This window comes from Salmo salar, chromosome 19, assembly GCF_965601325.2.
Source record: "Salmo salar chromosome 19, fSalSal1, whole genome shotgun sequence".
Lineage (NCBI taxonomy): Eukaryota > Metazoa > Chordata > Actinopteri > Salmoniformes > Salmonidae > Salmo > Salmo salar.
In genome coordinates, this window is record NC_138309.1 from 66,689,578 (window position 1) to 66,833,756 (window position 144,179).

Below are 144,179 nucleotides of genomic sequence, written 5' to 3' on the forward strand. Positions count from 1 at the left end.
GGGGCAAATGTACATGTGTGTTTATAGCTACTTGTTTTATAACCCATGGCTACAATAGTTACTAGTCCAGCTTTGAAAGTCAACATGAAAGCAGGCCTGCCTGAGATTTCAGTCAGAAAAAAGCTTATTGGCATGATATCAGTATAAATGTGTGCATCATACTGATATGAAGGCCTAGTAAAGTTATTTTGGGAGCAGAGTTGCAGAGACATCTCACCTATACATGCTAACATGAGCTAATTGGCCAAGTGCCAGGGCAGAGACGATTTATTGTCCATTTCCAATAAACAGTACAAGACTCATTTTACTACTGCTTTTATCACATAATAGAAAAGTCATTATTACGAGGTGCATGGTAAGTAAATAACAGAAAATTAGAATAAAATAAATCAAAAATAAAATCATTGCTGTGATAGTCCAAGTGTGGGTGGCAGGCCAACCAAATACTACTATTTGAAATTAGATTTTGATATTGTGGAACCCTTGTAGAAGTCTTCATTGATTTGTTGCATTCCATTTATTTCCAGCAAAGATGAATGGACATTTGATGATACAGCCACAGAAAAGAGAATTTGATAATAAACATTCATGAAAACAGTGACGATTGAAAGCTGCTGATATTGTTCACTGGAGCGTCATTTGCCCCCTGCAACTTGTGATGCAATGAGACTTTAGGTTTAAAAACATGACAGAGACGTTGCTCTGCTTTAGAGAGGAAAGTGGGGTTTGATGAGCACACTAGTGGAAAAAAAGACTGATGTGTTATCACTGGTGATGAAAAATGTTAGTTGGCTCTCAGTACCATGCTTACTCCAAAGGACACTATCTGGCCCAGAAAGACGGTGTGAGGAGAGGGTGTGTGTGTGTCTGTCACAACACCAGGGGTCTACACACTCAACTCCAAGAGGACCATGTGGAGACCATGCTTGTTTCCATTATACAATTACAATAGCAAAAAATGCAGGATACAGTATATGTTCCAAAATTGACGTTTGAATGTTATATGCTACAGTACTGTACATTACAGTACATTACACTGTTATCTTATTAGGCAATACCTTTGCACTACCCATTAAAATGTACTGAACATAACATTTCCATCATTTCTATCCCATGTGTGATCATTGAAGACATCTTTCACAATCATTAATGCAAAAAATAAATGTATTGTTTAAATATAATTACTACATAGGTCTACTGTAATCAAAAAGACCCTATCAAAAAGTCCCCAGCGACGTGTATGCAATTTATAATTTCTAGAACTACAGAACAACAATCTTTATATAATCTATATACAAATGTCAAATATTGACTGACTGAGTTTGATATGCTACTTCTGATTTGCTGATTCCTTTCATGACTATAGGAGGTAAACTTTTCCCACGGCACAGAAGACGTGGATGTCGTTTAAGGCCGCCCCCCGCACCTCTCTGATTCAGAGGGGTTGGGTTAAATGCGGAAGATACATTTCAGTTGAAGGAATTGAGTTGTACAACTGACTAGGTATCCCCCTTTCCCTTTAAACATACATGATTACTAGTGGGTGGTGGATTTCATCCATAAAAAAAGAGGGGACAAAACAGCAGAGGGCAGTACCGTATTGCAAATACCAATACATTATATTGTCACTAGCAACTGGATGGATACAAACAAACAACAGTTAAGAGTGGTGTGTTCATGACATGTTGGAAACTTGGAAATACGAGCTTCCAAGTGGGAAAAATCCATCTGAACGGCCCACCAACTCATAATTACTTCTTTACATGCTGAACTCTGACTTCATCTAGTAAGGAAATTACTTTGACGACAGCATTTTCAGCAGTTAAATACAACAACAAAAGGTTATTTATAAAAAAGCAATCTATTTATATGATTATTGAACACTATAATTTGTTCACGAGCATATTAGCTGTACCTTCGTTTATGGTTGACTCCGCTAGTTTGCGTAGGTACGTCAACCACTCCGACGTAGCTAGAATTCAAGCAACAAACACCCAGAATTCGTAGCAACAAACACCCAGTTTGTTGCTACGAGTTTAGAAGATGGATTTCCAAACATTCCAACTGATTTATAATTATATAGAGCAATATTTCCATCGTGTACCTTTCAGCAATCAAAACACAGCAGAGTTACTTGAAGGAAGGAAGGCAAGAAGGATTCATGTTCAAATAATTTGATCTGGGCCCCAATTTAGCTGTTTGGGGTCGTTTTTTGGATTGTTGAAAAAAAACAGACACAGTTAACTTGACAATGATGACAAAAGACATTCAAGCCAGTGAAAATGGATGGAAAGCTGTTATAAATAAATGCTCAGTGTTGCAGCTTTTGTCCTAAATATTATTAGGCTTTGCAGATATGATATGAAGTGAAGTGTCACTACTTTATAATATTTTTGGAATAATAACACATTATTCGTGAGTCTGTACGATTTCAGCATGTACTCATCGGACACAGGGGAATGTGGTGTTCAGCATCTCTCTCTCTCTCTCTCTCTCTCTCTCTCTCCAACCAGCCCATTTCCTGGAACACAGAAAGATTGCGGTTCGGTCACTAGGTCATAGTGAACTCTGATATCCTCCTGGATCACAATGCGCTGATGCAACCCTGATTAACTTTGAACCTTGAACCCCAACCTCAGTAAGAGGATGGAATCAATGACGCATTGTGGGCCATACCAAAGGCCACTGGCTGATGGGTCAACATGGTGATGGCATGAGCATCACATCATCACTTGACATTTGTCTCATCGTTTTGTCCCTCTATCTATCACTTTATCCATCTCCCCACTCCAACTCTCTTTCTACACTCTTCTTTACGCACACAGTGTCTCTTGAAATTGTCCCTAGCCATGTCATACATACAACAACATATGCATCCCACTGGGCACAGACGTCAATTCAACATCTATTCCACGTTGGTTCAATGTAATTTAGTTGAAATGATGTTGCAACAACGCTGATTCAACCAGTGTGTGCCCAGTGGGATGAGTACACAAATTCAATCACTGGAATAGGACTTTGGAAAAGGAAAAAAACAAATGAATCTTGCCTAATGAAAGAAGGATGGATGAAAAGAGAAGAAGGGATGAAAAATGAGAGAACAATAATGGGTGTTGGGGGAGCTCAAGGTACAAGATGAACAGGGGAACAGAACAGGAAGAGGAAGCTGTAATCAATGCTAATACATTTTTTATAGCTGCAGCCAAGCTTCAATCTATTGTTCCATGTATTGATTCTGAGGGTTGAAACACTGCCTTGAAGCGGAAAGGTGCTTCTTGTAAGTATTGTGTCAAAATGGTGAGGAATAAAAGGGAGGGGAGGGGAAGTTAGTCTTTGGTGCATGTGTTTACTCTATAACAATCACCTCAGTGAAATATAACTGAGTATAATATATACTTTACTATCTTTATATGTAATCTACAACAGTGTGTATACATACAGGTAACTGCCAAAATAAAGGAAACACCGACATAGTGTCTTAATAATAGGGCGCTGACCGCCAGAACAGCTTCAATGCTGTTGGAGGGATGCGACACCATTCTTTCACAAGAAATTCCATCATTTGGTGTTTTGTTGATGGTGGTGGAAAACGCTGTCTCTGGCACCGCTCCAGAATCTCACATATGTGTTCAATTGGGTTGAGATTTAGTGACTGAGATGGCCATGGCATATTGTGAAACATAAGCAAGTTGAGCAGTCTTTGTCACTGAAGTTCCTTTCAAACGCGCCCCAACAATCACCCCTCTTTCAAAGTCACTCAGATCTCTTCTTCTAGCCACGATAGCCAAAATAATGGGCAACTGGGCCTGCCTAGCATTTTTTACATGACCCTAAGCATGATGGGAAGTTAATTCTACACCTGTGTTGAAGCTCCTGCTTTCAATATACTTTGTATCCCTCATTTACTCATGTTTCCTTTATTTTTGCAACTACCTGTATACATGCATTCGGAAAGTATTCAGACCCCTTGACTTTTTACACATTTCGTTACATTACAGCCTCATTCTAAAATGGATTTTTTTTTAAAAATCCTCAGCAATCTACACACAATACCCCATAATGACAAAGCGAAAACAGGTTTTTCAAAATTTTTGCACATTTATAAAAAATAAAATAAATAACAGAAATACATTATTTACATAAGTATTCAGACCCTTTGTTATGAGACATGAAATTGAGGTCAGGTGCATCCTGTTTCCATTGATCATCCTTGAGATGTTTCTACAACTTGATTGGAGTCCACCTGTGGTAAATTCAACCAAACTGAGCAATCGGGGGAGAAGGGCCTTGGTCAGGGAGGTTACCAAGTGTCACATGTGCTCCCTCTCCGGCCTCATGGTCACCAGGCTGCTCGTTATGGCGCACACCTGTCACCATTGTTACGCTGTTTTGTTCATTAAATTATACACTCCCTGAACTTGCTTCCCGCCTCCCAGCGCACACGTTACACCAAGAACACGATGGTCACTCTGACAGAGCTCTAGAGTTCCTCTGAGGAGATGGGAGAACCTTTCAGAAGGACAACCATCTCTGCAGCAGTCCACCAATCAGGCATTTATGGTAGAATGGCCAGATGGACAGCCTGCTTGGAGTTTGCCAAAAGTCAACTAAAGACTCTCAGATCATGAGAAACAAGATGAAACTCTTTGGCCTGAACGCCAAGCGTCACGTCTGGAGGAAACATGGCACCCTCCCTACGGTGAAGAATGTTGGTGGCAGCATCATGCTGTGGGGATGTTTTTCAGCGGCAGGGACTGGGGACTAGTCAGGATCGAGGGAAAGATGAATGGAGCAAAGAGAGATCCTTGATGAAACTCTGCTCCAGAGCGCCAAGGACGTCAGACTGGGGTGAAGGTTCACCTTCCATCCTTGGCGCCCACCAGCCAGTGTCTCCACTCCTCTAATGCCAACTTCACCGCCAGGAGCTCTCAATCACCAACGTCGCAATTCCTCTCTGCAGGGTCAGTTTCTTAGAGTAATATGCACACATACACAATTTCTGTGGATTACCTTGTCATTGAGACAGATCTGAACCCATGTCCACACCTGAAGCGTCCACCTCTACCACAAAGGATATCGTGGGATGTAGGTGTTTGAGCAATGGGGCGGAGGTGAAACGTCCCTTGAGTAGACGGAATGCCTCGTCGGATGCTGGGCTCCACACCAACCTATGGGGACCACCCTTGAGGAGAGAGGTGAGAGGAGCGGTGATGGAGCTGAAGTTCCTGATGAAACGGCGGTAGAAGTTGGCAAACCCCAAAAACCATTGTAACCCCGTTACGGTGGTTGGGACTGGCCATGACCTGACCACATCTACCTTCTAGACGTCCATCCTCACTCCCTGCGGGCTGATTTGGTAGCCTAGGAAGGAGACCAGCTTGACACACCTGTATTTGGGTAGTTTCTCCCAGTCTTCTCTGCAGAACCTCTCTTGCTCTGTCAGGTTGGATGGGGAGAGTTGCTGCACAGCTATTTTCAGGTCTCCCTGGAGATGTTTGATAGGGTTCAAGTCTGGGCTCTGGCTGGGCCACTGAAGGACATTCAGAGACTTGTCCCAAAGCCACCCCTGTGTTGTCTTGGCTGTGTGCATAGGGTTGTTGTCCTGTTGGAAGGCAAACCTTCACCCCAGGCTGAGGTCCTGAGCGCACAGGAGCAGGTTTTCATCAAGGATCTCTCTGTACTTTGCTCTGTTAATCTTTCCCTCGATTCTGACTAATCTCCCAGTCTCTGCCTCTGAAATACATGATGCTGCCACCAGCATGCTTCACCATAGGGATGGTGCCAGGTTTCCTCCAGATGTGACGCTTGGCATTCAGGCGAAAGAGTTCAATCTTGGTTTCATCAGACCAGAGAATCTTGTTTATCATGGTCTGAGAGTCCTTTAGGTGCATTTTGGCAAACACCAAGTGTGCTGTCATGTGCCTTTTTACTGAGGAGTGGCTTCCGGCTGTCCTCTCTACCATAAAGGCCTGATTGGTGCAGTACTGCAGAGATGGTTGTCCTTCTGGAAGGTTCTCCCATCTCCACAGAGGAACTCTAGAGCTCTGTCAGAGTGACCATTGGTATCTAGGTCACCTCCCTGATCAAGGTCCTTCTCCCCTGATTGTTCAGTTTGCCCGGGCGGCCAGCTCTAGGAAGAGTCTTGGTGGTTCCAAACTTCTTCCATTTTAGAATGATGGAGGCCACTGTGTTCTTGGGGACCTTCAATGCTGCATACATTTTTTTGTACTCTTCCCCAGACCGGTGCCTCGACACAATCCTGTCTCGGAGCTCTCCGGACAATTCCTTCGACCTCATTGCTTGTCGACCTCATTGCTTGGTTTTTGCTCTGACATGCACAGCCAACTGTGGGACTTTGTATAGACAGTTGTGTGCCTTTCCAAATCATGTCCAATAAATTGAATTTACCACAGGTGGATTCCAATCAATTTGTAGAAACAAATAATCAATGGAAACAGGATGCACCTGAGCTCAATTTCGAGTCTCATAGCAAAGGGTCTGAATACTTATGTATTTATGTTTTTAATTAATACATTTACAAAAATTTACAAAAAATATGTTTTCGCTTTGTAATTATTAGGTATTGTGTGTATATTGATGAGGAAAGAAAATGTATTCAATCCAAATGCACTGTATATGCCATATAGCAGACGTTTTTATCCAAAGCAACTTTGTCATGCGTGGATACATTTTATATATGGGTGGTTTAAGGAATCGAATCCACTACCCTGGCGTTACAAGCTGAAATGGAAATGTACAGTACACATCACAGGTATTGAAAATGCATATCGTATTAATAATGTACTAATACAATACATATTGTCTTCATGTGGCAGCTGGCCGCTGCTGTGCGTTTTGTTGCCGATCTTACTTTGCTACCTGACGGTTTTTTACTTTTTCATTACCGTATATTTTTACTTTTTCCCTCACTCAACTTTTTTCATTCAACTTTTTCACCCCGGAGGTTTTATCTGGACATGGTTCGTCAGGACTTCAAACAGCCGAAGCTAAGTAACATTAACATGATGCCTTCTAATTGCAGTCGTTGTACTTATAATACACAGGAGAACGATCGCCTTACGGCAAGGATAGCTGTGCTGCAAGCCCAGCTTCAGACGCGATCGTTAGGCAAGGGTAATTTCAGTGTAGGAAAGGATGAAACACCGTCTGTGCCACCAGTAAGTACAGATAGTAACGTTAGTATAAACCCCCTCGCACGGTCCCCGCAGCCGGACATCTTTCTCATGGCTTCTGGAGGGAAACGCTGTAGGAATGCTCAACCGGTGTCGCTTATTCAGCCGACAGAAACTTTCAACCGGTTCTCCCCATTAAGCGAGTCGGAGTCGGAGGCCGAGACTTCTCTGGTCTCTACTCCTCCCGTTGTGGGATCTGAGACGCCGACGGCTCCCACCATTAGCTCTGACAAATTGAAAACCCTAGTCATTGGCGACTCCATTACCCGCAGTATTAGACTTAAAACTAATCATCCAGCGATCATACACTGTTTACCAGGGGGCAGGGCTGCTCAGACCCCAACCAAGGAGCATTAAAAGTCGTGCTATAAATTCTCAGACAACCCAAAGATTCCTTGATGCCCTTCCAGACTGCCTCTGCCTACCCAAGGACGTCAGAGGACAAAAATCAGTTAACCACCTAACCGAGGAACTCAATTTAACCTTGCGCAATACCCTAGATGCAGTTGCACCCCTAAAAACTAAAAACATCTGTCATAAGAAACTAGCTCCCTGGTATACAGAAAATACACGAGCTCTGAAGCAAGCTTCCAGAAAATTGGAACGGAAATGGCGCCACACCAAACTGGAAGTCTTCCGACTAGCTTGGAAAGACAGTACCGTGCAGTATCGAAGAGCCCTCACTGCTGCTCGATCATCCTATTTTTCCAACTTAATTGAGGAAAATAAGAACAATCCGAAATTTCTTTTTGATACTGTCGCAAAGCTAACTAAAAAGCAGCCTTCGCAAATGGAGGATGGCTTTCACTTCAGCAGTAATAAATGTATGAACTTCTTTGAGGAAAAGATCATGATCATTAGAAAGCAAATTACAGACTCCTCTTTAAATCTGGGTATTCCTCCAAAGCTCCATTGTCCTGAGTCTACACAACTCTGCCAGGACCTAGGATCAAGGATGATACTAAAGTGTTTTAGTACTATATCTCTTGACGCAATGATGAAAATAATCATGGCCTCCAAACCCTCAAGCTGCATACTGGACCCTATTCCAACTAAACTACTGAAAGAGCTGCTTCCTGTGCTTGGCCCTCCTATGTTGAACATAATAAACGGCTCTCTATCCACCGGATGTGTACCAAGCTCACTAAAAGTGGCAGTAATAAAGCCTCTCTTGAAAAAGCCGAATCTTGATCCAGAAATTATAAAAAACTATCGGCCTATATCGAATCTTCCATTCCTCTCAAAATTTTTAGAAAAAGCTGTTGCACAGCAACTCACTGCCTTCCTGAAGACAAACAATGTATACGAAACGCTTCAGTCTGGTTTTAGACCCCATCATAGCACTGAGACTGCACTTGTGAAGGTGGTAAATGACCTTTTAATGACGTCAGACCGAGGCTCTGCATCTGTCCTCGTGCTCCTAGATCTTAGTGCCGCTTTTGATACCATCGATCACCACATTCTTTTGGAGAGATTGGAAACCCAAATTGGTCTACATGGACAAGTTCTGGCCTGGTTTAGATCTTATCTGTCGGAAAGATATCAGTTTGTCTCTGTGAATGGTTTGTCCTCTGACAAATCAATTGTAAATTTCGGTGTTCCTCAAGGTTCCGTTTTAGGACCACTATTGTTTTCACTATATATTTTACCTCTTGGGGATGTCATTCGAAAACATAATGTTAAATTTCACTGCTATGCGGACGACACACAGCTGTACATTTCAATGAAACATGGTGAAGCCCCAAAATTGCCCTCGCTAGAAGCCTGTGTTTCAGACATAAAGAAGTGGATGGCTGCAAACTTTCTACTTTTAAACTCGGACAAAACCAGAGATGCTTGTTCTAGGTCCCAAGAAACAAAGAGATCTTCTGTTGAATCTGACAATTAATCTGGATGGTTGTACAGTCGTCTCAAATAAAACTGTGAAGGACCTCGGCGTTACTCTGGACCCTGATCTCTCGTTTGAAGAACATATCAAGACTGTTTCAAGGACAGCTTTTTTCCATCTACGTAACATTGCAAAAATCAGAAATTTTCTGTCCAAAAATGACGCAGAAAAATTAATCCATGCTTTTGTTACTTCTAGGCTGGACTACTGCAATGCTCTACTTTCCGGCTACCCGGATAAAGCACTAAATAAACTTCAGTTAGTGCTAAATACGGCTGCTAGAATCCTGACTAGAACCAAAAAATTTGATCATATTACTCCAGTGCTAGCCTCCCTACACTGGCTTCCTGTTAAGGCAAGGGCTGATTTCAAGGTTTTACTGCTAACCTACAAAGCATTACATGGGCTTGCTCCTACCTATCTTTCCGATTTGGTCCTGCCGTACATACCTACACGTACGCTACGGTCACAAGACGCAGGCCTCCTAATTGTCCCTAGAATTTCTAAGCAAACGGCTGGAGGTAGGGCTTTCTCCTATAGAGCTCCATTTTTATGGAATGGTCTGCCTACCAATGTGAGAGACGCAGACTCAGTCTCAACCTTTAAGTCTTTACTGAAGACTTATCTCTTCAGTAGGTCCTATGATTAAGTATAGTCTGGCCCAGGAGTGTGAAGGTGAACGGTTCCCCTCTTTCCACTGGGATTCTCTGCCTCTAACCCTTTTACAGGGGCTGAGTCACTGGCCTACTGGTGTTTTTCCATGCCGTCCATGGGAGGGGTTCGTCACTTGAGTGGGTTGAGTCACTGACGTGGTCTTCCTGTCTGGGTTGGCGCCCCCCCCTTGGGTTGTGCCATGGCGGAGATCGTTGTGGGCTATACTCGGCCTTGTCTTAGGACGGTAAGTTGGTGGTTGGAGACATCCCTCTAGTGGTGTGGGGGCTGTGCTTTGGCAAAGTGGGTGGGGTTATATCCTGCCTGTTTGGCCCTGTCCGGGGGTATCATCGGATGGAGCCACAGTGTCTTCTGATCCCTCCTGTCTCAGCCTCCAGTATTTATGCTGTAGTAGTTTATGTGTCGGGGGGCTAGGGTCAGTCTGTTACATCTGGAGTATTTCTCTTGTCTTATCCGGTGTCCTGTGTGTATTTAAATATGCTCTCTCTAATTCTCTCTTTCTCTCTTTCTGTCTTTCTCTCGGAGGACCTGAGCACTAGGACCATGCCGCAGGACTACCTGGTATGATGACTCCTTGCTGTCCCCAGTCCACCTGGCCGTGCTGCTGCTCCAGTTTCAACTGTTCTGCCTGCGGCTATGGAACCCTGACCTGTTCACCGGACGTGCTTGTTGCACCCTCGACAACTACTATGATTATTATTATTTGACCATGCTGGTCATTTATGAACATTTTAACATTTTAACATCTTGACCATGTTCTGTTATAATATCCACCCTGCACAGCCAGAAGAGGACTGGCCACCCCTCACCCCTCACCCCTAGGTTTCTTCCTAGGTTTTTGGCCTTTCTAGGGAGTTTTTCCTAGGGAGTTTTTCCTAGCCACCGTGCTTCTTTCACATGCTTTGCTTGCTGTTTGGGGTTTTAGGCTGGGTTTCTGTACAGCACTTTGAGAATATCAGCTGATGTACGAAGGGCTATATAAAAATAAATTTGATTTGAATTTGATTTGATGTAATTTAAACACATTTTTTGTACTTCTGCAAACACAAAGCTGTTTTGAAATGTATTTTCTAAGAGTGTAAATTTAAATGATGTTGTGAACACATTGGAATGGCAAATGGAACATATTAATCTTGTAAAGTTCAGTGGGGTACAGCAGGGTAGTGAGTGCAGTAAAGCATTTTCAGCCAGTATCTTCCCACAAAAGTCCCCAAATGTTCAAGAGGTGAATGAATTTGCCCTTTCAATTTGACCACTCATGAAACACCCTCTTAGGCGCTGATCTCGTCTGAACCTCATAACTGTCTCAGTGTCCCACTTCACTTTATTTCCATAGTGACTATGTCATAGTCGTAGGGGGCGAGATGACAGGGCAGGAAGATAGACCAAGTATACTTACTAGACAAGAGGAGACCTCTTTCTGTCTCCCCAGTTGAAAACAATAGGGAATGTGTTGTTTTGGGCCTGTGGTGTCTCTGCAGTCTCTGGTTATGTCCCAAATGACACCCTACTCCCTACATAGTGCATTCATTTCAAGGTAGTGCACGATATAGGGGATAGGGTGCCATTTGGGATGAGAAATCTGCATAATCAGAGGCTAGTGGGGCTCCTGACTTGTAGCTTTGTCAATGAGTAGCATTTTGGGGGAACAGCCACAGGCATTGATCAGATATCATCATCAGACACAGTGCAGTTTAACACGTTGCCCAACAATGACCCCTCAGGCACTGAAGAAGGCTGGCTCGGACTGGGAGAGTCAATGCAGCCCTTTATACACATGCAGAGTCACACACACTGGCACACAAGTATATGAGTGCACAAGAGTACACACACACAAACACACATATGCTCATGACCGCATTCGTAACCATGTACAACACACACGTGCATGCACACTCAAACATGTATGACACACACAGACACAAGCACACAGCCACACATGCACGCACATTCACGCACATTCACTCACTCACTCACTCACTCACACACAAACACACACACAAACACACACAATTCATATAGGCACACACCCAACACATGCTAATGACCTTCAGTGCACTGACAGTGTAGAACATGGGTCAAGAATGTTGCATTTGTTTTCATCCCCCATGTCTTTGTAAGTGCTTACTAGCACAGCAGTAGTGGCCTGGACATAACATTCCATTCCTTGTAGTCCGTGTCATGGCAAACATGTTTTGCATGACAAGGAGTGAAAAGGAGTGGAATGATAGCTAAACAGACTGGTACCCAGGCTACTGTTCAGTTGGCTGTTGAATTGAACAGGAAGTATTTTATGTTACATCATTGCACAGGAGTAGGAGCCACTGGCGTATGGTGCTCTTTGTTTTATGAGAGCATCCTGACCGTTTGCATCACCACCTGGTATGGCAACTGCTTGGCATCTGACCGTAAGGCGCTAGAGGGTAGTGCGTATGGCCCAGTACCTCACTGGGGCCAAGCTTCCTGCCATCCAGGACCTCTATAATAGACGGTGTCAGAGGAAAGCCCATAAAATTGTCAGAGTCTCCAGTCACCCAAGTCATAGACTGTTTTCTCTGCTACCGCACGGCAAGCAGTACCGGAGAGCCAAGTCTTGGACCAAAAGGCTCCTTAACAGATTCTACCCCCAAGCCATAAGACTGCTGAACAATTAATCAAATGGAAAATGGCAAATGCAGGTAGCCTAGTGTTGGGCAAGTAACCGAAAGATTGCTGGATCAAATCCCTGAGCTGACAAGTCAAACTCTGCCGTTCTGCCCAAGAACAAGGCAGTTAACCCACGGTTCCCCTGTAAGCTGTCATTGTAAATAAGAATTTGTTCTTAACTGACTTGCCTAGTTAAATGAAGGTTAAATAAAAAAATTAAAACGGCCACCAGACTATTACATTGACCCACCTCCATTTGTTTTGTACACTACTGCTACTCGCTGTTAATTATCTATGCATAGTCACTTCACCCCTACCTACATGTACAAATTACCTCAACTAACCTGTACTCCCGCACACTGACTTGGTACCGGTACCCCCTGTATATAGCCTCGTTATTGTTATGTTATTGTGTTATTTTTAATATTTTTTTAAATTAAATTTATTTTTATTTTTTATTTGGTAAATATTTTCTTTACTCTTCTTGAACTGCACTGTTGGTTAAGGGCTTGTAAGTAAGCATTTCACGTTAAGGTCTACACTTGTTGTATTTGGCGCATGTGACAAATAAAGTTTAATTTGATTTGATTATTTGCTTAAAATGTATATCTCACAGTATATACAGCCAACATTTCAGCTAAAGTCTCTTTAGATTCCTATCTTATTTTGCAATACGGGAGAAAACGTAACAAGTATATACACTCTAAATAAGATTATACTGTATGTATTTCAGACAGGTCTGGTTGATAAAATGTACTATGGACACTGTGGGTTTGGTGGCTATGGCTTTCTGTGGCTAGCAGTTGTTCTTGTAATACTTTTGAATGATTTGAGGTACCGAACAATTTTCACCAACGTGTAGCTCCCACCTGGGTGAAACAGGGCAGCCATTTTGTGACAAAAGAATCACCGCACATCTGTTTATTGGGGAGGGAACAGGCATTCAGGAGGTCAGTGGCCAGATAACTCTGGTCCGGAAGCTACATTTCTGCAATTCTAGACATTTTTACATGGGGTTTTGTACCACAATTTTTTCTACTGCTGTACATTGCATTTACAGTTAGACAGTTACACTGTCTATACACACCACATATTTATATACTGGATTTTTGGAGATAGCTCACTCTAATATATCTACCTATATACATTTACATTTACATTTAAGTCATTTAGCAGACGCTCTTATCCAGAGCGACTTACAAAATGGTGCATTCACCTTATGATATCCAGTGGAACAACCACTTTACAATAGTGCATCTAAATCTTTTAAGGGGGGGGGGGGGGTTAGAAGGATTACTTTATCCTATCCTAGGTATTCCTTAAAGAGGTGGGGTTTCAGGTGTCTCCGGAAGGTGGTGATTGACTCCGCTGTCCTGGCGTCGTGAGGGAGCTTGTTCCACCATTGGGGTGCCAGAGAAGCGAACAGTTTTGACTGGGCTGAGCGGGAACTGTGCTTCCTCAGAGGTAGGGGGGCCAGCAGGCCAGTGGTGGATGAACGCAGTGCCCTTGTTTGGGTGTAGGGCCTGATCAGAGCCTGAAGGTATGGAGGTGCCGTTCCCTTCACAGCTCCGTAGGCAATCACCATGGTCTTGTAGCGGATGCGAGCTTCAACTGGAAGCCAGTGGAGAGAGCGGAGGAGCGGGGTGACGTGAGAGAACTTGGGAAGGTTGAACACCAGACGGGCTGCGGCGTTCTGGATGAGTTGTAGGGGTTTAATGGCACAGGCAGGGAGCCCAGCCAACAGCGAGTTGCAGTAATCCAGACGGGAGATGACAAGTGCCTGGATTAGGACCTGCGCCGCTTCCTGTGTGAGGCAGGGTCGTACTCTGCGAATGTTGTAGAGCATGAACCTACAGGATCGGGTCACCGCCTTGATGTTAGTGGAGAACGACAGGGTGTTGTCCAGGATCACGCCAAGGTTCTTAGCACTCTGGGAGGAGGACACAAGGGAGTTGTCAACCGTGATGGCGAGATCATGGAACGGGCAGTCCTTCCCCGGGAGGAAGATACATATTATTGTAAGTATATTTTGTGTAAATTCATCTGGTGTATATATGTATAGATTGCATTTGGATTACTGTTACAGTGCTATTTGGGTTGTTAGTTGGATTAGATCTAACATTTCAAGATTTATTTTTTTATTATTTGTGTTTCACATTTTACTGCATTGTTAGGAGCTAGTAACATAGGCATTTTGCTGCACCTGCTATAACATCTGCTAAACTGTGTACGCCTGTCATGTCCGTCGTAGTAAATGGACCAAGGCGCAGCGGGTCGAGTGCTCATCTTAACTTTATTTGCGAACACTTAATAAACAAACCACGAACTAACAGTCTTGCATGCTAAATACAGCAGTGCAAAGAACAACCTCCCACAATACCCATAACAAACATACTCCTAAATATAGGACCTTCAATTAGATGCAACGATAACCAGCTGCCTCCAATTGAAGGCCCCAATCCCAATTACCTAAACATAGATCTAAATACCCTAGAACAGACATAGAACTATACAACATAGAACTAAACCAAAAACCCCGGAATACATAAATCAAACGCCCCTCTACATAAACACACACTCAAAACCATATAAAACAAATACCCCCTGCCACGTCCTGACCAAACTATAACAACAAATAACCCCTTTACTGGTCAGGACGTGACAACGCCACCAATAAACTTTGATCTGATTTGAGATGGCACGAATCCCTTCCCATCCCAGGGACCCCCACACCTGTGCAGTATTGAACATGTCTGTTCATCATGCTATCCATCCAACTGCCGTTTCTTCCTGAGTATTCTCTCCATACGCTGGAAGCAGAGTCTAAAATATAAGGAAGATAGGTCATGGATGACTATATATGAATGGACAAAGCCATCGATCAAGTGACACCATTCATTGAATATGTCAAATCAAATCCAATTTTATTGGTCACGGTCACATACACATGTTTAGCAGATATTATTGTGGGTGTAGTGAAACGCTAGTGGTGCAGCGAAGTGCTTGTGAAGACTCAATAGTGCATTTGAAGCCGAGGAAGCCGGTTTCAAACATATCCGGAAGCCGGAAGAACATATCAAGACTGTTTAAAGGACAGCTTTTTTCCATCTACGTAACATTGCAAAAATCAGAAACTTTCTGTCCAAAAATGATGCAGAAAAATTAATCCATGCTTTTGTTACTTCTAGGTTGGACTACTGCAATTCTCTACTTTCCGGCTACCCGGATAAAGCACTAAATAAACTTCAGTTAGTGCTAAATACGGCTGATAGAATCCTGACTAGAACCAAAAAATGTGATCATTGTCACGTCCTGACCAGTAATAAGGGTTATTTGTTATTATAGTTTGGTCAGGACGTGGCAGGGGGTGTTTGTTTTATGTGGTTTGGGCTATGTATTTAGGTAGAGGGGTGTTTGGTTTATGTGGTCCGGGGTTTGTTAGTCTATGTTCTATGTTAGTATATTTTCTATGTTCTATCTAGTCTTTTGTATTTCTATGTGTAGTTAATTGTGGTTGGACCTTCAATTGGAGGCAGCTGGTTATTGTTGCCTCTGATTGAGGGTCCTATAATTAGGAGTTTGTTTTCATGGGTTTCTTTTGTGGGAGATTGTTCTTGTTTAGCTGTTTGCCTGACAAGACTGTCAAGTACATTTTGTTTTGTTTTTCCTTCTTCACCTAAATAAAAAGAAGATGAGTATATATTTTCCCGCTGCGTCTTGTTCTCTACCCTACGTCACCCGTGACAATCATATTACTCCAGTGCTAGCCTCCCTACACTGGCTTCCTGTTAAGGCAAGGGCTGATTTTTAAGGTTGTACTGCTAACCTACAAAGCATTACATGGGCTTGCTCCTACCTATCTTTCCGATTTGGTCCTGCCGTACATTTATTATTATTTTTTAAATCTTTATTTTAACAGGGAAAACAGACTGAGACCTGGATCTCTTTTACGGCTGTGCCCTGTGTAAACATGTTGGCATGTACAGTTTTAGGCATACAGACAAGAACATTTCAAACATACAAAACAAAGACACAATTCGACAGAAACAATCACAGACAACATCATATTGATCCTCCATAACATTTTTGAAATGGGCAAGGGACACCAGAGTGTCTAACTGAAGTTGGATCTGCAGTTTGTTCCATAAATAAGGTGGAAATGTCACGTCCTGGCCAGTATAAGGATGAATTGTTATTGTAGTTTGGTCAGGACGTGGCAGAGGGTATTTGGTTTATGTGGTTCGGGGTGGTGGTTTTTCTAAAAAGTGCATTTGATTTATGTATTCCGGGGTTTTTGGGCACTGTTCCTTGTTTATGTAATTCTATGTTTAGTCTAGGTAATCTATTTCTATGTTGAGTTAATTGGGGTGGACTTCCAATTGAAGGCAGCTGTGTGGTGTTGCCTTTGATTGGAAGTCCTATATTAGTTGGGTGTGTTTGTCTGTGTATTTTTACATTTTTGTCATTTAGCAGACGCTCTTATCCAGAGCGACTTACAGTAGTGAATGCATACATTTCATAGAATTATTTTCCTGTGCTGGCCACCCGTGGGAATTGAACCCACAACCCCTGGCATTGCAAACACCATGCTCTACCAACTGAGCTACAGGGAAGGCTGTGCATTTGTGGGAGATTGTTTCTTGTCTAGCATGTATGAGCCTGAGAAGACTGTCGGTATATCTTGAGTTCGTTTTGTTGTTTTTGTGTTCATTTTGATTTAATAAATGTTCAAAATGAACAAACACAGTCCTGCTGCATTTTGGTCCTCCTTCACCGACGACAACCGTGACAGAATCTCCCACCAAAAATGGACCAAGGAGCAGAGGAAGGAGCAAGGGGAATTCGGTGAGGACCGGGAACGCTACCGAGGAACGCGACTGGCGTTTAAACCGGAGAGGCAGCCCCAATAATTTTTTTGGGGGGGGCACACGGACAGATCGGCGGAGCCGAGGATGGAACCAGAGCTAGTGAGGGGAAAAGTGGAGGAAAGAGAAAGAGACTATAAGGGAGTTGATGGGAAAATTGGAGGAGAAAAGGATGAGAGAGCTACTGTGTTGGTGTTTTAGGCACGACATTCGCCCTACAGAGCGTGTCCTAATGTTATCACCTGGAGTAGCGTTTATTAATAGTCCTGAGGTGCGTGCTAGCTGTCTGGTGAAGATAATACCAGCACCACGCACCAGGCATCCAGTTCGTCAGCCCAGTCCGACTCGTCCTATTCCCGCTCCCCGCACTAGCCTGGAGGTGCGTGTTCCCAAGCCGATACCTCCAGTACCAGCGCCACGCATCGGGCTTTTAGTGCGTCAGCCCAGTCTGACTCGTCCTGTTCCCGCTCCCCGCACTAGCTCTGAGGTGCGTGTTCCCAGGCTGATATGTCCAGTACCAGCACCACGCACCAGGCTTCAAGTGCGTCATCCCAGTCCGACGTCGCCAGAACTGCCCGTCAGTCAAGAGTCGCCAGAACTGCCCGTCAGTCAAGAGTCGCCAGAACTGCCCGTCAGTCAAGAGTTGCCAGAACTGCCCGTCAGTCAAGAGTCACCAGAACTGCCCGTCAGTCAAGAGTCGCCAGAGCCGCCCGTCAGTCAAGAGTCGCCAGAGCCGCCCGTCAGTCAAGAGTCGCCAGAGCCGCCCGTCAGTGAGGAGTCGCCAGAGCCGCCCGTCAGTGAGGAGTCGCCAGAGCCGCCCGTCAGTGGGGAGTCGCCAGAGCCGCCCGTCAGTGGGGAGTCGCCAGAGCCGCCCGTCAGTGGGGAGTCGCCAGAGCCACCCACTAGTCAGGAGTCGCCAGAGCCACCCACTAGTCAGGAGCTGCCAGAGTGGCCAGACTGCCCGGAGCTGCCAGAGTGGCCAGACTGCCCGGAGCTGCCAGAGTGGCCAGACTGCCCGGAGCTGCCAGAGTGGCCAGACTGCCCGGAGCTGCCAGACTGCCCCAGCGGCCAGGATCAGCCAGAGTGGCCAGACTGCCCAGAGCTGCCAGACTGCCCAGCGGCCAGGATCAGCTAGAGCTGCCAGACTGCCCTGAGCTGCCAGAGCTGCCAAACTGCCCAGAGTGGCCAGACTGCCCGGAGATGCCAGAGCGGCCAGACTGCCCGGGGATGCCAGAGTGGCCAGACTGCCCAGGGATGCCAGAGTGGCCAGACTGCCCGGGGATGCCAGAGTGGCCAGACTGCCCGGGGATGCCAGTGGCCAGACTTCCCGGCGATGCCAGACTTCCCGGCGATGCCAGACTGCCCGGCGATGACAGACTGCCCGGCGAAGCCAGACTGCCCGGCGAAGCCAGACTGCCCGGCGATACCAGACTGCCCAGACTGCCCGGCGATACCAGACTGCCCAGACTGCCCGGCAAAGCCAGACTGCCCGGCGATGCCAGACTGCCTGGCGATGCCAGAGTGGCCCGACTGTCTTCCGGGTCTGCCAGAGTGGCCCGACTGTCTTCCGGGTCTGCCAGAGTGGCCCGACTGTCTTCCGGGTCTGCCAGAGTGGCCCGACTGTCTTCCGGGTCTGCCAGAGTGGCCCGACTGTCTTCCGGGTCTGCCAGAGTGGCCCGACTGTCTTCCGGGTCTGCCAGAGTGGCCCGACTGTCTTCCGGGTCAGCCCGAGTGGCCCGTCTACCCGGAACTGCCGGGGTGGGTCGTCTGCCCGGAACTGCCTGAACCAGAGCCACCTCCAGATATAGGTGGGTTGGGGAGGGGGGGTGTAGCACAGTGCCACCCTCCCTTCCCTCCCTTTAGTTAGGGGGATTTTTTTGTTGTTGTTTGGGGTTTTTGTTAATTTGAGGTGCTTCCGGGGTTAGCACCTTTAGGGGGGGGGGGGTACTGTCACGTCCTGGCCAGTATAAGGATTAATTGTTATTGTAGTTTAGTCAGGACGTGTCAGAGGGTATTTGGTTTATGTGGTTCGGGGTGGTGGTTTTTCTAAAAAGGGCATTTGATTGATGTATTCCGGGGTTTTGGGCACTGTTCCTTGTTTATGTAATTCTATGTTTAGTCTAGGTAATCTATTTCTATGTTGAGTTAATTGGGGTGGACTTCCAATTGAAGGCAGCTGTGTGGTGTTGCCTTTGATTGGAAGTCCTATATTAGTTGGGTGTGTTTGTCTGTGTATTTGTGGGAGATTGTTTCTTGTCTAGCATGTATGAGCCTGAGAAGACTGTCGGTATATCTTGAGTTCGTTTTGTTGTTTTTGTGTTCATTTTGATTTAATAAATGTTCAAAATGAACAAACACAGTCCTGCTGCATTTTGGTCCTCCTTCACCGATGACAACCGTGACAGCAAAGGAACTAAAGGCAGTCCTACCCAACTCTGTGGAGACCGCAGGAGTCTCTAATGTAATCCACATCTGTGATCTGGTTTTAAAATTAGTGTATCTAGTGGAAATTAATGATGATATATATGGAGGTAGTTTTAAAAGAAGTGCTTTATAAATAGACAAGAGAGCATGTTGCTCTCGCCTCACAGATAGAGAGGCCCAACCCACATGTTGATATAGGATACAGTGATGAGTTTTGTAACTATCACCCGTGATAAACCTGAGTGCACAATGGTAAATAGCATCCAGTGGTTTTAATGTGTTTGCCGATGCATGCATATAGATAATATCACCATAATCTAAAACGGACATAAAAGTAGCTTGCACAATTTGTTTTCTATTTATGGAGGACAGACAAGCCCTGTTTCTGTAAAGGAACCCTATCTTGAATTTGAGCTTTTTTCCCAATTCAGTAACATGTTTTTTAAAAGAAAGCCTATCATCTAACCATACCCCTAAGTATTTATATGCAGAGACCTGTTTGATTTGAGTACCATCCAAGCTAGTGATTACAAAGGTGTTACAAAAGTGTTTCTAACTGAGAGTTTAGACCTACACGTACGCTACGGTCACAAGACGCAGGCCTCCTAATTGTCCCTAGAATTTCTAAGCAAACAGCTGGAGGCAGGGCTTTCTCCTATAGAGCTCCATTTTTATGGAATGGTCTGCCTACCCATGTGAGAGACGCAGACTCAGTCTCAACCTTTAAGTCTTTACTGAAGACTCATCTCTTCAGTAGGTCCTTGATTAAGTGTAGTCTGGCCCAGGAGTGTGAATGTGAACGGAAAGGCTCTGGAGCAACGAACCGCCCTTGCTGTCTCTGGCTGGATGGTTCCCCTCTCTCCACTGGGATTCTCTGCCTCTAACCCTATTACAGGGGCTGAGTCACTGGCTTACTGGTGTTCTTCCATGCCGTCCCTAGGAGGGGTGCGTCACTTGAGTGGGTTGAGTCACTGACGTGGTCTTCCTGTCTGGGTTGGCGCCCCCCCTTGGGTTGTGCCATGGTGGAGATCTTTGTGGGCTATACTGGGCATTGTCTCAGGATGGTAAGTTGGTGGTTGGAGATATCCCTCTAGTGGTGTGGGGGCTGTGCTTTGGCAAAGTGGGTGGGGTTATATCCTGCCTGTTTGGCCCTGTCCGGGGGTATCATCAGATGGGGCCACAGTGTCTCCTGACCCCTCCTGTCTCAGCCTCCAGTATTTATGCTGCAGTAGTTTATGTGTCGGGGGGCTAGGGTCAGTCTGTTACATCTGGAGTATTTCTCTTGTCTTATCCGGTGTCCTGTGTGAATTTAAATATGCTCTCTCTAATTCTCTCTTTCTCTCTTTCTTTCTTTGTCTCTCTCGGAGGACCTGAGCCCTAGGACCATGCCTCAGGACTACCTGGCATGATGACTCCTTGCTGTCCCCAGTCCACCTGGCCGTGCTGCTGCTCCAGTTTCAACTGTTCTGCCTGCGGCTATGGAACCCTGACCTGTTCACCGGACGTGCTACCTGTCCCAGACCTGCTGTTTTCAACTCTCTAGAGACAGCAGGAGCGGTAGAGATACTCTCAAAGATCGGCTATGAAAAAGCCAACTGACATTTACTCTTGAGTTGCTGACTTGTTGCACCCTCGACAACTACTATGATTATTATTATTTGACCATGCTGGTCATTTATGAACATTTGAACATCTTGGCCATGTTCTGTTATAATCTCCACCTGGCACAGCCAGAAGAGGACTGGCCACCCCTCATAGCCTGGTTCCTCTCTAGGTTTCTTCCTAGGTTTTGGCCTTTCTAGGGAGTTTTTCCTAGCCACCGTGCTTCTATACCTGCATTGCTTGCTGTTTGGGGTTTTAGGCTGGGTTTCTGTACAGCACTTTGAGATATCAGCTGATGTAAGAAGGGCTATATAAATACATTTGATTTGATTTGATTTGATGATGTCTCATGTAGGAAATTAATGTAGTAGTAACATGAACAGTTTGCGCTACTCCAGGAGGTGATGTTGCAGGCTAGCTCAGTGCTGCCCCCTCTCATTGAGTATTTCAAGTTGAAGGCCGGCAGGGGTACTGCAGGCTACGATTAGCTGGGTGATTCTGCAAATTCGGGCACTTTGGCCGTGCAAACTTTCAGAAATTAAAACTGATTCAAACACCATTTTACCAGTTTGTACTTGTCTTTGATTTGTCTAGAAACTATATCTGATAATGGCTGCGATCATACTATTCAGGAATGTATATATTTTTGTTATTTTTCCCAGCCAGCCATTGACAAATGTCATTTCCATCACGTCATTAAAAATCAATTTTAGTTGAAAATGAAATATCATACAATTGATTTATAACGAATTTCTTATACATTTGTACATGAACTTGTATTGAATATTATTTTAAGTGATTTTGAAGGTTTTCCTAATACTAATAATTCAACACGACGCCTGAATGTATAAACTTGCCTTGGTGACAGCTGAAAACATTTATTTATCATGAACAATAAGATATTTCCACCAAATCTTTTTGTGAGATTATGATAACAACCGTAATATTTCCATATTTAAAACAAATAAATGTATGTAAAGTATACATAATATACTCATTTAACTAAAAAAATATGGGTTGTGATGAAAATGAAAATGTGTAGTGGAAATGACATCTATGTAAAACAAAATGTATGGAAAACAATATTTTATTGCAAACATTTTGAACAACAACCATTAAACATTTCATTAATATAAGACAAAGTAAGATTCCACAACACTGGAACTAACATATTGTCAACATGAGAACAATGCGTTGTCCTTGACTACACTTCGATGCTACAAATAGAAATTCTAGCACATATATAGAGGGGAAGAGTTAATTGAGAGCTACGCATGTTTTATTTAATGTATGATTTTATTCCCTGCTTTGTATAGTGAGTTTCCAAGTGTTTCTAAGGCTTAGAAAGAGAGCTAAGTTCCTCCCAGACCAAGGCATTAAGCTCCATGTGCCTTTTGGTCACTGGATGGGGCTCAGGGACAAGTCCAAGCACATGCTGTGGTCGGTACCATATGATGTCATCTCTCATTGGCCATTTACACAGGTAGTTCTCTGCAAAGTCAATATGCACAATGATCTCCTCTTTCCCCAGATTCTCTTTTAATTCTCTCCGTTTGGAGTATTGGTGTCGAATGTTGTACAAGTGTTTCCCCAACTTCTCTTTCAATCCTTTTGGAGAAGTCCTCCAATAGAAACTGCAGTGTGCCACATACCTTTTATTTTACTGTCAAATGTACAGTGAACTTCTCCATGTTTCCCTCTTTGTTTTTCTTCTCTCTCTCTTCAGCTTTGTTTTTCCACTCAAACCACCATGTCTGCACACCAGCATCAAAGTCAGATGTTTTAAGCTACTTTGCTTGACAAGGGGAGAACTCTGTGTACATGCACTCTTTCTTCAGGTTCTCACAGCACAAAGACTCAATGAGTTTCTCAATGTTGCTGCAGCTGATCACTTTGTGATACTGTAGTTTGTCCGCCATGAACTGGAGGTTGGCGTGGGTTTTGCCGAGACATGTGTCCCTATCCTGGACTGCTGGCTTGACAACCCAAAAAGGACGTATTTTGCAGAATTCACAGTAGGAAATTTGAATTTCTGAATATTCCCTCTTAAACTTCTGATAAAGGTTCTGAATTGTGCCATTCAAGAAGCGCTTCTGCTTTTTCTTGTTCCTCGTTAGTGTGTCCTTTTCCCCTTTTGTTGCTCTACTGTTGTCATCACGTTCATAGAATCTAGTGATTTTCTCTTCTGTGGCTGTGCTAATTCTGTTACACTGGTTTTTCCTTGAGTATTGAATACTTGATGGCCTGTTTTCATTTGCCCTCATTGCTTTTGCTGAAAATCCAAATTCTTTGTTTATGGCTTTGACCAGGCCATACTTTCTCAGGATGTTGCCTCTGAGCATTTTTGAAGCCACTTGTTGGTCCTTGGCACTACTTTTGTTTTAACTCTGCAATGATGGCATTTTGAAACAATAAAATCCTTGTCAAGTTCTTTGGAGTTCCCTTCATTTGCTGTTTTGTCTTTGTCTTTGGGGAATCCTGTCTCTCCATTTTGTTCATTAATCGATCATGCCTTTTTTGTATTTCTCAGCTTTCCGTAAAGTATTATCAAGTTTGACATTTGTCATACTAAGATCTCTGTATGCTTTTGAGCGACCTCTTCCAACCTTTTTCCTTCCAGCAAGTATTCGACTTCTCATTCCTGTTGCAGACGATGAGGAAAGGTATCAATCAGTGTGTGCATCAGGGACAGGTAAGTTAGGGACAGGTATGTTAGCCTCATGTTCTGGCTGCAAGTTATCTGGTGACTGAGGTGGTGTGTTGCCTGATAGGTAGGTCTCCATTGCAACTGTTCTCTTTAAAGTCTGTCTTCTATTCCGTTGGTTCCATTTCCATTGCCTTCTCTTGTTTCTTTGTTCTCGCTTTGTAAGCTCAGAGATAGATTTCACTTCTCCTTTCTCTTTTTTCTTCCAGTATCTCTCCCTGTCTTTTTGCAGATGCTCCTGGTATCGTATAGGATCATTTTGTATTTGGTTTCTATATGTCTGTGACCTCTGTGCTGTTTTATGTGGCATATTCTAAGAATAAAGACAAATACTACTTTTCAACTTGTGCACATCTTGGAGCATTTTCTAGATTAAATTCATTTAAAACATGATTAAATAAGCCTAAAATAAAAAATAAAAAGTTAAGTAAAGACGAGTAAGATAATGAATTTGTGTCATTTCCACCACTTTCTGTCATTTCCACCACACTTAAGTTTGTGATGGAAATGACTGTGATGGAAATGACACTTCTACAGTTTCTGGGGAAAATTAACAGACTGCTTAGCATGCTTTGGTTAGTATTACAGCTAGCATGTTGTTTACACTAAATACATAAAATATAAAAACATTTCAAAAGTTCTACCACAAATTAAAGAAATTATAGCCTGTGTGGAAATAACTGACAATTAAAATATTCTCTACACAAGCAATATTTACCTAGATTTTTCTTCAACTTCTCGACATCACATTGTCACGACTTCCGCCGAAGTCGGCTCCTCTCCTTGTTCGGGCGGCGTTTGGCGTTCGACATCACCGGCCTTCTAGCCATCGCCGCTCCATTTTTCATTGTTCCATTTGTTTTGTCTTGTTCCCTGCACACCTGGTTTACATTCCCTAATTACACTGCTATATATTCTTCTGTTCCCCCTCCATGTCTTTGTGTGGAATTGTTTTATGTGACGCGCCAGGCTGGTTTTCCATGATCCGTGTTTATTTCATGAAGTATGTTTATTTGGTAAACTATAGCTTTTGTAACTGTTTTCGCACTTTTCGCCATTTTGCTGGAGGTTTTGACATAGTTGCGTCCGTCTGCTGTTTGCTCCTGCCTAAATAAAGTGTGCGCCTGTTCACAACTCTCTGCTCTCCTGCACCTGACTTCGCTACCAGTATGCACACCCGTGACACACATCTGGAACAACTGTCCACTGCAGCCATGTGCTTCAGTGTCACAATAGTTTTCCATGGTAACTAAATTAACATTCTCTTGAAAAAACTTTATTAATGAGGAATTTGTCCTCAGTGGTGGAAATGACACCACTCCCAAAGGACAGGTATATTGTGTGTAAAAAACAATATACAGGGCATACTCACAATACATTTTGATATAGATTTTATTTAATTGACTCTTTCTGTAGTACATAACATTATATAATGTGTAATTATTCATGTTTTCTCATAGAAAAACAGTAGAAGCTTAAAAGTCTGGGTCAGGGACAAGGACAAGGGCAAAATAGTGAAATTGAGGTATAAAATGCATCTGAAACGTAGCTAAAATACTTGCTACTAAATTATCCTTATAACTTCTGTGTGCGATTTTAAAATCGGTTCAAGTACATACATCTTGTGTAATAAAAGCAATTATTGGTACCATGATTGTCTTTGCATTTCTATTTTATTTACACAAAGATTGACCACGAAGATTTACATTTTCCCCTTCACTATAATGGGGTATCTTGTTTTCTGCAAACAATGCCTGCAATGCCACGGTCGGCCTTGAACTTGTTGGCTTCAATCAGAGGGGGCAGTCATTCTCCCCTGAGTTATACGCATCATCAACACATGAGCATTAGTGATGTACTGTACTGACAATCGTCAATAAGTGTATAATTATTTTCATCAATAAAGCATCAGTAATTTGGCACTAATAGGCACCCATCACTAGCCTATAGACTTCATAGCTGCACCGACTCCCTTGCCAAGCTTTGTGGTCCACCATCTAAAATAATTTTGGATGTATTCAAATTTCAATTGAAAGATTTGGTGAAGGCTGCATGTAGCCTATTATTCCTAGGGTCTTTGCACCCTGCTAAAAAGATAAATGAATGGGAAACACTATCTTTCCAGCTAAACTCCAAATCAATCATTGGATGTGTCTGAAATGGCACCCTATTCCGAATGCTGTGCACTACTTTTGACCAAAGCCACATGCGAACTGGTCAAAAGTTGTGCACTACATAGAGAATAGGGTGTTGTTTCGGATGCACACATTCTCCTTTACCTTATTAATCAGTGGGTTATGGAGGATATCCAACATACTGCTGGACATAGGATGTTGATGATACGCTGCCTGAAAGGCTTCAGGATCGATACTGAGACTGTTTGGGCATCCATTGGCCCATGGAAGAAACCTGAACCTCTTTCTTCAGCATCAAAATACTTTCTTGTCCTTCAAGGGTTTTCTGTGAAGCTGCATAGTTTCATCTATATTCTTCACTCAGCTCCAACCTCAATGAGCCTCTTTAATCAACAACATCGCATGCAGATAATTTTTGTAGGCTATAAAAGTATTATAACTTATGATTCTTGACTTCTCAGACAAAATGTCCTTATTTTTAAAGATTGAGTAGGCCTAGCCTATTTTTGTATAATGACCATCGGCTAATTTGTGGTTAATTCGCAGTAGCACGTAGGTATTACACAAACCACACTGACAAATGTTCTGAGCTGGAATGATGTTGAATGAAACAATTGTTGGTAAATATACAGATGTGTAATAGAATGTCTGTCATACAATAAGTTGTACTCATCCTTAAAAATGTCGTACTGGAGAGAAGAGGACCAAAACGCAGCAGGTATGTGCAGGCTCATCTTGACTTTTATTCACTATCAAAATGAATGCCAAAATAACAAACTATGAGAATGAACGAACAACCAACAAACAGTCTGGCAAAGCATAGGCTCAACACAGAACAATTCCCCACAACCCCAAAGACAAACACACACACCTATATAGGACTTCCAATCAAAGGCAACTATACACACCTGCCTTCAATTGGAAGTCCCAATCATCAACCCAACATTTAACAAACACAAACCTGCCACGTCCTGACCAAAACTAAAACACTAGCTCCATCTGCTGGTCAGGACGTGACAATGTCTTACGTTGTACCTGACACATCTGGTTTCTGTGCGCAAAGGCATGGCTATGGTAAGGTCACGTGATAAAAGAATGCACAAAATACATTATTGATGCTCTGACCAGCACATGAGCTGAAAGACTTCTTACCTGTGCTGTATGCACCTGTCTTCTTGTAGGTAGGCATATGATGATATTGGTAATGCCTTACTCATGAAGAACTTATGTATTTAATACCCGAAAATAGTTTCAAAATAATTTCAATAATTGACCTGTGCAACAAGGCACGTGAGTATATAACCTATGTTGCCCTCTAGTGGAAGGCTTTATCAGACATTAAATTACAGTAGGCTATATGGAGACGATATCTGTCAACAACAACAACAAAAAAGACTAGACCACCTTTATTAGGTCTCCTTTCATTAGACAAGACACAAGTTGAAATTACATAAATGCCTGTTATAACAACAATAACAAATTTACACCCTGTCAAAGGGGTGAATAAAGGCGATAAATAATGTCACAATTGGTATGCCTACACTACAGTAATCTATAACCGTACTACGTCAATTCCCCTATGATAAAGTTCTCTCTGCACTGAATGACCTAAACTTTCATTTGTTACGCAATTGGCAATAGTGATTTGGCATAGACTATTTGGGAAAATTGAGTCACAAGCCTGTAATTATTTACTTATGGGCGGTAATCTAATCAGACAATAAAAGTGTAAATGGTCTGCATGTGCAGAGAGATGCCACCGGGTCCTGGAAGGGAAAAGACGGTGAAAAGTCCCAGGTTTGTTGTTTTGTGAAAGAAAAAAAAACAGAACATGAATGTTGGAGTGGTGGGCGTGCCCTTAGCCCATAAGAGAAGCACAGCTGTCATATGAGAAGCTGCACTTGAGCAAGAATATACTTCCTATCAGTTGTACATCTCTCTGTTCCGCGCTGTGGGCTGTTCTCTCGCAAGTGCGCCCCGGACTGTCCCGCAACATAGGCTACTGCATGAGTACATCTCTGCAGGTTTCTTGCTGAGGATAATTATTATACAGTGACTCCAATACATGGACTGACTCATTTATTTTGAAGACTTCGGAAACACAAGAGAATTGGAGCCGGACGAGACGTATGAGGATAAAATACAGACGTATATTTTTATGCATGGGCATTATGTATATTTTATCCACCAAATAAATTATGTTCTTATTTTTTTGTGCTTTTCTCGTCAGTCCGTTGACCTATTGGAAAAATACATAAATATCGAAGTGACGGGGATTCAGAATGTGTACTCTGTTCTTAACAGTTCTACTCGGAGCGGTGAGTGTCAATATACTTCTAAAACATTCATCTTATGTTTTTTGCATGGTCCATTTTTTATTAAGTTGTTTGAACTACCTCGTGCATATTCACGCCGCTATATGTGCGACAACACTGACACTTGCGCATCCAGGTAGGACGGTGTAGCCTAGGCTAGAGTGCCAGGCTACGAGTCGTGATTTCCACAGGCTTCTTTGGTGAAGTAATTTCATCATGTAGTACATGTTAAAGTTTCTGTTCATTCATAGACTCATGTAGTGCATGTTAAAGTGCATCTTCATTCATTGACTCTTTCCTTCAATACTCTTGAAATAACCTCATTCACTCTGTCAAACCCACCCCATCGTCCCATTGTTAGCCGATTGGAGACAACCCTCTTCGCTGTTCCACCACGCACGTAAAGTAACCATTTAACATGATATCAACGTAATTATGAAGTGTATTCGGATCAGGGTCTATCAATTGACCATATGGAGCAGGGACTATCAATTGACCATACGTAAAATGTATGCACGCATGACTTTCGCATTGGATAAAAGCGTCTGCTAAATGGCATATATTATAGCCTATACAGAGTTTCATCCTGCATATTTATTTTCCCGTTCCATTTATGCACAAAGTATAGCTGCGAACCGTGGAAACGACATCCTTCTCGATTACATTGTAGACAGCATGACAATAACAATGTCGCAGTAGATCATATGGAAGAGGTCAGCATAAGGCTACCAAGAACATCAGACCTATAGCCCTATAATACACTCCAGCCTGGTCTTATAGACTAGACATAACATAGTAAATGTACATCCAGGACACTCAAATAAGTACGTTAGGTTACATTTGGTATGGTTACATACGACAGATGGTTACCTAATGGCGGGGTGGACAGATGGGCATATAACGCAAAACGTCTAGCAACCCGAAGGTTGCGAGTTTGAATCTCTTCACGGACAACTTTAGCATTTTAGCTAATTAGCAACTTTTCAACTACTTACTACTTTTTAGCGACATTGCAACAAAACTCAGCAATAAAAGAAATGTCCTCTCACTGTCAACTGCGTTTATTTTCAGCAAAATTAACATGTGTAAATATATGTATGAACATAACAAGATTCAACAACTGAGACATGAACTGAACAAGTTCCACAGACATGTGACTAACTAATTGAATAATGTGTCCCTGAACAAAGGGGGGGGGGGGGTCAAAATCAAAAGTAACAGTCAGTATCTGGTGTGGCCACCAGCTGCATTAAGTACTGCAGTGCATCTCCTCATGGACTGCACCAGATTTGCCAATTCTTGCTGTGAGATGTTACCCCACTCTTCCACCAAGGCACCTGCAAGTTCCCAGACATTTCTGGGGGGAATGGCCCTAGCCCTCACCCTCCGATCCAACAGGTCCCAGACGTGCTCAATGGGATTGAGATCCGGGCTCTTCGCTGGTCATGGCAAAACACTGACATTCCTGTCTTGCAGGAAATCACGTACAGAACGAGCAGTATGGCTGGTGGCATTGTCATGCTGGAGTGTCATGTCAGGATGAGCCTGCAGAAAAGGTACCACATGAGGGAGGAGTATGTCTTCCCTGTAATGCACAGCATTGATATTGCCTGCAATGACAACAAGCTCAGTCCGATGAAGCTGTGACACACCGCCCCAGGCCATGACGGACCCTCCACCTCGAAATCGATCCCGCTCCAGAGTACAGGCCTCAGTGTAACGCTCATTCCTTTCGACGATAAACGCGAATCCGACCATCACCCCTGGTGAGACAAAACCGCGACTCGTCAGTGAAGAGCACTTTTTGCCAGTCCTGTCTGGGCCAGCGACGGTGGGTTTGTGCCCGTGGACGACGTTGTTGCCGGTGATGTCTGGTGAGGACCTGCCTTACAACAGGCCTACAAGCCCACGGTCCAGCCTCTCTCAGCCTATTGCGGACGGTCTGAGCACTGATGAAGGGATTGTGCGTTCCTGGTGTAACTTGGGCAGTTGTTGTTGCCATCCTGTGCCTATCCCGCAGGTGTGATTTTCGGATGTACCGATCCTGTGCAGGTGTTGTTATACGTGGTCTCCCACTGCGAGGACGATCAGCTGTCCGTCCTGTCTCCCTGTAGTGCTGTCTTAGGCGTCTCACAGTACGGACATTGCAATTTTTTGCCCTGGCCACATCTGCAGTCCTCATGCCTCCTTGCAGCGTGCCTAAGGCACGTGCAAGCAGATGAGCAGGGACCCTGGGCATCTGTCTTTTGGTGTTTTTCAGAGTCAGTAGAAAGGCCTCTTTAGTGTCTTAAGTTTTCATAACAGTGACCATAATTGCCAACCGTCTGTAGGCTGTTAGTGTCTTAACAACCGTTCCACAGGTGCATGTTCATTAATTGTTTATGGTTCATTGAACAAGCATGGGAAACAATGTTTAAACCCTTTACAGTAAAGATCTGTAAAGTTATTTGTATTTTTACGAATTATCTTTGAAAGACAGGGTCCTGAAAAAGGTATGTTTCTTTTTTTGCTGAGTTTACTTAGCATGTTAGCTAACCCTTCCCCTATTCTTAACCCTAACCTTAACTTTTTTAGCTAACCCTTCCCCTAACCTTAACCCTTTAAGCCTAACCTTAACCCTTTAACTAACTCCTAAACTTAAACCTAACCCCAAGCCTAGCTAATGTTAGCCAGCTAGCTAATGTTAGCCACCTAGCCAATTTTTTGGCACCTAGCCAATCTAGCTAGAATTTGTAACATATCATACGTTTAGCAAATTCATAACATATTTTACAGTTGAAAAGTCATAACATATTGTAAGTTTTTCAAATTCGTAACAAATTACAATTAGTATTAAATGTAACATATCATACGAAATGGGTGATGGACATCCAGAAATTGATACATACCATACGAAATGTAACGTATCATACTGAATGGAGTGTCTAGGATAATACTAAATGCTCTGACACCAGGTTTTACTCTCTACTCTTGCGGCTACAGTTATTTGGTGAATGAATGTTATTTGACCAAACCAAACCTGGAACAGGCACTCCATCACTAATTTCTGTCCAGTGTCAACTGGTACACACAGTTTGTGCATTGTGTGTGCGTGCAGGCCAGTGCATGTGTATCCTCCACCAACCTGGACTCAGGGGTAAACATAACATAGTAATATGTAAAGCTGTCTCCCTTCATTTAGTATGATACGTTATGTTTCGTATTGTTTGTATTCATTTTTGGATGTCCATCATCCAATTCGTATGATATGTAATGACTTACACTGAACAAAAATATAAAAGCAACATGTTAAGTGTTGGTCTCATGTTTCATGAGCTGAAATAAAAAATCTCAGACATTTTCCATACACACAAAAAGCATATTTCTATCAAATTTTGTGTACACATTTGTTTACATTCCTGTTAGTGAGCTTTTCTCCTTTGCCAAGATATTCCATCCACCTGACAGGTATGGCATATCAAGAAGCTGATTAAAGCATGATCATTACACAGGTGCAATCTAGAAAAAAGAAACGCACACCTTTAAAGGCGAGGTGCTGGCTAGCGGAGTAGAACACTAGAAAATAAAGGAAAGCCGCACACTCTAAGAGCTCAGATGCAAAAATTTAATAACCAACGTTTCGACAGCGAAGCTGTCTTCATCAGGGTATCATCAAACACTGCGAGATGAGTCATTTATATAGTGTCAAGAGACACACAGGTGTTTGTAATCATGGCCAAGTATGGCCTAATATCATTGGTTAACTCAAATATTTAAAAAAATGGCATACAAAGAACATACAAAAAGACAAACAAATGGATAGCATACGATCATAGCATTTGTAGTCTAAAATGTATCTAACAAACAATTACAATGGCAAAATCACAATTATCACAAGAATGGCTTCAGATCAAAGTCTATGTTGAGACCGAAGGGAGCAAGGGTCTTTAAATTAAAGATCCAGGCAGCCTCTCGTTTTAACAATAAATTATCAAGGTCACCCCCTCTCCTCGGGAGGGTGACATGTTCGATACCAATATAACGCAGAGACGAAATCGGATGGTTTGCTTCCAAAAAGTGGGCCGCAACTGGGTAAGTTAAGTTTTTGCACCTAATGGTGCTACGATGCTCTGAGATACGTACTTTTAATTCACGCTTTGTTTTACCCACATCATTTTTACCACAAGGACAAGTTATAAGATAAATAACTGCCTTAGTGGAACACGTAATAACACTTTTAATTGGGATAGATTTCCCTGTTTGGGGGTGTTTGAAGGATCTACATTTATAAGTGCCATTGCATTGAGCACAGCCATTACACTTGTAATTTCCATCCAGTATGGGCGCAAATAGACGTTGTTCAGGAATATCTTGGGGTGGTAAATCAGAGTGTACCAATTGGTCTCTGAGATTTCTTCCCCGCGAGTATATTGCCATTGAGAAAATTCAAAACAAAACGAGACATGACCTTTTTCAAGGTCAGTCTCGCAAAAAGACGCATTCTTGCGTTCTCACTACCCGCTATTAAAAGTGCTCTGAACAAATTAAAGGAATCGTTCACAAACATTGGCACATTCTGAAATATGATGATAGTCTCGTTAATGTGTTTTCTGATCTTCCCCTGGTCGTATTCTCGCGGGGAAGAAATCTCAGAGACCAATTGGTACACTCTGATTTACCACCCCAAGATATTCCTGAACAACGTCTATTTGCGCCCCTACTGGATGGAAATTACAAGTGTAATGGCTGTGCTTAATGCAATGGCACTTATAAATGTAGATCCTTCAAACACCCCCAAACAGGGAAATCTATCCCAATTAAAGGTGCTATTACGTGTTCCACTAAGGCAGTTATTTATCTTACAACTTGTCCTTGTGGTAAAAATGATGTGGGTAAAACAAAGCGTGAATTAAAAGTACGTATCTCAGAGCATCGTAGCACCATTAGGTGCAAAAACTTAACTTACCCAGTTGCGGCCCACTTTTTGGAAGCAAACCATCCGATTTCGTCTCTGCGTTATATTGGTATCGAACATGTCACCCTCCCGAGGAGAGGGGGTGACCTTGATAATTTATTGTTAAAACGAGAGGCTGCCTGGATCTTTAATTTAAAGACCCTTGCTCCCTTCGGTCTCAACATAGACTTTGATCTGAAGCCATTCTTGTGATAATTGTGATTTTGCCATTGTAATTGTTTGTTAGATACATTTTAGACTACAAATGCTATGATCGTATGCTATCCATTTGTTTGTCTTTTTGTATGTTCTTTGTATGCCATTTTTTAAAATATTTGAGTTAACCAATGATATTAGGCCATACTTGGCCATGATTACAAACACCTGTGTGTCTCTTGACACTATATAAATGACTCATCTCGCAGTGTTTGATGATACCCTGATGAAGACAGCTTCGCTGTCGAAACGTTGGTTATTACATTTTTGCATCTGAGCTCTTAGAGTGTGCAGCTTTCCTTTATTTTCTAGCATTACACAGGTGCACCTTGTGCTGGGGACAATAAAAGGCCACTTTAAAATGTGCAGTTTTCTGTCTGTAATATAGCCCTTTTGTGGGGAAAAGCAAATTCTGATTGGCTGGGCCTGGCTCCCAATAAGGTGAGCCTGGCTGCCAAGTGGGTGGGCCTATGCCCTCCCAGGCCCACCCATAGCTGCACCCCTGCCCAGTCATGTGAAAGCCATAGATTAGGGCCTAATTTATTTATTTCAATTGACTGATTTCCTTATATGAACTGTAACTCAGTAAAATGTTTGAAATTGTTGCATGTTGTGTTTAGAATTTTGTTCAGTATACAATTCATATGATATGTTCCGAATTGCAATTCGTACAATATGTTATGAATTTGCAATATGTATTATATGTTACAAATAATTAAAATTTGTTGTGGCTAACGTTAGCTAGCTGGCTAACGTGAGCTAGGTTAGGGGTTAAGGTTGGGGTTAGGAGTTAGGGGTTAAGGTTAGGGTTAGGGGAAGGGTTAGCTAACATGCTAAGTAGTTGCAAAGTAGCTTAAATGTAGTAAGTAGTTGCAAAGTTGCTAATTAGCTAAAATGCTAAAGTTGTCCGTGATGAGATTCAAACACACAACCTTTGGATTGTTTGCGTTATACGACCGCCCGACCAACCACCCTCCTTTAGTTTTTGCCTTAATAACCATACCTAATTAACGTCATACTCATTTGAGTGTCCTGGATGTTACGTTTAGTCTATGAGACCAGGCTGCCTCCACTGCTGCCTCAGCATGCAATATTGATATGAGTTTATGTCCCCTTCACTCTTCTTTCCATCTCTCTTTTGTTCCCTTTCTCATTTAGAGAGGATGATTCAGCATCGGTTATCCCAAATGACGCCCTATTCCTTACATAGTGCATTACTTTTGATCAGAACCCCATAAGTCTCTGGCCAAATGTAGTGCACCATATAGGGAATAGGGTGCCATTTGGGACACAGCCCATACATTTGTCATATTACCGACACTGACATGCCCAAACCGCTCCCAAAACAGAGAAATTATTTACCTGACAGTTAAAAGCACTTGTCTTTGTTGTCGTTATTTGATAAAGGCTCAGAGAGTAGCTACCTTTAAATTAAAGCCAGCTTTACCGGAATGGCTACTGTTGTCATAGTAGTAGATGTAGTCAATGTCTAATGGCTTAACAGGTGTTGACAGGCTGAGGTTGGAAGGTTAAGTGCATCCAAGTGGAAATGTACTCACATAGTAGCTTGGTGGAAGGTTCAAGTTTTGTTCCCTAAAAAATAATTTGGTGTGTGTGTGTTTGTGTGTGGTTGGCAGGCTTGTGTGGGCATCAGTGTACGAGTGTGTACATACTGTATGTGTGTGTTCGTTTGTGCGCGTGTTTGTGTGAGAGAGAGAGGGATAGAGAACAGCCTCGAGTTCCACACTTTCCCGTTCCACGCCTTGTGATCAACCTGTGCTTTTGACTCTCCAGGGATAACTGACTTGATAAAAAAACACAGCAATAAACGATAAACTAAGGGGACTATATGCCAAGTCAAGCAATGACTCACTTGTGTCAAGAACCAGGTATCCTTTGGCATTTGCTAATTGCTAATAGCTAATTATCCACCAATCCAACTGAGCGCACAATTACTTTGTGTGACTTTCTGTACTTTTTGGCCATTGAAACATGTTGTGCTACACCCATTCCTGAGACTATAAGAAATCTTGAATCAGAAGAAGCAAGGGCTGCTTCCCAAATTACACCCTATACCCTATAGTGGTTAAAAGTAGCACGTGCCATTTGAGACACAGCCAAGTAGATTGAGCAGGTTAACATTTTTCATCTTGAATCTTGTTCTGGAGGCAGTTTTGCAGAGTGGTCACTAGCTGGCACAGCCACAAAATCTGATTTTAAACCTAACCCAAACCCAAACCCTAACCCTAACCTTAACCACACTGCTAACAATAATGCCTTACCCTAACCTTAAATTAAGACCATAAAGCACATTTTTGTTTTCATAAATGTTTACAATATAGCCAATTTTGACTTTGCAGCTGGCCTATCTAAGGGGAAATTGCTCAGTGACAATAAACGTGAACTGTGAACATTTTTGGCAAGTTCAATTGTGGTTTTTATACATACCGGTAATATGGCTACCTTCAACTACAGTTTTAACAAGTAAACTAAAACATTTGCATTACAAAACTGGCTCAAATAGCATATCACGCAAAAATAAAACCAGTTATCAATGTAAGTAATATATTTTTCAATACCTCACTATAGAACGTTGAGCAAAACTCAAGAAACTGTCAGTTGTTCCAAAGTAATCTGTCCATCAACTCAAGTGTTACCACATCACAGTGGACTTGAGCTTCTAGGGTTAAAATGGGACTAGCAGAGACTTAGAGGTGGATGGGGCACGTAACGGAATGTTCAAGGGAGTGAAGGAGAGGGGTAGGAGGAGAGGAGGAGGAGAAAGGCAGAGGGGAAGAGGGTGAAACGGACAACCTTTTTCCTGAAGGGAGAATGCATTGGGTATGTAAATTGGTGTGGACACACACACACACACACACACGCGCGCGCACACACACACACACACACACACACACACACACACACACACACACACACACACACACACACACACACACACACACACACACACACACACACACACACACACACACACGCACACACACACAATGTCACTGACAAGAGAGCTGCTCTAAAAAGACAGCAAATATCCCCTCGGTGGTGTGTGTGTGTGTGTGTGTCCACACCAATTTACAGACAGCACACAAACTGGTTCAAATAGCATATCATGAAAAAAATGAAACCAGTTATCAATGTAAGTAACTCAAAAAGCCTGAGGGGACATTTGCTGTCTTTTTAGAGCAGCTCTCTTGTCAGTGACATTCCACACCTGAGTACGTTGGATTTCCGTCGACATCATCACTCTGCGTACCATGCATACCCCTGTATAGTTTAGGGTGAAGTTGCCCCTATACACTGATCCTGCGTCAGTTTTACATTGTCCCACTAATGTTGAAAGTTCATGTTGAGGGAGGAGAAAGGGAAACTTCACTCTGGAGGACCCAGAATCCTCTCTACTCCTGTTTTAACATTGCATAAAGTTGCTCAAACATGAGTTTGTTCATTCTATTTTAGCAATAATAATATTACAATATTATGATTACATTTTAAATAGCCTATAATATTTTCCATACTGGATCCCCCTTCTGACACCAGTATACAGCATTCATAGAATCAGATCAAACAAATGGAGACAGTTCTCTCCCTCCAATTGTGGTCTGTGGTTTGTAACCGATTTCTTTGGGGGAAAAGCTAATTCCTCTCTCAAATGGAGCCTTGGCTTGGAAAGGTATGCACCATCCAACATAGGAACCATGCAAAGAAGAAAAATGCTATTGCTACATGCTACCTTGCTTTGAAACTAAGTGCACGGACAGTAAAGCAAGCTAAAAAGATGACTTCAAAAAGTTAGCATTTTGGCTAATTCCTTGTATCGAAAGAGGAAGTAAGGAACCATAACATGCTACCTTCATAAGGGCTGAAGACAGAGCTCTCTTCACAGCGCTCATCAGCATCACTGTCAAAAACGCATTTGCTTCTCTTTTTGAAGATTTACTTTGGAGATTAAGGGTCATATGGAGTGTGTAGCATTTAAGGGACCAATTTTAGGAACATTGGGTTTAGTTTAAGAAGTGTAAGAAGTGCCCAGAGTATTCAACCTAACTAACTAACTAACACACACACAAACAACCCCCCCACACAGACACACACACACACACACACACACACACACACACACACACACACACACACACACACACACACACACACACACACACACACACACACACACACACACACACACATATATAAACCACCAGTGCATTCCCTTGCCTTTGTGTGTGTTCTATAAGTGTTATAAGTGCACATTCATGGCTCTAGAGTCTACAGTGAGCTCTCATGTGTTCTCCCTATCATTTGTGTGTGTGTGTGTGTGTGTGCGTGTGTTTGGCCTTTCCATGTGTCTGTTGTTGTTGTTGTTCGTGCCCAGTTGTTCGATCAAACATCCTCATCTGTGTCTCTCTGTTGATTGACAGGTCGGAGCTCTAGCCAATAAGGAGGCCTGTAGCTCAGGTAAGTTCACCACCACTGGGGAGTGCTGCAAGCAGTGCCAGCCAGGGGAGGGAGTCATCAAGCCATGTGGAGCAACACAGACTGTCTGTGCCCCATGTCTCGACAGTGAGTACACACACACACACACACACACACACGCCTTGATAGTGATTTACAGATTACACCCCCTTTAGCCATAAATGTCTGGACATTCATTACATTGTGATGTGGTCACCTAAGGGTTATGACCTGCTCATAGCAATTCCCCACTGTACTTATTGTCCATAGTACAGTACAGTTCAGTTCAGTACACACAGTACTGCTGTATCGGACGTGAAGTAAGTCTTGGCCGGTATTCACAAAGCGAAGAGAAGAAGTTAAGTAGTGCTGATCTAGGATCGGTTTTGCCTTTTAGATCATAATGAATACAATTATATGGACAGGGAGGGCCTGATCCTATATCAGCACTCTTCTGAGACGTTTTATGAATATGGGCCCAGATGAACAGTGACTTCTGTTATCATGATTTCACAACTTCCCAACAGTAATTATGCTGTACACTAGACCGAGTAAACACTTCTCTAGTCAAGACATACGTTTGAGTGAATACATACTGTACTTATGAGTGCCAAAGCAAGTGCCCTGTCCACACGCCTTTGTTTGCCCATGCTACAGACGGCTATGTTGGTCCGCTAATACAGGAGTAGTAAACTCCCGGTGCACTCCTCTTATGCACTACTTTTTTATTCATAAATATTTATTATTATTATTATTATTTAAAACATTTTCAGGGGGTGCTGCAACACCCTCTGCACCCCTACTTCCCACAGCTATGACAGAAGAGTATGTACTATATTTTTTTTACTTGGATGCTGGATGCTAATTTCCTCAAAACAAAAACTATAACAAATGTGTCCCCCCTAACAAATAAGACCCCCTTTTCGGTCTTATGTTCCAACATTTTTAATTGTGTTTTTGACGTTGGATAAAAGTACAGACTCAGAGCTTCAAAATGGTATATCGTAAACTGCAATAAAAAAGCAATGCTGCTTTGAAAGTTGATCAACTTGTAACCCGACTTTTGAGAAATGGCTCTTGAAAAGTTGTGGTTCGGTTTCTACACCTCTTTGTTCATACTCATTCAGCATCGTTCACACCCTCTTAAGCATAGCCCCACCCATCTCTTTAAGGCTTGAGGCCATGTGCTAAACAAAGTGAGTAAGGAAGTGTAGTAAACAACCAAAGATTTCAAGGCTGAAAGTAGTGAAAGTAGTAGCCTTCCATAAGAAAAACTCAAGGTAAAAATACACTTTATCTAGTTATTGGCCTATATCCTAATCTGACTTTGGTGCAGGTCATGTTGTTCTTCACAGTACTGTCTCTGGTAAACACACACTATATCAAATCAAAGTATATTTGTCACATGCACAGGATACAGAAGGTGTAAACAGTACAGTGAAATAGTTACTTGCATAGTAGCAAAATCAAAAATGGAAAGTGTCAATATAAAAGTGTTAGGTTCTGAACAAACAGAGTAAAAACTTAAACGGACATCTAGGAAAAGCTCAAACCTAGTTTATTCAACTCACTGGGTGCTTGAGCTGCAAACACAACATACAAGTCGCTCAAGCACATATTTATAGCTTACAACTAAGCGGAGTCATTTCCTTGCATGTCTAAGATAACTAATCCTTCTCTGGTGTTAGGCAGAGACACAGTAGGTTCCTCTTACTGGTATTATCATGGCCCTGCCTAAGTCCAGGACCCTCATGGGCATGGAAATGTGTGTGTGAGATAGGACTATAATCAGATGGTCTTCGGGGTGAGCCCCTATGGCCCACCTTCCTGCAGTGTCTTCTATCTTCAACTGCTGATCTTATCTAGACTTCAGTTCCACATCTCTCTTGGTCCTAGTTCCTTAGAAACTGGCCTTCCTAATCAGGAACTGTACCTAGACTGTTGCCCTTTGCCCCCCTCCTTAGGATCATTAATATATATATAAAAAACATGTTTCTACAGAATATGAACCTTCTGCACTTCCTCTCAGTAACTTTCAATACCCAGAGTTCCTACACACCATTTATTGACCCCAAACATATACAGTTGAAGTCGGAGGTTTACATACACCTTAGTCAAATACATTTAACCTCAGTTTTTCACAATTCCTGTCATTTAATCCTTGTAAAAATTCCCTGTCTTAGGTCAGTTAGGATCACCACTTTATTTTAAGAATGTGAAATGTCAGAATAATAGTAGAGAGAATGATTTATTTCAGCTTTTATTTATTTCATCACATTCCTAGTGGGCCAGACGCTTACATACACTCAATTAGTTTTTGGTAGCATTGCCTATAAATTGTTTAATTTGGGTTAAACGTTTCGGGTAGCCTTCCACAAGCTTCCCACAATAAGTTGGGTGAATTTTGGCCCATTGCTCCTGACTGAGCTGGTGTAACTGAGTCAGGTTTGTGATGGCCACTCCAATACCTTGACTTTGCTGTCCTTAAGCCATTTTGCCACACCTTTGGGGTCATTGTCCATTTGGAAGACCCATTTGCGACCAAGCTTTAACTTCCTGACTGATGTATTGAGATGTTGCTTCATTATATCCACATAATTTCCTACCTAATGATGCCATCTATTTTGTGAAGTGCAACAGTCCCTCCTACTGCAAAACACCCCCACAACATGATGCTGCCACCCCCATGCCTCACGGTTTGGATGGTGTTCTTCAGCTTGCAAGCCTCCCCCTTTTTCCTCCAAACATAACAATGGTCATTATGGCCAAACAGTTCTATTTTTGCATCATCAGACCAGAGGACATTTCTCCAAAAAGCACGATCTTTGTCCCCATGTGCAGTTGCAAACCGTAGTCTGGCTTTTTTATGGCGGTTATGGAGCAGTGGCTTCTTCCTTGCTGAGCGGCCTGTCAGATTATGTCGATATAGGACATCTTTTTACTGTGGATATAGATACTTTTGTACCTGTTTCCTCCAAAGGTCCTTTGCTGTTGTTCTGGGATTGATTTGCACTTTTCATCTCTAGGAGACAGAACGCGTCTCCTTCCTGAGCTGTATGACGGCTGCGTGGTCCCATGGTGTTTATACTTGCATACTATTATTTGTACAGATGAACGTGGTACCTTCAGTCATTTGGAAATTGCTGGATGAACCAGACTTGTGGAGGTCTACATTTTTTTTTCTGAGGTCTTGGCATGATGTCAAGCAAAGAGGCACTGAGTTTGTAGGTAGTCCTTGAAATACATCCACAGGTACACCTCCAATTAACTCAAATGATGTCAATTAGCCTATCAGAAGCTTCTAAAGCCATGACATCATTTTCTGGAATTTTCCAAGCTGTTTAAAGGCACAGTCAAGTTAGTGTATGTAAACTTCTGACCCCCTGGAATTGTGATACAGTGAATTATAAGTGAAATAATCTGTCTGTAAACAATTGTTGGAATAATTTTTTGTGTCATGCACAAAGTAGATGTCCTAACCGACTTGCCAAAACTATAGTTTGTTAACAAGAAATTTGTGGAGTGTTTGAAAAATGAGTTTTAATGACTCCAACCTAAGTGTATGTAATCTAACGACTTCAACTGTACATTCCTTATACATGTAAAGTTATCAATAAGTTTTAGTATGTTAACATGAATAGGTATATTTCAAGCTATAATCCAACAGTGTCAATAAAAAAAACAAGAACAAAAAGTGTCAATGCCAGTAGAGAGAGAACAAAATCATATACAGTATGTAAAATAACAATGTCAATAACAATAGCGGTGGTGTGTGTGAGAGTCATGTGAACGCACATAGAGGCAGTGCAGATAGTCCGAATAACTGGAAACTCACCCCCAGTGATGAACTGAGCCGTCTACACCTCGCATGAACCAGGGAATCTATATATTCGGAAAGTCTGTTTCTGTCCTGCCGCAGGGCATATGATGTCCATGGCCTCTTCATCGCAAAACTCTCAGATCTTCTAAAAAATATACGTTTGGTGGTGCTTGTACAGGCAGACCATCTCTGTTAGGAAGGACGTCAGCCTTGTCCAGCAGCTGAAATCTGGTCCCGACTGAGTCCGAACGCTCATTGGCAACAACAACACCAAGCTCCAGGGCTTTGAGGCTGTAAAACATGAAAATAGACCAAAAATAGACAAGACATTATAACCTTGCATAACATAATACCTCTTCCGTTTAGATGATAAGATGTGTTGTTTATGCTTAACAAGTTGATGGGCCATGTAATCATCTGGCACAGTGGAACCCGGGTCTGCCATTCGGGAGGCCAACACTCCGCTTCTTACCCATCACTGTCATCAGAAGACTCTACAATGTCTGGTTATATTCAAATATTTTTACCTAAGGCAGGACATTCCTCATCATTTAATTCATTTTCAGAGTCAGAGAGAGTCAGCATGGCATGATCGTCCTCCAGAAAGTAGTCCATCACAACTTTTTCCCACTGATCTTTGTTGATAGCGCCTGCTAAATTCAGGGCAGCAATGCTGTTGATAGCAGTAGCAACACTTTTGCAGTTCTGCATGGCTATATCTTTCAAAAAAGCCACGGTAGCAAGGATTGTCTACACATACTGAGCAGCTCATGTTATAGACAGAAGCCTGCAACATGGCAGACCAATCAGAACTCATCTCTCGACATGTCCAGTCCATCCATTATCTCAACCTATCATGGCTAGTGAAGGTCTCTATCTTTTTCCGTGGCTAAACCAAGTAGGCCCGTAATTTAACAATTGTTTTTGTATTTACAGATGACATGCAAGTTTGTTATTAAGACACATGAATGTTCATGGGCGTATACCACAACAGTCCAGCAATCCAAAGGTTGCGTGTTCGAGTCGCATCAGGAACAACTGTAGGATTTTAGCCAACCCTTCCTCTAACCCTTCTCCTAACCTTAACCTAATTCTCCTAACCTTTTACATGAATTATCCTAACCTTTGTCATTTTAGTTCTAACCTTTAACATAAATTATCCTAACCTTTGTCGTTAGTTCTCCTAACCACAAATGTAAATTCTCCCCATATTTGTCCTTTGTTGTTTCGACCCAACCAGCAACCTGCTCTCAGAGCAATACATATAATACTATATGTCCTCCAAAATGTATGATAAATTACTTCATCCAATTCGTATGCTATTGTATGAACAAGTAAGATGTATGATACTATAAGTCTTCTAATTCATATGATAATATACGATCGCTATTCAATTCATAACATAATGTAATGTAATAAATCATACTAAATGGAGGGTGTCAATTTAAATACCAAATCCTACGAATTGCCCTGAGACAGGTTGGCATGATAGGAAAATAATAGGCCAATAAAGGAGTATTATAAAAGAAAAAGCAGTTTGATACTGTTACTTGGTAGCCTGGTCCCAGATCTGTTTGTGCTATCATGCAACCTACTGGTCACTCATTGTCTTGCCAAACATTTTAGCAGAACTGGGACCAGACTAGTTTCTTGGATCAGAAGCTCCAAAATGAGAATGTTCTACATCTACTAAAACGACGGACCCGTCTCCCATGTAGGATGAGTCCATATTTAACTTCTTCCCCTGACTTATTGCGTGTCAGACTTGTTCGAGGTCAGGAGGTCCTAGTTGAGTTGGGGCTGCGTTTCAAATGCCCTGGTTATGGGCCAGTTCCTGTCGGGTTCCCAGAGTCCTCTCTGGCCGCATTTGTGTGTGAATCCCATGGCTGGTCTGGGTCACCCTGTCAAGTCACCACTACTCTTGTCAGTGTGTGTGAGTGTGCGTGTCTCTGTCTGTATCTCTGTCTGTGTGTGAGCCAGAGAGATATACTGTAGAATCCACAGGGCAGACAGACACACAGACAGGGTCATAAGAGTGTTTTTAGGTTTTAAGGATGAGGAGGACAGGATTGGTCTGCACTTTGTAATTTATTCATGGGTAGTTTCTGGGAAATTATGTACATCTATTTCTGTAAGACCATAATACAACTCATGACATGAGTTAGGCTACTTTAAGTGGTCATGTTGTTTCTCATAGAAGTAACATCAGGGCTGCGTCCCAAATGGCATCCTACGGGCCCTGGTCAAAAGTAGTTCTCTGTATAGGGAATAGGGTGCCATTTGGGATTCAGACCAGGAGTGATTCTCTGGTTCTACTTTTCAAATTCCTTTTTTGGTAATATAAACACATTATATAGACTTTAAAGGATTTCAGGGCTTTCCACACATTTGTTTTTGATTCCAAGAACAAGGTATTTTGTTAAGGACAATATCTTAATTTTGGGGGGTTTGTTGCTTTCTGGTCTGGTTGAATACGAAGTACAACATTTATTTTGTTTAAGTGTGTTGTGCCTGTCTTGTCTGGACTTGAAAGGCGTTGAGTCGCAAAGACACAAAATCATCAGGGACTACACAAGTTTAGTGACTCATACAGAAAACGTAAAAAGAAGATAAATAATGTGATGCCTGTCAGATGAATGATTAAATCACGTGACTGATTGAAGCTTATCGCATTAGTACATTTTGCTTCAGTCTAAAACTCAATTCAAACCACGTTTGTTTATATTCACATAATATTGAACTTGAATCGGACATCAAATCAAATTTTATTTGTCACATGCACCGAATACAACAGGTTTTAGACTTTACCGTGAAATGCTTACTTACGAGCCTTTTCCAAACAATGCAGAGTTAAAAAGAAAGAAAAATGTGTTAAACATTTAAAAGGTAATAGTAACACAAATAATAACAAGACAAGGAGTAGCGGTACCGGTAGACATACAGTATAACATAAAGTAATGTATGTATAGATACATATGAGTATTAAACTACTATTTCATATGGCCATAACTTTAAGCAAGGGGAATGGAGCACATTGTTCTATCTAAGCCCTAAGACACCTTATCCAACTTAATCAACTTAATTATCAAGTTGAATAACATATATTGCTGGGCTTAAACCAAAATGTGCACCACTTTAGGTCCTCAGGACCAGGATTGGGAAATACTACTGATTGTGGGCTTTGAGGCAGCACTTCATTCATCACTTTAAAGCCATTTGTTCCTCCACTTGTCAATCACAGCAAACTCAAAGCATTCCATTTCCTGGAACACATTTTTTTGCCCCATCTCTAGGGAGGAACTCGCCCCAAAGGCACGTACTGATCTAGGATCTGTTTTCCTGACCCCCAAGCTTAACCTTCACCATAATCAGCCCAGAGAAAGCAAACTGGCCCCAGAACAGGTGTGCTTTCCTTTAAAAAAACTAACCTGACTTCACCATTCCTCTGGTCCAGAGATGCTGAACAGCTAACTTGAGTAACAGCCTCCAGCTGTTAATCAAACTGACAGGCCCAATATACCACACCCTGTAAGTTGTTTTCCTCCCTTCGCTTGACCCCTGCCTTGCTCTTGCCCTCTTTGTATTTCTTACCACCATAACCTTAACCTTTAAACAGTAGTTCAACTCCTATGCAGGAGAGCTAATATACGCTAATGTGATTAGCATGAGGTTGTAAGTAACAAGAACATTTCCCAGGACATAGACATATCTGATATGGGCATAAAGCTTACATTCTTGTTAATCTAACTCCAATTTACAGTAGCTATTACAGTGCCATGCTATTGTTTGAGGAGAGTGCACAGTTATGAACTTGAACATGTATTAATAAGCCATTTAGGCACATTTGGGCAGACTTGATGCAACATTTTGAACAGAAATACAATGGTTCATTGGATCAGCATAAAACGTTGCACATACACTGCTGCCATCTAGTGGCCAAAATCTAAATTGTGCCTAAAATGGAATAATACATTGTGGCTTTTGTCTTGCATTTCAAAGATGATGAAAAACAAATCATGTTTTTTTCTTTGTATTATCTTTTACCAGATCTAATGTGTTATATTCCCCTACATTAATTTCACATTTCCACAAACTTCAAAGTGTTTCCTTTCAAATGGTATCAAACATGTGCATATCCTTGCTTCAGGATTTGGGTATATCATTTTAGGCGACAATTGAAAAAAAAGGGTACGATCCTTAAGAGGTTTAAAAGGCCTGTCTCATCCATGTTAATGATCGCATATACGCATGACAATGTTGTGCTCTTTAGGTCATAGACTGTAAAAAAATATGGACGAAGCTATCCATGACGTCACCCCATTGTTTCCTATGAGAATGCTCAGTGGCGCATTTGATAATCAGGAAGTGTCATTTCAGCGTGTCGCCATCTTGCTACATGGATGAGTTTTTTGAAACATTGCATGCGCAGTTTGAGCTACTCTAGGAAGTGATGTTGCAGGCTAGCTCAGGGCTGCCCCCTCTCATGGAGTATCTCAAGTTGAAGGCCGACCGAGTTACTGCAGGCTGCCATTAGCAACTAAATTATCCTTATAATTTCGTCTGTGTGTGATTTTAAAGTAATGTGTTCTAGGACATACATCTGGTGAACTATAAGTAATTATTGGTACCATAATTGGGTTAAAACATTTTTTTTATATCAACAAATATTGACAACGAATATCGCCATTTCCCCATTCACTATAATGGGGGATCCTGTTTTCTGGAAACAATGCCTGCAGTACCGTGATCGGCTTTCAACTTGAACTCCTCAATGCGAGGGGGGCAGTCGTTCTCCCCTGCTTTAGGCCACCAAACTGCTGTGTCAGTTTACAGTGCAAGAGAGACTCAGTGGTTACTTGAGAAGAAAAACTTAACAACAGCCACACACCATTTTGTCTTGGAACGTGGAACTGATCAGGGCTGATCAGGGCCAACTGAAACATGAGTTCTTGGGAGTGGATAGATAGACAACACAAGATAAAACAAAGCTAACCCAGCTGTGTGAGAACTTCAAGAAGAGACATCTTGCCAAGCGAAAAACATGTCATACTCACACAGGCACACACGCATACGTACACACACGCGCACACACACACGCGCCACACACACACACACACACACACACACACACACACACACACACACACACACACACACACACACACACACACACACACACACACACACACACACACACACACACCGGCTGTATGAGAAAAATACACATCTCATCCAGTGAAAAACACTCCATCCTAACACACATGCTCATCTATTGCCGGCTGGCCAAAGTCGGAGTCCTTTTATGGGAGTTCAAAACAAAAGAATGCATTGAATGCTAGCTCCAGGCTAATGTACTGCTTTTATATTATAATGCTGAGCCAGGCAAAGACAGCCTGTACTCCCTCCACTCCACCTCAGCTGCAGGCTAGCTTTATTAATGTATTGACTACTTGAATTATTGATGTGTGGCATTATGATAATGCATTTGAGAGCACTGATGGGGCAGGGGGGGGTGGCAGAGGGGCTGAGTGGACACATATCTGACACACAGGCAGGCACACATATACACATACACTTGCATGCACCAACACAATCCAAATAGATGCCACATTTGGCCTCCATCCCCATATACCCAGGCATTATCTTAACAGTCCATTAGGTACAGTGCCGTGCAGAAGCATTCTGACCCCTTGGATTTCTTCTTTTATTGTGTTGAAAAGTGGGATTCAAATTGATTGAATTATCATGTTTTGTCAACAATATACACAATACTCTGAAATGTCAACGTGGATTTTTTAAAAAAGATTGATAAAACATTCTATAAACTAAAATATAGTAGAAGTATTCAGCCCATTTGTTTAGGCAAGCCTAAATTAGTTCAGGAGTAAAATTTGGCTTAACAAATCACATAAAAAGTTACATGGACTATGTTTAATTGACTAATTTTCACTCTGTCCCCAAATTCAGCTACAAAGACTAGGGAGCTTTTCGAGAGCATCGTAAAAAAAGGGGAGTGATTAGTAGATGGGTAACAATAGCAAATCAGACATTAAATATCTCTTTAAGCATGGTTTAGTTAATAATTGAATAATTTAGTTAATAATTATGCTTCGCATTCTGTATTAAACCACCCAGACACCTCGAAGACACAGTTGTCCTTCTGAATTGAGATGCAGCACAGGAAGGAAACTGCTCAGGGATGTTACCATTAGGTCATTGGTGATTTTAAAACAGCTACAGAGTTCAATGGCTGTGATGGGAGAAACTGAGGATAGGTCAACAACATTGTAGTTACTCCACAATAATGACTTCAATTACAGAGTAAAAAGAAGAACACAAATATACAAAACATGGCAAAGGAATACACTTTTTGGTCTATGTTTGGGGCAAATCCAACACAACACATCACTGAGTAACTGCCTCCTTATTTTCAAGCATGGTGGTGGCTGCATCATGGCGTGGGTATTTTCAAGGATACAAATAAATGGGATAGGGATAAGCTAAGGCAAAATCCTAGAGCAAAACCTGTTTCAGACTGCTTTACACCAGACACTGGGAGAGGAATTCACCTTTCAGCAGGACAATAATCTACAACACAAGGACATATCTACACTGGAGTTGCTTACCAATAAGATGGTGAATGTTCTTAAGTGGCCAAGTTACAATTTTTACTTAAATTTGCTTGAAATACTATGGCAAGACTTGAAAATGGATGTCTAGCCATGATCACCAACATCTTAACAGAGCTTGAAGAATTTAGAAAATAATAATAGGCAAATATTACACAATCCAGGTGTGCAAAGCTCTTAGAGATTTACCCAAGAATACTTACAGCTGTAATTGCTGCCAAAGGTGTTTCTAACATGTATAGACTCGGGGAGCCGAATACTTATGCAACACCTATATATATATATATATATATATATATATATATATATATATATATATGATTTTTTTAATTTATTATTATTTAAAAAAAAACATTTATTATAAAAGTACACATTTCTTCCACTTTGACATTAAAGTATTTTGGGTACATTATGACAAGAACATGAAAATGAAATCAATTTTAATCCCACTTTGTAACACAATAAAATGTGAAGAAATCCAAAGGGTCTGAATACTTTTGCAAGGCACTATCTATTGAACCATAAAGCAATGGTCTATGGATGATGGTCACTAGCACTGTAACTTGCAGAGCAATAAAGAGACAGAGTGGCATTTCTGCAACACTTCCTTGGATACTGTAGTTGGCAGACACTTCATTACCTTAATGGTTTATCAGGATAGGTTCTCTTTCTCCAAAAATGTTGTATTTTTATGTTTATGCAAAATAGCAAGGTTAGTATGTCCAGTGTCGCCTCCCTCTCTTTAACTTTGGGCTTCTGCAGTATACAGTATGTCCTGGTTGGTGTGCCAATGATGCAGAAAGAAAACACTTGATATGCCATGGGACATTGAGCATACAGACCACAGCATAACTCTCCTTGCACTACACTACACCCCCTCACACAACTGTACTGTACATCCTCATTAATCTTCAACATGCTCAATACTTGCCATTTAGTCGAACACAGACAGACACACACTCTCAAGAACAAGAACATCACAACGGCTCTTACAAATAGGTCTGTTGCATAATTTAGTGTGTTTCTGAGTTTTCTATCCAGTCCAACTACAACTAAACACGCAATATTGATGGATACCTTTGAAATAACAGATTCATTAAACTTTCTGAATAGACCTCACAAATGTCAAAAAATAAAACAGTCTTAAAAGAACCCTCCAGCTTGTGCTTGATATCACAGGTGAAAATGTTTTTTTTTTTAATTCTTTAAAATGTTCAGACATTTTTGTTCACTTCCCCTAAGTGGCTTACATCGCCTTTGCTAACACTAATCCCCATTCATGCAGCTGAATATCTACCCACTGGACTAACATAGGAGGAATTGCCTCAAGGGGCATAGCACCTGGGAATTGAACTTTTAACCTTTGGGGTCACCAGTAAGATGGATTTCTAAGAACATGCATAATAGTCACCTCTGTCAGACTACCAGACATCTCAGGATGGATTAATGTTCAAAGAAGGTCTTGGGGTTGAAATTGTTTTTCTTATTGATTGTATTCACATGACAAAATGAGGGGGCGGTATTAGGACGTAACATATCAAATGGATGACGTAGTACACAATTGTGCAATTTTCAGGGACCGGTTTTGGCTCATGAGCACTACTTTCAAAACTACTGGCTGAAATTACTATACAAAACCTCTGGAGCATCACTAGCTTTCCCAACATTCCCAGGTTTTCCAGAAATCCCAGTTGGAAGATTCCCGGAATAAGCAAAAAAACTGGAATCCACCGACAAGGATTTCTGGAAAAGCTGGGAAATTTGCCAGAATACTGCAACCCTATATAATTATATTATTTTCTCAATTTTCTCCAAGGTGAGACGTTTGCGGAGAACTTAAGCCACACCGAGACGTGCCAGCCGTGCACCCGCTGCATGGGCCTTCTCCGCATGCAGACGCCCTGCACCGACACCAACGATGCCATCTGTGTTTGTGACTACGGCTACTACCTCAACGAGCTGTCCAGCCAGTGTCAGAGCTGCACCAAGTGCCCTGAGGGCCAGGGCATGCTGTACAGCTGTGAACACGACCGCGACACCGTGTGCGAGGAGTGCACCAGAGATACGTACTCCGACCAGGAGAGTTCGCGGGAGCCCTGCCTGCCCTGCACCATCTGCGACGAGGACGACGAGCTGGAGGTCGAGGCCTGCAACTCCTTCAGTGACACCGTTTGCCAAGGTAAGGGAGACAGAGCTAATGTTACAGAGAGACTAAAAGTCAATGTTAATATAGCTTGCGGAACTCTGGAAGCAAATAGAGCTAGTGTAAAAAAAAACAAGGTTATTTAGGATCCGTAAACCTCAAACACAGGCAGGAGGCAGACAGTCAGAGTTACAGTTCTTTAATATGTATTTTCTCTTTTCGTTTAGAAGGGTGCTACAATAAATGAAAACATTTTAATTTCTTCTTAGTAGCCCGCTGTGGCTCCGTTCGGCAGCCGCGGTTGTCTCGGTCGTTGCATCTTGGTTCCGCTGGAGAGAGGGGAGAGCTGAAATCAGTAACATAATCGCAATGAAAACATAGCAGTACTTCAGTCACACGAGAGCTGCGGTTGACGTCGTTAGATCGTTTGGCTCTTTCCATGTAGGGTCTCATTCGCTTCAGTAGCAGCTCCCCTCTCCCCAGGTAGTGTTGATGGTTTGAGTGAGCCCTGTCATCTGCTGTGTAGCTGGTTTGCTGCAGTGTCGAATCCCCAGCGCTGACTGAAGAGCTACCTTGATGCAGGTGGCAGCTTGTTAATGCAATGCTCATCATGTGTGTTGGGCCCCTGGAACCATTTCGGGCAACTACTTGACTCGCTCATTCCCTCATTCACTTAAGCCTTTTTGTTGTGTTTGTCTGGTTATCAATTTAAGCAAAATATGTAATATATGAATAAATAGTTTAGGCCTATTTTAAATAGTGATAACTGTAAAACAAACCATACATGTGGACTAAATAAATAAAGCACGAATCAGGAAAAGGGAGAAAACGAAACACACAAAGCCATGGCACACGTATGACTAGCTCGCACATCTAGTAGCTTGCGATGTCAAGGTAGGAGAGACGGAGAGCTAACACTACTGTACGTCAGCTGCCTAATGTTACCGGGATGCATTGTAATATGGGGAGATCGGGAAGCAATTAGAGTTAGCTCACACACCGAGTGAGAGACCAAAACAGAGGCCACACTCACGCAGGCACGCACGCACACACGCACGCACGCACAGGCACGCACGCACGCGCACATGTGCGCACACACACGCACAGACTGTACATCGGTTCACATCCAGCACATACTTTTCTTGACATTCAGAGATGAGTTGGAGCCATTGCATTGTGTTGTCAATCAATGATATATATTGTATAAAGAACCAACCCCCACCACAGTGCTAACCCTGCACTATATCAGCCCTATATGACTCTATCAGATAATATCTCTATCTCCCTCACCACAATATGGACATTGTTGGGCTAGAGATGTAACTACCACTCCATACTCGTCTCAATGTCCACATAGACTCATCCCATACAAAGACCACAAAGACCACCCTCTGTGTCTCCTGGGGCCACTTGAAAGGTCATGATCACTATTGGCTCTGAATTACTTTTTATATCATTTCGCCCCGTGGCCATCGCAGTCCTCCAAACCTGGAATTCCCCATGATCAGCATCACCGCAGATTACAATGTCTTCATGCTTCCTCCCTGGATTAAATCGATGCTTTATGTGAGCTTATTATAAAGGGAGTCTATTGAACAGTCATGGAAAGGCCTTTATTTCGGTAGCGTACTGCAGACGGAAGGAGACCAGGACTAAAGGGAGTCTTTTGTGCTCTCCCATGATCCCTTTTGGTGCGACAGGCTCTTGGATGGCCCAAGAGGCATGCTGGGCTATTTGAGGGACCTACAGAAGATGAGTGAACCCTTTACACTCGTGGGAATTGGCCTGTATGGATAGTGCTAGATTAAAATGTGTCTTACAGGAGAAATACGAAAAGCATATGCATAAGCATGGTAGCAATTGAAAGGAGATTATGGGAAAATTATTAGACTAAAGGTGAGGACACAACAGTTCACCTGACACAAGACTGAACCCAAACAATAGACGTTTCATTATATGTGCATTTTATATCGACTGTACTTTTCGCCACATTTGTTGATAACGAAAACTGAAAATACTCTGGATACATTCAGTGACATGATAAGAATATTCCTGGATAATGTGGGGTAGGTGCAACGAAGGGTTTGAGCGTGAGGACTAACTGCTGGTTCCAAGTGGCCACATCAAAGTGTGCGCACTTCTTAAGCCATTTCAATGCACTTTTATGGCTCTAACTATAAGGTGCTTTTTTTTGAGCTCTCCTAGCTGTGTCGTTGAGGAACTAGGGCAAACACACTTGTTTTGTTTGGAACACAGCCCTGCATCCCCGCAATCACACAATTACTTTTGTTGTTTATCCAAAAATGGCCCATTATAAATCGAAATCTGGGTCAGGCGGGCATCATTTGAAAGCGTGTTCTATTGCCAACATGAATAGCTAAATTATAAAATATGATCTTAGTGTTAGGCTTTCACAGGCCAATTCAGAGAAACAGATTGAATTTTCACAATAGACAAACATAGGCTCATTCTGTTCAGAACAAACCAGGGTATGAAGCCATGTCATCTTGTAACTATACATCAAACATAGTGATCATAAACGTTGACAGTGTATATGACATGCGCTTTATTATATGAAAATGTGAAGTGCTCATTTAGACTCTCGGGTGTTTGGCTTGCTTGTAGGACATCAAAGCTGTATTTATTATAATCGTCAACGTCTCATCTTTCAAAATACATAGAGTCCTCTTAATTTACAGCATTTCCTTCACTCAGACAGCAAAACATTTGCAAAGGTTTCCCTATTAGTTGGAGGGATGGGGGCAACTTCTTGTACTGTGCGGTGCTCAACTTCAGAACGGCTGTCAGTTGAAACCCATACAGCGCTGTGAAACGCATGGTCTGAGCTCTGACGTCATTTATAGCATGATACTGTACAGCCACTCCGTTCCAATTTAGGTGCTTATCAATGCTTAAATCTGCAATTTTTTTATTGTATTCCTTTCAAATTGATATATAGTTATGCTTGAGTTTGCGTAAGAGGAAGCTATATCAGCATGTACAGTTGAATAATGTTTCATAAACCTCGGGAGTCAGGAAGCAGGTGCAGAATGTGAGTTTAATAATGATAAATACAAATTAAGAAAACAACATGAGAAGCGTACAGAATGTGAATGAAAGTAATACTACCTAGTGACTGATTTCTACTGAGGGCTAAATAAAGGGAGAGAAATCAAGGAAATAATGATGTCCAGGTGTGTGTAATAATGGGGAGCAGGTGTGCGTAATGATGGTTGCCAGGCGACGTTGAGCAGGAGTAGGCGTGACAGTAAATGGCAGAATTTAGAGAATCTGTCAACAACAACCATAATAGTAGTAAAACCATCAGAAAGGGGGGAGATCAGTGATGAAGTCTATGGACAGATGGGTCCAAGGCCGCTGATGCACGGGAAGGGGAAGGAGTTTCCCTGCTGGAGCGTGCAGGGGAGATTTGGTTTGAGCACATACAGAGCAGGAGTAGTGGGCATTGCAGGCGACCTCCCGCGTCAAGGTGGGCCACCAGTACTTCGTGAAGAGAGATTGAATTGTATGGGTAATATCTGGATGTCCAGAGGCGAGATTTGTGTGTTCCCAGGTCAGCCGATCCCTTACCCCCGTAGGGATGTAGGTGCGCTCCGGAGGGCAGGTAGCAGGCGTATGTTCCCTCTGCAGAGCCTGGCAGATGTCCACGTCTACGTTCCAAAGCACGATTCGAGAGGGTGTAATGATGGGCGCACTCAGGATCGGTACCTCTCCTGAGTCATGGAGACGGGACAGGGCATCGGCTTTGATGTTCTTAGAACCTGGGTGATATGACAGTGTGACGTTGAATCTAGTGAAGAAAAGGGCCCACCTTGCTTGGTGCGGGTTCAGCCTCCTTGCCGTCCATATGTACTCCAGGTGGTCGGTGAGATTGAGGAATGGCTCCTTGTTGCGCTCCAAGCTGACGTCATAGTTCCTCTCTGCAGGAGGCAGTTTCTTTAAGAAGTATGCACATGGTTACAATTTCTGTGGGTTACCTTGGCGTTGGGACAGGATGGCTCCCATGCCCACTTCTGAGGCGTCCACTTCCATCACGAAGGGCATCATGGGATCTGTTTTTTTCGGGCAACGGGCCGGAGGTGAAATGCCCCTTCAGTAGGCGGAAGGCCTCAATGGTCGCAAGACTCCACACCAACTTACGAGGACCACCCTTGAGGTGAGAGGAGAGGCGATAGAGCTGAAGTTCTTAATGAAGCGGCGGTAGAAGTTGGCAAAGCCCAGAAACTGTTGGAGACTCTTTACGGTGGTTGGGAGTGGCCATGACCTGACTGCTTCGACCTTCCTTTCACCCATACTTCACCCAACCCATACTGGGCTGATCCGGTATCCCAAGAAGTAGACATCGACCTGATGGAACTGACACTTCTTGGCTAATCCATAAGGCATCACCAAGTACACGTAGAGCCCAGACGTTGTGCTGAAGGCCGTTTTCCACTCATCCCCCTCTCGGATGTGGATCAGATTGTAGTCACTCCGCAGGTCCAGCTTCGTAAACAAAACGGGCCCTATGGAACTATTCGATGGCAGCCGGTACCAATGGGAGAGGGTAGCGGTACTTAGTGGTGATGGAATTGAGACCTCTGTTAGCGATGCAGGGACGCAGACCCCCATCATTCTTGGTCACGAAGAAGAAGCCTGCTGATGCAGGAGATGTGGATGAGTGGACAAAACCCTGTTGGAGAGCCTCCTGGATGTACTCCTCCATGGCCTCGATCTCAGCCACCAACAGAGGGTAGACACAGCTGTGTGATGGCGCGGAATATTCTAGCAGGTCGATGGCACAGTCCCAGAGGCAATGAGGAGGGAGACAGGTGGCTTGGGTCTTGGAGAACACCTCCCAGAGATCCTGGTAAACCACCGGGATGTCGGGCTCGAGGGCAACCACAGGACTGTCAACCGACGTGAAACATCAGGGCAAGGGAAAGCAGGTCCTCCGACATCCGGATGCCCAGTCTGTAATTTCCATCCTTGACCAGGAGATGGTGGGGTTATGAAGTTGGATCCACAGGAGGCCGAGGATGACTTTGTGCACTGGTGCGGTGATGATGAGGAAGGGAAGGCTCTCCTGGTGTATGGATTCCACTGTGAAGGTGAGTGGTGCTGTGACGTGTGTGATAATGCCTGATCCCACTGGTCGATTATCCAGGGAATGGACTGGAAGAGGAGAGCGGGTATGAGGAGATATTCATGGAGGAGACGAGGGCCTGGTCGATGAAATTCCCTGCGGCACCAGAATCCACTATAGAGGTAAAAACAACACATGAGTAACAGCCAACCAGTGAAATGGAAACCAGGAACGGTTTGGTGGAAACCATATCTCCATTGGTTCAGGTTCTGCCTCAGGACGGCCAAAGGAGGGAGGCGAGTGGCGAGGTGGGCTCAAACAAACACTCAATATTTAAAAGAAAATAAATACTCTGTGAACCCACGTCCTATATGAACATGATTCAGAGTCTGATGTAATTCTGCAGTCTGCAGATGGCTTATACAGTACTGCACTTACCAGTAACATCTTAATCTTGATTTTCATTCCAGGCATGAAGTTTCACAGACCACTGTTTCGTGTTTCGTCCTCATCATCATATATTACTCTTGAATCTAACCTAATCATGTACTCTTACTATCTGATCTAATCGTTTTAAGGAGCACATGATTCATCATTACTTCTCAATCTGTATCCCTGCCAGATGTCCTTATCCATTAGGGATGTGGAGTAAGTTGATGCAGCCTTAAGGCTATAGAGTTGATGCAGCCTTAAGGCTATATACTGCCAGAACCTAGTTAGCAGGGAGAGAGACATAGAGTGAGTGAGAGAAAGAGAGACAGAGAGAGCGAAAAAGAGAGAAAGAAGAGAGAGAGAGCCAGAGAGAGAGAGAGAGGGAGAGAGAAGGAAGGGGAGACACTGCTTCTTGTTGTAACTCAAGCGGTGAGAGAGATCAGTGCATTTAAAAATGGAAGGCATCAGAAAAGCCATTGTGTCCGTCCATTGACATTTACACTGTATCCAATTCATTATTTGTATGTCTTGCGAAGTATATTTTTGTCGGCCATTGGGATGATTCGGCATTCTAGCAGCTCATGAAAGTGGAGGGAGTTGAAAAAAGATCTGCGATGGTTGAGAAATGGTTGTGTTTACCTTAGTTCCGCCAATAGCTGCTGTGAAAATGTCCCCCTCATTACCAAAGGGATTACTGTTAGTGTTATATCGGAGATTTGAGAAGGAATACTCTCACCAGTCCTCTCCTTAGAACACGAGGATGATAATATAGAACAGACTCTGAGTGTGTCACAAATGGCATCATATTCCCTATACTGTACAGTGCACTTCTTTTGACCAGGGCCCAATGGGTGGGTTTTCCTGTGGGTCCTGCTTTTTGTTTCACATCCATGGGCTTATTAACACTAAAGATAACAATGACATTATTAATAATATATATATTTTTAACAATGGCAACACTAGCTATTCTATCTTGGAATTTGAGAGGCCTAAACTGTCCTATTAAATGTTACAATCTGCATTGATATCCTAGCAAGACACTATGTTGATATAGCAATGTTCCAAGAAATGCAATGCTCCAAGAAACACACCTGCTCCAAGAAACACACCTGCTCCAAGAAACACACCTGCTCCAAGAAACACACCTGCTCCAAGAAACACACCTGCTCTAAAAGGACTCACATAGAATAAAAAAAACATTTGTACAAACTGGCTGCTTTTTCATCAGCCCCAAACAAAACTAAAGGTGTGATCGTAACCATACATAAGAAACTGAAAATGCACATGTTGGGTAAAGGTGAAGACCAAGAATGCAAAGTCACTTTCTTTAAATGGAAAGAAAATGGCCTTTATCAATGTGTATGCTACAAATTCATATGATTCTATGTTTTATTATTCTCTGAACAGCATATTGTTAGGATTAACTGAATGCCATCTGGTTATTGGGACAGTGATGAATGCCATTTTGGACATAGTAAGACTAACTACAATCCACAGGCAACCAAGGCTCTCCAGCATATACTCTCTGATTACAACCTTATTGATGCCTGGCGAGCACATAATCCTGAATCCTGAAGCAGTTATTCAAGCAGGCATCAATCATTCTCACAAATCGATTTCATACTATTATCTACTCCTCTATTTTCTTTTATTAAGAAAAAAGAAATTTGACAGAAGAGCTTGTCGACCACCACGCTTACTACTGCCAAACTTCACATTTCAGAATCTGCTAAAAGATCCACAAGATGGATTTCTGCGATCAATTTGAAATTGAACTAAATTCATTCATAATGATCAATACAAATTCAGTCGGAACCCTGGATTCTATGGGATGCCACCAAAGGTTTTACAAAAAATAATGCAACTGCATTTGCATTTGGGTTGAATAAATCACTATTAGAGAAGATATCACCTCGCTGGGAGCCCAAATCTCTCTCAATGAACTCAATAGAGCATTGGATATCATGAATAAAGGCAAATCACCTGGATGGGACGGTTTTCCTATATTTAAAATGTTGGAATCAATTAGGTCCACTATTGCTTTAAACAATAAATACAGCTGTTCACAAAGGTTCATTTGGGAGAGATGTGAATACAGCCCTAATTTCGCCACCCAGTGTTCTCACTATCGTCCCCTATCTTTGATAAACACAGATATTCAACTGTTTTCTAAAATGCTGTCATCCCGTCTCGAGACTTATGTACCCAAATTGGTCCACACGGACTAAAGCAGGTTTGTTAAAAAGCGTTTCTCCTCGGATAACCTCTGTCGACTTTTACTTATCTTAGATGCTTCATCAGAAACAACAGCACCTTGGGCTGTATTGTCTCTCGATGCAGAAAACGTTTTTTTTTAGACTAGAATGGTCATATCTATGGTCTGTCTTGGAACAGATGGGAATTGCCTCCATTTTCATTAATATGGTTAAAATACTATATTCCAATCCCTCATCCATAGTTATAACAGGCAATATCTCCTCTGCTCCATTGAAAATGACTAGAAGCAGCAGACAAGGCAATCTAATTTCGCGTTTGCTATTCTTATTATCCATGGAACCCCTGGCCCAGGCAATTTGTCATACATTTCCATAAAATCTACTGATCACTTCATCTCATTATATGCAGACGATATTTTACTACCTTATATCTAGACAATGTATCTCTATCGTTCCCAAACGCATTGAAGATCATAGATACATTTAGCATAATCTAAAGCCCTACAGTACTGCCACTCAAGACCCCGATGGAGGACTCCAACTCTACTTATAGAATCCCAATTGTTTCCCATTTTAAATATTTGGGAGTAGATATATTTCCTTCCCTAGGTAAAACCATTGCCAGAAACTTTAACCGAACGCTCAGATCAATTAAATCCAACCTCAGTAGATGGAATAACATCCTAGTTACTTCAACCAGCAGAATATCTATTATCAAAAGGAATATATTGCCAGATTAATTTCTGTAGAGGTGGGATGGAAGAAGGCATCCAAAAGTAAGTTTGTTCTGAAGTGTCTGTCCTATATCTGAGAGATATAAAGCAGTGCACGATGGAAGGGACCGAGGTGCCATTTGAGACGCACCCTCTGTGATGCTAGTCCCTTGTAAGTGGAGTTGACGACCAGTAGCGCGTCTCAAGTGAAATGATGATGGTTATCTAAAGGAAAGTGCAATATGCCTTCGACTCTGATCCATGCCAGTGAGGCCACCATGTAGAGGTCAACATTCGCAAGCCATGGGAGGCTATCATATCATGTGACAGAGGTCTGTTTGGGAGGTTAGAGTGGTTCAGAACCCCCCCAAGGGACATGACTGAGATGGAGAAAACAACAAAGGGTTAATCCCAAAAATTCCTGCTGGGTTCAAATTGCTCCAATGTTGAAGTTGATGAATGAAAACAGTCTAGTTAACCAAAACCAAGCCTCAGTCAGAGCGACATCTTCAGTGTGATCGTAAATCAACTTGGACAAAGTGATGTTACTGTAGAGTGTATGTGATTAATCCTCAATGGAATGCTGGTGCTGTACAATGCTCCGGGGTGAAGTTTCCCCTAGGTACAGATCTAGAATCAGATTCTCCTCCCCCAATCTTAATCTTAATCATTATTGGGGAAAATGCAAAACTGATCAGCGTCTAGAGGCAACTTGATTGTACACCCTGTGCAAAGGAGGATGGGGCCATGAAATTGCTGTGTAATATGGCTAATAACCGGATCGGTTTACAGGGTGACAGATGTGTTTGTCTGTTGAGCCCTGGGGGTTATTGTTACATGCACACACTGTGTGTGTGTGTGTGTGTGTGTGTGTGTGTGTGTGCATATGGTCATGTAGCACGTGTGCTCACATACTGTACATGTGCGAATATGTGTGTGTGTTCTATACAATAGCTAACACAGGTTGGTAAGCTAGACTTATTGTAACAGCTTTCTCTTGGACCATGACTGGGTAAGCAGTCCAAAAGATCCTCATGTCCAGTTCTTATCAATTTGAAGCACTGGCTGAGTACCTCAAGGATAGTGGGGAACAGGAGAACACTATCCATGGCCTCCCTCCCTCCTTAGGATTATAGCCCAGACACGCTGCACATGTTCTGGGCTGGCCTCTAACCCAAGGCTGGGGCCCCTGGATGTAGGGCCTCAGGGCCAAGGGTAGTGGAGAGACTGACGACAAACACACGCACACGTATATTAACATAAGTTCACAAACAGTGGTGTAGTGGAGGCTAAACGCACATACCCACCTTTTTTTTGGGGGGGGGTGCAAGCGTTTACCCACCTTTTGCGCAAAAATGTATTGAAAGTTTAGGGAGTGATACAGTACTTTACTTACCATGAACAGCGGTCATTATTTACCCACCTATATTTTTTACCACTACTACACACACTCACACACACACCACACACACACCACACACACACACACACACACACACACACACACACACACACACACACACACACCACACACACACACACACACACACACACACACACACACACACACACACACACACACACACACACACAATACTTACTTTGAGGTTCATGGGCTGACTTATTGGACATGACAGAGCATTGTACACAAGGTCAGGTGGGGATCAGAGGAGAGGGGATGGACGAAGCATCGGGCCAAGTGCATTCTGTTATTAGGTGGGTAGGTGGGGGAGTAGGAGGGTGGGCTAAGGCTGTTTCCTTCCTGTGTTTGGTTGACATTAACGATTGACAGACTGCCCTTAACAAATCGGGAAAAGGAGTGATCAACTAACCAGCACCATATACGAACTAGGGTTTTTTAGTGGAAACCGGGTTACCGAGATTTACCGATACTTCCTGCCCAAACCCACTCCCGTTTTCCAGGATAAATAACTGCGAGAAACTGATCAATTATAATCAATTATTTATATGAACAGCATGACGTGAAATTGAACTGTTAAATTATATTCAATGTCTAATTCTGGCTTCTCTATAGCCTTCTTTGCTCTGCTATCTGATCAATAATGATCAATAATCATGGCTCAGTGTATGCTGTTGTAATAGCCTATCGCATTTACTATATTGGTTATGCACATTGTTTATGCTGAAACTGTATACACAACCTTGAAATACAGTTAGTAGGCCTACGGTAAAGTAATGCCACTGAGGCAGAATGCAAATATGCAAGTGCAGAATAAAATGTAGCCTACAGGCAGTTCGTCAAGCGGATTGATCTGACGTGCAGGCCTACACCCCCAACACTTGTGAGGCAAGTGCAGAGGGGGCTTCAGCAAGTGCAGAGGGGGCTTTAGCAGCCAAATGTCCGAGAATGATGCAGTCTTACCTCAAGCTGACGCAAGCACTGAATTCAATTCTAGCAGAAATGGCTGCGAGCGACGGATTCTCCTACCATGCCATTGCAAACAGCATTGTGCTACATACAATCTTCCTCACTTTCTCCAATGTGCTGCACAGCTCCCCTCTCAGCTCATACTGGGGTGTCTGTTTCTTCACACTATCCATCTTCTTCAGCATCAACACAAACTTTGTGTGGCCAACAGGCTCATGTTTCATTTATTTTATGCTGTGGCTATATTTGGATCTTAATTATTATTTTGTTGCTCAGAATTTTCCTGCTCAGCAGGAAATGCAAACTTGTAGTGTATTGGAGGTTTTTAAAGGCTTGTAAACTTTGTAATTTTCGACATAAACATTTCAGACTTGATTTGCCTTAACAAAAAATATATAAATCCCCCAAAAAATGCCAATTAATTATAATCCACAAAATAATTCAAATTGCTTGAAGCAAACTGGCTCAGATTAAGATGCTACTTATGTAGGCTAGGCTATGTGTTTTGAACAACATATTATTTTGTGAAAAGCCAGATTTATTCAAAAGAGAATGAGAGAGAGAAAGAAAGAGAGAGAACGAGAGAGAGATTTTATGTTCCATAAAATTACCACATAATTAGCTGAGGCGACTGGTTAGACCCTCACCCAGGCCTAATAACTTGAGACTATTTTGTCTGTCTGCCCCTACATCTGTCTGTCCGTCCATCCGTCTGTCTTTGTAAAGTGTGCCATTGTAAGGCCATAGCGCGAGCTACCCTCTATGAGTCCACTTTTGGCTTCTATGGCCTTGCATCAGTTCTATTGACTTGGGTGATATGGCCACAGTTGACCTTCTCTCCTTAACCCCATTGCTCTCTATTCAACACAATACAAGCCTTGTGCCGATGAAGGGAGTTTTAAGTCTCCAAATTCCACGCATGTAGATGCAAAGAATTGTCTCCTTGTGTTAAGGACTCATAACAAATAACGAATGGAGCAGTGTGGGCATTTTCTGGAATGTTGTGTAATTCAGCCCTTCGACATTCCAAGAAGAATTCTTGGAGTTGCTTTTTTTAATTGCAGCGTTGAGTTCCGGTCCAGGGATGACCACAACACTTGTGGCAGGGCTCGTGCCGCTTCCATTCATGGCCAATTTTCCAGTTGGTAGCCAAGTCCCTGTGATAGATGGATGATGTGTTGGAAGCTTGTATGTAGGCTTGCTTGTAGCATGGCCAACCCTTCCCAACGGTAATTCTTATCAGCTATATGCTATAGTTATCAGATATCTGCATTGAGCATGGCATAAACTCAACATGCAACAATTTCAATGATTTTACAGTTAATTTAAGGAAATCAGTCAATTGATATAAATTCATTAGGTCCTAATCTATGGATTTCACATGACTGGGAATGCAGATACCTTACAAAAAAGAAAGGGGCATGGATCAGAAAACCAGTCAGTATCTTCTGTGACCACCATTTGCCTCATGCGGCACGACACATCTCCTCTGTCAAAGCTATATATTCAAGTTATATGAACTCTTGTCTTTATTTGTAGTTATTTATCAGAAATGAACGTTGGTCCTTGGTCCTCTGAATCTTCTCCAGCAGTCCAAATCTAACGGGGAGAAAAGGCTCTTCGTTTTCTTCTGTTTTCCCCCAGCAGGTTATTAAGGAACACATTTTATGAATGATGTATACCAATACCTTTGTTTAATAGCACTGCCTGACTTCTTAGACCTTATTCCTCAATTTGATAATTTGGGTGAAAGGAGGAGCAGAGGTTGCAGATGAAAACAACAAGAGAAAGACAGGTAGAGGAGGGAGTGACAGCGAAGAGAGAGGAAGAGAGACAGAGGGGGTGGTGCAGAAGCAGAGCGAAGGAGAGAGGCTAAAAGGGGAGAGACGGAAGAGAGGACAGGAGAAAGGGGAACAGATGCTGAGAAGAGTGTCCCGGTCGATAAAAGCGATGGAGTTACTCCTCTGCACTCTCAGGTTTCGGCGGGTGACCTCTAGCAGTGCCTATCACATTCTGCCGCAGAGCAGACACACACACAAGCGCAAATATGTACGCGTGCAAGCACGCACACACACACACACTCAGCAACACCTGTGCACAAGTCCATCCGCACATGAATAAACACAGGGGTATGTGCACAGATAAATGAGAAAGGTCAAGGGGAGCGAGAGAGAGAGAGAGAGAGAGAGAGAAAGAAAAAGAGAGACAAACCAAGTAAGAGTTAGCCATATAGCCAGAGAGAAAGAAAGATCAGGCGAGGAGAGAGGAAGCAACAACAATGGTTTGTTATGAAGTCAAGCCATCTAATATTTGTATTGGCAAAATTATGTCATTACATGCGGAAGTACATTTTTGTCACTGAGTCTAAGCAGTGAATGAATATCACAATTTCTGAAATACTTTTTAAGCAACTGTTAAGTTACTTAACTGGATTCTAGGACAGGACTGGGCTTGTGGTGGGCAATGTTACAGTTTTGGCACCACTCAAGCGTAATGACGTAATAAAAACACGGTTGTGTCGGAAACCCCTCTTTTCTCCAGCCCTGAAACCATAACCCTACACTGTGGAGTCTGTAAAAGACTAGGAACACTGTTGACTACAGTATTCAAGAGGTTGGAATGCAGAATGGTCAGAGCTTTTTCAGGTGTGGCCAGCTATTGAAATATATACACACACACACACATTTATGAGTGCCTAGTGAAAGTCTACCCACCCCTTGCAGTCCTGACATCTTGCTGCCTTAAAATGTTATCTTAAAATTGATTAAACTGGATTTTTTCGTATTTATTTTTTTCAAAGCCAGCATTCTTCTTTCACTGTGCAGGGAGAGATTATAAGGACACACCTGGTTCCCAAATTGATAACGTTTATCGCACATCGAGAGTCGCGTGGAGACAAACAGATTTGGTTCAGTCGGTTCAGTTCAGTCAGTCATCCTGAAGAGCCATTCCCATCTAGCTAGTTTATGCTTGTGGCTAGAAAACATCAGCGAGAATTTGAGACTTGCCTGCCGAAGTTAGGACTTTGGGAGTGTTCAGAATCATTCTATTTTTATCTGAGTAATGTTTTATTATACACTACCGATCAAAAGTTTTAGAACACCTACTCATCCAAGGGTTTTTCTTTATTTTGAATTTTTTTTTTAAATTGATGAATAATAGTGAAGACATCAAAACTATGAAATAACACATATGGAATCATGTAGTAACCAAAAAAGTGTAAAACAAATCAAAATATAGTTGAGATTCTTCAAATAGCCACCCTTTGCCTTGATGACAGCTTTGCACACTCTTGGCATTCTCTCAACCAGCTTCACCTGGAATGGTTTTCCAACAGTCTTTAAGGAGTTCCCACATATGCTGAGCACTTGTTGGCTGCTTTTCCTTCACTCTGCGGTCCAACTCATCCCAAAACATCTCAATTTGGGTGAAGTCGGGGGATTGTGGAGGCCAGGTCATCTGATACAGCAATCCATCACTCTCCTTCATGGTAAAATAGCCCTTACACAGCCTGGAGGTGTGTTGGGTCATTGTCTAAATAAATCACAGACAGTGTCACCAGCACAGCACCCCCACACCATAACACCTCCTCCTCCATCCTCCACGGTGGGAAATACACATGCGGAGATCATCCGCTCACCCACACCACGTCTCACAAAGACAAGGCGGTTGGAACCCAATATCTCAAATTTGGACTCCAGACCAAAGGACACATTTCCACTGGTCTAATGTCCATTGCTCGTGTTTCTTGGCCCAAGCAAGTCTCTTCTTCTTATTGGTGTCTTTTAGTAATGGTTTCTTTGCAGCACTTCAACCATGAAGACCTGATTCACACTGTCTCCTTTGAACAGTTGATGTTGAGATGTGTCTGTTACTTGTTCTCCTTGAAGCACTTATTTGGGCTGCAATTTCGGAGGCTGGTAACTCTAATGAACTTATCCTCTGCAGCAGAGGTAACTCTGGGTCTTCCATTCTTGTGGCGGTCCTCATGAGAGCCAGTTTCATCATAGCGCTTTATGTTTTTTTGCGACTGCACTTGAAGAAACTTACAAAGTTCTTGAAATGTTTCGGATTGACTGACCTTCATGTCTCAAAGTAATGATGGACTGTTGTTTCTCTTTGCTTATTTGAGCTCTTCTTGCCATAATATGGACTTAGTCTTTTACCAGATAGGGCTATCTTCTGTATACCAGCCCTACCTTGTCACAACACAACTGATTGGCTCAAACGCATTAAGGAGAAAATACATTTCACAAATGAACTTTTAAGAAGGCACACCTTTTAATTGAAATGCATTCCAGGTAACTACCTCATGAAGCTGGTTCAGAAAATGCCAAGCATATGCAAAGCTGTCATCAAGGCAAAGGGTGGCTATTTGAAATATATTTTGTTTTGTTTAACACTTTTTTGGTTACCACATGATTCCACGTGTTACTTCATAGTTTTGATGTCTTCACTATTATTCTACAATGTAGAAAATAGTAAAAATAAAGAAAAACCCTTGAATATGTAGGTGTTCTAAAACTTTTGACCAGTATATTATTTTACAAAAATGTAACATTAGACGTTAGTGCCGTAATTGTACATTTTCGGTGAACTCACTACAATAAATGTGCTTTAGCTGTTACAGTGGCCGGATGTTGGCTACACTATCTAGCTGCACACAATGACCAGAAGTATGTGGACATCTGCTTGACGAACATCTCATTCCAAAATCATGGGCATTAATATGGAATTGGTCCCCCCTTTGCTGCTATAACAGCTTCTACTCTTCTGGGATGGCATTCCACTAGATGTTGGAACATTGCTGCAGGGACTTGCTTCCATTCAGCTACAAGAGCATTAATGAGGTTGGGCACTGATGTTAGGCGATTAGACCTGGCTCGCAGTCGGTGTTCCAATTCATCCCAAAGGTGTTCGATGGGGATAAGGTCAGGGCTCTGTGCAGGCCAGTCAAGTTCTTCCACACCAATCTCGACAAACCATTTCTGTATGGACCTCACTTTGTGCATGCTGAAACAGGAAAGTGCCTTCCCCAAACTGTTGCCACATATTTGGAAGCACTGAATCGTCTAGAATGTAATTGTATGCTGTGGCGTTAAGATTTCCCTTCACTGGAACTAAGGGGCCTAGCCTGAACCATGAAAAACAGCCCTAGACCATTATTCTTCCTCCACCTAACTTTGCGGTTGTCACTATGCATTGGGGCAGGTAGCATTCTGCTGGCGTCTGTCAGACCCAGATTCGTCCGTCGGCCTGCCAGATGGTGAAGCATGATTCTTCACTCCAGAGAACGCGTTTCCACTGCTCCAGAGTCCAATGGCGGCGAGCTTTACACCACTCCAGCCGACGCTTGGCATTGCGCCTGGTAATCTTAGGCTTGTGTGCGAATGCTAGGCCATGGAAACCCATTTCACGAAGCTCCCGACGAACAGTTCTTGTGCTGACGTTGCTTCCAGAGGCAGTTTGGAACTCGGTAGGGTAGTAGTGAGTGTTGCAACCGAGGACAGACGATTTCAGCACTCGACGGTCCCGTTCTGTGAGCTTGTGTGGCCTACCACTTCGAGGCTTAACCGTTGTTGCTCCTAGACATTTCCACTTCACGATAACAGCACTTATAGTTGACAGGGGCAGCGCTAGCGGGGCAGACATTTTACGAACTGACTTGTTGGAAAGGTGGCATCCTATGACAGTGCCACGTTGAAAGTAACGGAGCTCTTTAGTAAGGCCATTCTACTGCCAGTGTTTGTCTATGGAGATTGCATGGCTGTGTGCAGCAACGAATGTGGCTGAAATAGTCAAATCCAATAATTTGAAGCGGTGTCCCCATACCTTTGTATATACTGTATATTGTACTTCCCTTTCTTTACTGAGGCAAGCGGGAGCAAAGGAAACTGTGTTGTTGTGCTGTTGGCTTGCAGCACAAACTATCCCCATCGAGCAGTGTAGACTGTATCACTGTGACATCCAGATGGTTACTTCCATTATTACAAGTTATTTCTCGTGTATGCTGCTATCCTACTAGAAGAAAATCAAGTGGGATGGTACAAATTGGAGATGGTCTCCAAATCCAGATGGTGACCAATAACGTTAGGTCAAGTTATTTCTCCCTTGCCCATCGAAATAAACATCACTTGAAGAGTTTATTTCCGAAATGCTGTATCCACCAATTTTTCACATTTATGTTTTTTCAACAGAGATGATTGTGTCTGTAAAATATTACTGTTCTCAGATGTTTTATTAGTAGATTTTAGTTGTGTATTAACATGTTTTTTTTTGCAAACCACTATATATTGATTGTTTAGCTGTAATGGAATGTTTGTATACTGTATATTTGACGGTGATATGGGTTTGTCTCACCTAGCTATCTTAAGATGAATGCACTAACTGTAGTTCGCTCTGGATAAGAGCATCTGCTAAATGACTAAAATGTCAAATGTAAATGTTTTACATACCTATCTCATATTACTATCAACAAAGTGTTGAAAGCGTTCCACAGGGATGATGGCCCATGACTCCAATGCTTCCCACAGTTGTGTCAAGTTGGCTGGATGCCCTTTGGGTGGTGGACCATTCTTGACACACAAAGGAAAATGTTGCGTGTGATAAACCCAACGGAGTTACCATTCTTGACACAAACCGATGTGCCTGGCACCTACTACCATACCCTGTTCAAAGACACTTAAATATTTTGTCTTGCCAATTCACACTCTGAATGGCACACACACAATCCATGTCTCAATTGTTTCAAAATACTTCTTTAACCTGTCTCTTCCCCTTCATCTACACTGATTGAAGTGGATTCAGCAAGTGACATCTATAAGGGATCATAGCTTTCACCTGGATTCACCTGGTCAGTCTATGTCATGGAAAGAGCAGGTGTTCTTAATGTTTTGTCCACTCAGTGTATAGCATTTAGCTAAAAAACATGATTGTTTGTCTTAAAATGGGTATATAGCGTCTTGGAAAGAAACTCTTTGCTTTTTTTACAAGTTGTAACTAGCGCCATGTTGCTGTTGTTGCCATCTAGCCAGGATAAACTAGCTGAGAAGGGTTTATCAGGATGACTGACTGAACTGAATCCATTCGTCTCCACCCTCGACTCTGAACTCCGTGACATATGTCATACATTTGGGCTCCAGGCGTATCCGTACAGCTTCTCCCCACTGTGGAAATCATCAATGTGCGTCTTGCTAGCTGTCAATCAAATGACGAGGTGCTGAAGCTCATTGGTTGAAACTCTAATTGCTAGGAGGCTTGCTACATGGGCCCCGCTTGCAGTACTCAAAATGGTGCCACACAGCTTCCAGAAAACCGTTGCTTTCAAATTAGGGATTTCATGGCTAATTGAACTCTGGAGCAGTGGAAACGCGTTCTCTGGAGTGATGAATCACGCTTCACCATCTGGCAGGCCGACGGACGAATCTGGGTCTGACAGACGCCAGCAGAATGCTACCTGCCCCAATGCATAGTGACAACCGCAAAGTTTGATGGAGGAAGAATAATGGTCTAGGGCTGTTTTTCATGGTTCAGGCTAGGCCCCTTAGTTCCAGTGAAGGGAAATCTTAACGCTATAGCATACAATTACATTCTAGACGATTCCGTGCTTCCAAATATGTGGCAACAGTTTGGGGAAGGCACTTTCCTGTTTCAGCATGCACACAGTGAGGTCCATACAGAAATGGTTTGTCGAGATTGGTGTGGAAGAACTTGACTGGCCTGCACAGAGCCCTGACCTTATCCCCATCGAACACCTTTGGGATGAATTGGAACACCGACTGCGAGCCAGGTCTAATCGCCCAACATCAGTGCCCAACCTCATTAATGCTCTTGTAGCTGAATGGAAGCAAGTCCCTGCAGCAATGTTCCAACATCTAGTGGAAGGCCATCCCAGAAGAGTAGAAGCTGTTATAGCAGCAAAGGGGGGACCAATTCCATATTAATGCCCGTGATTTTGGAATGAGATGTTGGACAAGCAGATATCCACAAACTTCTAGTCATTGTGTGCAGCTAGATAGTGTAGCCAACATCCGGCCAGGGTAACAGCTAAAGCACATTTATTGTAGTGAGTTCACCGAAAATGTACAATTACGGCACTAGCGTCTAATGTTACATTTTTGTAAAAAAATATACTGGTCAAAAGTTTTAGAACACCTACATATTCAAGGGTTTTTCTTTATTTTTACTATTTTCTACATTGTAGAATAATAGTGAAGACATCAAATCTATGAAATAACACATATGGAATCATGTGGCTCAGTTGGTAGAGCATGGTGTTTGCAACGCCAGGGTTGTGGGTTTGATTCCCACGGGGGACCAGTACGGAAAAAGAAAAAAAAATGTATGAAATGTATGCATTCACTACTGTAAGGCCCTCTGGATAAGAGCATCTGTTAAATGACTAAAAAATAAATGAAAATTTAAAAAAAAGAAGTAACCAACAAAGTGTTAAACAAATCAAAATATATTTCAAATAGCCACCCTTTGCCTTGATGACAGCTTTGCATATGCTAGGCATTCTCTCAACCAGCTTCATGAGGTAGTTACCTGGAATGCATTTCAATTAAAAGGTGTGCCTTCTTAAAAGTTCATTTGTGAAATGTATTTTCTTCTTAATGCGTTTGAGCCAATCAGTTGTGTTGTGACAAGGTAGGGCTGGTATACAGAAGATTGCCCTATCTGGTAAAAGACTAAGTCCATATTATGGCAAGAAGAGCTCAAATAAGCAAAGAGAAACAACAGTCCATCATTACTTTGAGACATGAAGGTCAGTCAATCCGAAACATTTCAAGAACTTTGTAAGTTTCTTCAAGTGCAGTCGCAAAAAAACATAAAGCGCTATGATGAAACTGGCTCTCATGAGGACCGCCACAAGAATGGAAGACCCAGAGTTACCTCTGCGCAGAGGACAAGTTCATTAGAGTTACCAGCCTCCGAAATTGCAGCCCAAATAAGTGCTTCAAGGAGTTCAAGTAACAGACATATCTCAACATCAACTGTTTAAAGGAGACTGTGTAAATCAGACCTTCATGGTCGAAGGGCTGCAAAGAAACCACTACTAAAAGACACCAATAATAAGAAGAGACTTGCTTGGGCCAAGAAACACGAGCAATATACATTAGACCGGTGGAAATGTGTCCTTTGGTCTGGAGTCCAAATTTGAGATATTGGGTTCCAACCGCCTTGTCTTTGTGAGACGTGGTGTGGGTGAACGGATGATCTCCGCATGCGTATTTCCCACCGTGGAGGATGGAGGAGGAGGTGTTATGGTGTGGGGGTGCTGTGCTGTGCTGGTGACACTGTCTGTGATTTGTTTAGACAATGACCCAACACACCTCCAGGCTGTGTAAGGGCTATTTTACCATGAAGGAGAGTGATGGATTGCTGTATCAGATGACCTGGCCTCCACAATCCCCCGACCTCAACCAAATTGAGATGTTTTGGGATGAGTTGGACCGCAGAGTGAAGGAAAAGCAGCCAACAAGTGCTCAGCATATGTGGGAACTCCTTCAAGACTGTTGGAAAACCATTCCAGGTGAAGCTGGTTGAGACAATGCCAAGAGTGTGCAAAGCTGTCATCAAGGCAAAGCGTGGCTATTTGAAGAATGTGCCATCACTATCAGAATAAAATGACATGATACCAAGGTAAAAGGCAGTTCGATTTGGCTGCTGGGGGTCAAGGAAGAAGTAGACTGATTTCTTTTAATCAGTGGAATTCCCGGTGGAAGCAGAGTATGATAGCTAAGGAGATGGAGAAAATTCTGGCGTTTGATTGCAAATATGCGGAGGGAGTCGAAAAGAGAAGTTGTATAAATTACCTGTCTGTGGATTACATCTTAAAACTATGGGCATCCATGGGATCATTGACAGAGAGGGAGAAGCGTTAATCCATGTACATGGGTAAGAAGAGTCTAGCTAGCTACATTTTCAGATATTATACGTTTCGAGTTTTGTCTGAAATTCATTTTCCTTGCAAGTTAAAGCGTACTGTTAGCTAGCTAGCTAACATTAACTGGCAGGCTTTCTAAGTAACGTTACGTGTATGATCTTTGTAGTAATATTAGTTGTATTTCAGAAAGCCAATTGTATTGCTAGTTATAGCCTAATGTTATCTAGCTAACGTTGAACCTAGTTTGTTAGCTTTAGCTACCTGCAGATCCATGCATGGTGGCTAGTTATGAAAATCAGTTTGTATTGTTAGTACTATATGGGTTGGGATTACTGCTGCATTTAAAACAACTGGGAACTCGGAACTGGCAACTCAGAAACCTCAGACTTCAGTGCATTCAAGACAACTGCGAACTCTGAAAAAATAAGCTCCGACTGGGAAAAAATATTTTGAACGGTCATCCAACTCGGGAATTCTAACTCGGGAACTCAGGCCTCTTTCTAGAGCCCCGACTTTCCAACCTGAAGATCACTGACGTCAAGATTTGACCTCGTATTTTTCCAAGTTCCCATTTGCCTTGAAAGCATCATTAGGTCCATTGTTTAGCTAGCTAGCTACATGTCTGAACAAAAGACTCCACTTTGCTAGAGGATTGCATGACCCATCAAGTTAGCCAGGTGTGTCTGGAGGTGATTACTGTAATCTAATGGACTAGATAAAGTGTATTTTTGCTACTACTTTAACCACTTTTAGTCTTAAAATCTTTGGTTGTTTACTACACCACCTTACTCTGTTTAGCACATGGACTCACATGTGAATCCTAAAAGAGATGGGCGGGGCTAAGGCTTAAGAGTGTATGAACGATTCTGAATGGGTATAGACAAAGAAGAGCCCTCCAGTAGGTGTACCAGAACATTCAAGGTACATTTTCTTAAAAGTCGGGTCACAAGTTTATCAACTTTCAAATCAGAATTACTTTCCCATTGTTCCTCAACTGCACTGTATGATATATCATTTTCTAGCTCTCTCTCTACTTTTATCCAAGGAAAAAAACACAATTTCAAATTTAGCTATGTAGGACCGAATCGAGCAGGTCGGTCATATATTGCCATCTAGTTCATCCCCTGAAGGTTGGCTTGTTAACTAGCCATATTTACGTGATCTGTTATTAGCTAGCTAGCCAATTTGACGTGGTCCATCAATCAATGTATCCAATCATGTCTGTCAGCAGCAATCGTGATTAAACACTCTTTAAAACAATGTTAAAAAGAGGATAGCTAACTTCGCTGGATAGGCCTACGTTGGTTGGAGGAGAAAACATTAGGTCTACTTACCACTATGTTTAGCCAACTGTACAAAGGTTATACCTGTAGCTTGCAAAGTAAACATTATCAGCTAACAGTGCATCGGCAAAACCTTCTGCTACTTGACAGGCAGAGCCCACAAAGGATGAGAAATTAACCTAAACCACTCATACTTGTCAGGTATAGTTCACTCAAATACCCAATTAATTGTGGCCAATATTTAGAGATATCATAAGACTACCCTCACATATCTGAAATTACATGATCAATTGATGTTTACTGATCATGATAAGCATGTAGTTACTTGCTGTATAACTCTGATGATGGAGCCAAATGTGTGCAATTGTTTGCATAGAATAATCAGAAATGTGTAGTTCTGACTACGCTCTACAAGTGTTGATGATATTACAACTAATAGTTAACATTTATTTAACAATCCCTTGAAAATGGCATGCAGTTATCAAAGGTTTTAACGGAGATGGGTGTCTCCTTGCCGCCCAGCAGGCAAATCAAAGGCTTTGAAACTTATTGTGACGTTTTATTCATAATGACCTATATGGGAATTATAAACTGGGTGGTTCGAGCCCTGAATGCTGATTGGCTAACAGCCGTGGTATACCAGACCGTATACCATGGGTATGACAAAACATTTATTTTTACTGCTCTAATTATGTTGGTAACCAGTTTATAATAGCAATAATGCACCTCGGGGGTTTGTGATATATGGCCAATATACCATGGCTAAGGGCTGTGTCCAGGCACTCCGTATTGCGTCATGCAGAGAACAGCCCTTAGTCGTGGTATATTGGCCATATACCACACCTCCTCAGGCCTTATTGCTTAATTATACAACAGGTGGGTCTAATCCTGAATGCTGATTGGTTAAAACCACATTCCAGCCGGTGTCTATTCCACAAGTTACTACCGGCTAAATCTATGACGTTAAAATGCCTATTTACTCTGTTCCATCTGCCTGTGCAATCCACTGTCTCATCAGCCCAGCCATGCAATTTATAAACTTGATCTCCACTATAAGAAGCATGAAGACATTATCTCACATTTCTTTTAGACTGAATTTAGTTTTCAATAGCGGAGATTTGTATGAACCTTGCTGTCTGTCTCTCAGATATTTGCAACATTGTCTCAATATTCAAATTCGATCTCCAGCATAGTAATGAACGAGTCAGGACAAGACAGACAGGCAGGCAGCGTTACTCAGCCAACAGTAAAATGAAACAAAGTGCTGCTACTGTAGTTTGCCATCTTTCCAGCTTTAGTTTGAGGTGATTCTGTTAGCTGTGTTGTTGCTAGCTACTCGGAACAAGTGTCCTGACGAGTGAGCACATTTTCTATGCCAGGTGAAACCGCGCTTCATTGTAATGGATGTAACCAAATAAATGTCAACAGAAAACAGCTTAAACAAATGGAAATGCAGCTACTTTGCTGTTTTTGGCTTTTTGACGTGACTGTAAGTTAGCCGTAGTTGGCTAGCTAGCAAGCAAGGGATAAGAACGTTGCCAGCCAGTATGGCAATGCACCATTTAGAACGAACGACTGGGTCGCGTCCATAGATACAGAACAAAAAGACTGAACGAACGACCAGCCGGCTTGGGTAGCAACTTTAGATTTGTGTCGGGACTATATCTTGTGGAAGGATAAAATAGTATGAATACATTTATCAAAATAATCTTTTTAATGAAAATATGTCAGTCATTATTTGAATATGTTGGTAACCCGTTGTATAAAAGTGATAATGCCCTCGAAGCCAGTGTTTGGAGGATACAGTGCATTTGGAAAGTATTGAGACCTCTTGACTTTTTCCATATTTTGGTACGTTACAGCCTTATTCTAAAATGGATTAAATATAATTTTTTTCAAAATTATTTTCCTTGTCAATACCCCATAATGACAAAGCAAAAAACATTTTTTTTGCAAATATATTACAAATAAAAACTGAAATTACCTAAGTATTCAGACCCTTTACTCAGTGCTTTGTTGAAGCACCTTTAGCAGTGATTACAGCCTCGCGTCTTCTTTGGTATGAAGCTACAATCTTGGCACAACTATATTTGGGGAGTTTCTCTCATTCTTCTCTGCAGATGCTCTCAGGCTCTGTCAGGTTGGATGGGGAGCGTCGCTGCACAGCTATTTTCTGGTCTCTCCAGAGATGTTTGATCGGTTTCAAGTCCGGGCTCTGGCTAGGCCACTCAAGGACATTCAGAGACTTGTTCCAAAGCCAGTCCTGTGTTGTCTTGGCTGTGTGCTTAGGGCCGTTGTCCTGTTGGAAGGTGAACCTTCACCCCAGTCTGAGGTCCTGAGCGCTCTGTAGCAGGTTTTCATCAAGGATCTCTCTGTACGTTGCTCCGTTCATCTTTCCCTCGATCCTGACTAGTGTCATGACTCTCCTGTGAGGATACGAAGGATCAGGTTACAGTGAGTCCACTCTACAGCACCTTCTCTCTCCCGCAGAGGGGTATAGGTACAGGTATAGGTGCAGCGCATTTTTTCAAATCAAATCAAATTGTATTTGTCACATGTGCCGAATACAACAGGTGTAGACCTTACAGTGAAATGCTTACGTACAAGCCCTTAACCAACAACGCTTTAAAAAGTTAAAGAAAAAAAAGTGTTAAGTAAAAAATAAATAAAGTAAAAAAATAAAAAAAACTTTCTGAATGCACGGTTTGCTGGCCCGAGATGAAACAACACCCCTGTGAATATATCCTCCAAACACTGGCTTTTCTGGCATTATCACTTAAATAATGCACGCTCTAGAATTATCTTCAAGCCAATAGTATTTTACTATTCCATGATATAAAGTAGAGTAGTATACTCTACAGAAATACACACTCTCACACAGATATGCATAGAAATATGCATGCATTTATACACTTATGTTCAAAAACGTAACCTTGGAATGATACAGAGAAGTAACCAACACTTCAACATTTTACAGTTGAGTGACATGGATGAATGTCTATTTCTTATGTGAGACCCTGAGAACTTGTTGCTTAGCTTATACACCTTTCAAACCAATATGTTTTTCCGGCAACTTTAGCATCCTGCCAACTTTTTGTGAACTTTTTAAATGTGGTAAAGTTCTGCCTACAGCTTAGTATGAAATGTAGCTGTAATGCTGAGGCGGCATTTGCATGCACTATGCTCTTAAGCTCTTGATGGTTGCCAGGCAGTGCCCGTTACTACTATCCTCCTGGCAGTTCTAAACTTTGCAAGGCATGTCACTTCACTCATCTCTTCACATAGCCCACCACACCCAGCTAGCAATGAGGAATCGGCCCAGAAGCGGCCAACTTCCGGGGGGCAGAAACTGATTAAATCGGCCCAGAATCGGGTGTTGGACTCGGCCCGGAATCAAAATGACTGACTGCCCAGAATCGTCCCAAGTATATCAGTCCGTTTCCGTCTACCGGAATTCAGCTGACTTTGCCGACATCTTACCAGAATCCCCCCAGAAGCGGCCCGATGCAAATTTTAATATATGTATACAAAATTACCTGATTTAGTCATTTTAAATATTACTATGATACATTTTATACATACAAATTATACCCAATCAAAAAAAATCTATTGTATCGATGGAAACACCATACACCTGGTGATGTGTCAGCATGCATGCTCCTGGCCCGCCACAGGAGTCGCTACAGCGCGAAGGGACAATGACATCCCGGCTGTCCAAACCCTCCCCTAACTCGGACGACGCTGGGCCAAATGTGCGTCGGCTCATGGGTCTCCCGGTCAATGCCGGCACAGGTCTCGAACCAGCATCTGGGCCAGATAACTCTCACCGGAATCGGCCCAAGCCCCAAGTAATACATTTGGGCCAGATAGGTCACACCGGAATCGGCCTGAGCGTCGGCCATGTCTGATTCTCAGCCGGGTGCCCCGACTCTCAGCCGGAATCGGTCCAGATCCACTGTGTTAGCTGGGCATGCACTGTTTTCTTAACCACGACTGGATGGATCCATAAAGAATTACTGTGGGCATAAATATAATTGAATTATGAAAATATTGGAATAAAGTAGGCCAATGCAATTGAAGGCATCAAATTGTTGCTTACTAAAACTCCAAAAGTCATTAAATTGTTATAATACATTTGAAGCAATAGCCTACCTGCGTGTGTTCAAGTATTTTGGCACTGTTTTATGCTGGTTTGAGACAAGCGTGGGGACTTGATAAATCTTGATAAATCAATCAATGTCAGATTTTCTTTTTACTGAATCACCATTTGGATATTGGTTAGGCTACAATTAGGCTGTAGAAATGTTAGCTAAGTTGAGGTGGGTGCTGCTCATGATCATCTTGTCTAGTCAGCTAATTTATTATCAGAAAATTGTTGTTCTGTTGTGTAGCTTAACAATTTGATTATTTTGCTCTTCACTCGCAGTCGTTTAGTAGCCTAGGCCTACTCCCAACCAAAACCCAGTGACTCTTCTTAATCAATCAATGTGATTTTGTTTCACTGAATTTCCATCTGTATATTTGGTTAATTCTCTGCCTGGGGAAATAAGTGGAGGTGGTATAGCTCATCTATTTGTTTGTTCATCTATCACTGATCAGAAACATTTAGCAAGCAATAATGTACCCTAAATCAAGTGTAGACCTTTTATTTTGTTTGATTGCGTAAAGGCAACTTCAAAAGCCCATGGAGGTTGTGAAATATGAACACGAGACTCACATGCTTTTGAAAATATAGATTGCTAGTATTTTCTATCGGTATCTGTCACGAGAATTTTCAATCCCAATGATAATAACTAACAATCAATTAAGCTTTGACCAATCCCCAAGGTTTGTAAGACCCTGGGTTTAATAATAATTAGGCAAAGACTCAGCTTATGCAAAAGGTTCGTACAGTTTATTCACGAGAATGTTCTAAAGTCCACAATACAAAGACATGCCATTTTATAACTCACTCCCTACTTACGCACATACCTCCACACAAACAGTAGATAACCTACGCACATACATACACACGAACAGTAGGTGGAATGTATCCTTCCCCATGGTTCTCACCACTGTTTATCACTACCAAACTAGAAGTTCCATTCCCCCGAGATTAGAGGAACCTGATTTAGGACTCCCTGTCCTATTGTACGTTTCTCAGAGTTCTAGCCAGTTTAATTGTTCTCGGTATCTTCTTAGTCACACACACACACACACACACACACACACACACACACACACACACACACACACACACACACACACACACACACACACACACACACACACACACACACACACACACATTTCTCTCCCTCACATGTCTCTACCGAACCTTATTGGACTTACATTTAGTACTTTAATTATTAATTATACATGCTACATAAACTAATAATCACTAATAGTTACGTTTCAGGGTGGAATTCTTTAACCTCTCTTGGGTATGTGGGACGTGACCGTCCCACCTGCAGGACACACAATTCAACAGCCAGTGAAATAGCAGGGCGCCAAATTCAAAACAACAAAAATCTCATAATTCAAATTTCTCACACATACAAGTATTTTACACCATTTTAAAGATAATCTTCTCGTTAATCCAACCACATTGTCCGATTTCAAAAAGGCTTTACGGCGAAAGCATAGCATTAGATTATGTTAGGACATCACCTTGACAAGAAAAACCACACAGCCATTTTCCTAGCAAGGAGAGCCATCACAAAAACCAGAAATACAGCTAAAATTAATCACTAACCTTTGATGATCTTCATCAGATGGCACTCATAGGACTTCATGTTACACAATACATGTATGTTTTGCTCGATAAAGTTCATATTTATATCCAAAAACCCCATTTTACATTGGCGTGTAATGTTCAGAAATGTTTTGCCTCCCAAAACTTCCGGTGAATGAACACATCAATTTACAGAAATACTCATCATAAATGTTGATAAAATATTAAACTGTAATTCAAAGAATTATAGATACACTTCTCCTTAATGCAACCGCTGTGTCAGATTTAAAAAAAACTTTACAGCGAAAGCACACTTTGCAATAATCTGAGTACAGCGTTCAGACACGAAACCAAACCCGCCATTTTGTGGAGTCAATAAAACTCAGAAATAATATTATAAATATTCACTTACCTTTGATGATCTTCATCAGAATGCACTTCCAGGAATCCTAGGTCCACAATAAATGTTTGTTTTGTTCGATAAAGTACATAATTTATGTCCAAATACCTCCTTTTTGTTCACGCGTTCAGTCCACTACTCCAAATGCAGGAAGCGCGCGAAAATGTCACGACGAAAAGTCAAAAAAAGTTATATTTACGTTCGTAGAAATATGTCAAACGATGTATAGCATCAATCTTTAGGATGTTTTTAACATAAATCTTCAGTAATATTCCAACCGGACAATTCCAATGTCTTCAGAAAAGAAAAGGAACCGATGCTCCCATATTCACAGTAGAAACATGAAACACCGTTCTAAAGACTGTTGATATCTAGTGGAAGCCTTAGGAAGTGCAAAATTAACCCTAAGTGACTGTGTACTGTATAGGCAATCACTTAAAAAACGACAAGCCTCAGATTTCCACACTTCCTGGTTGGATTTTTCTCAGGGTTTTGCCTGCCATATGAGTTCTGTTATACTCACAGACATCATTCAAACAGTTTTAGAAACTTCAGAGTGTTTTCTATCCAAATCTACTAATAATATGCATATCCTACCTTCTGAGCCTGAGTAGCAGGCAGTTTAATTTGGGCACACCTTTCATCCGGATGTCAAAATACTGCCCCCTACCCTAGAGAAGTTAATCATTACTTTTAAGCATATAAATTGCCTTATCAATATCATGATGAAGATACTCAAAATGAAAAACCCTACGCCTACTCTCTAACAAAGCGGAGTGAGGGTAGGAAAGAGATTAAACGTTGATCAAAAAAGCATGGACTTGCCTCTGGCTCTGTTTCAAAATATTACTTTTTGTTTAGGATTTAGCTTTCACATGTTGACGTGAGGCAAGTTGTATGGGAAAAATATTCTTTGTATTTTATTCTCTTATATTTAATTATATTCTTACTACAAAATATATGTGTGTTGACTGTGTTCAGGGTGTGTCTTGTCTGTTTAATGAACAAAATAATGAACTATTGATTTCATTAATTTGGATGTAACATAATTAAACTCAATCTGCCATTCTATTGTTCTGAAAATAAATTGTATTAGTCTTATAATGTTTCTTAGGATCTGCATAAACAAATTAACAATGGATTTTAATGGTGTATATTCAATGGATTTATTCAAATAGACACCCACCCACAACTGCACACCACTACTACCACTTATGCCGGTATGTGCACGGGAAGTATAAAAGGAGTATGCAGGCAAGAACGTGGTAAAAATTGGCGGTCATACAGTATAAACATTGCTCATATGTTTTTGACACACTTGAGAAAGAACACATGGCTCTTTACAAGTGTAATTACAGTAGCTGCTTATGAGTTATGGTGCTATTAAAGTCTTTCATAAACAGACAAAACCAGACAGGATTTTTTCAATCATTCCAATAACAACTGGCAAAACATTTAAATGTATGATGTTGACATTCACTGTGTAATCATCTTTGGCTACAGAGGCTATACTGTTGGTATAGTACTTGCACTGTAAAAACTACTTAGCACCCATGACCTGTGACTTGACTGTCTGCATTTGTAGTGGAATATCTGTGTTTTTGTGCATTTTTCTGTGTGTTTTGGGTATGTTCTGTGTGTTTTGGGGTGTGTTTTGGGTATGTTTTTGGGGTGGTTTTCAGAGGAGTTTGGATGTGTTTTGGGTATGTCATGTGTGTTTTTGTTGGAATTTTGATATGTTTAGGGTGTGTTTTTGTGTGCATGTATGTACCTTATAACTTGAGCTTTATCAAGACAGGCTCTGAGTTACAACATGAACATATTCACATCTGTCCTTGGGGTTAAAACGTAATAGAATAACTCAAATCAAATTGTATTGGTCGTATACACATATTTAGCAGATGTTATTGCGGGTGAAGCGAAATGCATGTGTTCCAACAGTGCAGTAATATCTAACAATACACAACAATACACACACATCTAAAAGTAAAATAATGGAATTAAGAAACATGTACATTTTAGGACAAGCAATTTTGGAGTCCGGAATAGAAATATATAGACAGTATGTGGATAGAATATGTAGTATATCTGAAGAATATGTTGGATAGAATAGTATATGTACAGCAATAGTTGAATAAGATGGCCTTGACTGGAATACAGTACATACACATGAAATGGGTAAAACAATATGTAAACATTATTAAAGTGACCTGTGTTCCATGTCTATGTACAGAGGCCAGCAGCCTCTAAGGTGCAGGGTTGAGGAGCCCGTTGTCAGCCGGCTAGTGACAGTGACTAAGTTCAGGGTAGGGTACTGGGTGGAGGCTGGCTGGTGATAGCTATTTAACAGTCTGATGGCCTTGAGATAGAAGCAGTTTTTGATGCACCTGTACTGACCTCGCCTTCTGGATGATAGCAGGGTGAACAGGCTGTACCTCTGGTGGCTGAGATGGCTGAGGTCCTTGATGATCTTCTTGGCCTTCCTGTGACACCAGGTGCTGTAGATCTCCTGGAGGGTAGGCAGTGTGCCCCGGTGATGTGTTGGGCAGACCGCACTACCCTCTGGAGAGCCCTACAGTTGCGGACGGTGCAGTTGCCGTACCAGGTGGTGATACAGCCCGACAGGATGCTCTCAATGGTGCATCTGTAAAACTTTGAGGGTCATAGAGGCCAAGCCAAATTTATTCAGCCTCCTGAGGTTGAAGAGGCACTGTTGTGCTTTCTTCAGCCTCCTGAGGTTGAAGAGGCACTGTTGAGCCTTCTTCACCATACTGTCTGTGTGAGTGGACCATTTCAGATTATTCGTGATGATTACACCAAGGAACTTGAAGCTATTCACCTTCTCCACTACATACAAGGTAATCAACAACTCTTAAGTAAAGAAGAGATTTTGATGTGTCTTAGATGTTTTATATCCCTTTATGTGCTTGAGAGAAGGTTACATGTGCTCTTGGGTGTGCACAGTCTAAAAAACAGTTTGAGCTTTAAAGTGATCACTTACAGTATGTTTTGACCCGAAGCATTGCCTCCGCTTGACAACGCTTTGCATCAAAAGATTGGCCGCTTCGTGGGCGTAGGCGTGAACATATTCAAGTAAGTAAATACATTTTGAAAAGTATAAAAAACAATGTATTATTAGCTAGTTTTTTAGCTAGCTGGCTACAGCAGGCCACTGTGTGTAGGCTAATGAGCTGGCCAGCCAACTTTAGAACTTTACAGTACATACTGTAAGTGAAATATCATCATCGGGCTAACTTCATATTAGCTTGTTATCTTGATGTAGGCCTATTTATCATTGTAAATTAAAAACACATGCTCCAAATATATTTGTAGAAAACAGCAATGAAAGCTGGTGAAAGGGAGAAAGTAGGCTACTCGTTAGATAGTGCAGGTATAGTGCATTTGGAACGTATTCAGCCCCCTTGACTTTTCCCACATTTTGATATGTTACAGCCTTGTTCCAAAATTGATTAAATTGTTTTTTTTACCTCATCAAACTACACACAATGCCCCATAATGACAAAGCAAAAACAGTCTACTGTTGAAGCACCTTTGGCAGCGATTACAGCCTCGAGTCTTCTTGGGTATGACGCTACAAGCTTGGCACAGGTGTATTTGGGGAGTTTCGCCCATTCTTCTCTTCAGGTCCTCTCAAGCTCTGTCAGGTTGGATGGGGAGCGTCCCTGCATAGCTATTTTCTGGTCTCTCCAGGAATGTTCGATCGTGTTTTCAAGTTCGGGCTCTGGCTAGGCCACACAGTGACATTCAGAGACTTGTTCTGAAGCCGCTCCTGCGTTGTCTTGGCTGTGTACTTAGGGTCGTTGTCCTATTGGAAGGTGAACCTTCGCCCCAGTCCTGAGCGCTCTGGAGCAGGTTTTCATCAAAGAACTCTCTGAACTTTGCTCCGTTCATCTTTCCCTCGATCCTGCCTAGTCTCCCAGTCATTGCTTCTGAAAAACATCCCCACAGCATAATGCTGCCACCACCATGCTTCACCGTAGGGATGGTGCCAGATTTCCTCCAGATGTGATGCTTGGCATTCAGGCCAATGCGTTCAAATTTGTTTTCATCAGACCAAAGAATCTTTTTTCTCATAGTCTGAGAGTCCTATAGTTGCTTTTTGACAAACTCCAAGCGGGCTGTCATGTGCCTTTTACTGAGGAGTGGCTTCTGTCTGGCCACTCTACCATAAAGGCCTGATTGGTGGAGCGCTGCAGAGATGGTTGTCCTTCTGGAAGGCTCTCCCATCTCCACAGAGGAACTCTGGAACCCATATGATTCTTGGTCACCTCCCTGACCAAGGCCCTTCTTGGTCAGTTTGGCGGCCAGCTCTAGGAAGAGTCTTGATGGTTCCAAACTTTTTCCATTTAACAATGATGGAGGCCACTGTGTTCTTGGGGACCTTCAATGCTGCAGACATTTTTTGGTACCCATCCCCAGATCTGTGCCTCGACACAATCCTGTCTCGGAGCGCTACGGACAATTCCTTTGACCTCATGGCTAGGTTTTTGCTCTGACATGCATTGTCAACTGTGGGACCTTATATAGACAGGTGTGTGCCTTTCCAAATCATGTCCAATCAATTGGATTTACCCCAGGTGGACTCAAATCAAGTTGTAGAAACATCTCAAGAATGATCAATGGAAATAGGATGCACCTGAGCTCAATTTCGAGTCTCATAGCAAAGGGTCTGAATACTCATGTAAATATTTTTCATACATTTAATACACTTTTTTAAAATTGTTTTTGCTTTGTCATGGGGTATTGTGTGTAGATTGATGAGGAACATTTTTATTTAATCACTTTTAGAATAAGGCTGTAACGTAAAAAAATGTGAAAAGTAAAGGTGTCTGAATACTTAACGAATGCAGTGTATGTTTGTGGGAGGACATTATGAAAATATTCACCATTTCTGATCTCTAAAATGGAAAACTATAGCAACATATTAGGGGCTGTTTAATTGTAATATAATGAAGCCTGTTTCTTTGTGATGTTGTCTCTCCTCAGATATGGAGAGCTGTGAAAGCCTGTCTGCAGATGAAGAGGTCCCAATGAATGGCCTAAGAGACTGCTGGCAAATACTTATATGCCATGGGTTGTATGTGTACTCATGTTAGCAAATGTTATATGAAAGAATACAGTTAAAAATCACACACAATGTAGGCTATAAACTTATTGCAAGTGGAGCAGGCCAATCCTGCTCCTGGAGCTATGCTGGGTGTGCAGGCTTCTATTCCAGCACAGCACTAACACACCTGATTCAACTTATCAAACCTAATGATTTGATAATAATGTGTTGTTATTGCTGGGTTGGAATATATGTCTGCTCACCCAGTGGCTCAGGGAGTGGAGCAGGGTTGGTCACCTTTGAAATGATGCTTTAGTAATAATAGCCTACTTACTAAAATGTCTATAATTTACAAACAAGTTTGCTTATTTGTACATTTTGAAATGATATGTTGATTCATTCAATGTGGATTCATTGACGTGAAGGGTTTAAACTTATTTTAATTGTCAACTTAAAACCATTATTAAAGATTAACTAGTGTCAATGTTCACAGATCAAAATTCTGCAATAAAAGGGGGTGAAGAGGATCTGTCTCTAATTTGTCTGTGTTTCTATGTTGATTTCTCCGATGAACATGACTTTTTTTTTGTCCTGTTATGATCTCTCCAGTCTGTTTTTATTCGATTGTCACGCTCTCTCAGGATATCAGCCATGTCAACTTATCATAATGTCATGCATCACCAATGCAGCCATATGCCTTCAGTATGATGGCATGTGCAATGCGCCCTTTGTCATTGTGCATCTGATGCAAAGAATTACTAAACTCACACTTTGTTTGTTGATCTAGCTAAATATTTTCAATTTAGAATGATACCAGTAGATATGAGGCTAACCAAAAGCCAGATTTTCTATGTCATTTTTCTGACATAATATATTTGTTAAGTGCAAATCCAACCCTTGTATTCTGGGTACAGCACTGTATGTGAAAATAAGGAGCTGAAATGTGTAGGCTAATTATAACATTTAAAAAAGGGAAATAGTGGGGACGTGGGGAGTGTTGTAATTCTACCTTGTTTATTTGCTGAGAATGCTTTTATAATATAGAGACAAAATCAGAAGGTCAATTGCATGGAGGAAGTTTGCAGAGATTGTTGGTGTTGATGGTGAGTGAATAGAGATTTTCTCACAATTTACTTTACCCAAAATACCCATTCATGTGTATTTTACATGCAGACCTGTGTACTGTATTTTATAGGAAGTGAGCTCTAATCATCTATGTCATTACACAGGTATAAGAGCCATGAGCTATAATTTATAAGAATCATAACGTTAAGATACCATAATCCAATTGGTAGCATATTGAATGGGAAATTCATGCTTAGTGCTTTATTTACAATGTTATAATTTGTGTTACTATAAATTTCTATCATTTGGTGGGAAAATTTCACAATTGAATTTAGTTAACACATTCACAAATGGTGGCTTTGATCACAATTTTGAAGTTTAGGCCTAGGTTGATTGAGGTTCATAACTAGCTAGCAGCACAAGCAAACATTGTTGTGCAAACTTCTCTTCATGCACCATCAACACCAACAATCTCTACAATCCTCCTTCATGACGTTGACCTTTTTGATTTTGACTCTGTATTCTAGCAAAGCAACCTCATATATAATTGAAAAACAGAACCGATGATTAGTTTTCTTCCATCTTTTTTTATTTTGCTTTGCTCGGAACAAATGACTGGCGGAACTACTATGTGTTTTATGAACTGAAGATTTTCAAATAAACATCTGCTCCTCACCTGATTGGTTAACGGCGGCGGTGGCCGGGTGAAATTTGAATAAAGTAGTGAAGCGCTCCAGCAGGGTTCTCTTCGCTCACCTTCACACAATCCCTTCACATTTCTCTTCATGCCCTTGTTGAAAATGAATGGGGGAGGAACTTCTCCTGCCGTACTGTCTGTACTGAGTGATACAATAATAGGGCTCAATCCTAACTTGAGGTTACACACACAAGCTCTTATAAGTACAAACCAAGGGCCATTTCTCCTGCTCTGGGGATACTGTATGAGCTGAGCTCAGCAGAATGTTGTAGAAGAGGAGGATAAGGTCACTCCCAGGGTGGCCATTCATTGCGTTGTGAGCAGCACTCAGTCACGCTAGTAAAGGGCACTTTAGAGTGTACAGCTTCCTCTCTCCATCATACAGAGATAAAGAGAGAAATAGAGAGAGAGATGCAGAAACAGACAGACAGCGAGAGAGAGACAGAAATACAGTATAAGAGAGAGAGAAAGCCAAAGAGGGTGTTTGTGTGTGAGAGAGAGAGAGAGAGAAAGAGAGAGAGACTGTGAGGTCCAAGTGAGTTGGGAATGGAAACAAAGGAAAGTGCATATGGCTTGATAGAGAGGGAGATAAGGAATGGACAAGGGGGCAAGTAAGAGAGATGGCATATTCTGATAGAAAGAGAAAGAGGGAGTGAGGGAGAGAAAGAGAGGGAACATTTGTGCCCGACAAAGGGGATCTCTGTCAGTGTAGGGTGTCTGGTGTCCTTTCTAGTTGGGCGGGGGGTGGAGGGGTGTAATGAAGGGGGTGGTGGGCGTGGTGGGGGAGGGGGTAGTAAAAGAGGGAGAAGTCATGATGATGAGAGAGGAGGAAATGTCATGAACTAGTAGTAGATATAGGCAGCAGGTAGCCTAGTGGTTAAGAGTGTTGGGCCAGTAACAGAAAGGTCTCTGTTTCGAATCCCCAAGCTGACTTGGTGAAAAATCTGTTGATGTCCTTGAGTAAGGGTTGGGGGGAAATAGCAATTATCAAAAGAAGTGAAAAAAGTTGTCAATTAGGCAGTCAATCAGCTTAGTTCCCTTTAATGACAGTCAATTTGTTTAGAAATCCAATCGAAGCATTTGCGGTTTTTCTTGTGTTGGGGGTAATGTAAATAGTCCGGGTAGCCATTTGATTAGCTGTTCAGGAGTCCTCACAAGGCACCCCAACCTACGTCCCAGATATCGCTGTCTCTTTTTCATGCAAATGACGGGGATTTAGCCTTGTCGGGCGCCTGAAGTGAAATCCTTCACGTCCGACTCGTTAAAGAAAAAATGAACATCCTCAAATGCTACAGGGTTAAGCTACAGAAGCCAGGTTAGAGTAATGTACATCAGTAGAAAGGGGTAAAGAAAGGATAACCAGAAAGAGAGAGAAAGAAGCGCTGGCGTCAGCCACCTGCGCCTAAGCTGTGTTCTGCTGAGTAGGCTGGACCCACGGAGAGGCCACTTGACTGGAGCACAAGGCTCATTGAACACAGCAGGTGGACCATTCACTGACCTGGCAGTCACAGGAGGCCATAGTCACCTAGCAGTCAGAGAAACAAGCATCAGCCAGAATCTTTTTTTAAAACACCTGCAATCTACCAGTAAACTAGCGGCCAGACAAAACAATCAGACTAACTGGCTGTTATTAACAACACCTGCAATAAAACATGCATCACTAGAACTGATCTGCAGTCAGACAGAAAAATAAGTTTGAACAAACTAGGCCTCAGGTAAATCAGTAGGCTAGCTAGTCAGTCACACAGTCACACAAGCCTGTAAATTGCACACAAAATAAAATAAAATATCTTTTTTTTTTTGTATTCATGGTCAGAGCTGCTATGAAGTTATGACTAGGACGCTTAATAACATGAGATATGAAATATGGGAAAGCAGTCAAAGATTTTAAAAAAAAATGTATGTACAAATGTGATGTTCAATGTATTTCTAATCTTAGAATTCTGTACAGTTCAAATGTAGCGGTCTCATTAAGCAAAAACACAATTACATGTCAAACTAATTGAACACTTCCTGTCATTAACATTGGTCACACTAAGACAGCATACTAAAAATGTATCCTCTCCTTCCATACTACTGACCCCTCTCCTGACCTGCTCCCCTTGAGTCGCAATCACAACAAGGTCTCACTAATTATTTCATCACATTAGTGTAAAAACGACTACCATCTCCTTCCCCAATGCAAAGCAACTCTCCTGAGTAATTTAGTGCTGTCGGATGAGTTCCTGTTGATGTGAGTAACTGTAAGTAAATGACAGACGTGGATAGTTTTCCACATCAGCAGCCAGCGCTGAGGAGTGAACATGTACGCTAGGCGTTAATGGTGGAGAGAGAGGGAAAGTGGGCCGGATGGATGGAAGCACGGGCTCTTACTCTGGTAATGACTCCTTGGGGGTATGGGAAATGACCAAGTGATGTGGGATGGATAGGAGGAGGAAGTCAAGTGTGTGTGTGTGTGTGTGTGTGTGTGTGTGTGTGTGTGTGTGTGTGTGTGTGTGTGTGTGTGTGTGTGTGTGTGTGTGTGTGTGTGTGTGTGTGTGTGTGTGTGTGTGTGTGTGTGTGTGTGTGTGTGTGTGTGGGGAGATGTTCTCTGTTAAGTATACCCACCTTCTCCTGGGTTTTCGAGCTACTCCTCAAAATGGAGTCAATTATTGACAGTTACAGGACAAGAGAGAGATGAAGCATGGTGTGTGGGTGGGTGTGTGTGTGGTGTGTGCATGAGGTTGAGCTTAAGGGGGGATTGTCTACAGTCCAGGCCCAGGGCTACATGTGCCGTATTCAACTCCTGTAGGCTCACTCCTGTTTCCATCCTTGGGGCCTATACCCACCTCACATCTTAGATCCCTAAAACCTCCATATGGGCAGGGTATCAGGACCCACAATATGTTTCTCCATCTCCCACCACCTGTGACAGAGGGAACAGTCTCCATATTGAGGCTCCAGGCTGGGCTTATAGAGGTGGGCGGTGACCCCCTTATCAGGCCTCTCCCTGAATATATGCAGGTGTTTGTATGAAACTCAAACTGATAGCAATACTTCAAATATGGAGATAGATACAGAGGGCTGAATCCTGTTCTCAATGCATTATCTGCCTGATAGTTCAAGTGGCAAATGTGTATTTCAAGACAGGATTCGGACAAAACTGAAGTAGATGTTGATTGTATGGTGGGTTAAGATAGTGTGGGAAAGGACTTAATATTTGATATTGTACAAAGGAGGGAGTTTAGCAGTAAGTCGTCGTTCAATACATGTTAACTGATACAATATCAAATCAAATCAAACGTTATTTGTCACATGCGCCGGTGTAGACCTTACAGTGAAAAATGCTTACTAACAAGCCCTTTAACCAACAATGCAGCTTTAAGAAAAATAAGTGTGAAGAAAGTATTTACTAAAATAAACTGAAGTAAAATGTTTTTAAAGAGCAACAATAAAATAACAGTAGTGAGGCTGTATACGGGGGGTACCGGTACAGACTCAATGTGTGGGGGCACAGGTTATTCGAGGTAATTGAGGTAATATGTACATGTAGGTAGAGGTAAAGTGACTATACATCGATAAGAGTAGCAGCAGCATAAAAATTGGGGGCAATGCAAATAGTCCGAGTAGCCACTTGATTAGCTGTTCAGGAGTCCTCACAAGGCACCCCGACCTACGTCCCAGATATCGCCGTCTCTTCTTCATGCAAATGACGGGGATTTGGGACTTGTCGGGTGTCTGAAGTGAAATCCTTCACGTCCGACTCATTAAAGAAAAAAAATCTTTGTCCAGTACGAGGTGAGAAATCGCTGTTCTGATATCCAGAAGCTCTTTTCGGTCATAAGAGATGATGGCAGAAACATTATGTACAAAATAAGTTACAAATAACGCGAAAAAACACACACAATAGCACTATTGGTTAGGAGCCTGTAAAACGGCAGCCATGAGGACATGATGGCGCCGGAGTGGATGGCTGCCATTTTATTGGCTCTTAACCAACCGTGCTATTTTTTATTTTTTTTTTCACGTTGTTTGTAACTTATTTTGTACATAATGTTGCTGCTACCGTCTTTTATGACCGAAAAGAGCTTCTGGACAGCGATTACTCACCTCGAATTGGACAAATAATTTTTCTTTAATGAGTTAAACGGGAAGGATACACTCCAAACACCCGAACAGGCCCTCATCCCTGTCATTCGCAGGAGAAAGAAACAGAGATTTCATGGAAAGAGATCGGGGTGCCTTGTGAGGATCAGGCCACGAGTGGCTAATCTGCCTTTGCCATCCGTACTGTTAGCCAACGTTCAATCTCTGGAAAATAAATGGGACGAACTGAAAGCACGTATATCCTACCAACAGGACATTAAAAACTGTAATATCTTATGTTTCACCGAGTCGTGGCTGAACGATGACATTAATAACATACAGCTGGCAGGTTATACTCTCTATCGGCAGGATAGAACAGCAGCCTCTGGTAAGACAAGGGGCGATGGCCTATGTATATTTGTAAACAACAGCTGGTGCACACATGGTGTCTAAGGAAGTATTGAGGTTTTGCTTGCCTGAGGTAGAGTATCTCATGATAAGCTGTAGACCACACTATCTACCTAGATAGTTTTCATCTGTATTTTTCGTAGCTGTCTACATACCACCACAGACTGATGCTGGCACTAAAACCGCACTCAATGAGCTGTATACTGCCATAAGCAAACAGGAAAACTCTCATCCACAGGTCGGCGCTCCTAGTGGCTGGGGACTTTAATGCAGGGAAACAAATCAGTTTTACCTCATTTCTATCAGCATGTTAAATGTAAATAAAATTCTAGACCACCTTTACTCCACACACAGAGACGCGTGCAAAGCTCTCCCTCGCCCTCCATTTGGAAAATCTGACCATAATTCTATCCTCCTGATTCCTGCTTACAAGAAAAATTAAAGCAGGAAGCACAAGTGACTCAGTCTATAAAGAAGTGTTCTGATGAAGCAGATGCTAAACTACAGGAATGTTTTGCTATCACAGACTGGATATGTTCCGGGATTCTTCCGATGGCATTGAGGAGTACACCACATCAGTCGCTGGCTTCATCAATAAGTGCATCGATGACGTCGTCCCCACAGTGACTGTACGTACATACCCCAACCAGAAGCCATAGATTATAGGCAACATTCGCACTGAGCTAAAGGGTAGAGCTGCCACTTTCAAGGAACAGGACTCTAACCTTGAAATCCCGCTATGCCCTCTGACGAACCATCAAACAGGCAATTAGGGTTGCACATTTTGGGGCATATTCAGAGGTGGAAACTTTTTGTGGGAATTAACAGGAATATATGGGAATTAATGGGGATATATTTGGATTAAAGGAAATATATGCAAATAAATATTAATGCCATTTAAATGTAGATGTTTTTTGCATTGGATATATTTACCATATCATATGGAGACAGAAATATAAACATTTTACCTTATCATAAGTAGACATAATTGCAAATTATGAAATCCTTCCAACAGAAATAAAAACAACTATTTAGTTACGAATTTAACTTTAATTAAATGAGTTGACTCTTCACATGGGATGATTTCACTGAACAACAAAAGAAAGGGAATATTGAATGATCCCCAATGATCCATCGCATCTCCCAAAAATGTTTTCAACATACACCTGTAAAATGATAGTCTAGAAACTAAAGCTTTGGTTGTCTTCCTCTCAGGCTTCCATATCTTCTCCCTGGACCTCCTCAATGTCCACCTCTTGAACATCACTCTGAGGCCTCATCTTCACTGTCACTTTCCAACTTTATTGAGGATGGCTCGTTGTCAGGCTCAAAAAGCCTCAAATTTGCTCAGATGGCCACCAATTTTTCAACCCTTGTATTGGTCAGCCTGTTGCGTGCTTTGGTGTGTGTGTTCCCAAACAAGGACCAGTTGCCCTCTGAGGCGACTGATGTTGGTGGGATTTGGAGGATGATGGAGGCAACAGGAGAAAGAGCCTCAGATCAACAAAGTCCCTTCCACCAGGTGGCTGATGAGATATGTTGGCACGACTGCCATATTGCATCTCCATCCCAAAGCCCTTGCTTGGAAGTGTACTTCGCCAGACTGCCAAGAACCTTGCCCTCATCCAGGCCAAGGTGGCGAGATAAAGTAGTGATGACACCATAGGCCTTGTTGATCTCTGCACCAGACAGGATGCTCTTGCCAGCATACTTGGGGTCCAACATGTACGCTTTGGCGTGTATGGGCTTCAGGCAGAAGTCTTCACACTTTTTGATGTATTTCAGAACTGCAGTTTCCTCTGCTTGGAGCAACAGTGAAGTGGGCAGGGCAGTACGGATTTCTTCTCTTACATCTGCAAGCAGAGTCTGAACATCAGACAGGATGGCATTGTCTCCCTCAATCTGTGCAATGGCTACTGCTATAGGTTTCAGGAGTTTCAGGCTGCTTACCACTCTCTCCCAAAATACATAATTCAGGAGGATCTTCTTGATGGGGCTGTCCATATCAGCAGACTGTGACATGGCCATTTCCTGGAGAGACTCCTTCCCCTCCAAGAGACTGTCAAACATGATGACAACACCACCCCAATGGGTGTTGCTGGGCAGCTTCAATGTGGTGCTCTTATTCTTCTCACTTTACTTGGTGAGGTAGATTGATGCTATAACTTGATGACCCTTCACATACCTAACCATTTCCTTGGCTCTCTTGTAGTGTATCCATTGTTTTCAGTGCCATGATGTTCTTGAGGAGCAGATTCAATGCATGAGCAGCACAGTCAATGGGTGTGATGTGAGAGTAGGACTCCTCCACTTTAGACCAAGCAGCCTTCATGTTTGCAGCATTTTCTGTCACCGGTGCAAATACCTTCTGTGGTCCAAGGTCGTTGATGACTGCCTTCAGCTCATCTGCAATGTAGAGACCGATGTGTCTGTTGTCCCTTGTGTCTGTGCTCTTGTAGAATACTGGTTGAGGGGTGGAGAGGATGTAGTTTATTATTCCTTGCCCACAAACATTCAACCACCTATCAGAGATGATTGCAATAGTTTGCTTTCTTTATGATTTGCTTGACCTTCACTTGAACTCTGTTGAACTCTGCATCCAGCAAATGAGTAGATAAAGCATGTCTGGTTGGAGGGGTGTATTCTGGGCGAAGAACATTCAGAAATCTCTTCCAATACACATGCCTGTGAGCATCAGATGTGAACCAGTTACGTGCACAGCTTGAACATCAGCATTTCTGTGACAACGTTCCTCCATTGAGTCAAAAAATCTTGTGATTCCAGGAGGAGGGGTGAACTGTTGCTATCGAAAAGGTGTCTTATTCATAATTTTCACCTCGAATAGAAGTAGAGGGACTTTTGTCAGAGGTTGCTAATTGTGAGCGTTGAGGGAACTTAATGCACTTTGCCAGATGATTCTGCATCTTTGTTGCATTCTTCACATATGATTTGGCACAGTATTTGCAAATGTACACAGCTTTTCCTTCTACATTAGCTGCAGTGAAATGTCTCCACACATCACAGTATTTGCAAATGTACACAGCTTTTCCGTCTACATTAGCTGCAGTGAAATGTCTCCACACATCAGAGTGCCCGTGGCATTTTCCTGTAAAGATTAGAAAAAATGAGTAAAAAACCCCAAATATAGTAGTTAAGCAGTTAGATTAAACAAGTCCTTTGTAAGATAAATGTTTTAAAATGAAACATGTATGGAAACAGGTGAATTAACACTCCTCAGTTAGCAGGCTCAAGCAAGCTAAAACCCATATGGTAGTAGAAACTAACTAGCAGAAATTGTGAACAAGTTAGAAATTATTTAAACACACTTTGTTGAATGCTACTATGTATGTCATGTAAAATATATTCACCCAATATTGTAATCTAAACCCAATATTGTAATCAAAACCAGAAAGCATGTAGTCCTTGGCTCAGACAGTGTAGTAGTGTGGGCTCAATAGCATCTCATTAGTGTGCAAGATCTTGAGAATCAAATGTACATGTGATGGAAGAGTGCACTGCACATGTGATGGAAGAATGCACTGTGCATGCAGATCAGACGCTTGCAATTCCATTGAATTGGATATAGTTTAACTGAAATATGCCACAAGACCTAGAATTGCCTTATGTGTATCCCACAAAAAAGGTTCACTGTTATGAGCTAACTTTTTGGATGAATTTAAGCAAAATTCCCCAAATTCCAGGGCTTAACTTCTCATTGAAAATTTCCAGAAAAATTCCCTAGCGTCAATACAGGACTAAGATCAAATCGTACTACACCGGCTCCGACACTTGTCAGATGTGGCAGGGCTTGCAAACTCTTACAGACTACAAAGGGAAGCACAGCCGAGAGCTGCCCAGTGACACAAGCTTACCAGACGAGCTAAATAACTTTTATGCTCTCTTCGAGGTAAGTAACAGTGAAACATGGATGAGAGCATCAGCTGTTCCGGACGACTGTGTGATCACGCTCTCCGCAGCCGATGTGAGTAAGACCTTTAAACAGGTCAACATTCACAAGGCCGCAGGGCCAGATGGATTACCAGGACTTGTACTCCGACCATGCGCTGACCAACTGGCAAGTGTCTTCACTGACATTTTAAAACCTCTCCCTGTCTGAGTCTGTAATACCAACATGTTTCAAGCAAACCACCATACTCGCTGTGCCCAAGAACACTAAGGTAACCTGCCTAAATGACTACCGACCCGTAGCACTCACGTCTGTAGCCATGAAATGCTTTGAAAGGCTGGTCATGGCTTACATCAACACCATTATCCCAGAAACCCTTTACCCACTCCAATTTGCATACCGCCCCAACAGATCCACAGATGATGCAATCTCTATTACACTCCACACTGCCCTTTCACACCTGGACAAAAGGAACACTTATGTGAAAATGCTATTCATTGACTACAGCTCAGCGTTCAACACCATAGTTCCCTCAAAGCTCATCACTAAGCTAAGGACCCTGGGACTTAACACCTCCCTCTGCAACTGGATCCTGGACTTCATGACGGGCCACCCCCAGGTGGAAAGGGTAGGTAACAACACATCCGCCACGCTGATTCTCAACACGGGGGCCCTCAGGGGTGCATGCTCAGTCCCCTCCTGTACTCCCTGTTCACTCATGACTGCACTCCAACACGATCATTTAGTTTGCCGATGACACAACAGTGGCACTGATCTCCGACAACGAAGAGACAGCCTATAGGGAGGAGGTCAGAGAACTGACCGTATGGTGCAAGGACAACAACCTCTCCCTCAACGTGATCAAGACAAAGGAGATGATTGTGGACTACAGGAAAAGGAGGCCCGAGCATGCCCCCATTCTCATCAACTGGGCTGTAGTGGAGCAGGTTGAGAGCTTCAAGTTCCTTGGCATCCACATCACCAACAAACTAACGTGGTCCAAGCACACCAAGACAGTCGTGAAGAGGGCACGACAAAACCTATTCCCCCTCAGGAGACTGAAAAGATTTGGCATGAGTCCTCAGATCCTCAAAAGGTTTTACTGCTGCACCATCAAGAGCATCCTGATGGGTTGCATCACTGCCTGGTATGGTAGAGGGTAGTGCGTATGGCCCAGTACATCACCGGGGCCAAGCTTCCTGCCATCCAGGCGGTGTCAGAGGAAGGCCCTAAAATTGTCAAAGTCTCCAGCCAACCTAGTCATAGACTGTTCTCTCTGCTACCGCACGGCAAGCAGTAACGGAGCACCAAGTCTAGGTCTAAGAGGCTTCTAAACAGCTGCTACCCCCAAGCCATAAGACTCCTGAACATCTAATCAAATGGCTCCCCAGACTATTTGCATTGCCCCCCCCCCCCCCTTCTACTCTCTGTTATTATCTATGCAAAATCACTTTAATAACTCTACCTACTTGTACATATTACCTCAATTACCTCAACACCGGTGCCCCCGCACATTGACTCTGTACCGGTACCCCCTGTATATAGCCCCGCTACTGTCATTTTTTCTGCTGCACTTTAATTATTTGTTATTTTAATCTCTTACTTTTTAGGTATTTTCTTAAAACTGCATTGTTGGTTAAGGGCTTATAAGTAAGCATTACACCTGTTGTATTCGGCGCATGTGACAAATACATTTTGATTTGATTTGATCTCCTCCGGCGCCATCTCTCATGAAATTCTATAACGGATTTGTATGCCTCTATCTAGTATCACATCAGATATGTTCACGGTTCATATATATTTACTGTATATTTACTGTACATGAATACACAACAGTCAATTATATTCACTCCATTCCTCTCCCACTTTTTATTCTCACCACCATCTTCTTCTTTTCTTCTCCTGCAGATCCGAACCTGCTGCTCTTCTCCTCCATCTCACCCCCTCCCTCTGGGGGCTCGTCCCTGCCCTCGTTCACTGACGATGACAACCTTTTCCCATACGGCCCCACGGAGACCGCCACCACCACCACCACTACCAGTACAATCAAGTTCATAGGTGACGAGCTGAACAAGAACCTCATCCCCATTTACTGTTCCATCTTGGCAGCCGTTGTGGTGGGCCTCGTAGCCTTCATCATCTTTAAGAGGTGAGGAAGAAGAGCAGATGGGATGGGACTTCAATGAGGAATGGTGTTGTATTGTAATATTTAAGGGAACCAATCTACAGGAAGCAATGTTCGATACATGAGATTTTCAAGACATGAGGTATTCATAAGAGTCAAGAAATCTGATCTGATAATAAAGTTACTCTATTTCATATTTCATGAAGTAATCTGCCACTTTTCTGGGTGAGGGCACAAGCCCCTGACATTCAGCCTGGGGATCCCCAACGTCTGTTCAGAGAAAACGGCCTATTTTGTGCTACATTTGAGTTGCTATCCTTTTAAACCTTTTACATCCACTTCCCACGGACCCCTGCATAATATTAAATGCCTATTTTTCCAACTCTACACTCTCTACACGGCACTGCTAGCTTTAGTGTGATGATCTGACGCGCTTTCAGCTCAAGAAAGGGGTTTCAAAACAAACAGACCAGAACACGGTTGGGTGAGCATCGATGCTTGCGGCAGTCGGCACCGGGGGCAGAAGGGGGGCTATGAAATATTCAGATACCCCATCAAAGGGTGTCACTTTGACCCACTTCCGCCCCATGAGCATGAAAAGCAGACTATGGACATATATAGACAGGGCGCACAATAGGTCAGTTACTATTGACTTATCTGTGAAATTAACATTTCTTTCATAGTTTTTAAAATGTGTAACCTTTATTTATCTAGATTAGTCTCAATAGCTAGGTTTCCATCCAATTTACAACATATTTTCATGTGAATGTTATATAACTTGCCAAATCTGGTTTTCACACATGCTCTCTAAACAACAGTTCGCTGATAAAGTGGACAGGTTATATGACGAGATGGATAACAGCAAGAGCATTTTTATTTGTAATTGGCTGCTAAGCACCGATCATCATGTCACTATACAAATTAAGACCCTCAATATTTACGGGAAAGGAGTATCAAGCTCATCCCCATGGACTTTCACCACCCTGGGAAGTTCATTATAACTTATTTCATCTGTAGCCTAATAAACTGTGCATCCGTTTTCAAGTCACAGTGAGGACCACACAAAATACCTCGACAGGATGGTTATCTTATCAACAATTGCGCAATAAATGGTTTCCCCCACAATTAATTTTACCCACACAAAAAGATCCCACCATGTCGAACGAACAAATTGTACATTACATTATTTATTTTTAAATGTTTTATTTAACCTTTATTTAACAAGGCAAGTCAGTTAAGAACAACTTCTTATTTACAATGACGGCCTACCCCGGTCAAACCTTAACCCGGATGACGCTTGGCCAATTGTGCACCGCCCTATGGGACTCCCAATCACGGCCGGTTGTGATACAGCATGGAATCAAACCAGGGTCTGTAGTGCGTCGCTAGCACTGAGATGCAGTGCCTTAGCCCACTGCGCCATTCAGGAGCCCAACATTACAGCTGTTGTGATTTTTTTCTGTACGTATGACTTTACTCACATAAAAACTGTGGATCGAAATGTGGCTATTGAGAGGAAATCTTGTTGGCACGAGAGACCTGGTTAAAATAGCAGACAGAAATGATGTTCGAATGGGGGTCTGAAGTGCCAGCAACTAAAGGGTCAAAAGTTCCAAAGTGTTTTTTTTATTTTGATCGACTTCAAAGCTTGTTGAGTCTAGGATGAATGTTGTGTTGATGTAACTGACAGGTGTTGACTAATCAGAACAACAGGAGACACATTGGTATGGAAGATGACAGGATTAGATTGAATGTAGTTTAATCAAATAAGGGTGCATAGTATGGAACGCCGTTTGGGTCTTTGCGTGCCAACAAAGATACACATCAAATAACAATATTTGATGTGTCAAATAAGCTTATTACATTTTTTATTTTTTTACATTTTAGTCATTTAGCAGATGCTCTTATCCAGAGCAACTTATAGTAGTGAATACATACATTTCATTTCATGCATTTGTTTTCCTATTTTTATCTTTTTGTACTGGCCCCCCATGGGAATCGAACCCACAACCCTGGCGTTGCACACACCATGCTGGCATTGCAAACACCATGCTCTACCAACTGAGCCACAGGGAAGACCACATGGAAGACCAATGATTGACCAATCAGGACCTGAATATGACTGCACGTCACATAATAATTATACGCATTCATAATTTTTTTACGTAGTTATTACACATTGATTACACTATCACTCGTATTTCATGTCACAACGATTCATCGCTATGTATGCTATGATGCTGGATATGAAAAAAGTTAGCTAGCTGATGGTTGAAAACAATGTTCTTCCCCAAAAACATAGCAAAATGACATAATCTGTTTCAGTAGCTATAGTTAGCAAGATAATTATATAGCTAGGTATCATCATCTAAAATAACCCTGATTTATAAAACAGTTCTTATTGGATTAATGGTGGTCGGACCCATCTATGTGAAGCTAGCCACAATAGTGGACTTTGTGGTTAGCCTTCAAAATAAAAGTATGCCATTGACAGTCATGCAAATAAAAACAAATAGTAGAATTATGCCATAATTGAATAGATCATAATAAACGAGGTTGTAATATTGTCATATAAAATCAACAAAAGACAATAATTTGTTAATTTGACAAAAATCTGTTGAAATCACACTGGATGTATTATACTTTAGAATTGCATTGGGGGCATGCTTATTTCACTGTACAGCCTTACCTATGGATTGTAGATCAATGACATGGAGTATCCGTCTACTCAGTGACACCCAGAGAACATTAGCGTTTTAGCTCTTATTGTTGGACTCTGAAACAACCTAATAGAGCCACATTTATTGTCAACCTATTGAACATTATTCCAGAGGAAAAACAATACTGCGTGGATGTTTTGAAGTCTTATAACTCTGAGGAGGGAATTGGGAAAAAATATATTGGGTATTGAGTAGACTGATATCCCATTTCATTGATCCCCAATCCTTAGGTAAAGCTGTACAGTGTAATATGAACGTCAATACACACAATAGGCTGACTGGGGAGGTGATTTCACACAGTCACAGTCCCGCGATAAGAGCTACAACGCTAATATTTGTGTAAACTCTTCGCAGTTGTGTTCTGTGGGTGTCACCGAGTAGACTGATACCACATTTCATTGCTTCACATTCCAACCTTGTCTAACGTTATCTAGTCTAAATATGGCATGATTCCACCAATTGTAACCTTCTGCAATACTTTCAAAGACGAACTTTTATTTTGAAGGCAAAACGCAAATTCCACTATTGTGGCTAACTTCACAACACATAGCCCGGTCCCGGCGAGCGTCACTAGATGAAGCTAGTTGACTGCTTATAACGTTAGCTTTGGGCAACAGGGTTAAGTAGTTGGCTAGCTATTTATTTTCATGAACTGAAGTTCAAATTCAATAGGCGAACAACAAGTGGCTATCTAGCTAATACTTACGCACTAGGATTGCTAAATCATTGCTAAGAATAATGAAAAGGACTTCAGTTTCTACTGGTCATTGTTTTCAGGTACCAAGCTAAAGCTAGCTAGCTACCCCAGAAGTAGCGGTCAAACAAATAATGCCTTATTACCAATTGTGGTATTATAAACACATCGTCCGTGGCCAGTGTGTGCTTGTTTGCAGACTTTTTTGTACAGCTTTGACAGTGCTACTGATAGTGGTGGCACTTGGATTGCACATGCAAATTCAGCACACACAACATATAATAGAATTGTGTTATTTGACGTGTATCTTTTTTGACACGCAAAGACCCAAACGGCGTTCCATAGCTAAGGGAGCATGTGGGAATGGCAGTGGACTGTGTAGAAAATGAAGTGACTATTGAGAGTTAGTGCCAGCAAGAGAAAATTGGGTTGGGGTTCTATCCTCTGCCAAAGGATTCAACATTCTACCTGTTCATGTATGTTGTTAATTGAAAGTGATGGGGAGGAAGTGAGCGTGTCTTCAGGCGGGCACTAATGGTGGGTGGGATTATCATGGTCAATTAGTCATTTAACCCAATAGAGTCGCTCTTGGCTCTCCAAATTTCCTCTGCATGTTTTAAAATAACCCACTATTACTTTTGTAAAAAGTGTTATTACTATTGCTTAGTTGTAATATTAGTCCTGATGTACCAATGGGTACAGTGAGGGAAAAAAGTATTTGATATCCTGCTGATTTTGTACGTTTGCCCACTGACAAAGAAATGATCAGTCTATAATTTTAATAGTAGGTTTATTTGAACAGTGAGAGACAGAATAACAACAAAAAAATACAGAAAAACGCATGTCAAAAATGTTATAAATTGATTTGCATTTTAATGAGGGAAATAAGTATTTGACCCCTTCTCAATCAGAAAGATTTCTGGCTCCCATGTGTCTTTTATACAGGTAACGAGCTGAGATTAGGAGCACTCCCTTTAAGTCCTACTTAACCCTGTTGCCCAAAGCTAACTCCCTTTAAGTGTGCTCCTAATCTCAGCTCGTTACCTTGTGTAGGTCTACAGTCTTGTCCCTGACATCCTTGGAGAGTTCTTTGGTCTTGGCCATGGTGGAGAGTTTGGAATCTGATTGATTGATTGCTTCTGTGGACAGGTGTCTTTTACACAGGTAACAAACTGAGATTAGGAGCACTCCCTTTAAGTCCTACTTAACCCTGTTGCCCAAAGCTAACTCCCTTTAAGTGTGCTCCTAATCTCAGTTTGTTACCTGTGTAAAAGACACCTGTCCACAGAAGCAATCAATCAATCAGATTCCAAACTCTCCACCATGGCCAAGACCAAAGAACTCTCCAAGGATGTCAGGGACAAGACTGTAGACCTACACAAGGCTGGAATGGGCTACAAGACCATCGCTAAGCAGCTTGTTGAGAAGGTGACAACAGTTGGTGCGATTATTCGCAAATGGAAGAAACACAAAAGAACTGTCAATCTCCCTCAGCCTGGGGCTCCATGCAAGATCTCACCTCATGGAGTTGCAATGATCATGAGAACGGTGAGGAATCAGCCCAGAACTACACGGGAGGATCTTGTCAATGATCTCAAGGCAGCTGGGACCATAGTCACCAAGAAAACAATTGGTAACACTAGGCCGTGAAGGACTGAAATCCTGCAGCGCCCGCAAGGTCCCCCTGCTCAAGAAAGCACATATACATGCCCGTCTGAAGTTTGCCAATGAACATCTGAATGATTCAGAGGACAACTGGGTGAAAGTGTTGTGGTCAGATGAGACCAAAATGGAGCTCTTTGGCATCAACTCAACTCGCCATGTTTGGAGGAGGAGGAATGCTGCCAAGAACACCATCCCCACCGTCAAACATGGAGGTGGAAACATTATGCTTTGGGGGTGTTTTTCTGCTAAGGGGACAGGACAACTTCACCGCATCAAAGGGACGATGGACAGGGCCATGTACCGTCAAATCTTGGGTGACAACCTCCTTCCCTCAGCCAAGGCATTGAAAATGGGTCGTGGATGGGTATTCCAGCATGACAATGACCCAAAACACACGGCCAAGGCAACAAAGGAGTGGCTCAAGAAGAAGCACATTAAGGTCCTGGAGTGGCCTAGCCAGTCTCCAGACCTTAATCCCATAGAAAATCTGTGGAGGGAGCTGAAGGTTCCAGTTGCCAAACGTCAGCCTCGAAACCTTAATGACTTGGAGAAGATCTGAGGAGTGGGACAAAATCCCTCCTGAGATGTGTGCAAACCTGGTGGCCAACTACAAGAAAAGTCTGACCTCTGTGATTGCCAACAAGGGTTTTGCCACCAAGTACTAAGTCGTGTTTTGCAGAGGGGTCAAATACTTATTTCCCTCATTAAAATGCAAATCAATTTATAACATTTTTGACATGCGTTTTTCTGGATTTCTTTGTTGTTATTCTGTCTCTCACTGTCCAAATAAACCTAGCATTAAAATTATAGACTGATCATTTCTTTGTCAGTGGGCAAACATACAAAATCAGCAGGGGATCAAATACATTTTTCCCTCACTGTATCTTAATAAACTAAACTATACAACACCATACAAGGAAACTGAACACTGGTATTCTTGAATTTATCAAATGTTTTTTAACTAACTTTTCAGTCATTAGACCTTCGTCTCTGTGAAGCTGCAAGGGTCATGGCCGGTATTCATAAAGCGCCTCAGAGTAGGAGTGCTGATATAGTATATATACTTTGATACGCTTTATGAATACGGGCCCTGACCTTCATCAGGGCCAAGTCCATTTAAGTCATTTATTAATCCATTTTTATACAATGAGTACTTTCAAAAAAAATCTCTGTCCAGGTGGAACAGCTGTAAGCAGAACAAGCAGGGCGCCAACAACTGCACAGCAAATCAGAACCAGACTCCATCACCGGAGGGGGAGAAGCTGCACAGCGACAGTGGCATATCGGTGGATAGCCAAAGCCTACAGGAGCAGCAAGGCCAGGGGCAGACTCAGGCACAGACAGGTAGGCCTGCACAGAGATACACTCACACACAGGCGAGCACAGATGCATGAGCACGCACACACACACCACTCACACACACACTCACATAGGCGGCACGTCCAATAAGTAAAGCTAAGCTTCCTCTGAAGTAAATTGAATTAAACTTGCCAAAATTATGTAATTACCACTGTCTATACAAAAAGAAATTAAATCCTTCAAAATACTAGCTTCTCTTTTTTTAAAGCGTGGATTGTTTTCAGTCACAAGGCCAGGGCATAACCTACAGTCGGGAAGCGTGCAATTTTGGCAGCGCGCAGCATGTCAAATAGCTGATTGTTGATTTGCGGCTGTCAGTGAAAAGCATCTAAAATAGGCCTAGGCATATCTCAATATTTCTAAATACAATCGTTGGAAAAACAGAGGAGGCAAAGAAAAAACTCTAACCTGTCTTTAGTTAAGCTATCACAATTGTCAACTCCCAATAGGCTATTGAGCAAACAGCACTTAGCCCAATGGCGGGCATATGCCGATATTGAGTAATTTCATCTTACTGTCTTACTTAGCCGCTACACACTTGTGTCCCCGTGGACCAGTGGGTAAATAAAACATTCTCCATTGAAGGCTGCAAAGGCGCTAATTTCCTCCTTAACTCTATTTAAACTCGAGAAGGCAGAAAAAATTGGAAAATATACATACTTTCATTATGAAAAACCATTTTCCACTGCCATGCTAATCCCAGATGTTGTGTATCACGTTCAGCAAATCAGGTTGCTGCAGTCTGTTTTTTCACCCAGGGTCTAAATGATTCAAAATAAAAGACTGCTGCAACCTGATTGGCTGAACACAATACGCAACATCCTGGACTAGCTTTAGCTACTCTAGCATGGCGGTGGAAAATGGAGAAAGTATGCATATTTTTCCAGTTTTCTTTCTGCCTTCTTGCGATTGAATAGAGTTAGGGAGGAAATTGATGATTTTGCAGCCTGAATAGGGAATGTTTTATTTACGAACCGGTCCACGGGGGATACGATTGTATATCCAGCCGGCTGTATACATTCCCTTTGGACGGTAAGATGAAACGACTCAATATCGCCATCTGCCGGCCTTTGGGCTAATTGGTACTGTAGCGGAGAGCATCGGCCATATCCCCGGTGGGTGAGCACATTCACTGTCTTTATCATTGGGTGAGTCCGTGCTCCAGGATAGTTTTTTAGGATAACAATTTCCTCCTCCAGGCTAGATGGACGTCATAGCCTACAATACGTGTCTCCCCTTTTCATAGGCCTTAATTAGATGGTTGTATTCAAGACAAGGTTGTTTTTATTTAGCTCAGTTTGTCAGCAGAGTAGCCTACCCTGTCATTTTTGTTGTATTAAATATTCTGCTATTGTCTACAGTCATAGAGAGTAAAGTGTCGTAGAATTGCATGAAATGTGTTTATAAAAGACCAATTTTTTTCTCCGATTTTTCTCGGATCCTCCTTAAATATCTCTTCTAGCTGGGTCTGAGCTCTGGTATTTTTTGCAAACAGTAAGTCAGTTATATTATTAGCCTTATGACTATCCAATCTAATCCTCAAATTAGGAATAGTGGGCTAGCTTACATTTGTCTGCAAATGCCATAATAGATGCATGCAATACTTTACCATAAAGGTAAAAAAAAAATTGTTGTAGACTTTTTTTTAGCTTCCCCTTACTTGAAGCTCACGCGCCGCATACAGTATGCACATACACACATACTTTAACACACACACCTGTATGTAGAGACAAGTCAACCCAGGGACAGACAGGTACAGACGGGAACTTTACTACAGGTCTGTGCACCCGACACCTAGTGTAATGTAACACAAAATATAGGTGAATGTACAACATCCACAATAGCACACCTAGACAAGTTCCTCCCCAAAAAATATAATAAAAAGGTCCATTCATGAATTCACATTTAAGTCAGCATTCAGGTCAATTATACCATGTGCCACACAACAAAGCAACTCTATAGAGGTACCATGTATTTGATGGCTGCTTGCACTTTGAGGGCAGTTTTCGAAATGGAGCAAAGTACATAATTAAGCTATTTAGGTTGAACTGTGATACCACTCAACAGAACACTACCAAAAATAGGTTTGATGGACAGTTGGTATGGAATAGCTTTTCTTGATGCCATGTTTGTTAACACCGAGGGCCTTCACTCAGCAAGACAAGAGGATAGGAATTTCCCTTGGGGAGAGTGGCATCTGGTGGCCTCGTAAGCTCCACTTTGAACACAACCTCTCAAACCTACTGTAGCAAATCAACAACAATAATAACAAACCTCTGTTAGGGGCCACAGTTAGTTCACCAGCGGCATGCGCTCCTGGCAGTTTGGAGTCAAGCCCTGAAGAACCAGTTTGGAAGAATGTTGACCTTTCGAAACACACACTTGGCTGAGACTAGACCTGATGGCTGGTTTGTCTGTGGAGTCGCGTGATTCTCTTGAGATTACAGGTACCTTAGAAAACCTTCAGAGAACTAGAACTAGTTCCAAAGAACTATAAGCAACTGTAGCAGAGGAAATGGTCAGTCAGGAAAGAGCACTCCAGCTGGTCTGAACAAAGTACTACAATATACTGTCTATAAGTGTAGTCAATCAATATTATTGGCTGATGTGCATTTCTGTTTAGTGATTCCATCTGGCAACAAAGCCAAATTCAAAGTCAAAGCTATGATGTAATGATGACCCATTGACATTAATGTATGATTGACAAAAAAGTCCACACAGATCCCGAGTAAGGATTTGGACCTCACTGACCAGTGTTATTAAACATTACTTCAACAGATATGAACGTAAATGTAACCTCAGACTAACGCTCATGTAACGTCTTTCTCCCTGCAGTGGTCACTGTGGATGAGGAGCCTTGTCTGCTCCTTCCCCTCCACACGCGAGAAGAGGTGGAGAAACTCCTCTACAGGGGCGGAGAAGGGGAGGGCTACGACCACACGGAGGACAGAGATTGGTGCAGCCTGGCAGGGCTGCTGGGATACCAGGAAGAGCGCATCGCCACATTCCGGCAGCAGGAACATCCAGTGCGGGCACTGCTCTCTGATTGGGCGAGCCAGGATTGCGCCAGCCTGGACACGCTCTGCACGGCGCTGTGCAAGATCAACCGCGAAGACATCGCACAGAGCCTTGTGCTCAGCCCCAACACCGTCAAACCCACTGCCACATCTGCGGTGTGACCATTTAACCATTACCGCCAATGCTACGAAAATCTCACTGCAACATCATAGCCAACCCCCCCCCCCGCCACAGTCCATCCATACTGTGACTATTTAACCGTCTACACCAACCATCTGAGCAATTACAACAATGCCAAACCATTCAGATCGGTAAACCAAAGTCTGATCATCCACACCCGATGCCAAAACTACTGCTATCAATCCACCAAGACTCAGCCCAGACCTAAATCGAACATTTCCGCGAGACTTTGCAGCCACCGCATCCCTTACCGCCTTCACGGTCCTTCATAACTGTGCCGCATCGTGTGAAACCTATTGCTTCCCGTTCCACTCGTGAACCTATGTCAAACTCTGTGGCTATAGTGCACTTTCAAGATAACACAAACCCATTATGGTCAACTGTGGCCTCGTAACCACACTACTGGATGTTCAACTGTGTCTTCAGTGTGCCCAAAACAGTCAGGCGCCATTTTGCTCTGCTCTCTCACTAACCCTGAAGTAGCAAAGGGCTACAAAAAACTCTGGGGATTGCGCTTCGTTTTCTGTGCTCCTCTTTCGACTGAACTAATTCTTTTTCATCCGTTCCTCACTTGCAACACCGAACTCTGGCTTGTGGTGCTTTGATGAACTTCATTTGGCATTCAACATGTACAGTACAGTAAGGTACTACTATTCTTTCATTTCATTTTTGTTGTCCTTTACTACCAAAGCCTAGCTTATCAACCATACCTATACCTATTATAACATCTGAACATGAAATTGTTTGTAATTTATTGGCAAAATATTCCATTATTTGTGACCGTTTGCTAGTCAATCAATGACTGTCGGTCACAGCTGAGTAGTGGTAATTTTCCGCAGAGATCAAGGACTGGGAAGATATAACGAGCTAGACTACATCCAAACCAATTCTTATGTGAAAAAAGCTATTGCCATATCACCCTGCATCATCGCCTCTATTATTTTCGACACATTGATATGGAGAAGCTCAATTATTTCCTCCATCATATTTTGTATAATGAAATATTAATGAGAAATATCCCCTTTCAAACTTAACTTATCGTATGAATTATTATTATTTCTTTAGACCTGACATAGGAACAGTTCCCAGTATCAATATATCTACTGGAACAAAGTCAGAGCAGTGGACTGGCTGGCCTGTGCTGGCTAACATGGTAGTCTGTGGAGCAGGCAACCTGACTCCAGCTTCTATCTGGCCAGGCCCCATCTGCATAACACTGGAGCTCTCACACTAGGCCTATACTCTGACCTAGATAGGAAAGGACTAGGAATTTAAAACTCACTCACACATATAGGCCTATCTACACACACAAACATCCATGAATGCACACGCACGCGTGCGTGCGCACACACACACACACACAAAAATGGATATCTACACACACAAACATGCATACGTACACAAACACACAAATGCATGCATGCATGCCAGTAACCACACACATGTATGCATACACATACTGTATAAGAGAACAACAACAACAACAAAAAGCCTACTGTTCAATCAAGTGTTGTGTCAATGATAAGGGACAACAGGACCAAGGTCATTGGACATGAACATACACCCTTTCAGGGACCACACGCAGGACACCTTTATTGGACATGATGGACATAGGCCAACTTGTTCGGTCAATGAAAAAGATTGCAGTCTTTTACACCACAACTGTCTTTCAAAACATCTTGCTTGGAATCTGTATAAATCATGTAATCCTTTCCCGTGAGGTCATCCACTGCTTTATTAGCAAAAGGAACAGCATGTACAAACGAGCGAGTCATATAATCGATACACATCATATTCAAATCAAAATACACATACAAGTACTGTACATAAAATAACTTACGACTGAACAACTAGCCATTATTCAGGCTAAGATATACAAATAATCCAGGGTTATCTATTTCTGTTTAGTTTCTCAGGGTCTTTTGTGTGACTAGCTGGATTAGTGATTAGCTGGATGTTTGTCTAATGTTGTTTCCTTTTCCTAATCAAAGCTCAGACAACCTGAATTAGTTGTGTATAGGTTGAGGAAGGTTAGAGGCCTTGTCGAGGGATTCAACACTAGCTAGTGTTTCAGGAAAGGCCCTTTGTAGAACTTACTCAGGCAATGATATCAGTGGCATTCCGGGTTGTCTTTTTATGCAGTCGCGCTGCTCGGGAGGATCAGATCTCACATTGCCTGGAAAAGTGTTTAAATCTCTAAAGTAGCAGGGACCATATTCATATGATATCTAGCAGGTGACTGCCAAAAAGACGACCTGGTGGCCATTGTGACTGACAATCCTTCAGCCAGAAGAACAGGGATGGACGCAGATCAGAGGAAAAACAGGGGTTTCTAGTTTCCCCATTGTTCACGACAACAACCTTCGAATGAAAGGCTAGTCATTAGAGATTGGAGACGAGCAATACGGGAGGAATTCCAACCACTGAGAGCTGAAAAAATGAAAAGAAGCATTCCAATTAGACGTTTTGGTAAGTTACTTAAAGCTGACGGGTATAATGCATTAAGATGTGGTTATAATGCATTGTAAAAATTGTTATAGGCATTTATGACCCACTTATAATGTCTTATTGCCATGCCATAGTACCTACATATTATAAGCCTCATAGTATGCTTATAACAAGTAATAAAGCGCTATACGTGTTAGCTCAAAGTAAAATGTTAGCACATCGGTGCATTCATAAAGCCTTCGTAAATGCTTCAAAATGTGTCATAGGCACGCATAACCATTACAGGCAGCTATGAATTAAGAACTGAGGGGGATGTTCCCTTATTTATTTTGTGTTTCGTGGGGTCATATTTTTTTAGCTTATTTGAGGATTAAAATGCCAATGCATGCTTATAACAAATGTAATTGCAGCATAATACAGCCTAAAGTGAAGCGTATCCCCATTTATTCTCATTGTCAACTTGATTTTTATTTTATTTTTTATTCAATTTCACATTGGGAAACTTTTTTTGGGGGGAGTGGGGTTGAATGACAGGAGTTCCGAGGAAGTAACAGTGGTCGCTTGCTTTCTGTCCATCATTTAATGCAAAGAGATCTGTTAGGACTGTCTTGTTAAATTCTGGCATTACTGACATATAGGTAGGTTCAAAGAGAGCGAAGACAATATTAATGCTTTGCTGTATTTGAACCAGTTTATGTCACTGAATTGATCCACGTCTGGTTTAGCTTGCTACTGCAAGAGTCTGGCCTGAGTCTATAGGTACATGTGCCTATTGTAAGTACTGTACAGAACGTTTCACCAATAGTTTACTGATCTTAGTTCAGTAGCTTAATTATGAACAAAGGTATTCTCAAGGGTTTTTATGTGTTACTAGCAGTAATAAACGTTATTATAGGTTAGATTGTAGAATACCGTATGTATTCAACATCATAAGTGCCTGGGAAATGTTTCAGGTCCCTGATGATGATGTTGTGTTTGTTTTGTATGTATTTTATTTTTATTTTTTATAAGTCTTCATTTGAAGTTTGTGTTTTTGAGCCCTCAAGGCTTACCGTAAAATGTCATGGACTTCTGACTCAGATGCAGTCTCTAGAGTCTATTGACAGTGACTCAATCCCACTTTACCTCAATGACCTGACTCTAAAGAAATTGAATATTTGGCCAAAATGGTTTCACTGTATGCCTTAGCCACAGTCAGTAGGACACAAATTAAGCCTAGTCCTGAACTAAAAAGCTATTTCAAAGAAGATTCTCTGTTGATGCTTTTTAGTCCAGGACTATGCTTAATTATTTGTCTAGGAAACCAACCCCAGATGTCTGGATCAACAGTATTGCATGGTAAAAACCTGCTGGGGCTAAATGTGGTATATCCCTGTATAGTGTATGTGGATGTGTGTATATATATATATATATCACACACACACACACACACACACACACACACACACACACACACACACACACACACACACACACACACACACACACACACACACACACACACACACACACACACACACACACACACACACACACACACACACACATATATATACTGAGTGAACAGAACGTTAGGAACACCTTCCTAATATTGAGTTGCACCCCCTTTGCCCTCAGAACAGCCCCAATTCATGAGGGTATGGACTCTACAAGGTGTCGAAAGCGTTCCACAGGGATGCTGGCCAATGTTGACTCTAAATGATTCCCACAGTTGTCAAGTTGGCTGGATGTCCTTTGGGTGGTGGACCATTCTTGATACACACGGGAAACTGTTGAACGTGAAAAACCTAGCAGCGTTGCAGTTCTTGACACACAAACTGGTCCGCCTGGCACCTACTACCATACCCCTGTCAAAGACACTTAAATCTTTTGTCTTGCCCACACATACACAATCCATGTCTCAATTGTCTTAAGGCTTAAAAATCCTTCTTTAACCTCACTCCTCCCCTCCATCTACACTGATAACAAGTGACATCAATAAGGGATCATAGCTTTCACCTGGATTCACCTGGCCAGTCTATGTCATGGAAAGAGCAGGTATTTTTTATGTTTTGTATTCTCAGTGTATATACTGAATGTGTACAAGTAGGTTAGGTAAGGGATGAAATGAAAACCTATAGGACGATAGCTCTCAACGACGAGTGTTGTGCATGAAATGACAGTAGGCTGTTCAATACTGAGCCATAGTGACTGACAGGTGGCGTGGATTGATACAACTCGGCTCAGTCCCATGTTATCACTTATTTAGCTAAATGATTATCCATAGTTGTCTCTTTTGATACAGCAGCAGTCTTTAAATGGACTGTTACCTTGAATGCAACACTAAGATGTTAAAGCTATTCAACTCCAATTAAACTCTGTGTATGACATTTCCTGACATATTTGTACACTCTCACTGCAGTGGTTCTCAGGAGACGCGCCAGTTTGTGTGTGGAGAACATATGTCAGACAAGGGGGAGTCAGGCGTCTAATGTTTTGTACACCCAGTGTATAGCCATGACTGTAACAACAAAGTTGGTTTCCCCTACAGACACTGACGAGGAATGTGCTAATATGATATGAAAACTGAACTGAGGACTGAATTGTTTCCCCCCCAAACAGTATTCACTTAATTTCTTTATTTTTAAGAGAGGACAGTTGCAGGCCATACGTTTTGTATAGTTGTGAAGCAGCACACCTAGTAAGTACAATAAAAGACCAATGAAGGCTTATATTCAACTTAACCTCGCACTTGGCAGCATACTGTTTGGTCAGAGGAAGAGGGGGAGTTTGACAGTGAAGGGATTGTTAAAAATATATGGAGGACAATGGAAATTGATGGAGATGTATCACCAAGCCCTGATGATGTGGCCCGTAGTGAAACAAGACTGATTCTTAATGCGCCAAGATGTACAGAAGTGAGAAATACTGAATGTTCCTTGTATTTACTAATATGTACACTGTATTATACAAATGTGAATTTGCTATGTAAACAGTACAATCCACAAAATAATAAAGTCCTTAAATCAACATAATATGGTCTTGTCAAAAAGCAATGATTTCAAATATGGTCATAAAAGTAATTATTGTGTCTCTATATCTCTCACTCACACACATTCACACACAAACTCATGCACACACACCACCCCCATTAACAATGTGGCTAGCTTGTGTAACTTCCATGGATTCACACATATTATCTCCTTAGGCTGCAGGAATCTGGGCATTTTCCCGCAAAGCCACTCCAAAGTCCTTCTGACATGTAACTCGAGCCAAATGAGACAGATTGATTACCGGGGGCTTCAAACATAAAGAACACACAGAGAGGAGGAGGAAGGAGGTGAGGAAGAGTTATTTATTAATTGTTCCTCCTTATTGGCTGCTTTACAATGAGTGTAATGGAAACTTTGTGTTATGGCCAAATCAACTGAAATTAGTTTGACCTCAGTTAAAAATCATTTGACCGTTTAAAAAAAAACGTTGCATGGTTGTTTAGTTAGCTGAAGTTTTTAGTGGCTGTTTATTAAAGAAAACTTAACCACGGATTACAGTCTCTGACAACTTTTAGGGTGAAGAAGCATCAAGTTGTAAAATAGTGAAATCCCTAACATCAGCTAAGTTGGTTGAGAACGCATTCACATCAACTTGCTAGGGAAGTGTTAACCATAGGTCTTTTGCTGTGTGAAAAAAACATGCATTGCAACTCATGCTACCGTGAGTCCACATGATGTTGAGGCATGTGTCAATTGACCATAACATGACCGTAAATATGTTCACAGCCGTTTAATGTCCAATTTGAAACACAGCAACTCCTACATAGGGCAGTGGTTCCAATCACTACTGCCCTGGGGCATAGGGTCTCCTTAGACCAGAGGGAAGAGGGTCCCCTATTATCCCTCCAACACCACTTCCAGCAGCATCTGGTCTCCTGTCCAAGGGTCGACCAAGCCCTGCATAGCTTCAGAGGCAAACCATCAGTGGGATGCATGCAGACAGAGTGGTATGGCTGCTGTATGAGTTATTGTTGGCCTTTGACATGGGGGTTGCTGTCATGATGGTAACATAATGCTATCATAACAATGGCATATAGCTTGTCAAAACAACTAACCTCAAGTTGGCGAGTGACATAGCTCGGTAATGAAGCATAAGATGACACACGCTTGAACATTGTAACGACAGTCGTCAGGAATGGACCAAGGCGCAGCGGGTTGAGTGCTCATAATTCACTTTTTAATGAAAACACTCAAACAAAACAAAACGAAACGATAGACGACGAATACAGACTTGAAGGCAAATAACAGCAATTCAAGTGACAGCAATTCAAGTGACAACCTCCCACAAATTACAAACACAAACACACCCTAATATATAGGACTCTCAATCAAAGGCAACTAGACAACACCTGCCTTTAATTGCCTTTGATTGAGAGTCCTATATATTAGGGTGTGTTTGTAATTTGTGGGAGGTTGTCACTTGAATTGCTGTCACTTGAATTGCTGTTATTTGCCTTCAAGTCTGTATTCGTCGTCTATCGTTTCGTTTTGTTTTGTTTGAGTAAGTGTTTTCATTAAAAAGTTAATTATGAGCACTCAACCCGCTGCGCCTTGGTCCATTCTTGACGACCGTCGTTACAGAACCTCCCACCAAATCCGGACCAAGCAGCGAAGGAGGGAGCAACAGGTGGACTTCGTGGAGAAAAGGGAATTTGAGTCGGACCAACGGGAGAAATGGACATGGGAACAGATTATGGCCGGAGAGGGCCCATGGAAAAAATGGAGCGAAGACCGGGAACGCTACAGGGGAACAAGACTGGCTATTAAACCGGAGAGGCAGCCCCAAGAAAAAAAATTGGGGGGGGCACACGGGTAGTTTGGCAGGGCCAGGATTGAGCCGCAAGCCAAATCCCCGTGCTTATTGGGGACAGCCTAGTATTAGTCAGGTTCCGTGCGTTGGAGTGAGGTGCACGGCGTTGAGGCCGAGGATTCACAGGCCGGTGTGCGCAGTACCTGCGCCCCGCATTTGTCAGGGGAAAGCGGGCATCCAGCCAGGAAGGGTGGAGCCAGTACTGCGATCGAGACCGCCAGTGCGCTTTCACGGTCCAATATATCCTGTTCCCGCTCCACGCACTAGCCCCAAGGTGTGTGTTTCAAAGCTGGCATATCCAGTACCAGCACCACTCACTAGGCTTCCAGTGCGTCAGCCCAGTCCAGTACGTCCTGTTCCCGCTCTACGCACTAGCCCTAAGGTGTGTGTTTCAAAGCTGGCATATCCAGTACCAGCACCACGCACCAGGATTCCAGTGCGTCAGCACAGTCCAGTACGTCCTGTTCCTGCTCCACGCACTAGCACTAAGGTGGGTGTTTCAAAGCTGGCATATCCAGTACCAGCACCACGCACCAGGATTCCAGTGCGTCAGGCCAGTCCAGTACGTCCTGTTCCCGCTCCACACACTAGCCCTAAGGTGTGTGTTTCCAGGCTGGCATGTCCAGTACTAGCACCACGCACCAGGCTTCCAGTGCGGCAGCCCAGTCCAGTACGTCCTGTTCCCGCTCCACGCACTAGCCCTAAGGTGTGTGTTTCCAGTATGGTACCTCCATTACCAGCACCACGCACCAGGCTTCAGTGCGTCAGCCCAGTCCAGCACGTCCTGTCCATGTTCCTCCTACTAGCCATGTGGTGCGTGTCCTTAGTCTGGCACGTCCTAAGCCAGCCCCACGCACCAGGCCTTCCGGCGACAGTGCCCCGGAGAGAGGCGGCCCACTGTTCGGAACCAGGTGAGACGGCCCACTGTTCAGAGCCGAGTGAGTCTGGCTACAGTCCAGAACTTCCGGCAACAGTGCCTCGTCCATAACTTCCGGCAACAGTGCCTCGTCCAGAACTTCTGGCAACAGTGCCTCGTCCAGAACTTCCGGCAACAGAGCCTCGTCCAGAACTTCCTGCAACAGTGCCGCGTCCAGAACTTCCGGCAACAGTGCCTCGTCCAGAGCTTCCGGCGACAGTGCCCCGGAGAGAGACGGCCCACTGTTCGGAACCAGGTGAGACGGCCCACTGTTCAGAGCCGAGTGATTCTGGCTACAGTCCAGAGCTCCTAGAGCCTTCCTACAGTCCAGAGCTCCTAGAGTCTTCCTACAGTCCAGAGCTCCTAGAGTCTTCCTACAGTCCAGAGCTCCTAGAGTCTTCCTACAGTCCAGAGCTCCTAGAGTCTTCCTACAGTCCAGAGCTCCTAGAGTCGCCCTACAGTCCAGAGCTCCTAGAGTCTTCCTACAGTCCAGAGCTCCTAGAGCCTTCCTACAGTCCAGAGCTCCTAGAGCCTTCCTACAGTCCAGAGCTCCTAGAGTCTTCCTACAGTCCAGAGCTCCTAGAGTCTTCCTACAGTCCAGAGCTCCTAGAGTCTTCCTACAGTCCAGAGCTCCTAGAGTCTTCCTACAGTCCAGAGCTCCTAGAGTCTTCCTACAGTCCAGAGCTCCTAGAGTCTTCCTACAGTCCAGAGCTCCTAGAGTCACCCTATAGTCCGGGGTCGACAGAGAGGGACATCACTGTAGAGACAGTTTATGAGGGGAGTGAGCCAGGGGTGGAGTGGGGTCTGCGTCCGGCTCCTGAGCCACCTCCTGAGGGGGGAGTATTGGGGTTAGAGGGGGGGGGTGTTGCAGGAACACCGTTGGTGACGGTGGCCACCGTCCCTTCCCTCCCATGTACTGTTGGGGATTTATTAGTGTTTTGGGGGATATTTATTGTTGTTGTTTTTTTTTGTGTGTGAGGTGCATCCGGCGTCTGCACCTTTGGGGGGGGGGGGGGGGGGGGGGGGGGGGTAATGTCACGTTCTGACCAGTATGAGGGTTATTTTGTTAGTGTAGGCTGGTCAGGACGTGGCAGAGGGTATTTGGTTTATGTGGTTCGGGGTGTGTGTTTTATATAGAGGGTAGTTGATTTATGTATTCCGGGGTTTTTGGTCACTGCTCTGTTAGTCTATGTTCTTTCTAGTTAGTCTGTTTCTGTGTTGAGTTAATTGGGGTGAGGACTCTCAATTAAAGGCAGGTGTTGTCTAGTTGCCTTTGATTGAGAGTCCTATATATTAGGGTCTGTTTGTGTTTGTAATTTGTGGGAGGTTGTCACTTGAATTGCTGTCACTTGTATTTCTGTTGTTAGCCTTCAAGTCTGTATTCGTCGTCTATTGTTTTGTTTGTATCAGTGTTTCATTAAAAAGTTAATTATGAGCACTCAACCCGCTGCGCCTTGGTCCATTCCTGACGACCGACGTTACAAACATTTCATCGTTTCACTTTCACAACAGAGTTGTGCCACTTAATATTAGATGTGGTAGATATCATGACTGTTGACATTCTGTCAGGAACTATTATCCCAAGTGTTATATAGTTCTTATAGCAGTTACTAACAATGTAAGAATTGTTAATGGAATAAATTACGTTTTTCATCAGCATATGTATAACAATTAAATTCAATGTGAGCTATCTGACAATTCCCTGTCCCATACTGTACACTCTTAACAGCAACTACCATAACTGTAATTCTTCTGTTAAGCTGTCAATGATGTTCTACCATTATAGAAGACAGACTATGGTGTAAAGGAGCTATTAATGCATTTGCTTTGGCAGTCAATAAATGTATTTTTAAAGTGAAACCAGAACTTTTAGGGGGTAGATCAGCTTTAATATTGCAGATAGACTGTGGCCTCCATCAATGTAATTGTCAGCGTCATTTCCAATACCCGATATATTTATTTTGTAAAATATATATATATATATATATATATATATATATATATAAATGCCGAACTGAAGTCTAACAAAACAGCCCCCACAATCTTTTAATCAATTTCTCTCAGCCAATCGTCAGTAATTTGTGTAAGTAATGTGCTTGTTGAATGTTGTTCCCTATAAAAGTGCTGAAAGTCTGTTGTCAATTTGTTTACTATAAAATAACATTGTATTTGGTGAAACACCATTTTTTCCAAAACTTTACCAAGGGTTGGTAACAGGCTGATTGATCGGCTATTTGAGCCAGTAAAGGGGACATTACTATTCTTAGGTAGTGGAATGACTTTTGCTTCCTTCCAGGCCTGAGGGCACACACTTTCTAGTATGCTTAAATTGAACATATGGCAAATAGGAGTGGCAATATTGTCCGCTATTATCCTCAGTCATTTTCCATCCAAGTTGTCAGACCCTGGTGGCTTGTCATTGCTGATAAACAACAATACTTTTTTCACCTCTTCCACACTCACTTTACGGAATTCAAAATTACAACGCTTGACTTTCATAATTTGGTCAGATATACTTGGATGTGTAGTGTCAGCGTTTGTTGCTGGTATGTCATGGCTATGTTTTCTAATCTTGCCAATGAAAAAATGATTAATGTAGTTGGCAATATCAGTGGGTTTTGTGATGAATGAGCCATCTGATTCAAGGAATGATGGAGCTGAGTAAGCTTTTTTTCCCCAAAAATATCATTGAAGGTGCTCCAAAGCCTTTTACTATCATTGTTTATTTAATTAATGTTTGTTTCATGGTGTAGTTTCTTCTTATTTTTATTCAGTTTAGTCATTTCTCAATTTGAAGTCTGTTTGCCAATTGGTTGTGCAGCTAGACTTATTTGCCATTACTTTTTCTTCAACCATAAAATGTTTCAATTCCTCATCAAACCACAGGGATTTAACTGTTTTTACAGACATTTTCTTAATGGGTGCATGCTTAGTAGTAACTGGGATAAGCAATTGTGACCGACCACCTTGATTCGGTCTTATGTAGCACAATTTCAAATTGTGTTTTTTAGATTGGATAAAAGCAGAGAGACAGAGCTACAAAATGGTATACACTGCATTTTTGAGGAACAATGGGAAAGTAATTCTGCTTTGAGTTGATAAACTTGTAACCTCAATTTTGAGAGATGGCCTTTGAATGTTTTGGCACTAATACTGGAGAGCTCTCTTTTGTTCACACCCATTCAGCATTGTTCACACCCTCTTAATTGAAACTTTTTCGGGCTAGGAACATTTTTTCTCCACTTCCTGTTTGAATGACGTGCCCAAAGTAAACTGCCTGTATCTCAGGCCCTGAAGCCAGGATATGCATATAATTGGTACCATTGGAAAGAAAACACTTTGTAGTTTGTAGAAATGTTAAAATAATGTAGGAGAATATAACACAATAGATATGGTAGGAGGAAAACCAAAGAAAAACCAACCAGAATTTTTTTTGTTCGTATTTGCGCGCGCTATGACGACCTGCTAAAATCGGTTTCCTATTGAACATACTTCTTTCTGTAAGAAATATTATAGTTTGATTACATTTTAGGAGGAGGAGTGAATAGAAATGTATTTTGACTTGTTGAAAGAAAGTTTAGGGGTAGATTTTCGGATTCCTTTCTCTGCATGTTGAACAAGTGAATTACTCAAATCGATGGCGTCAACTGAACTGACTTTTTGGGATATAAAGAAGGATTTTATCTAACAAAACGACACTACATGTTATAGCTGGGACCCTTTGGATGACAAATCAGAGGAAGATTTTCAAAAAGTAAGTGAATATTTAATCGTTATTTGTGAATGTATGAAACCTGTGCCGGTGGAAAAATATTTTGATGTAGGGCGCCGTCCTCAAACAATCGCATGGCATGTTTTTTGCTGTAATAGCTACTGTAAATCGGACAGTGCAGTTAGATTAACAAGAATTTAAGCTTTCAGCCGATATAAGACACTTATATGTACGTAAATGTTTAAAATCCATGTTATTTATGATTATTTAATTGAATTGCGCGCCCTAAAGTTTCATTGTCCCGCTAGCGGAACCCCTAGCCCTAAGAAGTTTTTAAGACTAAAAGTGGTAAAAGTAGTAGCCTACAATAAGGAAATATTCCAGGTAAACAGAAAGTGTCCAGATAAAAATATTTTATAAATATTAGATGACGCTTATCCAGACACACTTGTCTATATTGATGGGTCATGTGAAAGAAATGCTATAACCCCCAGCCACATCTTGCTAAGTGGATGGGTCTCTACAGAAGGTGTAAACGGTACAGCCAAATGGTTACTTGTACAGTAGCAATATCAGAAATAGACAGTGTTAATATAAATAAAATAATATACAGTATGTACAAGAACAATATCAGTGATAGATGAGGTAGTTATATGCATACAATCAGGGGTAAAGTGGCTGAGCAGCGGGATAAAAAAATAGTAGCAGCAACGTGTGGCGTGTGTGTTAGGAGAGAGTCATGTGAATAGAGGCACTGCAGATAGTGCTGATGACTGGTCCGTCCGAACCACGCATGAACAAGGGAATCTATATTCGGAGAGCCTGTTTTTGTCCTGCCCTTGCCTTTGGTGCAGGGCATGTGATGTCCATAGCCTTTTTGTCGCAAAACTCCTTGATCTTCTCACAAAGATAAGTTTGTCTAGCTGTTTCCAGTCGAGGTGGTGCTTGTACAGGCAGACCATCTATGGGAGGAAGGATGTCAGCGTTGCGCAACAGCTGAAACCGGGTCCCGACTGAGTCTGACCGATGCTTGGCGACAACAACACCAGGCTCCAGAGCATCGAAGCTGTAAAACAGGAAATAACCCAAAAAATGTAGAAGACATTATATCCTTGCACAACATTAATTCACCTCCCAAGTTTAGATAAGAAGAATAACCTCATACAATGCAATGGATATTATATTAACCTGAACAGCTGGTACAGCTTGATCTGTGTCAGTGGCCTGAAGTACAGTCAGGTTTTGTCGCCAGACATAGCTTTCCACCAGCACCGTACCATCCTCCAGTCCAACCAGCTGTGGGATGTTGACCCCTGTCACAGTGCTGTACTTCACAACACCAGCAATCTCAGACAAAGTGTTCACTCTGGTCTTTCTGAAGTGCTGCTTGATGAGGCCGAAGCACTAGTCGGGGGCAAACTTGGTGTGGACTGTGATCAGGAAGTGAAGGTCCAGCCTGTGGTGGAGCTTGTGTATGGTCTGCCAGGCACAATACCAGAGCACAAACTTGTTCTTGTTTGGCCACTGCAGTTATCACAATTCAGGTACACACGTGTTTCCCCAACTCCGTAGTTGGTAAAGAAATTATGCATGTAGTTGATGACTGTGCTGCTGCCTTTGCTGGATGACATACCTTCATCAATCAACTAGTTGACTTGTTGTGGTATTCCTTCACAGCGGACACCAAACAAGCCACACTTGCGAGAAGTTAAAAAGTAGATGGGACCTGGCTGCATAGGGTCCGAAGGATAGTGCACCTGCAAACAACAACATGTCAATTAATTACACAGCTCCATGAAAGGCTCTCTCTCTCTCTCGCTCTCTCTCACTCTCTCTCTCTGTTTCTCTCTGTCTTTAATCAGTATAAAGGAGGAAATGTTGCTTACTTGTTGAGCAAAATCAAAGCTGTAATGCATCCTGATGTCTTTTCTTGCTGGTTCAGTAGGGGCCCCCAGAGACAACTGCATGTCTTGACAGGTGATCTTGCAGTCAGCAACCATTTTCTGGTAGACAGACCGCTCACTCTGAACAAGCAGGAGATGCCGCTCTTGCTTCTTCAGCTTGGCTGACTTAACAGCTTCTGGCAGATTGGCAGATCTGAAGACCTGATTGATGCTCCTCTGGCACTGCCAGCACAGGTCTGTCCTGGGCTTAGTGCTTGAGATGTGGGGCAGGAATTTTCTCTACAGATTCCTGAAGGAAGACAGCCCGTCTACATGTACCTCTGGAAAATACTAAAATAATGTGAGATCAATAAAAGTAGTGCCAATCATGTTGGAGGTCAATTAAATAATCAAAACGTGTTGCTTATGCTTTACATACCAAGTGTTGTCATCGATTCCTTGTAGAGACGCCACACTGCTGCTTTTGTCACATGGCATGGCAGCAGCTTTCCACCAAAGAGTTTGTGTCCTGGGTGGCGTCCTGGTAATACTATTGCATTATCCTATGCGTCGTTGATGAAGTTCACCACTCGCTGCAAGTCCTTATGTATCAGGTGTAACCTGTGCTTGCTTTGGCCAGCTCTCTTTTTGATGTGAGGTGTTAGATTAGACCATTCTCCTTGTATGACTGGTGGAGGAAAGTCATGCTTGTTCTACTGATGCTAAAAGACAAATTCCAATAGAGGGCCGTAATCACCCTCAGACATGCCTGGCTAACTTGATGGGTCATCAGCTAGCTAGCTAACAGTAAGCTTTAACTTGGGGTCTTTTGTTTAGCCATGTAGCTAGCTAGCTACAGTGAGGGGAAAAAAGTATTTCACCCCCTGCTGATTTTGAACGTTTGCCCACTGACAAAGAAATGATCAGTCTATAATTTTAATGGTAGGTTTATTTGAACAGTGAGAGACAGAATAACAACAAAAAAATCCAGAAAAACGCATGTCAAATATGTTATAAATTGATTTGCATTTTAATGAGGGAAATAAGTATTTGACCCCTCTGCAAAATATGACTTAGTACTTGGTGGCAAAACCCTTGTTGGCAATCACAGAGGTCAGACGTTTCTTGTAGTTGGCCACTAGGTTTGCACACATCTCAGGAGGGATTTTGTCACACTCCTCTTTGCAGATCTTCTCCAAGTCATTAAGGTTTCGAGGCTGACGTTTGGCAACTGGAACCTTCAGCTCCCTCCACAGATTTTCTATGGGATTAAGGTCTGGAGACTGGCTAGGCCACTCCAGGACCTTAATGTGCTTCTTCTTGAGCCACTCCTTTGTTGTCTTGGCCGTGTGTTTTGGGTCCTTGTCATGCTGGAATACCCATCCATGACCACGATTGGTACATCAGGATTAATCTTACAACTAAGCAATAGTAATAACACGTTTTACAAAAGTAATAGTGGGTTATTTTAAAACATGCAGAGGAAATTTGGAGAGCCAAGAGCGACTCTATTGGGTTAAATGACTAATTGACCATGATAATCCCACCCACCATTAGTGCCCGCCTGAAGACACGCTCACTTCCTCCCCATCACTTTCAATTAACAACATACATGAACAGGTAGAATGTTGAATCCTTTGGCAGAGGATAGAACCCCAACCCAATTTTCTCTTGCTGGCACTAACTCTCAATAGTCACTTCAGTTTCTACACAGTCCACTGCCATTCCCACATGCTTCCTTAGCTATGGAACGCCGTTTGGGTCTTTGCGTGTCAAAAAAGATACACGTCAAATAACACTATTCTATTATATAATGTTGTGTGTACTGAATTTGCATGTGCAATCCAAGTGCCACCACTACTATCAGTAGCACTGTCAAAGCTGTACAAAAAAGTCTGCAAACAAACACACACTGGCCACGAACGATGTGTTCACAATACCACGTTGGTAATAAGGCATTATTTGTTTGACCGCTACTTCTGGGGTAGCTAGCTAGCTTTAGCTTGGTACCTGAAAACAATGACCAGTAGAAACTGAAGTCCTTTTCATTATTCTTAGCAATGATTTAGCAATCCTCGTTACCTGTATAAAAGACACCTGAGAGCCAGAAATCTTTCTGATTGAGAGGGGGGTTCAAATACTTATTTCCCTCATTAAAATGCAAATCAATTTATAATATTTTTGACTTTCAGACGGATCGGAACTTGAAATACAAAAAACAAGAAAGCCGTGACGCAGAGCAGGCATACACTACTCACAAAAATAATCACCCACAAAACACCAGTGGGACAAACATCAACTTAAATATGGCCTCCAATTAGAGACAACGACAACCGGATGCCTCTAATTGGAGGTCATGCCAAACAAAAACTAACCTAGAAATACAAAACTAGAAACTAAACATAGAAATACAAAAACTGACAAACACCCCCTGTCACGCCCTGACCAACTCTACCATAGAAAATAACAACTTACTATGGTCAGGACGTGACAATTATAGACTGATCATTTCTTTGTCAGTGTGCAAACATACAAAATCAGCAGGGGATCAAATACTTTTTTCCCTCACTGTAAACAATTAACCATAATCCCAATCCATATACTAGCAATACAAACCAATTGTCATAGTTAGCTAAAGTTAACCAAATGGGTTCGATGTTAGCTAGTTAGCTAGCTAACATTAGGCAATAACTAGTAATGTGAAATGTCATTCTGAGATAACATTACTACATATAGATCATAAAGGTAATGTTAGCTAGCTAGCTAACAGTAAGCTTTAACTTGCAATGAAAACAACTTTCTGACAAAATTAGAAACATATAATATCTGAAACTGTAGCTAGATTCTTACCCATATACATGGATGAACGCTTCACGGCAGACTGTAACCCCTTTCATTAAATAAGATGACGTTTCCGTTTTGTTTGTACAGCTTGCTTGGCCCGTTGCGTCAAGTCACTCTGGTTCACACTACTGACCGTGTGCAATACCACAAGAATCATCTTAAGCTTCAGCCCCCACCCAAACTCTGACAATTTTTCTCAACAGAGCTGGTTAGGCTGTTTTCATGTTATCCAGAGCGTTGGTGACTTGAACTGCGCTCCTGGCAACAATTTAATAATGATTTTTTTGCAGACGTTTACTGACACCGGCCATATTCAACAGGTGTTGAGCATTCGTAAACTCAACAGTTATTCTGCGCTCTGAAACAGTTGTTGCAGTGTCATTCTATTGAAATGGATCCTTGCATAGTGGAGTCTTTTGTTAAGTTTAACTACGCAATACATTTTTTAAAAGCCGCGTTAGACAGGATTATCTACACATACTGACCAGCTCAAATAGTCAGAAGAGTGCTATATGGCAGACCAATCCAAACTCATCTCTCGGCATGTCCAGACCACTCATTATCTCATCCAAATATGCTGTCTTTTTCTATGGCTTAACCAACTAGGCTCGTAATTTAACAATTTGATTAGTATTTACATATGGCATACAAGTTTGTTATTAAGGCACATGAAAGTTCACATGTTCGAGATGGCATTTCTGCCAAATAATGCATTTTGATAAATAAATAAAAAAGTAAGTTCAAACGGCTCTCCTGTGAAGTAGTGACCAGCGACATACGCATAGTTTCCTGAAATGGGTCACAATTTCATAAATGTGTCAAGTGCAGCGTCACTACATCCGATGGATCTGGATACTGCTTTCAAGCACATTTCTGCATTATTAGTAAAGATGTGATGAATACATGTTGATGATTTCCTTCCTGTGCTATTTGTAACTACCCTGGTAGGTTGACTGACACTGGTTACAGTTTGAACCTTTTTCTTGAGTGGGCAGCTTGATGAAAGACGGTCAATATACCTCTCTGTTGATATCACATACATTATCAAGCATTTCACACATGTTATCCAGATACTGACAGTTAGAACTTGATGGTCTATAGCAACTTTCCACAAGAGTGGGCTTTAGTTGAGGCTGCAGCCATATTACTTCAACAGTGTTTAACATGAGATCCTCTCTAAGCTTTCCTTCCTGTCACTAAAATTCAAATTCTCCATCCTGTTGGGTGTGGCCAATTCAATTCGAATTTCAACTCATGATGTGAATGGGAGTCAATTCCAAAATTCTGAATTGAGCCAAACCCTGGTTTGAGGAGGTCCCTGAACAGAGCAACATCAGGAGACCCAACCTCGGTCACTTTGAAAAATAACTTTTCACATGGTCCCAAAATAGTCCATAACATTGGGACAGAGTAACATCAGTCACCCCTTAGAAAAATAAAATACCTTTCCTCAGGTTCCAGAACAGTGAAATAGCAAGAGATTCTCTTAAATAATAATAAAATAAAAAACTTGAAAGTGAAAAAAAAAGCATATGGTTTTCAAACACACATATGAGCACACGTTTGAACAATTCATGTGAAAAAATATAAGAAAAATGTCATACAAATTCCAATGAGTCAGACATGTGGTTTTCAGACGTGTGAAGTTTCACAGGGATTTTCACATGTTCATTTTTCACACACCTATATCAATTTATTTTGACACCACATTTTGTTTGTATAGATTATGTATTTGGATATTTTTCAGTGTATTTTGAACACTTTCAGACCACTAAATTAAAAAAAGTGTGCACAATTTTCGCTTAAAATGACATACCCAAATCTAACTGTCTGTAGCTCATGACATGAAGCAAGGATATGCATATTCTTGGTACCATTTGAAAGGAAACACATTGAAGTTTGTGGAAATGTGAAAGGAATGTAGGAGAATATAACACATTCGATTTGGTAAAAGATAATACAAAGAAAAAACCAACCATTTTTTGGTATTTTTTTTTACCATCATTTTTTAAATGCATGAGAAAGGCCATAATGTGTTATTCCAGCCCAGGCACAATTTAGATTTTGGCCACTAGATGGCAGCAGTGTATGTGCACATTTTTAGACTGATCCAATGAACCATTGCATTTCTGTTCAAAATGTTGTGTCAAGACTTCCCAAATGCGCCTAAATGGTTTATTAATAACTTTTCAAGTTCAAAACTGTGCACTCTCCTCAAACAATAGCATGGTATTATTTCACTGTAATAGCTACTGTAAATTGGATAGTGCAGTTAGATTACCAATAATATAAGCTTTCTGCCAATATCAGAAATGTCTATGTCCTGGAAAATGCTAATCCCATTAGCCTACGTTAGCACAACCGTCCCATGGGGGACACACCGATCCTGAAGAAGTGTAACTCTGACAGCACTAATTCAAAATCTCTTTGTAGAAAAGTATCTGTTTACATTCATTCTAATAGCAAACATTTTTGCACATTTTAAAATACATTAAAATCCCTTTTAGGCCTGTGTTGTCACGGGTGTCGTAGGGTTTAGACCAAGACACAGCGGGAAAATGTATACTCATCTTCTTTTATTAAAGGATAAAAAAGGAAAAACCAAAACAAACACGTATACAAAAAAACACGACGACAAAGAACAGGCCGGTAAGGCACAAAGCTATACACAGCAACAATCTCCCACAAAATCCCATGACAAACACACTCCTAAATATAGGACCTTCGATCAGAGGCAACGATAGACAGCTGCCTCCAATTGAAGACCCCAATCCCCATTACAAAACATAGAAATACAAACACCTAGACAGAACATAGAAAAACTAACATAGAACAATAACCAAAACCCTGGACTAATAAATCAAAACCCCTCTACCTAAAACATAGCCCGAACCATATAAACCAAATACCCCCTCTACATGAACACATACACAAACACACCCTGAACCACATAAAACAAATACCCCATGCCACGTCCTGACCAAACTATAATAACAAATAACCCCTATTACTGGTCAGGACGTGACATGTGTATTAAATGTAACAAAAACCATTGGACAGCTGACAATAAAAGAAGCAACAAAATAGCTAGATAGGACGAAATGGAAGGCTAGCTTTCACCTACTGTATCACTAAGCTAGCTAGTGGTTAGCAATTATCATGCAACCATTAGAAACACATTTAATAAAAAGTAACCTTCTAAAATACATATCATTAGCATGGTTCATACAGTATGTAACCTTTTAACAGAAGGACATTACAGAATTTGCAATTACACATATAGAAACATTGCTACTGCAACATGTTAACAATACCCCTGCAAAAAAAAAAATAATAATAATAATAATAATGTAACAATACCTTTTCACATGTGAGGAGAATAACACTATTTCATCCCTACATGTGAACTTGCAATTCCACATGTGAAAATTACCTAGTTCACATGTAAAAAAACCAATCAAGTGAAAATTACATTTGCACTTTCACATCTAAGAAAACTCCATGTGAAAATCTAATTTTCACATGGAGTTTTCTTAGATGTGAAACTGCAAATGTAATTTTCACTTGATTGTTTTTTTTACATGTGAACTAGGTAATTTCACATGTGAAACTGAAATTCACATGTGAGATGAAAACGTGGTAACATAGGAACTCTAAATTTAAGACATATTTTCACATGAAACTGAAAATTGCACATAATTTTTTTATATCAGGGCTTGACATCAGTCATCCCTCAAAAAAGATCTTTCCACAGATCCCAGAGCAGTTCAAATTAACAGGAGACCCAACCCAAATCCCCGTTGCATGCATAGAAATAGATTTAACAGAATTAATTTTCCCATTCAGGTTAACATTCCATGATGGGTGGATCGGTGGCCATATTTCCCGTCTAATAATTCTACTTTTACGCTTGCATGAACGTACAGTACCAGTCAAACATTTGGACACCCCTATTAATTCAAGGGTTTTTCTTTATTTTTACTATTTTCTACATTGTACAATACTAGTGAACACAACAAAACCATGAAATAACAATTATCGAATCATGTAGTAACCAAATTATATTTGAGATTCTTCAAAGTAGCCACCCTTTGCCTTGATGACATCTTTGCACACTCTTAGCATTCTCTAAACCAGTTTCACCTCAAATGCTTTTCCAACAGACTTGAAGGAGTTCCCACATATGCTGAGCACTTGTTGGCTGCTTTTCCTTCACTCTGCGGTCTAACTCATCCCAAACCATCTGAAATGGGTTGAGATCAGGTGATTGTGGAGGCCAGGTCATCTGATACAGCACTCCATCACTCTCCTTCTTGGTCAAACAGACCTTTCACAGCCTGGAGGTGTGTTGGGTCATTGTCCTGTTGAAAAACAAATAATAGTCCCACTAAGGGCATACCAGATGGGATGGCATATCACTGCAGAATGCTGTGGTAGCCATGTTGGTTAATTCAAGGTGTGCCTTGAATTCTAAATAAATCACAGACAGTGTCACCATCAAAGCACCCCCACACCATCACACCTCATCCTCCCTGCTTCATGGTGGGAACCACACATGAGTAGATCATCCGTTCACCTACTCTGCGTTTCACAAAGACACGCTGGTTGGAACCAAAAATCTCAAATTTGGATTCATCAGACCAAATGACGGAATTACACTGGTCTAATGTCCATTGCTCATGTTTATTGGTCCAAGACAGTCTCTTCTTATTATTGGTGTCCTTTTGTAGTGGTTTCTTTGCAGCAATTCAACCATAAAGGCCTGATTCACACAGTCTCCTCTGAACAGTTGATGTTGAGATGTGTCTGTTACTTGAACTTTGGGATGCATTAATTTAGGCTCCAATTTCTGAGGCTGGTAACTCTATTGAACTTATTCTCTGCAGCAGAGGTACCTCTGGGTCTTCCTTTCCTGTGGCGGTTGTGGGGGAGAAATGTGTATTAGCATTACTTTAAATGATAGGTATGTACAATCTTGTTACTCTGGTTGTGTAAGTTACTGTTTCCACCTAACGCTGTACCTAATCCACCATGGCTGTGCACATCTCGTGTTCTTACCCCCACCCTCTGTACTCTGAAACTTGCACGTTCGGAACGAGGTATCTCTGTTCCGAACGAAGTCTTTCCTCTATTCTAACAACAAACAGTTCTTAGTACTCGCAGAACACAGAGGACTCAGAATATTTGGCCCCCTCATCCAGTAGATATCAGTTAGTTTGACACATTGAGACAGTTGTGGTGGATTAAGGAAATGTAACAAGGTTGGGTTATATAACGCAAGCCCCAACTCAGAATCGCTGAGTTCTCACTCTTTTCACTTGTGTGTGTGGTGTGACCTGCTCCCTTATTAATACGTTTTGAATAAAGAAATAACTTGATTGCTGACTGCCATTGTCTCTCCTCATTAATGAATTAGCATTTCCACGACACGGTCTTCATGAGAGCCAGTTTCATCATAGCGCTTGATGGTTTTTGCGACTGAACTTGAAGAAACCTTCAAAGTTCTTGACATTTTCCAGATTGACTGACCTTCATGTCTTCAAGTAATGATGGACTGTCATTTCTCTTTGCTTATTTGAGCTTGTCGTGGAAATTCATACTGAGAGAGACTTTGTCATTTATTCAAACAATCATCTTTATTTAATATCGATTAATTATTGCAATAATGAGGCTGGTCGACCCCACACCCTTGAGTGTTGGACCAAGTAACCTAACCTTTACACAAATGCAGAGTACTACATATAGCTGACACTAAAAATGATTTTCCCAGTTCCTGAGTTTCCCAGTCCCAAGGATGATTTTGAGACAATGAGGGATTGTTCTACTTTCAAGCTATCTCTAGTAAAACACATTCTTGTCTATGTAATGTAGTCTTTAACTCAGATTAGCTGCAGGGAACTAGAGTGGAGACGATAAAAACACAGACACTTGTAGGACAGAAATGTCTTACTATTAGTTAAATATTAATTGTTAACCATTAATATTAAAATAGATCAGGTAAATACGTACTTTTTCTGTCACAAGCTTTTCTTGCCATAATATGGACATGGTCTTTTACCAAATAGGGCTATCTTCTGTATACCATCCCTACCTTGTCACAACATAACTGATTGGCTCAAATGCATTAAGAAGGAACGAATTCCACCAATTAACTTCTAACAAGGCACACCTGTTAATTAAAATGCATTCCATGAAGCTGGTTTAGAGAATACCAAGAGTGTGCAAAGCTGTCATCAAGGCAGAGGGTGGCTACTTTGAAGAATCTCAAATATTGTCACGACTTCCGCCGAAGTCGGTCCCTCTCCTTGTTCGGGCGGTGTTCGGCGATCGACGTCACCGACCTTCTAGCCATCACTGATCCATTTTTCATTTTCAATTGGTTTTGTCTTGTCTTCTTTCACACCTGGTTCCAATCCCATCAATTACATGTTGTGTATTTAACCCTCTGTTTCCCCTCATGTCCTTGTCGAACATTGTTTATTGTAAGTGTTTGTGTTCGTCTGTACTGGTGTGTGTCGGGTTATGTTACCCATTGATTTTTATTATTATGTTTTCCGTTTTTTTTTTTTGTAATAAACTGTGCCGTTGGAAACACAGTTATTTCTCTCCTGCGTCTGACTTCTCTGCCGCCAGTTAAACACCCCTTACAAATATAAAATATAATTGGATTTGTTTAACACTTTTTTTGGTTACTACATGATTCCATATGTGTTATCTCACAGATTTGATGTCTTCACTACTATTCTACAATGTCGAAAATAGTAAAAATAAAGAAAAATCCTTGAATGAGTAGGTGTGTCCAAACTTTTGACTGGTACTATACATTTTGACTGTACCACATACTGTAAATGTTACAACAGTGAGTGCCCCATCCAACAGAATATAGATTCCAAATGAGTCAGAGGTCAAAAGTCCATCCAAATTTACTGCAACGAGATGACATCCCTCTATGAAACAGAACAGACCTGACTCTTATGATGATGTATGACATTGTGTAACAAGTCTGTGCCTGTATCCCAAAAGGCATCCTATTCCCTATATAATGTGCTACTTTTGACCGGAGCCCCAGTTGGGACGCACCCTGTGTGTACGTTGCCAGATAATTCCACATGTATTCTGCTTTGTCATGGTTGACTGTAACAACAGATCAAACGGCAACAGCAGCTTTGGAAAGAAGCAAAGGAGTGATTAGTGTAAGGAGGGAAAAGGAAGAAAGGGGGAAAAAGAGAAGGTATTTTATAGGAATTACAGTTTCTATTACTTTAATATAATAATGATGATATCATACTCATTATGATAGCATAGCTTAGATTATGTTTTGGTCAAATCAAAGTAGCTGTTGTAAAACCCCATTTAAAATGTGCTCCTCTGCTCTTTCTGTCCTCCTCTCTCACACACACACACGCACGCACACACACACAGAGAAAAGTGTTTGTTCACCTTTTACACTCTCTGCTGGTGGGAATCTGGTTGCATGTTGAAATTAAGGTTTATGATACGAAGACTATTGTGTTTCTGTTTCTCTGGTTTCAGTTTGTGACAACTGTTGATGTAAAAAGGGTTTAATAAATACATATGATTGGATCTCTAGTGATATATTACATTTACATTTTAGTCATTTAGCAGACGCTCTTATCCAGAGCGACTTACAGTAGTGAATGCATACATTTCAATTATTTATTGTAATTTTTTTTTATTTTTGTACTGGCCCCCCGTGGGAATCAAACCCACAACCCTGGCGTTGCATACACCATGCTGATGTTGCAAACACCATGCTCTAACAACTGAGCCACAGGGAAGATTAGATTTCAATTAGCAGGATAATAGTACTGTTAATTCAAACCATTTTCATGAACTTCTTATTACACACAATTACCATAATTTTTTACCTCGGGTCGGGAAGGTTCATGTGCTTTTGAAAGCTGTCACTTAAGGTAAATTAAATTATGTGGTTTTCAGGAACAGTTCTACTCCTGCTCTACATCCATACTGCCAACTGCTGCGGCCCCCATCATGCTTTGCTGCTGTTGTTCTGTGGCAGAGAGGCAGACAGACAGAGGCTCTGGGAGTGATGCACACAATTATCTGCAGAGTGATGAAATTATATCTCCAACCCTAACAGATGGAGGGAGGAGGAGGAGGGGAGAGTCCATTCTACTTCCCTCTGGGATCAGGGGAAATTCTATTAGGCCCGATAATAAGGCCATTTGTCACCTCTCTCCTCCACTCCCTCCCTCCATGTCTGTCTATCTGTCCCTCCCTCCTCTCTCCCTCCCTTTTGGAGAAGCTATCTCTGGCTTCTCTTTCTGTCTCTCTGATTCTCTTCCTTTCTTTCAATCTCTCTCCCCCTCCCTTCCCTCCCTGCCTCTGTCCTCTTGTGCAATATGGTCTGATTAAAGTAAAAGCTATGGAAAGAGAGTGAGAGAGAGAAAGAGCGAGAGAGAGAGAAAGAGTGAGAGAGCGATAGAGAAAAGGATAAATGAAATAGCAAAGGGAGGCTAAGAAAAAGGTTGTGAATGACTTAGACTACTTATCTAAGGGCTCTTTAGTGGTTTCGACCCCAAATGTGGTGGGTTCCATCACTCAAACGCTCAATGTTTTACTGGGCACTTGATAACCATTTGACTTTCTATTTCCTTTGATATCAAATAAACTCTAGTAATGTTAATTATATAAGCCACATCATCATTGACTGAACAGTAATAAACCATTTGTGGTCTGAAAGCAGGTGATTAAAAGTTAATGATGTTGATCTGCTCCAGGGAAGCACTGCATGCTTTTATCGTCCACATTGATTTAATTTTCAATCATGATCATTCATCTTAATTGTGCAAGAGGGGGGAAATTGCATTAAAGCAAAAATGTAGAAAAGTTGCAAAAGTTTTCCTGTCTTGGAAACAATAACTAGAAGGACGTCCGGTTGGCCGTTTTGTGGTTCATTTGCATCTGTTTTCTTACAACCATTTGTTGTTTGGAAGAAACACCAATAAAACATTATTTGGATAATTTAACTGACCACATTTCACATTAGGCATGCATATGTCTTCGTTAAAGTCTTTCTATCTTCTAACAAGGAACATTGTGTTGTGCAATTTCACTTTGATGGTGATATGTTGAAGCAGTAACAGTCACATGTCCATGTTTAAAGTACTGTATCAAAATATACCAAAACATACTATACTGATTTTAATCCAATAGTGTTGGGTTGGGAATGTAATACATAATAGGCCAAAACCTTCCACCCAATGACAGATAGCTTATTGTTTACAGTATCCTATTATATCAGTTTACTCTTCAAGTGTAGTTATTATACAAGAGTATTACATACATTGCATTCGGAAAGTATTCAGACCCCTTGACTTTCTTCACATTTTGTAACGTTACAGCTTTATTCTAAAGTTGATACAAAACAAATCATCAATCTAAACACAATACCCCATAATGACAAAGCAAAAACAGGTTTAGACATTTTTGCTAAATAATAAAAAAAAAAGGGGAAATATCACATTTTTCAAAAGTATTCAGACCCTTTACTTAGTACTTTGTTGAAGCACCTTTGGCAGCCATTACAGCATCGAGTCTTCTTGGGTATGACGTTACAAGCTTGGCACACCTGTATTTGGGGATTTTCTCTCATTCTTCTCTGCAGATCCTCTCAAGCTCCTGTCAGGTTGGATGGGGAGCGTTGCTGCACAGCTATTTTCAAATCTCTAGACATAATGGCGCCAGAGGAGATGGCCAGAGGACATGGCTGATGTTTTATGGGCTCCTAACCAAATGTTGTTATTGTGTACATTTTTTCACGTTATTTGTAAATTATTTTGTACATAATGTTTCTGCCACCGTCACTTATGACTGAAAAAAGCTGCTGGATATCAGGACAGCGATTACTCACCTCGTACTGGACGAAGATTTCTTCTTTAACGAGTCGGACACAAAGGATTTACTTCAGACACCCGACAAGGCCCAAATCCCCATCATTCGCATGAAGAAGAGACAAAGATATTGGGGATGTAGGTTGGGGTGCCCTGTATAGGATCCGATGGTGAGTGAGTAATCCCTCTCTACCATCAGTCCTATTAGCCAATGTGTAATCATTGGATAACAAAATGGATGAGCTCCGATCAACACTATTCTACCAATGGGACATTATTGGGGATAGGGGGCAGTATTTACACGGCCGGATAAAAAACGTACCCGATTTAATCTGGTTACTACTCCTGCCCAGTAACTAGAATATGCATATAATTATTGGCTTTGGATAGAAAACACCCTAAAGTTTCTAAAACTGTTTGAATGGTGTCTGTGAGTATAACAGAACTCATATGGCAGGCAAAAACCTGAGAAGATTCCATACAGGAAGTGACCTGTCTGACAAGTTCTTGTTCATCTTGGCTCTTTTTATTGAAGACTGAGGATCTTTGCTGTAACGTGACACTTCCTACGGCTCCCATAGACTCTCAGAAGCTGGGAAAAAGCTGAATGATATCGAGGCAGCCCCTGGCTGAAACACATTATCGCCTTTGGCAAGTGGCCGATCAGAGGACAATGGGCTTAGGCGCGTGCACGAGTCGACCCCATGCTTTATTTTCTTTCGTCTTTTTACCTAAACGCAGATTCCCGGTCGGAATATTATCGCTTTTTTACGAGAAAAATGGCATAAAAATTGATTTTAAACAGCGGTTGACATGCTTTGAAGTACGGTAATGGAATATTTAGATTTTTTTTGTCACGAAATGCGTCGTGCTCGTCACCCTTCTTTACCATTCGGATAGTGTCTTGAACGCACGAACAAAACGCCGCTATTTGGATATAACTATTCACCCACCCAACATTTTTCTTATAGTAAATCGGACTTTGGTGAGTGCTAAACTTGCTGGGTGTCTAAATAGCTAGCCCTGTGATGCCGGGCTATCTACTGAGAATATTGCAAAATGTGCTTTCACCGAAAAGCTATTTTAAAATCGGACATATCGAGTGCATAGAGGAGTTCTGTATCTATAATTCTTAAAATAATTGTTATGCTTTTTGTGAACGTTTATCGTGAGTAATTTAGTACATTTTTTGTAAATTCACCGGAATTGCTAGTTCTGAACGTCACATGCTAATGTAAAAAGCTGGTTTTTGATATAAATATGAACTTGATTGAACAAAACATGCATGTATTGTATAACATAATGTCCTAGGGTTGTCATCTGATGAAGATCATCAAAGGTTAGTGCTGCATTTAGCTGTCTTCTGGGTTTATGTGACAATATATGCTAGCTTGAAAAATGGGTGTCTGATTATTTCTGGCTGGGTACTCTGCTGACATAATCTAATGTTTTGCTTTCGTTGTAAAGCCTTCTTGAAATCGGACAGTGTGGTTAGATTAACGAGAGTCTTGTCTTTAAAATGGTGTAAAATAGTCATATGTTTGAGAAATTGAAGTAATAGCATTTCTAAGGTATTTGAAAATCGCGCCATGGGATTCAACTGGCTGTTGCATGGGTGGGACGAATTCGTCCCGCCTAGCCCAGAGAGGATAACAAGCGGCAACAGTGAGAGACTTATTTCTGGAAAGGTAGATTTTTAAAAGTAGAAGCTGTGCCCCGACACAATCCTGTCTCAGAGCTCTTTGGACAATTCTTTCTACCTAATGGCTTGCTCTGACGTGCACTGTCAACGGTAGGACCTTATATAGACAGGTGTGTGCCTTTCCAAATCATGTCCATTTATCACAGGTGGAGTCCAATCAAGTTGTAGAAACATCTCAAGGATGATAAATGGAAACAGGATGCATCTGAGCTCAATTCGAGTCAGTGAAGGGTCTGAATACTTATGTAAATAAGCTATTTCTGTTTTTATTTTTAATAAATTTGCAAACATTTCAAAAAAACTGTTTTTGTGTCATCATTATAGGATATTTTGTGTAGATTTATGAAAAAAATCATATTTAATCCATTTCAGAATAAGGCTGTAATGCAATCAAATGTTGAAAAAGTCAATGGAACTGAATACTTTCCGAATGCACTGTATAGTGTAGACTGTGAGTACATTTTTAATTAGGCCCACAGTTGCATAGGCCTACATGATGCAAACATGCATAAAGCAAGCTCAGCCTTGTGAGTTTTATTGTCTATCAGTTGTTGTCTGTGTCTGGGTAGAGGAAACTCCCCTTTTAGTCTACTGACTAATCACTGTCATACCATATAGGGTTCAAAGTTTTCCTGGTTAGTTTACCAGATAAAGAAAAACTCTGGGCATCACACGGAAAACATTTCCCCACCACTCTGAGACATATGATGCCACCAGTCTGCTGGCAGTTGTCAGTTATCATCAGGTATGTGGATGATCGGGGCTTCATTCAGGCACGTTTCTTGGGCTACTTTGATGTGTCAAATGTTTGACTTTGTGAATTCTGAGATGTCTGAATTAAACTTTATGGAGAAACTTGTTGTCCAAACCTATCATGGCGCTGCTGTAATGGAACGAATCTGCTATATGTATTTACTGCTAAGTCCCCTCCTGTTCCCTGGTTAAGAGGTGATGACCACTCCACTCCACTACAATTGTCAGCTCTCTCCTCACATGAACTGAAGCCACGTATCATGTGCCCGCTCATCTACTGGCACATTGAATGTTTCCCCTCCAAGCACTGAGTAGCCTTATCAATTTTCTCTCATTACTGTATGTAGAGTTAATCACCTACACAAACACAATCACATTATTAGGGATCAATGACTTTACTCCTTGTTTGGACTAACTCAGTCTTAGCTCTTTTGTTCAACTGTGTAGTGTATTGTGTTATTGTTTTTTTCTTTCCAGTCAAATCCTGTCCTGCCCTCAGTGGAAGAGTTGAGCTCTTCTCCAACACCATCCACCTATAATGAGCCTATCCTGCACTGAAGCTTATGAACACCTCAACCCCTGTCCTGCGCTGAAGTCAAGCCTCTGAACACCTCAAGTCATGCCTCATACCCTCATTCAATCACTGCTGTGATCCCTTCCCGACACTGTGTAAGTAGCACTCTCATTCCAATTCCCCATAATTCTGTACTATAAATGTATTTATGATATGCTTTAGGTTAAAATCATTTCTCTTTGACGATTTTTGAAACACGCTTTGTCGTCAAATCAAATCAAATTATTTGTCACATGCGTCGAATAACAGGTGTAGACCTTACCGTGAAATGCTTACTTACAAGCCCTTAACAAACAATGCAGTTCAAGAAATAGTTAATAAAATATTTACTAAATAATAATAATACGTTTTTAAAAATTCGAATCAATCAAAAAGTAACAGAAGAAATGTACATAACAATAACGAGGCTATATACAGGGGGTACTGATACCGAGTCAATGTGCGGGGGTACAGGTTAATTCACTGTGTCTCCGTGTGCTCTGCGCCTATACCATGGGTCTCCCATCCTCCTCAATGTTTCATGTGACCAGCCTCCACTGTTCCCAAGGGATTCTTGGTCAGACACAGTTTAAATGCTTTTTTTTATTGGATTCAGTGGGCAAATTCTGGCAAGCAGCAGAGATCTGGTGGACATTACTTTTTCTTCCAACCAGTCAGGTGAGGTGTTGTCATTCTCAAATGCGCTTTCACGTTTCACAAAGTTCCGGTCTGGAATCAAGCTTTCCACTGTGCTAAATATGGATCAAATTTGTAAAAATGTACTAGCTAGCTTAAATGATATTCACAGAACTTGAAAGCTACAACAAGGCATTGGTGAGGAAGGTGAAGGGAAGAATTAAAATGAGTGTTTCCACATAGCATAACCGCTACAAAGCTGATGCTCGCTAGTTAGCTAGCCTCTTTTCATGGCTGGTTATCTATCTAGCATTAGAGCTTTTTGGCTAACCTGTATCCTGTATCTAGTGGTTCTTACAATGTGTAACAGAGCAATAGGTCTTGGTCTGTACTTGTCATTTTGTTAAAACTAACATTAGTTTAGAAAATAATTGTTTGCTCTGTGTACATGTGGTGTGTAGTTGGTTGGCTTTGCTAGTTAGCAAGCTGAGATCTCTGCTCAAGATGGCTAATGTTAGCTAGCTTGTTAATAATGTTTTGACGAGAACAGGCTAGCTCCCTGTAGAATCAACACAAGAGAGGATGGGGAAGAAGATCAGATGTGCAGTTGCTTTATCTGGCTGATGCAGTGCCCAGATGAGATGAAAGCTAACTGCTACAGAGATAAAAAGGTGAGATCCCTCAAATTCTATCTTGATTAGCTAGCTAGATGTCAATGATGAACCAATGCATTGATATTTATTGTATTGGCTTGTTATTTGAGCTGCCTTTCCTGATAATGTCTATCTGATATAGCTTGCTAGTTGTTCTAGTATCCGTTAAATGTTACAGCCACAACATCATGTAGTCATGTATGTGCAGACGCGCTTGGAGGAGAAAAATATGCTTTGGGTGGGCTAGCTACAACATCAACTAGCTAGCTATAATATCAGATACACATTTTCAGGAAAAGCATGAATAGAACTAGCTACCTGTAGTAATTTTATTTTAAACCACCCCATGCACATCATCTGTATCTGTTATACACTCCATATTATGTTTTAATATATTTGTACTGTATTTCTGTCTGTCTCAAGTTGTACAAATCTACAGAATGAAGAATACTGAATTCTGTTTGAATTGTCAAGTGGACTCAATTCTCATTCAAATAATGTTGTGCCTCTCTTTCAGATTTGCTAAGCACACCTCTGCCTCTGCTAGCCACACAACCACTGTGGTTGCGTAAGCTCCTTCCTGGCTGGTCCTGTCCATCAGTGACATTGAACAGAGCCACAGTGTCTCCCAACCCCCCTGTTTCAGTCCCCAGTCATTTTTCTGCAATAGTTTATGTCCTGGGGAGCTAGGGTCAACTTTTCTTATCTGGACCGGTATTCACAAAGCATCTTAGAGTACTGTAGGAGTTCTGATCTTGGATCAGTTTTTAATTTTAGATCATAATGAATTGAATTACAGTATATTGACTGGTAGGACATGATCCTAGACCAGCACTTCAAAAGGCTCAGACTTTTCTGTATCCATCTACGTGGATCGGCACCCTTGTCTCACTGGGCCATGGCTCCGAGGGACCTGCACCAGAAGCTAGGCCACTGATACTTTTCAGCTGACATTTGCATAACAATGGCTAACTGGGAACTTAACATCATCTCGCAAAGCTGTTTTGATACTAGATGGGAGGGGTTGACTGGAGCTGAAGGATGGGACTAAAAGCAAACAAAAGATAACTATTGTAAAATATACTGTGTCCGTAAAATGTATATAGTATGTATAAGATAGAAACCTAAGTGTTGTTGACCATTAGTTTACTCCAGTTAGGGGAAGGGTGGTAGGGTTAGGGGAAAATAATAAAGGAGAAAAAAAAAAAATATATATATATATATATATATATATATATATATATATATATATATATATATATATATATAGTACCACTTTTTCTTTATTTTTACTATTTTCTACATTGTAGAATAAAAACTATGAGATAACACATATAGAATCATGTAGTAACCAAAAAAGTGTTAAACTAATCAAAATATATTTTATATTTGAGATTCTTCGAAGTAGCCACCCTTTGCCTTGATGACAGCTTTGCACAGTCTTGGCATTCTCTCAACCAGCTTCATGAGGTAGTCACCTGGAATGCATTTCAATTAAAAGGTGTGCCTTGTTAAAAGTTAATTTGTGGAATTTCTTTCCTTCTTAATGCATTTGACCCAATCAGTTGTGTTGTGACAAAGTAGGGGTGGTAGACAGAAGATAACATGGATTTGGTCTTTTACCAAATAGGGCTATGGCAAGAACAGCTCAAGTAAGCAAAGAGAAATGACAGTCCATCATTACTTTAAGACATGAATGTCAGTCAATCCGGAAAATTTTAAGAACTTTGAACGTTTTTTAAAGTGCACTCGCAAAAACCACCAAGCGCTATGATGAAACTGGCTCTCATGAGGACCGCCACTGGAAAGGAAGACCCAGTGTTACCTCTGCTGCAGAGGATAAGTTCATTAGAGTTATCAGCTTAGAAATTGCAGCCTAAATAAATGCTTCACAGAGTTCAAGTAACAGATCTCAACATCTGTTCAGAGACTGCGTGAATCAGGCCTTCATGGTCAAATTTCTGCAAAGAAACCACTACTAAATGACACCAGTAAGAAGAAGAAACTTGCTTGGGCCAAGAAACACGAGCAATGGACATTAGACCGGTGGAAATCTGTCCTTTGGTCTGATGAGTCCAAATTTGAGATTTTTGGTTCCAACCGCCGTGTCTTTGTGAGACGCAGAGTAGGTGATCGGATGATCTCTGCATGTGCAGTTCCCACCATGGAGGATGAGATGTGATGGTGTGGGGGTGCTTTGCTGGTGACACTGTCTGTCATTTATTTAGAATTCAAGGCGCACTTAACCAGCATGGCTACCACAGCATTCTGCAGCGATACGTCATCCCATCTGGTTTGCGCTTATCATTTGTTTTCAACAGGACAATGACCCAAAACACACCCCAAGGCATTTTCTCTTTAATTATTTGTTTTTTTTATTTATTATTTTTGTAGGTATTTTTCATAAATCGGCATTGTTGGATAAGGATTTGTATTCGTTTACCTTTATTTAACTGGGCAAGTCAGCTAAGAACATATTCTTATTTACAATGAGGGCCTAACCGAACCAAACCCAGATGACGCTGGGCCAATTGTGCACCACCCTATGGGACTCCCAATCATGGACGGTTGTGAAAAAGCCTGGATTCGAACCAGGGTGTCTGTAGTGACGCCTCAAGCACTGTGATACAGTGCCTTAGACCGCTGCGCCACTCAGGAGCCAAGGGCTTGTGAGTAAGCATTTCACTGTAAGGTCTACACCTGTTGTATTCGGCGCATGTGACAAATACATTTTGATTTGATTTGTAAGGGCTATTTGACCAAGGAGAATGATGTAGTGCTGCATCAGATAACCTGGCCTCCACAATCACCCGACCTCAACCCAATTGAGATGGTTTGGGATGAGTTGGACCGCAGAGTGAAGGAAATGCAGCCAACAAATGCACAGCATATGTTGGAACTCCTTCAAGACTGTTGGAAAAGCATTTCAGGTGAAGCTGGTTGAGAGAATGCCAAGAGTGTGCAAAGCTGTCATCAAGGCAAAGGTTAGTAAATGTATTGCATTCATTCTCAAATGTACATATTTGCATGCTTGCAAATCTTACTGAATTTATTCACATATCAACTTAAATGTTTGCAAATGTATTTATTCACACATCACGTTACATGTTTGCAAATACTTTTTGCAGCTACAGAACTGATTGTACAGGTGCAACTCATATTTTACATGGGCAAATCATACTTTACATGATTGTAAACTTAAGGCAATATTTTACCTTCATAGAGCTCCTCCACCACATTCTGAGAGGCCCATCATTCACACCTGTGGTGTTCTCTTCCCATCCACTGGCTGAAAATAACCTACTCTTTCTGTCACGCCCTGATCTGTTTCACCTGTCCTTGTGATTGTCTCCACCCCCTCCAGGTGTCGCTGATTTTCCCCAGTGTATTTATCTCTCTGTGTGCCAGTTCGTCTTGTACGTTTTTCCAAGTCAACCAGTGGTTTTCCTGTACTCCTGCTTTTTGCTATTCTCCTTTTTCTAGTCCTTGCAGTTTTGACCGTTGCCTGTTTCTGGACTCTGTACCCGCCTGCCTGACCATTCTGCCTGCCTTGAGCCTGTCTGCCACTTTGTACCTCCTGGACTCTGATTGGGTTTTGACCTTTTGCCTGTCCACGACCATTTTCTTGCCTACTCCTTTTGGATTAATAAACATTGTAAGACTCCAACCATCTGCCTCCTGTATCTGGGTCTCGCCTTGTGTCATGATAGTACGAACTGGCCATGACAGACCCAGCAGACTTGGACCAGCTCCGCCACGCTGTCTCCCTGCAGGGAGCCACCATTGGGAGACATGAGGAGTTGTTACAGGGCCTTTTGAAGGGCTCAGTTCCTTGACGGAACGTGACAACCATGGGATAAAGGCTATTATGGAGCAAATCAAGGAGTTAGCTTAGAGGCTGCCTGCCACCTCTAGAAAAAACCCAATCACCCAGTAATTTTTTCCCTCTCTGTGGTGAGTTTGTACAGCCTATTCCAGCTCCCCGAGAACCCCCACTTACCACCACCGGAGCAATATTCAAGGAATCCTGGTGCCTGCCGGGGATTTCTTTCTCAGTGCTCGCTTATTTTTGAGCTACAGCTATCTTAGTTTCCTTCAGACCGATCGAAGATAGCGTGTATCATTACGCTTGTGTCGGGAAGGGCACTCTCCTGGGCTACGGCAGTTTGGGAGCAACAATCTTCCATTTGTGGTTATCTGGAGGAATTTATGGCAGAGGTGAGAAAGGTATTTTGTGTCTCCGGTATCTGGGAGAAAGGCAGCCAGTAAACTGCTTGACTTATGTCAGAACTCCCGTAGTGTGGCAGACTATGCGGTTGATTTTCGCATGTTGGCCGCCGAGAGTGCCTTGAATCCAGAGTCTCTTTTCGATACTTTTCTGCACGGATTATCTGAGGATGTAAAGGATGAGCTAGCTGCTCGGGAATTGCCATTGGACCTCAACTCCCTTATCGCCCTAACCATCAAAATCAAAGGACGCCTAAGGGAATGTAGGAGTGAGAGGTCTCGTCTCGGGCACACTCGTGCACCCGCTATGGCTCGTTCATCTTCGAGGGAATCCGGAAGATTCCGAAGGCAGCTTTTCCAAGAGGATTCAAAGCCACCGGAGCCCTCTCGTGAATCTACGATGGGTGAGTTGGATACTCCTGAGCCTATGCAGTTGGTAAGAGCTAGGTTATCAGTTGGGGAATGCTCCCGGAGGATGAACAGTAACAGTTGTCTGTGCTGTGGAGGGGCAGGACATTTTATAACTACCTGCCCTATTAGGAAACCCTTGTCTCTAGTGGGTACCAACACTATGGTGAGTCAGACTGGGAGTTGCCTAATTCCCATCACCTGCACACCCTTTTTTTGTGCTTGTGCTGAGGGGAGACCAATCCAAGTCTTTCCGAGTGCTCATTGACTCTGGGGCTGATGCAAGTTTTATGGATGCCACTATTTCTTCGGAGCTTGGTATTCCCACTCAGCCTCTGTCTGTTCCCATAGATGCTAGGGCACTGGACGGCAGCTCTATAGGGGAAGTCACTCCTAGTACTGTGCCCGTTTAATTACGGGTTTCTGGTAACCACAGTGAGACCATACAGTTCCTCCTCATTGCATCTCTCCATATTCCAGTCATTTTGGGATTTTCCTGGCTCCAAAAGCACAATCCGGTGATTGACTGGACCACAAGCTCCATCCTGTGTTGGAGCCCATTTTGCCATTCCCAATGCCTTCAAGCAGCACAGCCTTTCCTAAGACGTCTTCCTCAGAATGTTAGCAAGACTGTGGATGTCTCAGCTATTCCCAGTGAATACCATGATATCCTGGAAGTGTTCAGTAAGGCACGTGCTGCTTCCCTTCCTCCGCACCGTCCTTATGACAGTGCCATTGATCTTCTCCCAGGCACTACACCACCTCGGGGTCGGATTTATTCTCTGACCGGACCAGAGACCAAAGCTATGGAGGAGTTAGATAGAGGAGTCTCTGGCCACTGGGGCCGTTCGTCTGTCTGCATCTCCTGCCGGAGCAGGGTTTTTCTTTGTGGAAAAGGACAAGACACTGCGTACGTGCATTGACAACCGGAGACTTAACGACATTACGGTAAAAAATCGTTTTCCTCTCCTCGGTGTTTGAACCTCTCCAGTGAGCCACCATGTTTTTCAAGTTGGACCTTCGGAATGCCTACCACCTGGTTCAGATACGCGAGGGGGATGAGTGGAAGACAGCCTTCAACACAGCCAGTGAACATTATGAGTACCAGGTCATGCCATTTGGACTCACCAACGCCCATGCTGTTTTCCAGGGTTTGGTCAACGATGTGCTTCGGGACATGCTAAACCGTTTTGTTTTCGTTTACCTTGATGACATCCTGTTTTTTTTTCAGATCTGCCCAAGAACATGTACTTCATGTCAGACAGGTTCTTCATCGCCTCCTGGAGAACCAATTGTTTGTGAAAGCCGAGAAGTGAGTTCCACCGCTCTATCACCTTTCTGGGATACATGTATGTCATTGCTGAGGGCAATGTTCAGATGGATCCTGGAAAGGTAAAAGCAGTGGTGGATTGGCCTCAACCAACGTCCAGGGTGCAGTTGCAACAGTTACTTGGTTTTGCTAACTTCTACTGCCGTTTCATTTGGGATTACAGCACCCAGGCGGCCCCCCTCTTGGCACTCCCATCTCCAAAGGTACCATTCAAATGGTCTCCAGCAGTCGACAAAGCCTTTGTGGACATGAAGCATCGGTTCACAACAGTTCACAACATGCTTCGGATGTTTGAGTGGGGGCCATCCTGTAAACTGGGGATGATTCGGTAACTGTGATGGTATGAGGGCCAGATTGGGAATTGAGCCAGGACACCGGGGTTAACACCCCTACTCTTACAAAAAGTGCCATGGGATCTTTAACATCCCATCTGAAAGACGGCACCCTACACAGGGAAATGTCCCCAATCACTGCCCTGGGTTATTGGGATATTTTATTTTAGACCAGAGGAAAGAGTGCATCCTACTTGGCCTCCAACACCACTTCCAGCAGCATCTGGTCTCCCATCCAGGGACTGACCAGGACCACTCTGCTTTGCTGGCTTGCTTCTGAAGCTGTGGGATGTAGCAACTGCAGATTGTCCACTAACAACACAGGGAAGGTAGATAACCAGACTCCCAACACCCAGCCCTACCCCATTCCCTTCTTCCCATTCTGTAATTCTACTGAGGCAGAATGCAGTGTCGGGTTCTGCTACAATATCAGATAGCAGGGATTGGAGTCGGATCAAAGGGGAACGGTGAAAAGAAGGGAGATCCACACCCTGGCTCATCTCCATACAAAGCGGCCCTGTGAAGGCCCTCCTCTGGGGGTTGTAATGAGAGTGACAACCCCCATGGACCAGGGCCATGGGCCAGCCCAGTGGAGCCAGTGCTGCTGTGGGTGTCAGGCTGTGGTCCACGGGGAAGTCAGGCCATAGGGCTCTGGTCAAAAGTAGTGCACTATGTAGGAGATAGGGCGTCATTTGCGATGTACCACTGGTCTGGGGAAATGAAGAGTGAGTAAAGTGATGAGTTGGGCCAGATAAGGGTGCCAGAATAGATTTGTTGGAGCTCTCTCAACAAACCTGGGTTCAGATAGTGTTTTCTATCAAGTACTTTAGCTGTGCTTGATTGAATTTGCCTGCCGCAATGGGACCAATTGAACACTCCCATAAGTTCAAACTCCGCCCACCTGGCACTCAATCAAACCCTAAAAGTATTTGAAAGAATACTATTTGAACCCAGCTTTCAATGCCGCTCACAGTTTTGTGGTCTTTATATGCATTGGGCCATAGTAGAGAGGTGACCAGAAACATAAAAGCGCAGCTAAAGTAGCTTAATAGTAAACTATACCAGGTGTTGGGCTTAGTATGCTTGCTCAACATTGATTGCTTCGTATATACAGTACATTTAAACACTTTGACCAGCAACAAATCCATGTTTCTCTCACCATTCTCACCGCCTTCACCAATTCCTGACCCACATTCACTGATTTCACCCCACTCTTATCTTCACTTCACTCTACAGTGATCAGACTGCTGGGTCATGCTACAGGAAGAGGACCACTCTATTCTATCCCCTCAGAAAAAAGAGAGCCAATAATGGAGGT

General features: G+C 42.1%; 1 protein-coding gene across 1 annotated transcript; it reads left to right on the forward strand.

Moving 5' to 3' along the window:
• Positions 1-28,006: 28,006 nt before the first annotated feature.
• On the forward strand, positions 28,007-108,637 carry ngfrb (nerve growth factor receptor b). Its single transcript, XM_014158637.3, has 7 exons — positions 28,007-28,256; positions 28,360-28,447; positions 38,030-38,171; positions 50,329-50,691; positions 95,895-96,135; positions 102,368-102,534; positions 105,385-108,637. The coding sequence occupies exons 2-7, from the start codon at positions 28,412-28,414 to the stop codon at positions 105,726-105,728; spliced, it is 1,293 nt and encodes a 430-aa protein (XP_014014112.1). The 5' UTR covers positions 28,007-28,256; positions 28,360-28,411; the 3' UTR covers positions 105,729-108,637.
• The last annotated feature ends 35,542 nt before the right edge of the window (positions 108,638-144,179 follow it).

Excerpts from the sequence above, each read along its gene's own strand:
- ngfrb (XM_014158637.3), top strand. The coding sequence starts at position 28,412 with ATGTGTACTCTGTTCTTAACAGTTCTACTCGGAGCG. Across the intron at positions 50,692-95,894 it reads CAGTGACACCGTTTGCCAAG|ATCCGAACCTGCTGCTCTTC; the intron begins GTAAGGGAGACA and ends CTTCTCCTGCAG. Across the intron at positions 96,136-102,367 it reads GCCTTCATCATCTTTAAGAG|GTGGAACAGCTGTAAGCAGA; the intron begins GTGAGGAAGAAG and ends ATCTCTGTCCAG.